Source organism: Sceloporus occidentalis, unplaced genomic scaffold (assembly GCF_023333645.1).
Source record: "Sceloporus occidentalis isolate IW3139 unplaced genomic scaffold, rSceOcc1.0.p SCAF_169, whole genome shotgun sequence".
Taxonomy (NCBI): domain Eukaryota; kingdom Metazoa; phylum Chordata; class Lepidosauria; order Squamata; family Phrynosomatidae; genus Sceloporus; species Sceloporus occidentalis.
In genome coordinates this window covers 1,649,690-1,781,309 of record NW_028317149.1, presented here as the reverse complement: position 1 = coordinate 1,781,309, position 131,620 = coordinate 1,649,690, and the positions used below count along the sequence as shown (strand labels likewise).

The window sequence follows — 131,620 nt, the reverse complement described above, 5'->3', positions numbered from 1 at the left end:
GTTTTTCTTTCAACAGCTTGTAATTTTTATTTCTCTATCTTTTTACAGTTTTCGCAAGTGACCAGGAACATTTCCCTACAGTTCCTTCATTTTTTTTTATAATAAATATATATAAATTTGTTTTTTATGTTTTTTTTTTTCCTTTGGAAAATCATCTACGTGACACACAAGTCTTTGTGGCCTTGACTATATTTTCCAGAGATGTGGACTCTTGCAAAAGAATTTTCCAACAAGAAAAAAGAAGAAAAGACAAAAAAAAAAATGACTCAATGTGACATCTCATCTTAGGACTTTTTAAAGCAGGAGGAAGAGATGTCATGAGAAATTGCCTTAATTAAAAAAAACAAACAAAAAAAAATCATCATTGACTTGTTTTAAAGATGGCGAATGTGGTTACGTTGGGTTAAAACGTGCCCATGTACTACCACCCCTTGAACTCTGGGGGAGCATGGATAATTTTCCTGACCTTGTGCCTACTCTTGTAAGACAATAACAAGTGACTTCCCCTGCCCCTCCACATTTTTTTTTTTTTTAAAAGACATAAAACATTAGTATTCGGTAATCAGAGGTGTTTTTAAAGTTAGAACAAATAGATTTTTTTATTTTTATTTCCTTTCCTATAACATTTTTGTATAAAATGCCAAACCAAAAAAAAAATATATAAAAATATTTTTTTCGCTCCCTGTTGACCCGAGCCCCCCTTGAGTTTTTCTTTTTTTTTAATGTCAAAACAGCCTGCCCACGGATGTTATGCTTCACACTCCTTAGATGCCTTTGCAATAGGTTATCAGAAGAAACTGTGACCCCAGCATGGTGCATCAATTATAATTTCCCAGGTTGCTCCTTGTTTTGTTTTGTTTTTTTAGCCATGTGGATTAGAATTAATTTCTACTAGAAATATTCCATCATATTCCATTGTTTCAGTGCTTCCCAAGGTTTTTATATATATAAAGTTTCATGTGCACGGTCTTTATGTCCAAACAAAGTGGAAAAAATGTGAAATATAGAATCTCCTATATTCTTGAGGCTAAATTCTGCTTTCCTTCTTAAAAGGCAAGTGGTCCTTGAAGGTGGGGAGAGGGGCAGTTCAATGTCTCAAATTGTTATGCCACATTTAATAGTCCCATAATTATTTGGAACATAGCATTTCAACGTCCTGATGGGCTTGCTTCATTGCACAGTCCTTACAGACGGAGGTATCAAAACAGTACTGTAACATTTCAGATACCCTTTCCCCATTGTATTTGAGACGAGGCATACTTCGATGTATTAAATGCAGCATTAAAATATTGGAGTGCCTTTATTTTTGTAGTTGTGGAGGGGAAGGGAAGGATTTGGGTTTTTGGAATAATTCTGGAAAACTTGCCTTGAATAATTCATAAATATATATATTTTTTTTTATATGTGAAACCTTTATGACACCTTGAACCATTTTTGAGATCTTTGACTATGTTTTGAAGTATAAATATCATGATGAAAAGTACTCTGTTAAGTAAAGCATAGTCATTTACATCAAAGATTTTTAGTAGTGGTTTTGCAGTGCTGTTTTGTGTGTGTGAATCCATTTTACAGATCCTGCCTTGATTTGTGATACTATTCTGTCAATTTCCAGTGTCTCCCTTTTGATTTTCTTCCATGCTCTATTGTGCACCATGCAGTGTGTACCTCCCCCAGTCCTCTGCCAGAGACTTGTTAAGAATCATCTTGTTATAGCAGCAATACTATTGATGATGAATTGGTAGGACATAGTTACGTATTCAAAGAATACATACATATTGCATCCATCCAGTCATCCCAGAAATATTTTAAGTTTAACCTATTCCATTTAGTTGTAGTCTGACATATGGTGAACCCCCTATCTTTGTGTGTCTTGTGTATTTTTTTATATTAAATATTACATGAAATCTGTACTCTTGTGGGTTTAAACACAGACGGTGTGCTTATAATTATGGGGCACACTCCAAAACATAAGGGTGGTGTTAGGGATACTGGGACACACACAATACAAAAACAAACAGCACTGCACAAGATCAAAAAGTACAAATCAATGACTTCCCCTGAAACAGACCTTGTTTAAAAGTTAAGTCAAATGTGAATGCTAGGTGAACATTTCTTTTGGCTTTTTTCCACAGCAAATAGTATCCCTCTATTCTAATAACCACACAAAAGTATTTTACAATAAAGACTTTTTTTGTTTAGTTTTTTTGTTCAAGAAGTGCAAACTTTAAAAGAGGACTGTATTTCTTGAGTGCCTCGGATCTTTCATTTTTTTAGATAGTTTTATACAAGTGTCAAGTCAGCTGGCTGGATTATTTGTAATTTTTAATAATAAATAAATAATCCTAACTTTTTTAAGTAGGTTTTGAGAACTGTCTTGTATATATACTTGTGTTGTAGCAATACATGTAAGCTTTTATAACTATATAACTTGTTGAATCCCAGTCTTTCAGATGATGTATACCGATGAATGATTAAAATGAATACATTTTTAAAAAGTAATAAAGGTTTTACCTTCCACTAAGTTAAGGGTTTGTCTATACTGGCCCCGTTTTGGTTTTTGCAAGTTATCTTCGAATTGTTAACCTTCCATTCTGGTACTCTGTTTTGTAACAGCCATATCCATTTTGAAAATAGGTTACCCTTAATATAAAAGAGCTTTAATATTGGACCACCTATTTAATCCCTTTTTGGCATTCAACACAGTAATGGTTTTCAAGTCACATTAAATCAGTTGTGACTGTATGGAATGCGATCACTGTGTTCTTATTGTGTGCAAAGTATTTAATTCAAGTTAGTGTGGGGTATTTATTTCGTCTACATCAGTATGCCATTTGTTATAGAAAAAGTAACCTCCCACTCGATGGTTCAAACATATTTAGTATATGAAGAAAGCTCCTCCTGAGGGTAGAAATGTGTTTTATAAACCTTGGTTATGAATCTGTTCTAGAGAACCACATATGCAAACTGGTAATATTACAGCTGCTGTGAGAAACTGTTTGGCGTTTTGACCTGTACACAGTTTTTTAGAAGAAGAAGAAAAAAAAAAAAGCTTTCTATATAGTCACCACAAGAGAGAACTATGTGTCTTTTAAGGTTTGGGCAAGCAGCTGCTTAGAAGCAATTTAAGAATTTAAAGAGCCTACCATGACCTCAAGTTGGAAGTCCTTGGTCATCTTAATGCCGGCAAATTGTATGAATCACTAGGTCTGCTGAGATGAGACACCATTGTAATGCAGCATCTAAATGTATAGGTTACAAAATGTACTTAATGCTCCACATCTCCTTTTAAATACTGACCAAGGTAAGGAATCATTCCTATTTTAGGTTGGTTTATTAATGGAGATGACCAAAATCTTAATACAAATAATGCAGAGTAGGGGGGTTAGTTGGTGCTTGACCAAAACTCTTGCCCACGTATTTTAGCGGAGGATTTAACGAGTAAAGTACAACTCCCACCTCTTCTAAATACGTCCATGACATTGCCACAGAAGGAAAATGATAAGTAAAGAGGTCTCAAAGTCCACCACTAACAGCAAGGTTTAACAGTTCAATGGGAGGTCATGCCCAAATCAAAGAAACAAGGGTGTAGCAAGTTGTGCCATTGATGTGACAGAAGCAACTTAGTTCTACATCACAATGTGACCAAGAAGAATTAGAGCATGCAACGGGGGTGGGGTTGTTATTTAGACAACAATGATAGAATTACTGGATACCATGTGCCATCAATGACCCAGAATATACCTCACTGAATAAATTAAACATTGCGGTCCTGTACAATGTGATGATGCTGTGTTTGACACAAGAATTACGAAGAGTAAGTGGACATGGTCAAGTCTGGAAAGTTATGTATACCACTGTTCCCAACCCATCGCCGTTATTATCATTATTAGAACAAGCACCTGGTCAATATCATCCTATATAAAATAAGCTATTTTCATCAAGTCTTTTGGAAAAATATATGTAGTAAGAATAAAAAAAAATATATATATATATCTGCTGCTATGACCACTACCATTCATCATGACCATGTTCGCTGTTTTCATTACTGGTTCCACCGTCACAACCACATGTAGCCATGTGCTATTTGTGTAAAAACATCAAGTTTATATGCAAGTGTAAATGGCAGAAGCTGTAGGAAAATAAGGTTGTGCCTTGCAGAATGGTGGAGAAAACATTTCACAGGCTGTCACAACACCCTTGCTTGCTCTGGGAGCCCAAGGTTTGGCCAAAGCTTTACTGAGCCACTGCATGCAGAAATGGTGAGCAATCTTAAACTGCCTGTCACCAAGCATCTTTTCAGAGGCTCTCTTAAGTGTAGCAGGCCACATTATCAAAGACCATAAAACACATCTCTACAGCTGTGGTATGGCTAACATTTCTAAAGATTATGTTGCTCTTGAGGAAGGCTGTCAGAAGAAATGTGTCAGCTCTATAGAGAGGGAGGTTGATGAGTGAACATCATGAACAACTGAAAGAGATACACACTAGCCCATTCCCAGACTCAAAAGGCAGACCCTGGTAGTTGTGTAAGGCTAGGGACAGCATACATATGGCATAAAAAATATTTTGTGAGATGACAAATAATGTAGGACTGGCTACGTTTTTTCTTTGTGTAAAGACTGGACAAATTGTAACTTTTTATCTTGACGTCCACTGGGGTCTGTCAAACATAGCAAAGAATACAATCCATGCAAGTATTCAGCCATCATCTGGCTGTTGTTCAAATTCTTCCAATTCTTTCAATTCCTGCAAATTTGAACCAAGCTGTGTCCTTCTTCCTTATTTTGGGGCTACATAGGGAGGAAGAGGCCATTTAAAACTGCTCCACATCTTTCCGCAGCAAAATGCCTGCCTAGTAATGATGGAGACAACCCTTTAGATTGAAACATGATAGATGTATAGAAAAGCTGTGTGATATCGGGATTTTAATTAAATTCTGGCCTATAAACTATGCTTTGAGGCAAAAAGCTCGGCTTTTCTGTAGAAACAGTAGGTAATTCAGCTGAACATGTGTTCCTACATGTGTTTCTCAGAAGGTATTGTGAATGTGATGTTCATGGTAGATCCCACAGGAAGAACATATTTCCATATTGTTAAGATATCAAATAGAGAATTGCAAACCACTCAGTATGTATTATCAAGAGGGCAGAATTGGCCCTAGTTACAATGATGAGCTATTGCAGGGCCAGTTTAACACATTGGAAATGGAAATATATTTGACCCTTCACTATGTATAGTTGAACTCACATGTCAGCGCTATAAAGTCAATTTCCGTATATACATTTGCAAGTTATTTTTATATATTCATGTATATTCTTTTTAAAAATAAACTTGGACTTGCCAGTTTTCTGTATGAAATAAAGCTTCTATAATAAGTATGGAATCTTTGAATATTTTCATAAAACGTACTCAAGGGAAAGTTCAGAAATAAAAAAAATAGATTGGCAAATTTGCAATAAGAGAACACAGAAAGAAAGGCACAAAGGTAACATGGGCAATTGGAAAATATTCCACGCCACACTTCTATGCTTTCATTCGCTAAAATAACAGATTGAAAGGAAACACACTCTATAGTCAGATATGTGTCTCTCGGAAACGTTTTCACATTAGTTAAGAACAGTGTTACAAATGTGTTACTGTGCTAGAAACCTGCACCAAACTGTATTATGTTTACTGTGGATACTTTAGTTGTAGTTATTTATTTTAGTTCTCATATATAAATCCTATTACAAACACTTTGTACATACCATACAGACACAGAGGCCAATTAAAAAACTAGCATTTAATGTAGGGAACTGGGTATGCCCAAAAAATGCATAATTTTGGGCAACAATAATTTTAATAAAACCCTACGATATATATTTTATACAATCATCCCCAGTTAAAGAAGCTATCTGGGTACACTAAAGGCATATTAAGCTTTTTTATGGTTTATTGTAAAAAATAAGATTTTATATTAAGGAAATTAGTAAAGTACCATGTGCACGTTTTTTATGCCCTATAATTTATTTCGCCTGTTTTAAATTAAGCGTTAGAATGTGATTAAAACACTCAAAACAATAGTAATTTTACCACTGTGCTGGATGCCAATGCATTGGATGAAAGTTCTACAGCAGTCCTCTTCCATTATCTTAATATAATGATAAGTATTTTATTATGTATAAGAAGTTATAATTAGTGTCATCTCTTTACTAAGAACACGGAACACACAAAAATCTAATTAATTTGTGCTACTTATTTTAATTTTATTTGTTTTTTCACAATATGTCTGCAGAAAATGTTTCATTATAAACACTGCTAACACTTGTAAGCAGCTGTTAGGCTAACCATGGCAGCATTATACCAAGGTAATCTCCTCCTCTAACACATCTACAGCCTATTATACCCCCTTCTCTTTGAGCAAAAGTCTGTTTTCTTGTCCTCCCATTGGTAGGACAAAGGTATGCTTTCTGGATAAAAAAATGTAGTTTGTCAGATCCTAGATTAATAATTGTATTGTCCATCAAACCTCTCTCCTTGAAGAACTCAATTCATTGCCTTTTTGTGCAAGGTGTACTTGTTCCAAATTAGTACATAAAGGTTTCCAGTTCACTGTTCACAGGCATATTAGAACATATGCTACAGTGATTCTCGGATTTAGTCACAGTTTCACACTGAAGTATCTCAGGCTAATTTTAACTTCTAGGTACCTGCAGAACGTTTTAAGACTTTTTTTCTTCTTCTTTGCATTAACAAGACATGAAAGTTTTATTTTTCTTGTTGTTGTCACTATTTATGTACATGCTTAACAAGTCACAGAATCGTCGCATGAGATTTTGGGGGTCAGTAATTTTTTCGTCTTTCTTCCTCTCCATTTTTCATAATATTGGTACTATGTGCTTCCCCTCTCCATTTCAATTATTCACTTACACAGTGTCGTGAAAAAGTAATTTCCCCTTTCCGAGTTTTTTTGTTGTTGTTTTTTTTGCATATTTGTCTGTTTCAGATCATCAAACTAATTTTAATGTAAACACAAAATGCAGCTTTTAAATTTAATTAATTTGAAGGTAAACAGTTAATCAAAACATATATCACCTATGGAATACCCAAGTATTGGCCCCTAAACTCTGCCACTATTGCCACTCTTGGTAGCAACAACTGCAATCAAACATTTGTGATAATTGACAATTAATCTTTTACAACACTGTGGAGGAATTTTGGCCCACTTTTCTTGGCAGAATTGTTTTAATTTAGCCACATTGGAGAGTTTTTGAGCATGAACAGTCTTTTTAATGTCATGCCACAGCATCTCAATCGGATTCAAGTCATGACTTTTACTAGGCCACTCCAAAACCTTCATTTTGTTTCTTTTGAGCCATTCAGAGATGGACTTGCTTGTGTGTTTCGGATCATTGTCCTGCTGCAAAACCCAACCCTAGATCACAAACTGATGGTTGACATTCTCCTTCAGGATTATCTGGTAGAGAGCAGAATTAATGGTTTCATCAATTATGACGAGTCACCCAAGTCCCGAAGCAGCGATAGCAGAAAAAGGCCATCACACTACCACCACCATGTTTGACAGTTGGTATGATTGTTGTAGAATGCTGAGTTAGCTTTACACCAGATGTAACGGGAGCCATGTCTTCACAATTCACAAATCAGTCCATAGAATGACTCAAAGTCTTGAGTGCCATCAAGATGTTATTCGGCAAATGTGAGACAAGTTTTTGTGTTCTTTTTGGTCACAGGAGACAAATTATATATTTAGCACACAGTGTTGTGCAAACGTTTTAGGCACAATAGACATGTTAATAGTTTAATTTTATTATTTAATAAAATGCAAAGCGAGTGAACAGGCAGGTAGGTTGTTCCAAGCATCTTGGAGAACTAAACATAGTTCTTATGTGTATCTCTCTCTTCATGTAATTTCCAGACAGACTGGGGCCAGCCCCATGTATTGTATTGCGTGGTCGAGCTCTTGTACCCACACGTCACACCCCTTATACATGCCTATCTGAGCCACACTATTTACCATCCAAATAGCTATAAATTATTATTTTTAAAATTATATTAAATTGGTCCTTAACAATAATAGAATACCGCATTATTATTAAAATCTAAGGAACCAAAAGTGTTAAAAGGTCCAAATAAGTACCTGGGAATAGACAGAATAATAAGTCCTCGGCATCCATGTGTACTAGATACAGTGAAGGAAAAAACGATTTGATCCCCTGCTGATTTTGTATGTTTGCCCACTAACAAAGACATGACCAGTCTATAATTTTAATGGTAGGTTTATTTGAACAGTGAGAAACAGAATAACAAGAAAAAAAATCTAGAAAAACGTATTTCAAATAAATTATAAATTGATTTGCATTTTACTCAGTGAAATAAGTATTTCATCCCCTATCAATTAGCTAGATGTCTGGCTCCCAGGTGTCTTTTATACAGGTAACGAGCTGAGATTAGGAGCACTATCTCAAAGGGAGTGCTCTTAATCTCAGCTTGTTACGTGTATAAAAGACACTGTCCACAGAAGCAATCAATCATATTCCAAACTCTCCACCATGGAAAAGACGAGAGAGCTGTCCAAGGATGTCAGGGACAAGATTGTAGACCTAAATAATGCTGGAATGGGCTACAAGACAATCTCCAAGCAGCTTGGTGAGAGTTTGTGCGAAGAAACACAAAATAACTGTCAATCTCCCTCAGTCCGGGGCTCCATGCAAGATCTCACCTCATGGAGTTTCAATGATCATGAGAACGGTGAAGAATCAGCCCAGAACTACACGGGAGGATCTTGCCAATGATCTCCAGGCAGTTGGGACCATAGTCACCAAGAAAACAATTGGTAACACACTACGCAGTGAAGGACTGAAATCCTGCAGCGCCCGCAAGGTCCCCCTGCACAAGAAAACACATGTACAGGCCCGTCTGAAGTTTGTCAATGAACATCTGAATGATTCAGAGGAGAACTGGGTGAAAGTGTTGTGGTCAGATAAGACCAAAATTGAGCTATTTGGCATCAACTCGACTCGCCGTGTTTGGAGGAGGAGGAATGCTGTCTATCACCCCAAGAACACCACCCCCACCATCAAATATGGAAGTAGAAACATTATGCTTTGGGGGTGTTTTTCTGCTAAGGGAACAGGACAACTTCACTGCATCAAAGGAACAATGGATGGGGCCACTTACAGTCAAATCTTGGGTGAGAACTTCCTTCCCTCAGCATGACAATGACCCAAGACACACGGCCAAGGCAACAAATGAGCGGCTCAAGAAGAAGCACATTAAGGTCTTAGAGTGGCCTAGTGTCAAGGGTGAGTCGGGGTCGGAGCTGAGAGCAGAGAGACACCGAGTACGACGTATTAAGGGGCAATCCAAAAAGCAAAGTCCAGTAATCCAGCCAAGGGTCAAGTGTCCGTGAAATCCAATAGGTAAAGGTACACAAGCAAGGGTTAATCCACAAAGCAAAGTCCAGTAAACCAGCCAAGGGTCAAAGTCCGAGAAATCCAATAGGTCAAGGTAAACAAGTAAGGGTTAATCCACAAAGCAAAGTCCAGTAAACCAGCCAAGGGTCAAAGTCCGGGAAATCCAATATAGAAGTATTCAGCAGCAAGGGTAGGGAAACCAGTAAGGTACTTGAACAACCAAGTACTGAAGGTACAGGGCTGTAGGTTTAAATAGCCAAGTTGCTTCACCTCCCACAACCCCTCCTTCCCCCTCCTCTCACTGTGACTGTCCTTCACTCCCTAACCCCGCCCCCCGGTTGCCTGAAGCGGTTTTGGACCGCAGGACACAGGGCCGACCCTATAATGGAGCAGACTGGGGCAATTGCCCCAGGCGGCACTTTTGAAGGGGCGGCAAGTGCCGCTTTTTTGTCATCCGATGCGGCTACCGCCGCCGGTTTTAACACAGATGTAAAACTGCCGCCGTTTAATTATTGAAAAGCTTGCCTGTGTGCCAATCGGTTCGGCTCTTCGTTCCACCCCCTTGAAGATGCGCGGTGACGCTCAAGGGGGCGGGCTCACGCAGAGCAGTTGCCCGTCACCGCGTGACAAGGAGAAGATCTCGAGGGAGAAGAGCACGTCAGTGGAAGAAGAAAAAGTAAGTATCTAAAAAAAAATAAAAAATTGAGGTGATAGACGGACGGATGGAGTCATGGAGAGACATATTCATGCCCCTGAAGCCGGCACCGAGACCGAACAGGGAGACTCGCCGCAGGACTGCTGAAAGGTAAGTACAAGGGGGGGGGGTTTAAGGGTAGATAATAGGGAGGGACGGAGGGAGAGGAAGGGTAGATAAGGGGGGGGGCGGCATTTTAAAATTCGCCCCAGGCGGCATTTTGCCTTGGGCCGCCCTGGCAGGAAACACCCCCCCCCTGACTGTCTACAGCGGTCTTGGACCGCAGGACACGCCCCCTGTCATTCCACTCCCCCCGGCGTCTGCCGCGTACCCGCGGCAATAGGAGGCAGTCCGTGACCGCGTGGCACGCGGCCGAAGATGCGGGCGCTCAACGGAGTCCCCGCCGGGCGAAGACTACCGCCGATGACGGGGCGAACAGGTAGGGACCTGACACCTAGCCAGTCTCCAGACCTTAATCCCATAGAAATTCTGTGGAGGGAGCTGAAGGTTTGAGTTGCCAAACGTCAGCCTCAAAACCTCAATGACTTGGAGAGGATCTGCAAAGAGGAGTGGCACAAAATCCCTCCTGAATGTTATGCGATGGGATTGGAAGTACATAAGTGCACTAAAAAAAAAAAAAGTCATCATACGCCTGAAGCCACAATTTAGTGCAGTCAACACTTTTATTTAAGATATCTATATTGAAATATAGTAAATAACACAAAACCTTTACTTTTCGTCTCCCACACCTCTGCCACATCCACACTCAGACACACACTGCAGGACAAGCTCTGCCACACAGACACCCAAACACACACACCAGGACAGGCTCTGCCACACCAACACATACCCATCGTCCCCCACAGGACTGACTGCCACACAAGGAATTTCAGTGACTGTGCATCTTCAAGGGTGCAGGACAAAGAGCCTCGCTGAGGCATTAGGAGGAATGGTACACACAAGCCAGACAAAATTTCGTGTGACAGTCAGAGGCAGTTGTGCAGACGCATTACGCAGTTCCCATGCTCCACCGGCTCCAGACCCACCGGGAAATTTCCTTTTTTCCTGCTGGGCCAGTTCTGCCCTGAGACAGACTAAATGACGTTGAGTTCAGGGTTTTGTTGGGCCCATACCATTACTTCCTTTACCCTGAAGGTAGTTTTTAATGACTTTGGCTGTATGTTTGGGGCTGCTGTCATGCTGCAGAATACATCTGGGGCCAAACAGATGCCAGCTTGATTGTACTGCATGATGTATATGTTTCTGCCTGTACTTCATAGCATCGAGGAGACCATTTATTCTGACCAGCCCTTCAGTAAACAAATTGCCTTCTGGTTAAGCCAGATATCTCAAAATTTGACACGTCAGCCAAGAACACCTTCTGCCATTTTTCTGCACCCCAGTTACTGTGTTTTCATGAATGGCCTAGTTTCTGGCTGCAAGTCTTCCATGAAGACCACTTCTGACCAGACTTCTCCAGACAGTAGATGGGTGCACCAAGGTCCCACTGTTTCCTTGGACTAACGCATCTACGGTCCTCAACATTGCCCTTTTCTTTGTGCTGTGTTGTTTAGACACAACATTTGGAAATTTTATTTCTACCTAGGAGAGATCTTACTGATTCAGTATAACAGCATAAGTATCTGGTTGCTGTGCTCAGTCTTGCCATGGTGTATGTCTTTTAACATTACTGTCTTCCGCAACCTCACCTTGAAAAAACACCTTGCATACCAATTAAAAAGCATGGTCGGTTTGCAACTCATATATTCTAACCACATCGACCACCACATGACCTTGCCCCTTATCTAATTTTTCTCTTTATAATCTCACTCTGAGGGCCTTCAGAAAAAACTCCTCATTTTCTGGACATAGAACAGGAATGTCAGAAGTCCAAAAGACAGTTTGAAAGAAGGTTAAAAAAACATGGTTTTCTGTTAGATTAGATGTGACCATTATATATATCCCGATGAGGCATAACATCATGACCACATTCCTAATATTATGCAGGCGGCCAAACCAGTCCTGACCCCTTGAGGCATGGACTCCACTAGACCTCGGAAGGTGTTCTGTGCTACATGGCACCAAGACATTAGCAGCAGATCCTTTAAGTCCTATAAGTTGCAAGGTGGGGCCTCCATGGATGCAACCTAGTGCCATGTGTTCTCCATGTTAGCGACACACATGGCGATGCACATGATATAAAAGAAAAGTTGTTTCATCAAACCAGGTCACCTCATTCCAATGTTCTGTGGTCGTTGTTATGCTCACATCCCTATTGTACGTCAGCATGGGCACCCTTACCGGTCTGCGGCTACCCAGCCCCACACGCAACAAACTGTGATGCACTGTGTGTTCTGACACCTTTCTATCAGAACCAGCATTAACTTTTTCAGCAATTTGAGCTACGGTTTCTTTTCTGTTGGATTTGACCGCAAGGGTCAGCCTTCGGCCCCTACTACTCTTAAACTTAATCTAGAAGTTGATAATTAATTTAATTATTAATTATATTAATATAAGAAATCCCTAATAATTTATTACTTACTTAGTTAATAATATACTTAACAATGTTTTTTTAATTTTAAAGTTAAGCTAATCTTACGAGTACACGTGCTGCAGTGCTTTAGTGTGTGCTTTTTGTTAGCAACAGCAAGAGACAAAGTAAATTTTTCTTCTTAATATTAATTAATGTTATTAAATATATTTATTTTTAATTTCATTTGTTTTGCTCACCTCAGTCCATCAGTGAAGTGAACTTGTTGGGCTAGTGAGTCCAGCCACATCAGTGCTGCATGTTTTTTTGTTCAGCAAGCAGTGACGCTAACTGTTTTGCTAAATATTATATTCACATTTTTATTTTATTTTATTAAAAACCCCTCAGTGTTTTGCTCACCTTAGTCCATCAGTGAAGTGAACTTGTGCTAGTTAGTCCAGCCGTATAAGTGCTGTGTGTTTTTTTGTTCAGCAATCAGTGAAGCTAACTGTTTTGCTGTTAAATTTTATTTTCTAATTTCTTTTAAAGAAAGGTTGACTATGTGATGACAACTGTACTAAGCAAAGCTTCAAGGTAGCTGTAGTACTAGTAATAAAGTAATTTAGCAAATTTTCGTAGCAGAAGCAGTACAACTATATATGTCTGCTTCTGTATCGGAATTAATAAATAATATAATATATTGATAACCTCACATTAGCTTAGTGGGCTTGAGAGCGTCTGCACTTGCCTAGAGGTAGACTTAGAATAGGAAGGAAATATAGCTTTAGCATAGTAGCAGGCTCTTAGGCCCGAGTAAATTTAAAATATAAAATACTGCTAGTAGTTTTACTAGTTAGTGTATTATAGTTAAACTTGAGTTAACAACACCATTTAGTGGCTTTTGTTAACACATTTTTAAATAACTTGAGCACTTTGGCAGACTGCACACAGTAGCACTGAAGAGAAACCTCCTCTAATTTTTTGGGGTTTCCATTTTTTTCTTCTTTATTAAGCTATTTTCCCTGGTCCCCTACTTTTAAACACAACACACACACAACATAAAATTTGACATGAATCCTCCTTTTGGGATTAAAAAAGGAGGGAGGGACAGGCTCCACCATCACCAGCCGTTCTTCTACGATGCAGCCTTTGCGTCAGTCTAGTCAGACAAGTAGGCCAAGCTCTCGGTTTTATTTGGGGAATCATCCAGTAAAGGAAAGGCACCAATAGCAGGCAGTAGTAGTGTTGTTAGGCCCATCAGCTCTATGTTTTTTTTTTTATGGAAAGCCGAAAGCACCAGAAGCACCTTCAAAATTAAAGGGTAGCACAGCTTGTACTACTACTAGCCAAGTGAGTAAAAAGAAGTGCCTATTGCCCCCAGTAGCATCTTCCTCATCCATAAGCAGCATGCAAGGTAACAAGCAGAGCAAGTTTAACAGCAAGACTGAGAGCCCAAGCCCAAATGATCTCGTTCTTTTTCACGGAGCCTTTTTGTAAATAATCCGCCTCCCAAGACCACCACCTCCACCACCACTAGTGCTGCGCCTGCTGTTCCCACCGGTACCGCCACAGCATTTCCTCCTAGCACCACCTCTAGCAATCCACCAAGTCCTTACAATATTTTTGTAAAGACAGTTAGAGAGAGGGCTACACGTAGTGGAACACCATCTAGCAAGGTACCAAAAGAGAGTGAGACTGAGAGGCCAAGTAAAGAGTTAGGCTCTGTTCTTCCTGCTAGTACTACTACTAGTAGTAGTCAAAGTAGTCATGATATCAGTCTTAGCTCCAGCCTAGCAGGAATTCTATTTGATCTGGCTAATGAAGAACTTGACTATGAGCCAGAGGAAGAGGAGGAGAGAATAGAGGAGATGAGTAGTCAGGAATCAGATTCCTCAGGGAGCGGTCTATGAATGAATAGTGCACAATTTTCCCCTGAGCCTCCATCTTCCCTGCTACTACTATCATCATCACCACCAACAGCAAAACCTACCAAATCTGGTAAAGAAATTAGCAGTCCCGCTAGCATATCCATGTCCAGTGCTCCTGTTTCTGAACCACCAGTTCTGTAACGGTGCCAATAAGAACAACCACTGTTAGTACCAGTGTAGAGAGCCTAGAGACGGAAAGTGAGATTAATGTGCTCCCAGTGTTCGCACCTGCTGCTGCTTAACCACCCGGAGCAGAAAAGGCAGCGTCCAAAAGTGCACAGTCCAAGGCTCTCCACGCCCCAATTTGGGAGCACTATGAAAGCACTTCCACCACAGTGTTAAGGCTAGCCAACTTTTGAAGGGAAGAGCAAGAGAGGGCAGGTCTTTCTGTACACTGTCTATGACAAGATGTGAGTGCACGGTGGAACTCCACTTTAGATATACTGGAGAGGATTTTGAAGCAGCAGAGGGCAATCCATAATCTTGCATCAGAGCACAATATTGGGATTACATCTCCATTGAATAGTCCTTAAACCATTCAGGGATGCCACTGAAAATGTAACCTCAAACACTGCCAGTCTGGGCCGGGTAATCCCAGTGTTCTCCCATCTAGGCAGCAAGATGGATGTGTTCCTTGAAAACCGTGAGGCTGTTCAAGGTGACACTCTATATCCTGACGTAGCAGCTATAGTCAGAAAGCTGAAGGATCTGCTAAAAGTACGCCTTCGCAAAGGAATGGAAGAATGTCCCGAAATGATGCTAGTGTGTCTTTGCGATTCAAGGATTAAGGGAAAGCTAGCAATCAAATTGAATGTTCTTAGTAGCTTAGTGCGTGACTGGCACTGGACTGGAAGTCCGCTGTAAAACGTCATGGACTGACAGTGTTTGGATGCTTTGCCCTGGGGTGAAACAGGTGAGTGAGTCGCCAATTGCCCATTCATTTACCTTTTCCATTTTCAATGCTGCTGGTGCCAGTGTCTTTCGCTTTGTGGCTAAAGTCATGCCCAAAATGCTCCCGATGGTAAAGGTAGCTTCTCCTCCTGGCTGCATCTGTTTGCGGTGTGTGGCAACGCCTGCTACCTCTGCCGGAGTGGCCAGCTTACGCTAGGGCCTAGTGTTTGAGCCCTGGAAGTCCGCTGCCCAACGTCATTGGCTGACAGTGTTTGGATGCTTTGCCCTGGGGGTGAAACAGGCAAGTGAGTTGCCTATTGCCCACTCATTCACCAATTATACAGAAATCCCCTGCTACTCTCACGGTTACTTTGTTTTGTATCTTATTTCCCATGCTTTACATATTTCATCTTTCTAACTTGTATTCTGCACCTCTACAATCGGCGACAAGGCTCATTAATGCATGTGGGAGGCTAACGATTAGCTACTGTAGCTCAAATTGCTGGTTCTGAAAAATGTCAGAACACACAGTGTTCTGATGGACTGATCTAGGTTTGATCTGATCTGGTCTAGATGCCAGAAAGCAACCTACCAAAATGGATACAGCCTACTGTAGTTTGGTGGAGGAGGAATAATTGCATACGTGGGAACTCTCCGGAGACTCCTTACGTTAGCGGGGAGTCCTGGCAGTTTCCAGGTATAGATAATGGTCTGGGTGGTACCAGTTTGGGGAAGGCCCTTTACTGTTGCAGCATAACTTGTGCACAAAGCAATGTCCATAAAGACGAGCTTGGTGTGGAGGAACTTTAGTGGCCTGTACTTTAACACTACTTAACACATTTTGGGTGGACTGGATTGAGAGCCAGGCCTTCTCGTCCAACATCAGTGCCTGACCTCAAAAACACTTCAATATATGACTGGGCACAAATTCCCAGACACACTCCAAAATGTTGTGGGAAGGTGGGCTGTAGAGCACTGTGGTACAGTCATATCCAGCAGCTAATAGAGAGAGGTGAGAATGCAGTAAGAGGCTTGGTGGCAGATATTTTACCAAATGCCCCATAGATAAATGCCCAACAAGCTCATTTAGGTGTGATAGTCAAGTGCCCTCATACTTTTGGTCATAGTATGCGTGTATAAAAGCATTCTCAGAAGCTTTGCATATTTTATTTTCTCTATTATTGCGGATATTTTAATTCTAAAGTTTAAAAGTTTAAAGTTCTATTCAAAAGAAAAATATCAATATTTAAAAAGTACTTAAAGCACAGTTAAAAGGCATATGGAAATGTGCATGCGTCATGGTTTTAGAAGGCAGGAATTAAATGACTGGGATAAAGCTTAGGAGAGTTTGGTGCCCATAGGTAGTGTGTATGGGATTAATTAAGAAAGTAGGCTAAAACCAGCGCGTGTATTGCATTTTTTCCACGTAAGCAAAGGAAGTCTCGCGTATACACATACTGACGTAAAGTTCTGCAGTGTGAATATATCTCCATGACAACGGACACGGAAATACCCAAATGGTATTCCGTTTACAAGAATGTCACCTACCGGAAGTATGGGACCTTAGCGAGTCTGTCCTAATGATTGCCTGATTCATTGCCTGGAGTTTTCTCTGGATATCTAAAGCCACACCTAGCCGTGTTTGGAGTTCGATGACGTAGCGCTGGCACAGATTAGGTCAGTTACGGGTCGGGGTCCTCAAGTCGCCATTTTTCTCCCTTGTATGTTTGAAATTTACAGTTAGAGAGCTTGTGGGTCACATTGAGACGGGGTTGGAGCCATGATTACCAGAGTATTGGGCCCGCGGTATCAACAGCTGGCTAAAAACTGGTAAGTATTAATTATGCATGTTTAATAGTTTTCTTGTTGCCTTTCCTCGTATTTTTTTCTATTTTTGTTTACTATTTAATTTTGATTTAGGATTCGAATTCCTCAAAGCATTCAGTTTCCTACTAGTGATATCTTAAATTATAAGTTTGTTCATGTCGTTATTATTTAATGTTGTTTCCCCTACCCATATATTTTGCACAGTGATGAATTAAAGAGCATTACACAAGGAATGCTGTGCTTTAATCATAATAAAATGGGGGTATTGCTGCACACCTTGAGGTTCTGAAATAAATCTTTTTGAACACAAAAAAGACATTAGCACAAAACCAGTACAAAGGCTAGATGATCAGACAGGCACGTTATATATATATAATTTAGTATGTACTGAAACTTGCATTTGAGTAATCCTATTTGCTCCTATATTTTTACTTGCTGGATTTAACTTATTGCTTGTGGTACTCTCTAAGAAAGGGAAACTTTGTCGGATGTATAAACCAAAATATCAGGGTTCTAAATGCTGGTTATGTATATTTTTTATGTTTATTTTCACAGGGCCCCTATAGCGGCCACATGGGGCGCAGTAGGTGGAGTGGGATTGATCTGGGCTACGGACTGGAGGCTGTTTCTTGACTATGTACCATACGTGAATGGCAAATTCAAGGAAAAGTGAGATCTGCAAGCAGTCCAATGATAATATGAAGTAGGTAAGCTGTTTTAAATATTAATGTTACATATTTGATAAGTTATTGGATTGGAGGAGTGGTTTGCAGTGTAATAATCATGTAATTTGAATTTGCATGCTTCCTGCCCCAAGTCAAAAGTGAGATTATGGTGATAACAATGTATCCAAGGTGACTGCTCCATACAAAAGGTGTAACACAAGAGAGGTTACAAAAATAACCTTTTTTTTTTTTTTACTGTTTTGTATGAACATTTCTACTTTGACTTTCCCTCAGTCTTTCTGTCCTTGAGTGTACTTGAAAATATTTCTTCCTCTGAAAACAATGCATTGGGATTTTTAAATGCACTTTGTGTAGCTGATCACTGTGAAAATTCATCACTGCCTTTTTAATTTATTAAAAATTCAGGCTTTTAGTTCACCACCACCCTAAGGGATATGTTGATTTCAATCTTTAGGTCTTTTAGTGTGCTAGAGCAGGTTTTTTTTTTTGTTTAGTGTGTACTTATCTCAACTTATTGGGGTTTGTTTACTAAAGTGAGTTTCAACTCACTGACTTAACTGTACGTTATGAAGACAGAGTTCTGAGCTGCATAAGGCATAGTTAGTTATGTTGGTAAGGAGGCTTTGAAACTATATAATGCATAGTAAAGTAGTTGATTCGGAACTTAACGGCACCTCAAACTTCCACTTGAGTGAATCATCCCCCCTGGCTTTACTAAAATAAAATGTAGATAAATTGACACCCGCCTTTGATTGGGTATGGGAAGCAATATCCAGTAGTTCCTGTTGTCAAGGTGTCCCTGAGGTCATCCAAGTCATCTCATAACTTTAATCCATGCAAGCTACACCATCTTTCAGACTTATTTTTAGAATTACCCATAACACTCACCTGTGATATTTTGTGCTCTATTGTTTAGTAGTATCTAATTATTTTAATAAAGATAATAAATACTCTGAATTCGAATATAAAGCTCAACACTTCACATCACATAATTATATGTGCTTTTGTGATGACTTATGACACAGTGTAGAAAAAATGGGCTTGTATAGTATAACAATTATTTAAAGGGGGAATATACTGCCCCAAACACGAATGCATTTTAAAGTACTTCATTTTGATTTCTCCATTTTTTTTTTTTCTTTCTTTCAGTAAAAGTGTAAGATGCTAGTATCCAGAGTATTCAATGGGAGTAATAATGTAGTGTGGCGAGTGAAAAATAAGTTGTCTTCAAACTCACAGTAACATAAAATAAGGCATACTGGTACAGAAGAAGAGGGCTCTGCTCTTGCTAGCTTACTATTAATTAGACGGATACATGTAATTATTGGCAGACTAGTTACATGAGTTTCTACAGTTGTACAGATGTGCTATTTTGTATGGACACTGTGTATGCACTTTATTTACTTTAAACTTTTTCTGTTTCAGCTCGGCATGAGGAGATTCTTTTGACTTCAAACAAGCCTTACTCTTAAATTTTTATGGCTTCTTTTGATGCTCACTGGAAGAAGTTGTTAATTTATAAATAAACACTGTTTTCTGAAATAAAACATTTGTTACAATGTATGCATATTATATGGGATGTTATCCTGTAGTGGGCCACACAGTAAAATATCCAGTGTAGTATTAGTGTAGTTACATTCCTGCGATAATTAAAATATGTTCTTTGGAGCAAAGGCACTTACATACATAGTAATGGGTTAATATTAATCTCTGTGAATCCATTCCTGTTACTGTCAATGTTCATGCTCCTCAAAATGCTTTAAGCTAGTGAATCGTCCCTCCATAAATGATGCCCAGTGTTAATTACCGTATTTGCTCAATTATACCACTCGTCTTATAATCAGACCTCAAATAGGTCTGACTATGAGACTAAGATCCAGATCCCCCGCAGCGCTGCTTCTGGGCAGCGTGTAGACGTCTACACGATTCACGTAGACAACTTCCGCTGCAGCCGGAAGGAGGTGTGGTTAGCAGCGGGGGTTGTCTGCGTCCATCGTGCAGACCGTCCCCGGCTGTCAGAGATCAGCGTTCCCCGCACCGGTGTCAGAGATCAGAGTTCTCCACACTGATGCGGGGAATTCTCTCTGACAGCCGGGGAAGGTCTGCACGATGGACGCAGACAACCCCCGCTGCTAACCGCACCTCCTTCCGGCTGCAGTGGAAGTTGTCTACGTGAATCCGCTGCCCGGACAACACACCGGGAGTTAGAAGCACCGGTAAGTTTGGGGGGGTGTTAAATGGGGGGCATAAGGCATTTCTGGAGGCAGAGTGCTCTATGCCTTTTAACCCCCTTAATGCCACTCTGCCTCCAGAAATGCCTTATACCTCCCTATATGCCACTGTGCCCCATAATATGCCTTTTAACCCCCTAAATGCCAGAGTAGCATATAGTGTTATAAGGCATTTCTGGAGGCAGAGTGGCACATAGGGGTCAAAAGGCATATCATGGGGCACAGAGGCATATATATAGGGGGTATGGGGCATTTCTGGGGCAGAGTGGCAAGCCTTGGGCAGATGTGCATAACTGGGGGGGCAGGTTGGAAAATAAAAGGAAATAAAAACAAAATAGTTTTCTCAATCATAGCTTTTATTAAAAAAAAATAGTTTACATGAATTAACATTTACTGGTAAAGACTTTTTTCTTATAGGGTCTTCTTATATTCAGGCTTTTTCTTTTTTTCCTAAATTAATAGTCAGGTTTTGGGGGGTCGTCTTATAATCGAGCAAATACGGTATTTGAAAAGTGGTGTCTTTCTAGAACACTAGATGCATCTTGTAATACCCTAAATTAACTATTTAGCTCTGTATTTAGATGACATACGGGACTCATCGTGGTAGAAGATGTTAGGTGAAGGTTTATAATAAAATCACTGTCTTTTTAAGTCCTACACTGCCAGTGCTTGTACCAGATTCAGGAAAATGCCATCTAGCAGTTTCTTTAGTATTTTCCAATTTATTTTTGTGAGAGCTAGAACCTGCGATTAGAGGTTCACTCCATTCCTGTTAAATGCATATTGGAGTTCTTTTTGCAGGCATACTGAAAGCAGTGAGCATTTATATTTATTTACACTTACTGCACATGCTTAGTAGCAAATTCAAAATTATGAAATTGATAATTTCCTTAAAACTATTGAGCCTACCATGTCACAATATTCCACAATCGTATTGAAACCAACATACTAAAAATGGGGGTACAAAAAATGAAAGCAAATATTTGGTATTAGTGTCATCAAAGGGTAAAACCTACGTTCTTCCTCGTGGTTCATGAGTGTATTCTAATACACAATTGTTGTTGTGCCCATCCAAACCTAGACTGGAACTACTGCTTTCCAAGCATGAAATGGAAAAATGTCCATTTGTTAAAACAAAAAAACTGGCTTCCTCGAATACAAATGTTTTTTGTTTGTTTTGTAGCATAAATGAGCTTATAAAAATGTCTTGGTGATGGACCACCCACATACGTTGTAAGCATTGGTTAAAGAAATATAATTGGACGTAAATACCGTCTGAAAGCAGGAGAGGGACTAAGGTGGGGTAGAGGAAAGAAGTTGACCTGTAGGGATCGATAAATAAGTGGGTTTTCAGGGACCAAAGGCTTGCATGAAAAGTAGAAATCAGCGCATGACAGATTGTTAGTAGATCAACCACTATGAAAAGCTTTGAAAGTAAGAATCAGAATTGTACAGAAAGCCAGAGAAAGAATTGACAGGTAAGAAAATCTAACAGCAGGCAGATATTGTAAAGGGCAAGTCGTGGCGCAGTGGTAAAGACCGGAGATAATCTCCGGGTTAATGGTTGTATCTGAACCAGACCGGACTGATTCTCACCTACACTTGGCTGCCGAGGGGTGGGTTTGGAGGGTGGCTGCCTGGACTACTGTTGAGGGTCCTTTTTTCTGACATAATGCTGTGAGTTATCGCTGTGTTACGCGCTCATTGCGCTTTCACGTTTTTTCGTGTTGTGTGTCTTGTCTCCTAGTGTAGTGTTTTTGTCTCTCCGTTTACCTATATAATTCCCCTTTTTTTTTTTTTTTAATAACCCTATCACTCATTCCCCCCTCCCCTTCTTCTTTTTACCACTTTCCTGAGCATACAAAATTATTGGTACATAATGCCCGGCTCTGCCTCCGCCTTTCGTGCCTCGAACCTGGTGGTCTTGAGTCTTAATGTAGGGGGATTTAACGTCCCGGAGAAGAGGTCGAGGGTCTTTCAAGACCTTCGCCACTCCACCCCATCGGTAGTTCTCCTGCAGGAGACTCATTTTCGCAGCACAGCCGCCCCCTCATTGCGGCATGCGTTTTTTCCGCTGATTTATACTAGCAATTATACGGGCTCTAAGTCGCGTGGTACGGCTATCTTGTTTTCCCGCCATACTCTTTCACCTGTCCGCTCTGAAGGACGACCCCAATGGTAGATTCACGTTTGTCAAAGGCACTATACAGGATCAACTGTTTACCTTTGCGTCTATCTACCTCCCCAATCGGGGGCAATGTTCTGCCCTGGCCCATATCCTCCGTGCGCTCATGGACTTCAAAGAAGGCGTCTTGGTCGTGGGGGGGACTTTAATGTGGCGCCAGACCCCCACGTGGACTCTTCCTCGCGGCTGCTGGGTGCTCTACCTTCCCACATAAAGCAATTTCACTCGATCCTACGAAGGTACAGGCTGGTGGATTGTTGGAGAGCGTTTCACTCGGGTGAGCGGGACTACACCTGCTATTCTGCCTCGCACCACTCCTACTCCAGGATCAACCTTTTCCTGATGGAGCACTATCACCTTGGCCAGGCCGTGGACTGGCACGGCTGGGGTTTCGGATCACTCCCCGGTGACCCTGTGTATCCAGGCTTGCCTTTTCAGGCCGACGGTCACATCTTGGCGCCTCAATGATTCCCTACTGTCCAATGCTGAAGTGGTTCAGGAGGTTTCAGAGCAATTGCAACACTTTTTCCAGGACCACGCAGCCTCGGAGGTGAGCGGTCCCGCCGTCTAGGAAGCTCATAAATGCACAGTGAGGGGTCTGTTTATTAGTAAGGCGTCATTTCTGAAGAAGCAACTGAACCAAGAAATCTCAGTCACACAGCGTATAGCCTCTCTGGAGTCGCTCCATAAGCATACTTGCGACGAGCGCACTTACCTTGAACTAAACGACATAAGACGCCGCCTGACTACTTTGCTCAATCACGACATCCAGAGGACTTTTTTTGCACACCCGCTCTCTCTTCTATGAGCATGGGAACAAAAGTGGGCGCCTTTTGGTTAGAGCTTTGCGGGCCGAGCAACAAACACTTTACATTGACACTTTACAATGCCTAATGACCTGGTTTCCTGTTCACCCACGGAAATAGCGGACTCCTTCAGTCATTATTACCGGTCTTTGTATGATCTCCCCTGTGAGTCCTTGGGCACTGGCCCGGGACACTCTCATTCGTGGCATACCTGGAAGAACATGTAAGTCGTAAACTGACTGTAGACCAGGCAGGGGCCTTGGAAGCTGAGATTGGGGAAGCTGAAGCGTGGGGGCCCGATGGCCTACCTTTTCGTTATTATCGTACATTTTGGGACCAGTTGAAAGCCCCTTTTACGACACTCCTCAATGCTATCCGAAAGGGGGAGCACTTACACCCACATTCTTTGATGGCGACAATCACCGTCTTGCCGAAAGACGGCAAGGATTCGCTGTTATGTCAGAGCTACCGTCCCATATCTCTTTTGAATTCCGATTTGAAGATTTTCGCCACGGAGCTGGCGGCTAGGTTGCAGGGAGTACTGAGCTCTTTAATACATCCAGACCAGTCGGGGTTTTTACTGGGACGGGAGGGGTGTGACGGAACTTTTAGAGCCCTTAATACAATACACTTAGCCCAACAGACGGGCCGGAAAATCCTTCTTTTGTCGACTGACGCGGAGAAAGCGTTCGACAGAGTGGCCTGGGACTTCATGCTCCAGACCCTCCGGCTCATGGGCTTTGGTCGAAGCTGGCTCCATTGGATTATGTCCCTGTACTCAGCCCCATCTGCATGTATCCGCTTAAATGGTGCCCTTACGGCTTCCTTCCCTATCCGCAACGGCACCCGGCAGGGATGCCCTCTTTTGCTATCTCATTAGAGCCCTTCATACAGGCTATAAGGAACAATACTAGCATACATGGCCTGGTCTTCCCAACCCGCGAGCTTAAGGTGTCCGCGTACGCTGATGATCTACTCTTTTCGATTTCTCAACCGCTTATCTCTCTCCCACACATACATGAAGCGTTGGAAATTTATGGTTCCCTATCTCATTTTAAGATTAATGCTGACAAATCTGAGGTCTTGGACGTGTCCTTGTCTGCGGCGGAATCACGCGCGGTGAGTGTCTCGTTCCCATACCGGTGGTGTCGGGAACATATCAAGTACCTGGGTGTTTTGCTCCCGAGAGATCTCACGACGATATACAAGTCCAACTTCCCTAGGCTTTTACAGCACTGCGTGTTGATCTCGGTCGTTGGAGTTTCCCCCACATGTCTTGGCACGGTCGCGCTAGCGTGATCAAAATGAATGTTCTTCCGAGGGTCCTTTACCTCTTTCAAACATTGGCGGTAACCGTCCCGAGGTCTTTCTTTCCGGAGCTTCGAGCTCTGGTGACTGGATACGCCTGGAAGGGTGGTCGACCTAGGCTCAGCTATAAGGTACTTACGCATCCAAAGGATAAGGGGGGCCTCTCCCTGCCTGACTTTTTCGGCTATTATTGCGCTACTCACTTGTTACGCTTCCTCGAGTGGAGATTTCGCCCTGCCTCCAAGTTGTGGGTTGAGATGGAGCAGTTCTGCTCGCGGATTCCCCTTTCTAGTTGCATGGGGCTTCGGCCTGAGGTTCTCCAGTCCACCCTTAGCTCAAATCCCTTTGTCAAAGCTTCCTGGGGGATTTGGCGGAGGAGGCGCATCGGAGGCACACTCCTCTTTTCCATCGCCGTTAACTCCTATAGCTGGTAACCCGGATTTTACCCCGGGTTAGGAGAGGGGTTTTCTTGTCTCTCTGGGGCTGGCACCCGACGCTACTGTTCCGCAGGTTTGGGACGGCTCGCCCCCCTTGCCTTTCGAGCGGGCGGTACCCTCGGCCCGTGGTACGTTGCTGCAGCGCTTCCGGTACACCCAGATTTCGTGATACGTTGTCACACGTTCAAGCAGCTTGTCCTGCGGGATCGTCTCCCCAGGGGTGGAATTTCTATAATCTATGGCTTGCTCCTGGAGAGGGAGTCTTTGACACCACCGGCATTTATGGGGAGGTGGGAGGACGAGCTCGGGGACACCCTGTCTGCACAGCAGTGGGAGAAGGTGTGTGTATTAACCCACAAATGTTCAATTGCCTCACGCTATCAGGAAACTGCTTATAAGATACTGACAAGGTGGTATATGACTCCGGTGGCGATTAGTAATATACGACCAGGGAGTGATCCGACCTGCTGGCGATGTGGAGAAGAGAGGGGCACTTACCTACACATCTGGTGGAGTTGTGCACGCTTACGGCCCTTTTGGCATGGTGTCTTTCATTGCCTGGAGGAGGTCTCGGGTGAGCCGATCCGGCCAACCCCGGGTTTTGGTCTCCTCCTTCACTCGGAGAAGTCCTTGGGAGTAATGAAACGCTCGGTTCTTCGCCATCTTCTCAACGCCGCTCGCAGTCTAATACCGCTATATTGGCGGCGAGTTGAGGTTCCCTCGCTGCGTCATTGGGTCTCCCGGGTGGAAGAAATTCGGGGCATGGAGGAGTTGATCCACCTGGCCTCCGATAGGATGGAGGCATACACTGGAGTATGGGCGTGCTTTCCAATCCTCTCCCTTGCTAGCGTCACCCCCCCATATCTTTGTCCTATTCCCTTCCACTGTATGTGTTGGCTTTGTCTGTCTTCATGTGCTTGCGTCTGATTGTCATGGTGGTAGCGACTATAATCTTAGACCCAGTAGTCATTGACTAGCCTCTCCGCATTGCGTAGTGTATCTAGCTAATTCATTAGCTAGATAAAAGGCTGAAATTCCTATATAATTACTATAAAAAAACATCAATACCTATAAAGTAACTGACCAGTGAACCTAAAATAACACAAGCATTTACACCTACCTCCCCTGCAAAAGTGCAAAAGGTGCCTGCAGTAGCTCCCAAAAAGACAACACCCAATCTCAGTATATTAGCCCCAAAATGGCCGTACGTCACATTACATACTGGAAGCTCCTCCTACCTGTGATGATGTAAAATTTCATTGGTCACACACACCTCAATATGGATTTGATACTTCCTTTTTAAAAAGGAAAAGACTTGATAATGGAGATTAGCATACGACTATGCTAACAAAAAGTGTAAACACATCAAACATTCAGCACCATAATGTTACTATCTTATGACTGACAATATATACAATAGTGAGATCTAAACAAATTAAACCATTGATTTACATGTGATCTAATAAATTACATGTGGTGGAGCAATTAATAAATTGTATGCTCCCATCAGAATTTTAAAATGTTGTGGTGGGCGTAACCCCTTAAGGACCAGGCTGCTTTTTATTTTTTTCTATCCTTTGTGACCAAGGCTGCACACTTTTGTGGTGCTCGTGTTTAGCTGTAATTTTCTCCTCTCTCATTTAGTGAACCCACACAAGTTATAAATAAAGTTATAATAAAATATGATGAAAATTTTAAAAATAGCCACCTTTTCTCATTTTCATTTGAAAAATCTTTTACTCGTCTATAAAAGCTGATGAAAAAACCTTCTAAATAGAATCTAATATTTTTCTTGAGTTTAGAAATACATAATGTTTTTTTTTTCTGCAAAGTATTGGGCAATAAGTACAAGTAGCATTTTGCTATTTCAAAACCATTTTTTCCAAATCTGGTCATTCCACCCCATGTGCTATTTTTGGTATCTTTAAAGCCGGCCAATGCAATTTACCCCATCAAACCATATATTTTTGAAAACTAGACATTAAGGTAATTCCAATTTTAACTCTTTCCATGCATGAGATTCTACCACCAGCCTTTGTCAAAGTTTGTGGTAGTAATTTTTTGAACACAAATTGTATTTAAAAAACGTATGAATTTATAGCTCCAGGTATACGTCACTATCAAACAACACCCCAATGTGTGTTCAGCAACATCTCCTGAGTACAGTGATACCACCCATGCATGGGTTTGTCAGGGAAGGTAAAATGGCACATTTGGGAAGTGCGTATTTTCTAACTTTGACATATGGTCCTTCTGCCACCATGTCCTATTTTGGACATTTTTAAAGCCAGACAGTTCACTTTACCCCATCAACCCATATATTTTTGAAAACTAGACACCCCAGGGTATTTTAAATGCTGGTATTTTAACCCTTTCCATGCACTAATTTTACCACCAACCTTTGTCAACCTTTTGCTTGCTGTCTGCCATATTAACGCTGGACCGCCTCTGGATTAACCTTTTGGTTGCTGCCTGCCATATTGAGCCTGGGCTGCTTTAGGATTAATATTTTGCCTGCTGCCTGCCACAGTGAACTAACTTTTGCTTACCTACTGTTACCTCTGGGTATCTGTTCACTAGCCGTGTGGTCTGTGTGATTTAATTAGCCATGGTTAGTAGCTCTGCTCCCATGATTCATAGCCACCTGCAACCAGACTTTGTTCAGTGCTCTACCACAAGCTGGTTCCTCACATATAGTAAGCTCTCACATCCTATACAGAGATAACTAGTCAGAGGTGGTCCTTGGGGTAGATCAATTGAGGGTGGAATGGATGAAGCATTATTACTGGAACGAGAGAAACAGAAAGTGCAATCAGAAAGGTAGGATGTGAACCAGGAAAAGAAGAGTCACACAGACCAAGATTGTAAAGGGTTTGAGGAAGAAAACTAGGGTTGTCCATGGTGTCAAAAGCAGCAAGAATGTCCAGAATGATTAGCAAAAAGTGGTGGCCCTTGAATTAAGCAATTAGTGAATCACTGGTCACAAGAGCGGCCTAGGTAGAATGTCGAAAGCAGAATCAAAATTAAAGAGGGTCAAGTAAAGAGAGATCAGAATCTTAGTTAGTTGGGTGTATATAACTCGTTCCAGAAGCTGATGCAGCGCAGGTTGCTATGTCAGAGCAGATGATTGTTCTTTTCTGGCTGGAATGGACCGAAACAAAGCAAAACAAATATTAATGTTCATTGAAGATTCCATTTAAAATTAAATCTTTAGAGTTCCAGTGTGTGTATGTGTATAATATATATATATATATATATACATACACACACACACACACACACACACATTATTTAACCAAGCATGTGGACTAACCAACACACATATATGAGCTTTTTGGACATCCCATTCTAAAACCATGGGCAGTAATATGTAGTTGGTCTTCACTTTTTGTAGTTATTACAGCCTCTGGTATGCGGTAAATAATCAGAAACCTGATCAGAGTTTGTCTCTGCCACATTAAATAATCCTGCAGATGTGTCAGCAATGACATCAACAGAGGGAAACACTGAAACTCGCACTCAGGCCTTTAAACACTTGAAGTGTAGCAACCGTTTCACTGAGCACCTGTTACATTTTGTCAGGACCCTGGTAAGCAGGTCAGGTAAAAGCCCAGTAGCAGGGGATACAAGGGGTTCTGTTTGCACCCCACGATGCATGACGGTATGTGATGTGGTACGGACAGGCGAAATAACACACGGCACAACAGAATACGAGGAAAGGTACTGTATTGATGAAGGATATCACCAGCAAGAAAAGGCAGTAGTTTCTAGGCAGGATGCCTACTTTCAGGGCTGACGGCAGGAAGCCCACTGGCAGGGCTGACGGGTACAGAGGCCCACTGGGTGAGTTGACAGCAGGTACAGGCAGGTAGCTCAGGAACTAGCAGGTAGCTCACGGTACAGGGCCAAAGCAGAGCGGTCCATGCACTTCAATGCAAAGGCCCTGACTACAGGGCAGGGCAGGTTAATAAAGGCAGGTCCCACTCAGGTGATCAGACCCAGCTGACCTGGTAATCCGATCCTGAGCACTGCAGAGAGAGGGAGAGGGTGGCCACTAGTGGTAGCAGCCGGACATAACGGCAAAAGTAATCATACATGGTCCGGGCTAGCAGGGTGGAATCCTGACAGATGCCCACCGCAAGGAGCAACCTCTGGGTGCTCGTAGGACTGTGTATGGCAGTAGTGTCACCGTCTGTGGCGGGACAACCTAGTTCTGGCACGTAGCGCTTCCTCAAACACATGCTGATCTTCACGACGTATGACAGTTCCATTGGAAGCCACTACACGGTCTGGTGGCAGCGCCTCAGGTGTGCTGGCCTGGGTGTTCCGGACCTTAGCCACTGGTGGCACAGATGCGAACGTCGCGGTAAGGACAGAAGTCGGACAAGGCAAGCATTCGCCAGGGGATAGGAATACCCCCTGTACACTGTATCCCTCTGAGTGGTGTTGACCAATACTGGGACTGGACTGGTGGAGACAGGAATGGAGGAACGCCTACCAGCCGTTTGATCACGCAGATGTTGCTCATAATCTTCCAGCTCCTTTCTGTGCACGATTGTCCCATTGGTTGCTAGGACATAACCAGGAGCCCCAAGGGAGTGTCTTGCGGTTTGGAGTCTCCCGTTCCTACTTCTGTGAGTGGTAGGAGTGGTGTTCCTGACCGCACAACAGCCGGGGGGTTCATATCCATTGATGTGTCTGTTACCTCTGCCTCAGATGACATACTGTCCATATCAGACCACTCGGGGGCGTCAGACAAGGTCTGGAGGTCATCTGACATTACGATGGAGGGCGTAGGATTCTCAGGTGCTGAGGACTGGTTAACCCCTGCATTACCTGTCTGTGATCGCGACAGGGAATGCTCCTGCTTTGTGACATTGCTGGCGTCATATGCAGGTTCCTGGGCATGGGGTTTCTCGATGTGGGTAGCAGACGGTTTGGCTGGTTTCAATGGACAATATGAAATCCTATGACCAGTCTCTCCACAATAATAGCATAGGTTATCTACTTGCCTTCTTTGTTTTTCCTCTTTGGTGAGTGGCTCACGCTTGTAGCTCTTCTTAGGAGCCTTCTTGCTTTTGGTCTCTGTCTTGGTCTTGGTATCACCATGGTCGGGTTTTAAAACAGTCCGTACGGATATACATATCTGGAGAAGACATTCCGCCAGCAATTCCAGTACTGCAGGTATCCCCGCGGACTCCTTGTATTGGCCTTTGCATTCTGTCAGGACCCTGGTAAGCAGGTCGGGTAGGAGCCCAGTAGCAGGGGATACAAGGGGTTCTGTTTGCACCCCACGATGCATGACGGTATGTGATGTGGTACGGACAGGCGAAATAACACACGGCACAACAGAATACGAGGAAAGGTACTGTATTGATGAAGGATATCACCAGCAAGAAAAGGCAGTAGTTTCTAGGCAGGATGCCTACTGTCAGGGCTGACGGCAGGAAGCCCACTGGCAGGGCTGACGGGTACGGAGACCCACTGGGTGGGCTGACGGCAGGAAGCCCACTGGCAGGGCTGACGGGTACGGAGACCCACTGGGTGGGCTGACTGGTACGGAGGCCCACTGGGTGGGCTGACTGGTACGGAGGCCCACTGGGTGGGCTGACTGGTACGGAGGCCCACTGGGTGGGCTGACGGCAGGAAGCCCACTGGGTGAGCTGACGGCAGGAAGCCCACTGGCAGGGCTGACGGGTCCGGAGACCCACTGGGTGGGCTGACGGCAGGAAGCCCACTGGCAGGGCTGACGGGTACGGAGACCCACTGGGTGGGCTGACTGGTACGGAGGCCCACTGGGTGGGCTGACGGGTACGCAGGCCCACTGGGTGGGCTGACTGGTACGGAGGCCCACTGGGTGGGCTGACGGCAGGAAGCCCACTGGGTGAGCTGACGGCAGGAAGCCCACTGGCAGAGCTGACGGGTACAGAGGCCCACTGGGTGAGTTGACAGCAGGTACAGGCAGGTAGCTCAGGAACTAGCAGGTAGCTCACGGTACAGGGCCAAAGCAGAGCGGTCCATGCACTTCAATGCAAAGGCCCTGACTACAGGGCAGGGCAGGTTAATAAAGGCAGGTCCCACTCAGGTGATCAGACCCAGCTGACCTGGTAATCCGATCCTGAGCACTGCAGAGAGAGGGAGAGGGTGGCCACTAGTGGTAGCAGCCGGACATAACGGCAAAAGTAATCATACATGGTCCGGGCTAGCAGGGTGGAATCCTGACACATTTAATCTTTCATCATGGGACCAATAGTTCTGGTGGCAGCTGCCGGAATGATTTTTATAAATACACTAAAATTAACAAACTTAGATTTTTACATTTTAAAATGAAACAGTATCACAGGCAGGCACTGTATTAGCCCTTGACATGAACAAATATGTGTGCGGCAGCTGCAGGTCAGTGTTAAGCAGGTGGTCAAATTTAGTCAAATTCTCTTGTCATAGAACAAATATCACAGAGTAGTGGTGTAGTGCTGAGTAGCAATGTTGCCCCAATGGGGCAATGTTGCCCCAATTAAATCTGTGAACATTTAAGTAGGTTGAAAGTAGAACAAAGATGGGGATCTATTTGACTAGAGCAGAAGTTTACCTTACGTTACACAAATTCTGAAAAAAAACTACCTTTCAAGAATCATTTTTTGGTCCTAGATACTACTTTTCAACTGCCACAACAACTTTTTTGGCATTTTTATATCTGGTTAATTTCTCTGCTAGTGTAATAGCCCTCACATTAAGCATAAATCGCTTGCTCCTGATAGCTTGGACAAATATCACAAACCTAATTTTAAGATTATTCCAAATCAGAGAGTCAATGCCTCTTTTTACACATGACAAAGAGGCCCATACTGGCCCTTGTTACAGTTAACTGATAAAATGCTCCCCCAAAATATATACATTTGTATTTGTCAATATTAAGTCTGCTTCTGGATGCCCAGTCCTTCATTTTGACCCTATCTCTCCTCAGGGAAGTAACATCTAGTTCAGACTGTATTCACTTACCTATTTTTTTCATCTGCAAACAGTGACACATGGCTTTCAATACCCCTTTTATCCAGTTAGAGAATTTCCCATTAACAAATCTTTAAATCTATATTTAAGTCAGTTTTAAATCCAAGTGCAATAAATATTACCTTACCCTATCTCTTTTATTTTGTACAGAGATCTTTTTGAGGAGCTGTATCAAATACTTATTTTATGTACATTGTTATTTAAATAAACATCTAAATAAATACAAATAAACTGAAAATCTGTGAATCCAAGCTAGTCAGACATGATCTGCCCTTCATAAAAACCATGTTGACTCTTACTAATGATGTTATTCGACAAAATGTATTCCTGAATATCACCCCACAGCAAGCTTTCTCCTTGACTCACGTCAAGTTATTTGGCTGAGATTTTAATCCCTATTTGAATATTCGTACCACTTCTGCTTTATGTAAGTCTTGCGGCACCATACCGGACAAGAAAAATCAATGGTCTGGCAATGTCTTGGCTTAATTCTGTTACTTAACAATTTCAGACTTAAATGGGCCAATAGCTTCCTTCTTGAGTTGTTTAATTAACTTGTAGTACACTTTGGGACAAAGGCTATTTTAACATTTTTGTGGTGTTGTTGTATAGCAGTAATTTTCTTCTTTCTCATTTAGTGCACCCACACACATAATATATTGTTTTTTTCAGGACAAGCAGCGCTTTATTGAGATACCATTATTTTTATCATATGATCTAAATTACTCTAAAAAAATATGGTGAGTTTTTTTAATCTTTAGAATTCACCAAATCTAGTAATCCTGCTCCCATGTCCTCCCATGACATCTTTGAAACTGGCCATTTCAATTTACCCACATTAAACCATATATTTTTGAAAACTAGACACCCCAGGGTATTTTAAATGCTGATATTTTACCTATTTTCATTAATTCTACCAATTCTGTCAAGGTTTGTGGTTGTATTTTTTGTATGTTTTTTTTTTTTGCACACATTGCATTTCAGGTATAAATGTTCAGCTCTTGGTATAAGTCACTTTCAAGCAATATGTGTTCAGCAACATCTTCTGAAAACAGTGATATCACCCATGCATCGGTTTGTCGGGTTGTGTAGGGGCTAATAGGCCACATTTTGGAGATCCACACTTTTGACATCTGGTCATTCTGCCCCGTGTCCTATTTGGGAAATCTTTGAGGCTCGCCAAATCAATTTACCTCCTTCAAACCATATATTTATATATTTTACTACTCATATTGTGATTAGTAAGTGGGGCTCAATTGACTTGCATAGCTGGATGCAGTACTTGTATTCAACCTGCAGGGGGAGCTCAGGGTTCTTAGGAGGGTCTCTCAGAGACTCTGTGGAATTGGTTAATTTTTACAGGGCACAGCCATCTTGCGTGACGCTATAGCGCTCACAGTGCATTCTGAAGTGAGTTTTCGGTGTCGCTGACCATACTATCGACCATTTCAGCAATACCGTTTCAGATCTTTTAAAGCAGGTGTCCGATGCCATATTGTATATGGTGCACGTTGTCACTCCAGGAAGCGACCACAAGGGTCCCCTGCAGCAGTTGTTGAATTCCTTATGCCCATTGGCATTAAGTGGGAAAAAAATATGCACAATTGGTTAATAGAACCCTGCTGATAACCAGTGACCCCCTCTTTACATACCAAAGGCCTCAGCACCCATATTGATCATTGCCATCGCTGTCTTCGAGCAGGAGTCACAGAATTGTATCTTATTAAAAAGGAATACAAAAGTGACTGCTCTATTTATTTTTCGGCCATGAAGTAATCTACACACTGTATTTTATAAAGGAAACGTCTTTCTTCCTATGAATGCGAACCAAACTAATTTAGAGATGATCTCAAGTTAAGAAAAAAAAATACTATAAATTATTAAATTACGGGGGGGGTAACTGATATTTCCGTTTCCGCACAGTACAGTATTGTGTTGTGTTTCTAAATTTTAATATGGCCACAGTTGTCACGTGTTTCCGCTTGTATGTCGGAGTTGCAAATACAAACAATACAATGAAACGCAACAGTACCGTTCGACTAAAATAACATACGTTTTATATGTGATTGTAGCCGATATGTACATCAATCTTGTCCACCGTGCAATTAGCCGTTGTATCGGGCCCCCGTGGGTCTGGGTATCTTTCCGAGAATTTCCGCCAACTGTTTCGTATCGCTCTCTAGAATTTAGAACTCCGGTCTCTCTAAAACAATGTCGTAAAAACAATCTCCCGCCCTCCCCATTGTGCGATGTCCGCCAATCAGCAAACCTAAATCTACGGCGAATGGATCCAATCAGTACAGGCTCCGGTCGGCGGAGGGATACACGGTATAGACGACGGTATTTTCACTGTGCGGGATGGAGAGGAAACGTTGGGAATGTTCAGCTCTGCCGCAAGGCTGGAAAAAGGAAGAGGTTACACGGCGATCTGGCCTATCCGCCGGAAAGAGCGATGTTTATTACTATAGGTAAATTGGGAGGGGGGGCTGAAGCACATTTGGCTACCGGTGGGAGTTGAGTAGGGACTATGCTCAAGGATGCAGCGTGAGAGGAGGATAAAAAGATCAATTGTGTAATTAAGCTCTCGGGTGTGCAGTTGCAAATGTGGGGCAGAATTGGTATTTGTTAACGGTTGTGGGTTGCGAAGGCTTAGATACGGTAACCAGGTTGCGTTTTATGCATAAAAATGCGTTATACAGGACGGTAGTTTAACAGAACAATCGAGTCGGTTTTTTTTGTGCTTTATTCATCTTAAAAAAAAAAAAAAGAAAATCCTAGTTCTGACAGGCTCCATGTTTCTTGCAGATTTTTTTTTCTTAAATAACACTTTTTTGTGGCGGTAAAGTCCGTACACTTTAATGCATGGTCAGGAGGCTAGCGTGTCATTTACACAACGAGCGAGCGAGTACTGGTAGGAGCTTGGGCATGGTTAGGGCGCTCGTGAATCGATGTAGTTGGGACAAAGGGAGTTTAGAATGAATCGGAGAAGAGTTTTCAGGGCCAGCGAAAGTATATTGATGATCTTGCGTTAGGGATCATAGCTTGCACGAGGGCAGAAGACAAGGCCGATTAGTAGAGACTGTAATGGGGGGTTGAAAAGGGAGATCAAAGTCAGAGGAGGTGATGCAAGAGAGTGACTCGTGTTATAATCAATGGCAGTTGGTGGATGATTAGAAGGAGAACGTTTGGGGAAAGACAGTATTGTAACAACGGTGCATACAACAGCGGTGGATCAGAAAGTGAGATGGTGACTGGAAGAAGAGGGAAAGTGATAGCAGGGTTAGTCAGGTGGAAAGAGCAGGGGATAGGGTGAACTGAAGGTGGCAAAGGGTCATATAAAGAGTGTGAAGTTAGATGAGAATGTGGAGCGATGGGTGAGAAGGGACATGGATGTAAATTAGCGAGGATGGCGTTTTCAGTCACTTCTTTAAGGATTTTGATGGTTTGTGGCAGCTTTACTCCCTGCTGAAATAAACTGATGAGATTATTTAAAAAAAAAAAAAAATCGAATTATTTTTATTTTAGCTGGCACTTTAGAATGTTTGAAGGTTGTTCGGTTTAGTTCAGAGCGGTTACTTAGAGCGATGGCAGATCAAGAAGTGATGTTGACATTCACTATGTTGCTCTATATTCTGAACTGTTTTTGTTATTGATGCATATTTTTATAGTTCCTTTGTGAATTGCTCATTCCATAGTGATATGAACCCTGTTATGATTGGTGTTTGTATGTGTGCAATCTCATATGTGTTTTCATGTAATGTATAATATTCCAATGATCATTTGGATGAAAAAATGACCCTTCCACAATTCTATTCCATCATATTTGCTTTAAGTAGAACACTGGTTACTGTTATATTATTGCCAGATGAAGCCACTATTGCTAGTTGTGTGGCATACAAATGCTAAGCCTACTGCGGAAGAAAGAGTGGTGCTTTATGTCTTCCTGAAATGTCCGTTTTGAATTTCAGCCCCAGTGGGAAGAAGTTCCGCAGCAAGCCACAGCTGGCACGTTACCTTGGAAACTCAATGGATCTCAGCACTTTTGACTTTCGTACCGGAAAAATGTTGATGAGCAAAATCAACAAGAACCGCCAACGTTTGCGATATGATGGACTAAACCAAGCAAAGGTAATTGTAGCGGTGTGTGATGGGGGTTTGTGGACAGCGTCAAACTGGCAGTACTAAACTCAGTCGCCTCTTTCTTGTTTGTTTTTTTTCTTCTGTATAGGGTAAACCTGATCTGAATACTTCACTGCCTGTCAGGCAGACAGCCTCCATCTTTAAACAGCCTGTCACTAAGGTGACCAACCACCCTACAAATAAGGTGAAGAGTGATCCACAAAAAGCAGTTGACCAACCACGCCAGGTGAGACATTTTTTATGCATTGCTCTGTCCTGAGAATGGCCTCCAAAGCATTTTCTGAACTAAAACATCCATTCTTTTGTTTCACTAGCTTTTCTGGGAGAAGAAGCTTAGTGGATTAAATGCTTTTGATATAGCAGAAGAGTTGGTGAAGACAATGGAATTACCTAAAGGGTTGCAAGGTAACTGTGGCAATGTGCGCAAGGAATTTTAAGTGTCATAAAAAGTCTGGGTTATTTTCTCTATCTTTCTTATCACTTATAAGGTATTCCTACCTTACTTCTAGATGTCAGATACTCCTGAAAAAAAATTGAGAAGTGTGGTTTTACAATTGACCCTTCCAGAAGCAACAACTTGCATATTCCTACCTGTTAACTGTGTATACTATATATATAAATCAGTGGGATTTCTACTCACCCTCTGAATTATGCATTATACAGGGCAAGCTCAGCCGCTCTTGCCAGTGTTGGTGCTTCAAAATGAATAGTGAAGTGAGGAAATTGACACGGCATCTCAGCCTTAGAGTGCAAGACATCCATAGCGGTGTCAAGGTCCCTGCAGAAGGACTTCTAATTTAGCTGTTTGTATTTTGATTACTGCATACATTAAGTTAAAAGTTGCAATTGCATCCGGCTACAGGTGTGGGTCCTGGGTGCACAGACGAGACTCTTCTCTCTGCTATTGCAAGTGCCTTGCACACGAGCACTATGCCAATTACTGGCCAGCTTTCTGCAGCTGTGGAGAAGAACCCTGGAGTCTGGCTCAACACTTCCCAGCCCCTCTGCAAAGCCTTTATGGTGACGGATGAGGACATCAGGTAATGACCCCTAAAAGCCATTGCTGGTGTGATGTACTCCTGTGAAGGAATCTGTTGAATGCAAAGGGTTGTTGATATAAGATGGTATCTCTACATATCTAGTTTGGCTCAATAGTATTAACTCCAAATAAATGTCAGCACTGCAAGTTTAGAATTTCTGGCTGGTGTGTTTAATATTGCCTCTTCTACCCCCCTTATTTTAAGTGGCTGGGTTTTCCCATCACCTTTACTCCCACCGTTGTGTGTCCTTCTCATACTGCCTCAAGCAGTAAGTCAGTAACCAACCTCATGCTGATGAGCTCCCATTAAGGACAAAACGGCTGTCTGTGAGTTATCTGGCTTCTGCACCTCTGTCCCGGGCTTTGTTTAAAGGTTGTCTAGTACAGCAGGCATTTATTCCATGGGGCCCATGTAGAAAGAGTAAATAGTGATCATTGTTAACCCTATTTGCATATGCTTAACCAGAATCCCTTGCCATGGTGGTGGCACTACAAGTTTAGGATTTCTGTCTGATTTCTGTAGATTAGTGTTTAATAAGGCCTCTCCTTCCACTCTTAGGGTTTGCATACAGTGATGTTTTTTTTTGGAATTACCACCTTTTGAGCTAAACTATAAATGCATAGATAAAATACATTTTATAACGGCCTAAAGAATAGAAGAGTGAGTTTCCTGGTTGTAGCTTCATTCAAGGATGATGTAGTGTAAATAATATCTTCTCAATGTGGTCATCTTGTTACGTTCTCCTTTTCCCAGCATAGACCCTGCTGTGTATGCTATATAGTATAGAGGACTAAAAAACTTGCGGTTTTTCGGGTGCTGCGGGCGGTCAGACAATGTACCTACAGGTCCCAGTAATCCCGCGCACTCCTGCAAGGCTGCCTTCGCGTTGCTCGGAGCCGGCGGTAATGGTCAGAAATTCAGCGGGAGCGGGCTTAAAAAAAACAGTCCAGCGCAGGGCTCTAATTTGCATTAGAAAAGCTGAGTGGGAGTTGTGGTGTTACAGGTTCCCAGACTGTACAGTAAAGTGATATTATTTGGAATGGACATGAATGGAGGGGACAGAATTGAATGCCCAACACTCATAATTTAAATTTTCCCTAGTTTTTACTGACATAATGGTGTCTAATGACATGGGGAAAAAAAATTCCATGGACACAATTTACCAAAGTTTATCCCTTTGCAGGAAGCAGGAAGAACTTGTGCAACAAGTAAGGAAGAAACTAGAGGAAGCTCTCATGGCTGACATGCTTGCCCATGTAGAAGAGATCTCAAAGGATGGCAGTGCTCCAGTGGATAAAGATATTGAGGATGAAGAGGATGAGGAAGATACAAAAGAGCAGGAAACAGAGGAAGTATAAGACCTGTGAGTAGAAATAACACATTACCTACACCGATGCCGTTTTCAAGTATGCCAGCCAAAAAATTCTAGTATGTTGATGGTAAATGAAATGTCCCTATCTTGTACAGGTCTACTGCAGCCCTCAACAAGCATATCCTCTGATACAACACAGGATCTGAAGCAAAACCCGTCTCTCTCTGCCATCATGCTCTGGGTCCAGGACTTTGCAAAGTTTGACATTATTAATATGCTAAAATAGCAGATTCTCAGTTTGGTCTACAGACGTTCCACGTGATACACCGTATGTACAAAGAAAAGGAGTAGGTGGCCTTGACTAACAATGCTTAAAACTGTTTTTCTCTCTCCACAAAAATAGCATGTTAAATTGCTTTGTTAAATCATTGATAGTGTGAGGATTTCTTCTTGCGTTTGGAATAGTATATAGTACATTTATTCATTAATATTTTAATTATGACTTTTGATTACCTTAAAAGTGGAGCAGTGTGAGTCTTGATTCTATCTTCAAATGTATGATCTTGTTTCGTATGTACATGCCTGGTGATACTCCTCAGTGCTGTAGTTAGCATATAACTCCATCTTCACTCCTGTGGGGTCGAGAGCTGAGATGATGGAAATGCCAGCCTCTTGGGGTTTACAGTGCCCATAGGATAATAGTTAAGCTCTCCATATGGTATGAAGTTATGGTATGTGCAAAATAAATGGCTATTCACTTGAAAAATATGCTGCACTCAACATGCTGTTTAATCGCAGTTCAAACTTGGTGTGTACCAGTTAAGTAAGAACAGAATGCTTTAACTAATATTGTGTACCATGTATAATTACCCGTGTTAGCATGATGTTGACTGTACAATAAATCTTTTGACAATGGTCCTTGAAAGGGAAATTTCAGGTGGATGATCATGCGTATACTCATATAATATAGGTGCTGTTAAATTGTCCTATAATGGTACAAGTGAAAAGGTAAACCGACCTGTGGAGTTTTAGCTGGTTCCTGTTATCTTCCCAAATGTTAACCATACTAAGGGCATTCATCTTGAACTGATTTGCATGATTATGTCTCCTTGTTAATTTTATTTTTACCCCAAGCAGATATATCTTGGCAGCCGTATAAGACAAGGTCAGTTATTTGACAAGAAAGCCAAGCTCTGCCCAGCCATTACACAAGCTTAAAATAAAACCCAAGATCTTCATTTTCTAAGAGTATGTTGTTGCGCAAGAAATGGCGAAAGTGACAGATCCAATGTAAACTTGGAAATTTACACCCCACCTCAAAAAAAACAAATAAAAATTTAACACGTGTTTTTGGACAAATGTAATGTATCACTCTTCCCGTCAGCTAATTAGGAATACAGCTATGTAGGCTAATTAAAAAGCTTAATGGAGCTAATTTAAGAGATACTATTTTTTTTTTTATAGAAATTTGCATTTAGTCAAATTTAGATAATTCCATTGTTTTGTGTTTTTTAAGTATGCTGTATGTATTTAATTCTGTATTTTTTCTTTACCTCCTCTTCAGACAGCACTGTTTTCTGTGTATTTTTTTTTTTTTGTGTAAATATTAAATATTCTTAAACTATGAAATTCACTGCCTGGTTTCCTGAGCGCTGAATACATTGAATGAACCAATACCTACAAATTACTTAAATTAACAAGGTATGTGTGTGCATGTGAAAGTGGTTTCTAAAAGCAGCACAGGCTATTTAAAAAAAAAATATAAATATATATACACACACCAAATCTAAATTGCCTTCTACTGTCATCTGTTTTTCCTCTTTTGATATAAAATATCGTAATGAAAAAAAATGACAAATGGAATGGGGTAACACTTACAAATATGAAGAGGAGGACACTATTACCTTTTGTTTCTTAACCAAATGAAGTAAATTTGTTCAAGCAAGAGATTTCCTTAGGCACCTGAAGGGAGAGGTGGGGAAGGATGGCAAAGAGGCAGAAATGCTAAGTGTAAATGCTGAGAGAGAGAGATAGGCTAGATCCTGGCATATAGTGGCAGTACAGATGGGTGTTGTTCTTCCTTAGGGACAAGGATCTGATCTTAAATACAAAGAGTTAAAACCCTCCCCCTTCCCTAACTCCTCCTCCTCCTTACCCATAAGAGCACACCGCACCAAACACAGTTCTTCCTTGTCCCTTGCCAGGGACGGACATGTAGTTTGGTGGGGCCACACGGGTTATGTCCAGGGGGATCCCTCCTCCGATTGCTCCCCGGGTGGTGAGCAGAGTGAGGTAGGAACATCCGCATCGGCGGATGTTACAGAACAGAATGAGAGTTCTCTCTCTTCAAGCCGGCAAGGGAAGGAGCATAAGCACAGCGGTGGAACGCACACCCGGGAGGCGTTGCATTCTGCCGAAGATCTGATCGTGTTACAGAGCATGCGCAGATCCGATCTTCAGGGCACAAAATTTTAAACGTTATTTCAGCTGTGCAGTCCAGTCTGACAGCAGTGGGGCTTGTCAGTACTGGATATCCGTGGCACCAACCCCCCACACGGATTGAGGCGTTTTAAGGTAAAATTTATTTATCTTAACCTTAAAAAGCCTCTGCCCTGTAACATTTTTTTTCTAAAAAGATTAAGGCTCCTTTTAAGTCCAAATATATTTTGTGCACTAAGTGTGCCACCCCCCTGCCCGGACAGCTGCAAAAAGGAGTTATGTAATCCTTGCTCAGCTTAACTTTTTGCTAAAGGAAAACAGGACATGCAGTTTTTGGGCGTTGGCTTCTAGACAACCTTGCACGTACCTTTTAACCATTCTAGACTACTTCTGTTTATGCTTTGGAGCCCAAGTTTGATAGTCTCATTCACGTTGGTTCCTGAATCTGTTGTCCTCGGGGGAGATTTCCAGGGAGTTAGCCTATGGCCATAACACCCTTATGCGTCTCGGTAGCTAAGAAAGCTTGGGCCTGGTTAATTTCCACCTGGGAATACCAGGTGTTAAAAATCTACTAATTCAGGCTCGTTTTGTGAGGATTCAGAAGATAAAGCTCCACTTCCTCCACAAGAGCTTTGTAAATTTTCTAAGAAAGAGGTAGTCTGTGAGAAGCATCCAAAGGATTTTGCATGTTGCCTAAGCTACAGGATCAGATGCATAGTCTATCTGGGCGAGAGGGAATTTTTCTGAGCATTTTAGGGGTTTAGCTTTAAGGTGAAGAGAAATGAGAACAAAGGTAAATGTTCAGATTGCTCAGCTTTCAAAGAGAACATCCATCCCTATTGGAGTTGTGTCTGGTCTTAAAGCCCGATGGATAAGAGGGCAAAGACATCCTGTAGGCATATGTTCCAATCTTCAGGATTCCAGTGCAAGTAGGATTGTCTAGCGCTTCAGCGGCTAGAGCTCTAGGCATCTTGTAACAGGCATTAGAGCCTACGGCCATACCTCCCTGTATGCACCTCATCACGTCTGAACTCAGAAGCCAAGCAGGGTTTGGACTTGGTTAGCACTTGGATGGGAAGCCTTCCTGATACAGAAGTATCTAGTCAATTTAGGAAATATAGCCTTTCTAATTGCTTTTCATTGTATCTGGCAAAGAAATGCTTAATCTCTCAGCCCAAAATATGGGTCTGTCATCAGTGGCCAGGAGAGCTTTTTGGCTGCGATCGTATACGGCAAACTCAGCATCTAAGTCGGCCTTGTTTGATTTAACAAAATGCAGACCATTTGCCTTTAAATGGCCAACACAAGCCACATTTCTGTGAAACATTATTTTTTTTAGAACTTTCACAGTCAAATCATCACTGGTATCGTTTTGTTTCTCAAGCCAGTTAGTAAACATGAAAGAGTTGCGAGGGAAGCTGCCCAGTTCAGCCATCTTAAACCTGCAGACATGGGATATCTAAAACTTTGTCTCATGTTCCATCCTTCTAAAGAATCAATCCCAAACATCAGGAGTTTTCAGAGTGTTTACTCCAGGCTGTTCCTGGTCGCGAACCAGTTGGATCCTTCAGTCCAGTTAAAAGATGGTTTAGGCTTGTATTCTATACAAGTGTTTTAGAATGGAGACTATCCTCACAGTCACCCAACTACTGAACAAGGAGATTACATGGTGACCATGGACCTGACGGATACTTATGTGCATTTGTCTATTGCTGTTGAATCCACTAAATTCCTCAGATTCGCTTTTAGGAACGCGGCGAGATTTCTCCATTTCCAGTTTGGGTCTCTCAACTTTCAGAGTATTAGGTATCAGGGTCATCCCATACCTAGAGGATTGGCTCACGAAAGCCATTTCAGCTCCGGCCTTTGTTCTCAAGAAGACGGCAGTGTTTCCCCGTTGGCAGAGCTCATCAAGCACATGTCTAATGCAAGAATGCGCTTCCCCAGGATAAGAAGGCCAGATGGAACAGGAGGTGCCCATATAAAACACCAGGCCTTTTCAACATTTTTATAAGGCGCAGAATTTTTGTAGACAAGGCCAGGACAAATGTTTCAGTAACATTCTAAGAAATAAGAGCCTAGGCTAATTCTGATGGAATTGGTGGTCGGCTGCAATGGTTCATACAGACATGTTCTTGATCATAATCTGAAAAGTTCAACCTTATTTCTTTCTAAGTATGCAGTGCTTGGGGCTGATAGTGGATGCCAGCTCCTTACGGCTCTATTCCATGATCAAGGATCAAGAAAAGTAAGAAGGGTTGTGTCAGCTTTGCAACGAAATCCTACCTGGTCCTTCAGAAAAGCTATGAGCATCTTGGGCATTCTGACAACTTGTATCTCTCAGTAAGCTGCTCCAAGGCACACATAGGCCACTTCGTATGGGACATCCTTAGGCATTTGTCCCAGAAAGAAGACGATCCGGACATCAACTTCAGTTTCCAAGCCCAATTGAACTGGTGGAAGAGGACAGACCTTCTCAACAAGGGTCTTTGCTTTCATCAACGTCAGGGGATCACTCTGACCACAGAAGCCTCAAAAATAAACTGGGGAGCGCATTTTGGTTACCTCTTTAGGCAGGGCAAGTTGTCACTAACAATCTTCCCAGTCCTCAAATTATCGACAACTAAAATCTTTTTTTTTTTTTCTGGCCCTCAAGTAGTTTAGTCCTTGGCTAAAAGGGAAAGCTGTAAAAATCCAATCCGACTACGCTACTACAATATTATATATCAACAGACAAGGTGGCGTCCGGATTCCGAAACTTCAGGCTTTTCTCGGAAGAAGTCATGGCATGGGCTCAACAAAACCAAGAAGATTTGTCAGCCAAGCGTTTCAGGGGAAGGGACAATTGTTGCAGACTACCTCAGCAGTTCAAATTGATCCCTAAACAAAAGGATCTTCTCCATCCTTTTTTTGGCCTTCTAGGAATCGATCTTGTGGCAACCAGAGACAACCGCAATCTTTTGGGTTTTAGCCTCTCTGTATTCATGGGTCAACACTCTGGTGCTGGACAGTATGTCAGTGATATGAAGATTCAGGATGGCTTACATTTTTTCTCCAGTGGCGATGATCCCACGTGTCCTCCTCAAGATTCGAGGCCAGGGTCTTAACATCTATCCCGTATTGGCCAATACAGACTTAGTTCCCAGAGCTAAACAATATGGCCTCAAGAGTTTGGGAGCCGCCATTTTCGGCCCATCTGGTGGAGAACAGAATTCCTTCAGATGGTCATTTTGATGGCCTAACTTTGGATTATCCTTAGAGATAATGGACTCTCCCTGATGCCTCCTTATTCGGAGGTTTCTGGTGATGCATGGTTTTTTATTTTCTTCTAGTTCCGTCCACATGTTTTTTGTAAGAGGGATTCTCAGCAGGTCTTTATGTCTCAACCTCAAAAGGGAATGTGTATTTCCGGAGGAGTCTATGGCACAGATGGGATGTCCGACGAGCTCTAAGACATTTCTACAGATCGCACCGCTGCTTTCCGCAATATGGATCAATTTATTTATTTATTTTGGTAGATCTTCAGATCAAACAGGCCATCTCGAGGTGGCTTACAGAGACCATTCGACTAGCTCACTCAAGCAGCCGGCAAGTCATCTCATCCCATATTTCGTCTCGCTCCACAAGAGCTATGTCTGGGTCTAGGGTTGAAAAGTCGACCTCATCTCCTGAAAAAAATATATACCTGGTCTTCCTTCGATGCATTTGTCCAGCATTACTGACTTGACATCTCCTCCTCTGTGGCATTTTTCGGGCGCAGGATGCGCCAGTCAGTGGCCTCTTAAGTATTCCCCTCCCATTGGTTATCTTGTCTTGCTATATCCCATCTGTACTGCCACTATATGCCAGGAAAAACAGGAATTTTATACTCACCATAAATTCTTTTTTACTTAATATAGTGTCAGTACATGTTTCCCTCCCTCATTGTGTCTACTATTAAAGATATTTTGCAAGCATGTTTGTATTCTTGGTACTTACTGGCTGTGTTTGGTCCGGTGTGCTCTTATGGGTAAGGAGAAGGAGGAGTTAGGGAAGGGGGAGGGTTTTAACTCTTTGTATTTCAGATCCTTGTCCCTAAGGAAGGACAACACCCATCTGTACTGCCACTATATTAAGGAAAAAATTTCCGGTGAGTATAAAATTCCTGTTTTTTGGACACTGTCTCGTGTATATTTATCTAGCACTGTCACTTAGTAACTCATGCAAGATACCCTTTTATTTTCTTAATTAGAATACACAAAGTACTGCTTGGTCCCACTAGAATTACCCCTACTAATGCATATTACAGGTTGAGAAAACCTATTGTAAATGTGCCATTGTTTAGCTACTGAATCTGAAGAATAAACTACTTTGATAATTTTAGTTTCATATTGCTACAATTGTTCTTAAACATCTGAATGTTGTATTGAACTTTAATATGGTTAAAGATAAACTTCCAACAGATAAATTGCCAAACCAACACAAAATTGAACCATTTGATACATACTTATACAAGAATAAAATGAGGTTTACTAAATAGTGAATTGATGGTAGAGTTGTGGTGTTAACTCCCTTGCTTCACTATTCATTAAAAAGCGTTGACCCCACTTCTCTGGTAAGAGCTTTGGTTGCCCTGTATAAGTTAATGTGTAATCAATCAGAGTTCTTTAAAGGTCTCCTCACCCATCGAAATACATTTTACAGGGCTAGCTCAGCCCTACTTCCTATAGAAATATCACAGTGAACTGGGGCATCCTACAGGTGAGGGCAGGAACAGGCTAGGAGCGGTTACCTGGGCAAATTTAGGCTCAGAGGGAACAAGCACTGAACTGCAGCCAGAGACACTTAAGCATCTTGAGAAAGGTGGCCCAGTGGCTCAAAACCCGATTTTGGCGGGGTGATGTGATTTTGAATGTAAATTATATAGAAGAGTGAGCGCACTGTTGGTGTCTAAGTACATAGTAAATGCATCCTACAAAGCTTGGTCCTTGAGGACCGTTTACGTATATAAATAGATCTTAGTTATAAAATGTCCCCACCGCTGCATTTGTGGCAATCGCGGGGGCACTGCTACTGCTGTCTGCCCAGAGGTCAGAGTAGATCAGTAATAGCAAGAAAGAGCCCTCCGAGCCCCTGATCACTCCTACAGGTTAAAAAAGTATCTTCAACAGCAATGACCTGGAAGTCAAAGGTGCTTCCAGGGCAATTGTCAGTTACATTTTTCCTGTTTTGTTTACTGTCCCAGGTATCCCGGTGTGCAGTATCCATCCCAAAATGTGCCTAGCATTTCTGTGTTTCCATTAGATTTGTGTCTGCAGTAGGCCACCTAGACTGGTAAGTGGAATTTCTTTGAAATTCTCAGGTGCTTTTAAGGGAATGTGTAGCTTATTTTTGTGTTTAGGGGTAGTTTTACCCACAAAATCATGAGTTGCTCCTTCCTTATTCAGCTGTAAAAAAGGGGAAACCTCTTTGCACTCTTATGTGTTGGGGGTCACTTATGCGATGTAATGCTGACATACCACACACATACCGTATTGGCTCGAATATAGGCCGCACCATAAAAGTTAGGTGCTTTTTTAAATGAAAAAAAAATTCTGCCCCCCCCCGAGATATGCTGCTACTCTGTCCCGAAGATGTGCCCCCCTGAGATATGCTGCCACTCTATCCCCCCGAGATATACTGCCAATCTGCCCCCAAGATGTGCCCCCCCGAGATATGCTTCCACTCTATCCTCCCCCCAAAGTATGCTGCCACTCTGTCCCCAAGATGTCCCCCCCAGCCAGACTTACCGGTGCAGACTCCACGGGGTCTTGCGGGGCAGGCAGGGGACACCTACGCATAACGCGTATTCAACTTCTGGTGCCGGCACTTCCACCATGGGAAATACCGGCAAGGAAGATTAACGTACATCACGCAGACGTTCACCGCAGCGGAGGCTGTTTACGCGCATTGCCGCTGTCAGTGAACGTCTGCACGATTAGACAACCTCCCGTGCCAGCACTCCCCCCGTGATGTGAGCATAAACAACCTCCGCTGCCGGTACATCTGCACCATGTGCTTTAACGATCTCCCTTGCCGGGACCCCCCCCCCCCGTGGGAATTCAAGGCAAGGGAGATTGTTAAAGCACATCATGCAGACGTGCCAGCAGCGGAGGCTGTTTATGCGCATCGCCGCTGCTGGTGAACGTCTGCACGATGCGCTTAGACAACCTCCCGCTGCCAGAGCGTATCAGAGAGTAGGATGCAGGTCCCCTACGGGGGATCTGTATCCTAACCCTGCTGCATGCCCGGCGCCCGAAACTGCATCTCCCGGGCGTCGGATGCTAGACCCCGAATATAGGCCGCACCCCCACTTTAAAGACTTAAAGTGGGGGGAAAAAGTGCGGCCTATATTTGGGCAAATACGGTATATGGTATCTATGTGCTCAGAAGTGTGACATTAATGTTTTGTGTTTCCTTGTCCCAGGTAGCCCAGCATGCAGCATTCATCCCAATTTAAATTCAATTTATTGAAGGTAAAGAGTTAATCAAAATCTAAATCACCCATGTGAGAAACAAATTGCCCCCTTAACCTAATAACTGGTTGTGCCACCTGTTGCGATCGTTGTCAATTAATTTTTGCCCACTCTACTTAGGAGAATAGTTTTAACCCCTTAACGACAATCCACGTACATGTACGGGGTGACGATGCAATGCGTTAGTGACAATGCCCGTACATGTACGTGGTCGCGATATTTGCCGCGATCGGCGGTTTTCCTGGAAGCCTCACAAGTGAGGCTGTCCAGCCAAACCAAAAAAAAAAGTTTTTCAAACCTTCCGATCACCGAGATCGGAGGTTTAAACAACAGACCGGTGATGTAAATCACCGATCTGTTAAACACGCCCCCCGATGCAAATGGCGTGAGGGTCATTCCAGGCTGCCTCTTCATTGAGGCAAGCCTGCAATGCTCCAGAGGGGGCTTCACAACCTCCCGATCCCCGTGATTCACCGTGCATGGAAAGGGTTAAAATACCAGCATTTGAAATGCCTTAGGGTGTCTAGTTTTTAAAAATATATGGTTTGATGGGGTAAATTTTATTGGCCGGCTTCAAAGATACCCAAAATGGCACATGGGGCAGAATGACAAGCTTTGGGGAAAAAATGGTTTTGAAATAGCAAAATGCTACTGGTACTTATTGCCCCATAACGTGCAGAAAAAAGCAAAAAAACATAAAAACATTGGGTATTTCTAAACTCAGGACAAAAAGTAGAATCTATTTAGCAGATTTTTTCATTAGTTTTTGCAGATGAGTAAAAGTTTTTTTTGTTCAAAAAGTGAGAAAACGTAATTTTTTCACAAAAAATCACCATATTTTATCATTTTTTTATAGTAAATTAGATGATATATAATATGTGTGGGAGCACGAAATGAGAAAGAAGAAAATCACAGCTAAACAGCAACACTGAAAAATTTTAAAAGAGCCATTGTCCCACAATATACCGTATTTGCTCGATTATAAGACGAGGGTTTTTCCAGAGCAAATGCTCTGAAAAATACCCCTTGTCTTATAATCGGGGGCGTCTTATAATCAGACCTCAAATAGGTTTGACTATGAGACTAAGATTCAGATCCCCTGCAGCGATGCAGGGGACCTGGATCCTCCTGTGTATGCCCCCCCAACTTACCGGTGCTTCTGAGTCCCCGGTGCTTAGTCCAGGCAGCGTGTAGAGCTCTACGCGAATCGCGTAGAGCTCTACACGCTGCCCGGACTAAGCACCGGGGACTCTGATGCAGGGGACCTGGATCCTCCTGTGCTACCCCCCCCCCCCTCAACTTACCGGTGCTTCTGAGTCCCCGGTGCTTAGTCTGGGCAGCATGTAGAGCTCTACGCGATTCGCGTAGAGCGTAAGTTGTCTACGCGAATCGCTGCCCGGAGTAAGCACCGGGTGTCACACCAACTTGTGTAGTGCATACATGGACTTGCTAGCTGGTAGAGATGGCACGGACAATTTCAGTATGTGAGGGGTTAATTTGATTGTATAGGCATGTGGTGCCAAAAGGTCTTTTAAGATAAATTGGTCTTTTGAAGCTGGGACTCCAACCAAGGCCCTCTGCAAGGTGTGAAATTTCTCGGGGAGGCGGTGGTTTTAAGTCTGCTAGCCGAGTCATTCACCACATGCCTGTATCCCCTCATACACCCCGGATTCTTTGATATGCTAAGTGACCACTAGCAGTCAGGAAAACCATCATTATCATACCTCCTTGTGTGCATACCTAGAACGGGGAAAGCGCACCCTACAAAAAAAGTACAAACATGGCGGCGGCACTTAAACAGTTTGGAAGGAATTGTGAAGTCTATGATGTTCAGTCATAAGTAGCAAGTGTGACATATCTATGGACTTCACAATTTACAGGAAATTCATAAAGCACAGGAGGGACGATAAAATGAAAATAAATTATTTGGACTGATATGTTTCCACAACACAAGGGGGAGGTCACTTATGGTACACCTTCGCTCCGCTTATACCACCTCTGGGCCGGCTTGGAAACTCGAGATGAACAGGGAAAGAGTATAAAATTAATGAGAGAAGATTGGTCATTGTGCTTACTAGGGGCCAAGATCTAATTTTGAGTAAGTCGCCATCTTTCCTTGCCGGAGCCCTACGGACAGAAAAACTGTTACTTGACCATTCAGTGAGTAGTTAGGTTTTCTGTAATTTTCTCCTTTTTATTTTTATCTGTTGGTGTAAATAATCTGTTTATCATCTTTTTGTGTATGCACTGTGATTTTTTTGTTCATAATAAATATTCCTTTATTAAGTTCTGCCTTTGTCTGGTAAAGACTCACGTTAGAAAATTTTATCGGTAATTTGAAATCACATAATTATTGTGTTAAAATATATTGTGTGGGGTTTTTTTTAGTATGATTCGTTTGGGGTACCAAGGCACCCCATTTCTAAATTGTCTTGGTGGTGGCAGCATTATTTTGATATTTGTTATATCATTATAGTTAATTGCGGGTGGTATTAAGGGTGGATATTTATATTTTTATCACTATTTTCGGTCTAGTGCAGACAGACAGTGAATTTTAACCCTTTTACCACCAGAACCAAGTCACGCGCACGCTTGGAGTAGAGTGCGTTCGTGACACCGGGGACTCAGATGCAGGGGACCTGGATCCTCCTGTGTTATGCCCCCCCAACTTACCGGTGCTTCTGAGTCCCCCGGTGCTTAGTCCGGGCAGTGTGTAAAGCTCTATCGATTCGCGTAGACAACTTCCGCTCTACGCGAATCGCATAGAGCTTTACACGCTGCCCGGACTAAGCACCGGGGGACTCAGAAGCACCTGTAAGTTTGGAGGAGGGAGGGGAAGGGAGTGTTAAATGGGGGGCATAAGGCATTTCTGGAGGCAGAGTGCTCTGTGAAATGCCTTTTAACCCCCTTAATGCCACTCTGCCTCCAGATATGCCTTTTAAGCCTCTATAGGCCACTCTGCCTCCTGAAATGCCCTATACCTCTGCCCCATAATATGCCTTTAAACCCCCTAAATGCCAGAGTGGCATATAGGGGTATAAGGCATTTCTGGAGGCAGAGTGGCACATAGGGGGTCAAAAGGCATATCATGGGACACAGTGGCATATAGAGGGTTAAAAGGTGTGTCATGGGGCACAGTGGCATTTAGAGGGTTAAAAGGCATATCATGGGGCACAGTGGCATATATGGGGGATAAGGCATTTCTGGGGCAGAGTGGCAAGCCTGGGGGCAGATGTGCATAACTGGGGGGGGGTGCAGGTTGAAAAAAAAGGAAATAAAAACAAAATATTTTTCCCAATCGTAGCTTTTAATAACAAACAATTCTTCACATAGTTTACATGAATTAACATTTACTGGTAAAACTTTTTTCCTATAGGGTCGTCTTATATTCAGGCTTTTTCTTTTTTTTATAAATTAATATTCAGATTTTGGGGGTCGTCTTATAAACAGGGTCGTCTTATAATCGAGCAAATACGGTACCACGCGTAAGAACCCCTATTGTCCTTAAGGTGTCAGAGGCATCATCCAGTTCCAGCAAAATTTTAAAAAAGTCCAAAAAGAATAAAAATAATAAATGTATTATTAATAAAATAGCAAGTGCTAAAATTAGCACTGTATCTTCCCAAAAATCTTGACATGGAAAGAGTTAAAATAAAAGCATTTCAAATACCCAAGGGGTGTCTAATTAAAAAAAAATGAATGGTTTCATGTGGTAAATTGGAGTGGCCGGGTTCAAAGATAGGCCATAGGCACAGACTGACCAAAATGGAAAAAAACACACTTCCCAAATGTGGCCTTTTAGCCCCCAAACAACCGGACAAACCCATGCATGGGTGGTATCACTGTAATCAAAATATGTTGCAAAACATATTGGGGTGTTGTTTGACAGTGACATATACCAGGAGCTGTAAATTTACACCTGAAGTACAATTTGTGTAATGGAGGAAAAAAAAATACTACCACAAATTTTGACAAAGGCTGGTGGTAAAATACCGGTTGATGTTGCTGAGCACATATTGGTGTGTTGTTTGATAGTGACTTATACCTGGAGCTATACATTTATACCTGAAGTACAATTTGTGTGAAAAAAATACAAAATCACTACCACAGACTTTGGCAAAGGCTGGTGGTAGAATCTCATGCATGGAAAGGGTTAAAATACTAGCATTTGAAATACTTTGCGGTGTCTAGTTTTCAAAAATATATGGTTTGATAGCACGTGGGACAGAATAACCAGATTTGGAGATTTGGGTATTTCTAAAGTCAGGACAAATAGTAGAATCTTATTAGCAGGTTTTTTCATTAGCTTTTTTTGGATGAGTAAAATATTTTTCATATATTTCATCATATTTTATTATTTTTATAATTATATATAGGAAATTAGAGCATAATTTTGATATGCTCAAAAAATCTGAAGAAAGCAATACATCTAAACACGAGCACTGCAAATGTGTTAAAACAGCCTTGGTTCCAAAGGGTTCAAAAAAGAAAAAACAGCCTGGTCCTTAAGGGGTTAATAACTAAAGGGGCAATTACAGATATTGTTTTGGTTGGATAGCTTTTTTCCATCTATACATGAAATCATCATTTAAAAAGGGCAACATCATAAATTACCCCCCATCATGAAGGGGATAAGTTATTTGTGGTGTATGGTTCCTGAGGCCCTGCTTCATCTTTGCCCCGGTGTCGCACAGGTGGGTCTGCTTAGAAATGCTTATCTGGGAACACGGCTAACTTTGTTTCTTATTGGTGTGCGGTGTACACAATGGATCTTACAGGTACATTATGTTCATGGCATTCATTCTGGATTCTGGATTTCTTATAGTGTCAAGAATGTTTTACTATGTTATCTTGGTGAACAGGTAAGCATACCTCCCAACATTTCAAAATGTGAAAGAGGGACACTTTTTTTTTTAAATCTCGCGGAACTCACCAACACAAGCAATTGCACTTTACAATGTAGCGCATGCATCGCCACTTAAAACACGCTTTGTTTTTGTCAGCACAGTCATGCATATTAAAAATAACCAACACGTTGAATTGAATTCCCATGAGGCTCAACCAGACATGCTACTTCTATGATGCTGGCTGAGCATCATGGGAAGTGCAGCAACAGTAAAGCTCCAGATGTTAGCTGTGAACTAAAATTCCAATGATTCTCAGCCAGCCAGGTGTCCACCATAATGCTGGCTGAGCATCATTGGAAGAGTAGTCCACAGCAGCAGAGTTTTTTTTTAAAATAAAAAATGCTAATGTTAGCCTCCCTCCCAGGACCCCTACACACTGTCTTTACACACACCTGCCCATAAACACAAATATACACATACACTGCCCTTACATGCACATATACATGTACACTGCCCTTACACACACACACACACACACACACATATACACTGCCCTTACACACACAACTATACACGTACACTGCCCTTACACACACACATATACATGTACACTGCCCTTACACACACACACACACGTACATGTACACTGCCCTTACACACGCCGGCCCATAGACAAGCTTACAAACACATACATACACTGCCCTTACACCCCTTTCTCCCAATCTCTTACCTCTTCCTCCATCCTTCTTCCTTCATCCTCCATCCTGTGGTGGGAGCATGAGGTCTGTCACGCTTTACTTTATTGCTGCAGAGCGCAGGGATGGCGTCACATCCCCGCGCTCGGTATTATTTGCCGGCTCGTAGTGATTAGGGAGCAGTAAAGCGAGGTCTGAAGTGACAGACCTCGCCTTCCCTAATGTTGAGTCGACAAGAGTGAGATCGTGGTCTGCCAACTAGTCTGCAGGCTGCTGCTGCTGATCGGGCGTCTGTGCGCCCCCCGCAGCTGAAGCTGAGGTGAGGAAGGGATAGGCGAGACAGCGGGACAGGCACCCAAAATCGGGACAGTTGGGGTGCATGGGTAAGCCTATAAGCTATCAGGGGAGTAGCTTTGTCTTCCAATCAGGTTGTAGCATGGTCTTTTTAATGTTCATTCACAATTTTCAACGCTTCTATTAAACCTTTAGAAAGCAGTGACACCCCAGGAACTTCACAGAAAAACAAGCAGTTAAGGACTGTTGATGTACTTGACACATCATGGGGTTATATTAGCTTAGAAGGCAATCAAAATCTTAAATATTTCCAGTCCTCCTCCACCAACACACAAACTGTTTTTCGATAAAAATTGGCCACAGATTTTAATATGTATGGGCAACAAACACAATCAATTATTAACACAATAAAGTCATTGTCAGAATTAACACCATGTCAGGAACCAATATTTCGCTGCCTGAACCATGGCTTTTTTAATACCTGTGGTGTTTACATCTGCAACCACTAGTGGCCACCCTCCACCCTCTGGAGCACTCAGAACTCAGGTGTGCCTTGTTACCTGGGTTGAGCACTAGTCTACATCCAGCTGGGCCTTATTACCTGGATTACCCTGCCTTTATGAACCTGCCCTGCCCTTTAGTCAGGGCCTTTGTATTGAAGTCTATGGACCTTCCTGCTGTGGCTCTGCACCTGTACTGTTCCTGGTTCCCTGCTATTGTGTCCTTCCAAGTGGACTCCCTGCTATTGTGTCCTTCCAAGTGGACTCCCTGCTATTGTGTCCTTCCAAGTGGACTCCCTGCTATTGTGTCCTTCCAAGTGGACTCCCTGCTATTGTGTCCTTCCAAGTGGACTCCCTGCTATTGTGTCCTTCCAAGCGGGCTGTGTGCCTTTCGTACCCTTCCAAGCGGGCTGTGTGCCTTTCGTACCCTTCCAAGCGGGCTGTGTGCCTTTCGTACCCTTCCAAGCGGGCTGTGTGCCTTTCGTACCCTTCCAAGCGGGCTGTGTGCCTTTCGTACCCTTCCAAGCGGGCTGTGTGCCTTTCGTGCCCTTCCAAGCGGGCTCTCTGTCTGTCGTGCCCTTCCAAGCGGGCTCTCTGTCTGTCGTGCCCTTCCAAGCGGGCTGTGTGCCTTTCGTGCCCTTCCAAGCGGGCTCTCTGTCTGTTGCGCCCTTCCAAGCGGGCTCTCTGTCTGTTGCGCCCTTCCAAGCGGGCTCCCTGCCAAAAGACTTATTACCTGTATTTTATTTTGCCATACGTCCGGTTACTTGCTTAGACTATATTACCCTTATTTGCTGGCCCTGTTATATACATGAAATACACTGCATTACCTGGATTTCTGTTTGTGGTGTCTTTGTTTGCATAATCATGCACCGTGGGTTACATACTGAACCCCAAGTATCCCCTGCGCATGGGCTCCTACCCGACCTGATCACCCGAGTCCTGACAGAATACAAAGGCCCTGACTAAAGGGCAGGGCAGGTTCATAAAGGCAGGGTAATCCAGGTAATAAGGCCCAGCTGGATGTAGACTAGTGCTCAACCCAGGTAACAAGGCACACCTGAGTTCTGAGTGCTCCAGAGGGTGGAGGGTGGCCACTAGTGGTTGCAGATGTAAACACCACAGGTATTAAAAAAGCCATGGTTCAGGCAGCGAAATATTGGTTCCTGACACACCACAAGTAATACAGTGCATACATTTCCCACTGTTTTCCAATCATCCCCCTGAAGATGACACCCCCCTTCCATACATATAACACCATTAACCCCAACAACTAAACCAACAAGAAAACCAACAACATCGGGAAAGAGCATACCGAGATGCACCTTTCCCACACCAGGTTCTGAGCCACCGACCAGCTTGAAACCACCAACACCAACCAAACCAGAAACACACTATTTCCTATTAACCAACCATTATTCCACCCCCAGGGGCAGGCTGGGCAGGGGGACAACTGCCCCCAGGCCACTCTAAATCCGCCTTTATTGGGGGGGGGGAGCCTGCAGCACCCGCGGGTGGCCAGCCAGTCCATGGGTCGGCACACTGAGATGCCATTGCAGCCGATGCGGCTGTGAGTTTTAAACTGGTGGTAAGACACGCTGGCCCCTTTCCCAGTGCCTCAGTGTTCTTCGTCCCACCCCTTTGAAGACGCAATGTGCCGTTCACACAGAACAGCTCCTGGTGGCAAGGAGAAGAACACATCGGAGGAGAGCAGTCTGCAGGGAAGGAAGGCAGCAAGAAAGTATATTTTTTTAAAAATAGTTGGGGTGATAGGTGGAAGGGGACCCATATTCAAAGGGGGGCTGCCTTGGGACAACAATTAAATACAGAAAGGGGATGGCTGGTGGCAATACACATGGGTACATTAACCAGTACAAAAGGGGGCATCTATACACAAGGGGGGGGGTGGCTGGGGACATCACATAAATCAATACACAAGGGTGTTGGGGCATAAATGCACAACAGGGGCTGGCTGGGGGCACAAATGCACATGGGGCAATACACAAGGATGTGGGGGGAATACATTAAAACAAAAGGGGGGCCTGGCTGGGGCATCAATACACACGGGGGGAAACACAAAAAAACAAACCAGTGTGGAAAGCATTTTTTTATGCTTTGTGTAGATTAACCCATACTGACGCAGGAGTCAGTATGGCAGAGCCTGTCCTGGTGTGTGTGTTTGGTGTGTTTCGGTGTGGCAGAGCCTGTCCTGGTGTGTGTGTGTGTGTTTGGCTGTCGGTGAGGCAGAGCGTGTCCTAGTGTGTGTGTGTGTGTGTGTTTGGCTGTCGGTGTGGCAGAGCCTGCCCTGGTGTGTGTTTGGCAGTCGGTGTGGCAGAGCCTGTCCTGGTGTGTGCGTCTGGGTTTCGGTGTAGCAGAACCTGTCCTGGTGTGTCGGTGTTGCAGAGCCTAATTGTACTGATGTACTCCCAATCCCATCACATTACATCAATATGCGTTAGAAAATCAGAAAAAGATGAGCATGGATGGTGGGCTGATTCGGTGGCGCAACGGGCCACTTGACTAGACTTGCCCCCCAGGCCTTAGGCTGCCAGCCCTCCCCTGTCCACCCCCACCTTACACTGACCAGCCCTGCCATTGACCCTCAATCATCCTACTAATGGGAGGGAGGGAGTGTGGGAAATTCAGGTAAGAAAAACTAATTAAAAATGGAGGGACCTATTTATACAGGACCTCCCAAAGTCCATTAACCAATGTCCTTTAACTCCATTATCCTAAGCCCACCTCCTCACCCAGTCAAGGCCCCTTTCACTTACTATGCTGGTTCCATGGGCTACAATATTCATGTGATCTCATCTAGAGTGTCCATATCGTCACTGAAAAGCTTATTGAAGCCATTTATTAGGATAACTTTTTTCCTTCTTCAAATTTTAACAATTTAGCCTGCATTAGAAACTTGTTGATAAAACTACAGTTGCATCTTAAAGAGAAAGTATTAGTATACTGGGAGAAAAGCGCTATATAAATTCCTGTTTTTTGTTGTTGTTATACCCCATATCAACCCCTTCAATCCCAGGGGTTTTTGGTACCTCAAGACCCGGAGCAATTTGGCAATTTTTGCAGTATGTTGGTTCAGTGATTATTCCCCTTTCCTGCGAATAATGTACCCAAGTAAACTTTATATATATATATATATATATATATATATATATATATATATATATATATATGTTGTTTTTTAAAGGAGAGAAGGCTTTCTTTTGAAGCCATAGTTAGATGTAGGATGAGAAATGTAGTAAAAATTAGGAAAAGTGACGGAAATCCCCTCCAAATGTATCGATTCAGGTGTCCTGATTTCAGAAATACCTAATTTTATATAGGATTTCCATACTTTCGCAGCACTTATAGGGAACATACCATAAGGTGTATATTATGTTTTACAAAGTCGTAGAATTTTTACATTAGGTATGATGGGATTGCAACTGTATTTTTAAACAAATAAACCAAAAATACCCACAAAAGTATATATTTCTGTAAAGCAGACAACCCAGGCTATCCTATCAGCGGTAGTTGGGCACTCTTCATGCAGCCATTTGACCACCAATCACTGTCAAAGGTGGCCACAGAAATTGTTTCCTGCGCTTTTTTCACCAACACTTCTTAGTGTTTTGTAGGATTCTTAGGATTTTTGGCACAGGGTATGTGTTACGGCAGAGAAATACAGCCTCAATTGTTCAGCCGCTTCTCCTGATTACGGAAATACCCCACATTCATAGGTTTTTAATGCATATGGTTATTTATGGCATTTTTTTGGCATTTGCAGGGCAAAAACGTATGGAATTGTGCCAATTGAAAATATCCCCCCCCCTTCCCCTTGTGGCTCACCCTAACGCAACATAAAATAATATGGTATGGTAGATCATGAAGCACTCATTGATGCAGAGTCCTGCCAAAGAGGGACAGGAAGGGCAGTGGTACCTGGAGTCCTTCCTAATACCCTTTTTTGTAACAGACTCTGCATCTTTTCTGAGGCACCAGTGGGGGTGAGGGGGTGGAAGGAGAATGCCAGGTAAGAAGCAGGACATTCTCATGTTGCAAGGTGTAGATCTTACCATTTTTTTGTACGACACGTATGTGTTGTACTTTGCAACCTGGGTGAGGTAAATGGCCACCTTTTTGTACCAGGTCTTACACAGCCCCAGGTATGGCTGCAGACACTTGTATTCGGTGATGCACTGAGGCTTGAGCACCTGTGCATCACCTTCCCTAAGTACACTGGCAGGTACCACCCTCTCATTATGTATAGTGGAGAGGATATACACATCCTTCCTGTCAGTGTACCTGAGGGCCAACAGCTTATTACTGCACAGAGCACTGGTATTGCCGCGCCCCTGTTTGGTCAACGTGCTGGAAAAACCTTTACAGTTTTTCCTAACAATGCCACATGCCAGAAATAAAAAATGAAATAGCTGGTGTAATAATTATCCACCCAGAGGTGGTAGCCCTTATTCAAGCAGGGGGACAACAGGTCCCACACTCGCAAAGTTTATATAACTTCATGCCGTACTGTGTGCGCTTGGACGGGATATACTGTTTGAAGTGCAGTCTACCCTTGAACAGGACCAGGGACCAGGGGCGTAACTAGAAGCCTCAGGGCCCCGGTGCGAGAATCTGTTAAGGGCCCCACAACCCCCTACCCCCCCCCCAAAAAAAAATATTTTTTAAACAACAAATTTTTTTCAACAAACTACATATTGAGTCATATCTGTCAACTTTTTTCACTTACTTTATCTTCAACAATGCAGCATTCAGGATAGGAAAAAGTCACACGTCGAAGCCATTGATGGTGTGGTTCTGCAAATATAAAGGACAACCATTAATCAACATTGTTTATTAAGCATCCCTCCCTTCAATAAAAAAAAAAATCATGATTTATAAACAACTATTTTGGGGGGGTTAGCTATAAATAACACAGTAACATCTTATCTATTAATAATTTTGACTTACTGTAATCCTCAACAATGCAATTGTGGTTCTTTAAGGATAGGACATGGTTATACAACATGTCACAGGCAATGATTACATGGGCCTACGAATATAAAGGACAATCATTAACTCAATGTTTTATACATTGAGTTTCCCATAGGCATCTTTGTCACTAAACATGGAACTATGGGTAGCTATTTAGTGACAAAGATGCCTATGGGAAACTCAATGCATAAAACTTACCTGACTGAAGACACATGGCCTGACAGTGGACTCTGCTGGGTTCCCGCTGCCAAACTTGCTCCACCCACCTCACTGAATAGGGCTGGCACCACCCACAAAGGTAATTGAACCGCGCTGGCGCCGCCCATGAAACCTATTGAGCGGCACCGGCTGACTCAATTCTATTTCAAATCGACAGGGTCGGCATTTTAAGAAGCCGTCCCGTCGATCCAAAATAGAATTGAGTCAGCTGGCCAGTGCGGCTCAATGACCTCCGTGGGCGGTGACTGCCCCGTTGAGTGAGGAGGATCCAGGTCCCCTGCAGCGCTGCAGGGGATCTGGATCCTAACCCTGCTGCTTGGCCATAACCCGACTGCGCTTGGGCCCCCCCTGACTGGAAGAAATCCAGGGCCTGGTCGCAGTCCCGACCCTGGATGTTCCGCCACTGCCAGGGACTCATTAATGGCAACATTTTTATGTGGGGCATAAATTTCAGGCAATTTACTACAAAAAATGAATAACGGGCCTCAATTTATATACATGGTCAGATTGTGGGGTGCTCTCTAGAGGGGAATTATCGCCAAATTGTAAAGTGTCATTATTTGAGGAAAAACAAGGTGGATAGAGCAGGATCTGAGCTCCAATAGGAGCGCATAGTGGGCTACTTTACTATGCCCATCATTAGGTCAGGGACCCAATTTTTTTTTTTTTCATGGGGGGTCAGTGGGGTGCCAGGCCTGGCTTCTGCCGCCTTGGTGAGCTGCCTGACACTGGGCCACATAAATGTTTGTTTGAGCTGCTAGCATAGCATAGCATGGGGTGAACATAGCATTAAAAAAAAAAATTGGGATCACTGGCATCAATGGTGTATCTGATGCCAGGAGTCCCAATGAAAGCAGGGATTACTGGGTCTGCCATATTTGGGGGGACCCAACTTTGTTTAGCGGCAGGTTCTCCACACCTGGATTTAGAGGTGAAACCTGGTCCTCATCATCATTATCTGAAGCTAAGCTAGACACGTCAGATATTGGGTCAATATCTAATGCAGTCAGAGTGGCTTCTTCATCAGAGTCAGTCAGGAAGGTGTAAGCCTCCTCGGCGCTGAACACACGCCGCTTCATTATTGATCTAAAAAAAAAAACAACACTACCTACCCAGTTGCTAAAACCTGACACTAATTTCCTATTACCTAAAACCCTACGCTATCCCCAATTCCCTCCAAACTAACCCTATCACTATATATGTCATGGAGCTGGATAGTCCAACCGAATACCTCCACTGACTTGTGCTCCCTTAGCCTGGGACAACATACTTTCCCCGGTTTTCCGCCCCCTTAATCTGACTCCCAGATACAACAAGGTCAGTAAAGGGACTAACAATACAATGGGGTCCCAACCTCCACTATCTATTACTGGCCGAAATCAGTTCCAAGGTTTGGCCAGGGTAAATGTCTGTAGTGGTGGAACTGGGAGAGGACAACATAATAGTGCACCATGGGGTGGGGTCTGATATTAAAGTAAAACAATGGCGGTCTCTCCCTGGTTGCAGATCCTTGCTGTCTGCCAGGGATAATCCCCTCAGCAAGTAATGAGATGATATCCTGCTGGGGGTAGCCACAGAAGTCTTTACAAAGTCAGAGCCCATAGTCATAGGGAGGAGGCTGGCTGTCAGGCCTCTCCAGTGACCCCAGTGATGGAGGGTTCCGTCACAATATATAACTACTCTATCCTCAATTCCCTCTAACCACCCAACAAACTAATCTAAACGAACCCTAACAGTATATATTTTTTTTTTCCCATATGATCGTGGGGAGGAAAGGGTTAATTTAGGATAAAATGGGTAGTGGAGGTATTGGATGAGGTGTTTTCTAATGATTTCAGCAGGAAGCACTAAGATGATGATCCGTCTCTCTCTTCCAGATCACAACTACGGAGGCGAGAGACAGAGCATCTGCAGTAACGGTCACACGATCGCTGTGATTGGTCTTCACAGCGATCGTGTGACTTGGCTGCCGAATAGGTGGCACTCAGGGACTGCCTCGGATGTGGGGCAGTCCCTGAAGGCGGAAGCGGGCTGTTTGCTACTCACACGGGAGCGCGCCTTTCGTTTTGTCCAGGACATACCGTTGCGTCCATAGGTGATCCTTGAGATGCGTTTTATGGATGTACCGGTACGTCTATAGGGGGGTGGAGGGGTTAATGTACTAGGATTAAAAACAGTTGTAATAGAGTAAATGATTACTCGTGGTGTCCTTCCAAAATAAAATTGTGTTGCCCATTTTACTTTTCATTATTTTCAAATATAAATGGATTCTGTTCATTGGCAGATAGTAGTTTGAACTGACAATTGACAATAAAGTTGCAAAGGTCCATCTAAAATTAGGAAAACAGCATCATTACAGGATCCTCATTTAACAATGTAATATATAAATGTTATCATTATTTCAGTGAAGCTTTGCGTGTACTCCCACCACCCCTATTATTATTATTATCTTTTATTTATATAGCACCAACAATTTATGCAGTGCTTCTTACAATACATATTTTCAAGGGGTATGACAAGACTAGAATTGACAGACTAAGACAAAATGATACAGCAAGAAATAAACAGATATGGGAAAGGTTGAACTTGATGGACACATGTCTTTTTTTCAGCCTATCTAACTATAGTCAAGACGGGAAATGATAAGTGAATGAACCAGAGTGTTTGTGGATTCTTGGGTGAGAAATGGGCGGATGCGAGAGATGTTTTTTAGGTGCAAGCGTCAGGATCTGGCGAGGGACTGAGTGTGGGGCATAAAGGAGAAGTTTGAGTCAAGGATGGCCCCCAGTTATCGGGCCTGTTTTTAGTTAGTCGTGTTGTTAATAGTGATAGAGAATTCAGGTAGTGGGATGGAGATGGAAGGAGGGAAGTTTCAGGTAGCGTGCCATCCAAGAAGAAATAGCAGACAAGCAGTTTGTAATACGGGACATGAGAAACGGGGAGAGATTTGGAAAAGACGGGTAGATTTGGGTATCATCTGAATATAGATGATACTGGAGGCCAAATTAGTTAATTAGCTTGCCAAGAGATTAAGTACAAAGAGCAAAAACAGTAAAGGGCCAAGGACTGAACCTTGGGGGATGCCAGCCGAAGGTAGAAGGGGTGATGATGTCTTGCCATAGAAGCTGACAGAGAAGGAACGATTAGACAGGTATGAGGAGATTCAGGAGAGAGCTGTATCTCGAATGCCTGTAGAAGCAAGTGAGTCAAGAAGAAGGCGGTGATCAACAGTATCAAAAGCAGTAGAGAGATCCAAGAGTATTAGAATAGAGAAGTGACCTTTTGCTCTGGCAGAGAGCAAGTCATTGGAGACTTTTGTTGGAGCCGTTTCAGTAGAGTAAGAGGTTTGAAAACAGACTGTAGAGGGTCAAGGAGGGAATAAGGAAGTTAGTAAGACGATTGTACACAAACTGTCCAAGCAACTTTGAGGTAAAAGGTAGTAGAGAGATAGGGCGGTAGTTAGTCAGACAAGTGGGATCTAAAGAAGGATTTTTTAGAATGAGTGTGATTAGCACATGCTTGAAGGTTGTTGGTACAGTTCCAGATAATAGAGAAAGATTAAATAGCGGGTAAGTGATGGACCAAGGGATGGACATAGAGGACATAGAGACTTTGTGAGATGGGCTGGGATGTGAGAAGGGAGTTGAAGGTAGAAAAAAGGCAGGTTGGAAGAAAGGGAGGATATGAGAGTAGAGAACTAAAGCTGTTTAGCGGGAGAGAGGGCAGAGTTATAGGTGCGAAGCATGAATTTGTAGTGAGTAAAGTCTTCACTGGATTTCGATTATCTGAAGCAGTGTTCAGCCGAGCGGCAGCACTTCTGAAGAAACCCTTTGATTTTGGTATGCCATGTTTGGTGTCTCAGTTGTCGGGGTAGCATACAGTAACAGGAGCTATGCTGTCGAGAGATGAGGCAAGTGTATTGTTAGAAAATGAGGCTGGATGAGAAAGGGTTAATATGAAGGTAAGAGAGGTTCCACTGAGGTATTATCTGGTAATGGCCTACAGATATGAGGTGAGCGCTGCAACAATGTTTTTTAGGGGTTAGTACTGGAGAAAAGGTTAGAGGTAGCTGGTCAGACAGAGAGAAGGGAGAAATCTGAAAGGGAGCATGACCTGGAGAAAACCAGATCAAGTGTCCCCGAGTGGTCAAAGAACTGTAAGACCTGGAGGGCTATATACTACTGCAATTTGAAGAAAGAAAAGACGGATTGTGTGAACCTCAAAGGAACAAAATGAGAGGAATGAGAGGGAGGGAGGGAGGGAGGGCTTGGTGTATGCTGGAAGGTGCAAGGAGATGACAGAAGGATGCCTACACCACCACCATTGCTGCCATCAGGCCTAGGAGTGTGGCTGAAGTGTAATCCTCCAAAGGAGAGTACAGCAGAGGCGGTAGTATCATGGGAGGGGATCCAGGTTTCAGTAAGTGCTAGGAGGTTAAAAGCATGGGAGAGAAATACGTCATGTATACTAGTGAGTTTGTTGCATACCGAGCAGGCATTCCATGGTTGGAGATGATAGGAATGAGATTGTTTAGGTTGCGCATGTTGGTTGAGTTTAGTGGTTGACCATGTTGGGAATAGAGAAAAATATGAGGGGGACCAGAAGTAGCAGAGGTGTGGTTAACAGCTAGATATGAGAGGCCACGCATTACGTTTTTTGTGCTCATGAAGTGTGTGGCCAGGCATTTCTATCCAGTGGCCACACACTGTAGCAGATCGGATGTTTATGGAGCAATGTTGGGCAGAGGCCCGCCAGTCATTTACCCTGTGTGTCAGATGGCAAGTCCGGGGCTGAGGTTCATTAATTCAACCCCTTAAGGGCCAAGAATGTAACATTACATCCCAGAGTCTCCTTTCCTTAAACACCATGGATGTAAGTGTCTTCTGCCTCCTTCTTGTTCTAGGTAGCCCAGTGCGATGCGTCCATCCCAAAACCTCAAAATTCTGTGTTCTTGTTAGATTTGTGGTTACAGTGAGCACCTTGAAAGGTAAGTAGAGTGTCTTTGAAATCTTCAAGGCGTGTGCTTTTTTAGGGAATATATAGTTTTATGGGGTTAATGGAAATATGGGACCTCTACTCTGCCTCAAATGATACATGGACAAGTAAGGCGATCCGTCAAAACTCCAAGTTTGAAAACAGAAATGCGCATGTTCTTTCGCCTATCTATTAGACATGTGCAAAAGCAGAGCTATGAGTCGTGGTCGCTAACACACATTCACACTAACACACAGACATGTTGTGAATCCTCAGTTTATCTCTCTCGCTCCCCTCTTGTAGCTTCTTTATAACATCTCCGCTAGCCACATCTGAAGAGAGGTCCTTACAAGAATTAAAAGGTATTCAACCTCATTTGGACTTTGCCAGATAACTTTCCTGTATATGTATTTTGTAACTTATTTATAACTTACCGTATTGGCTCGAATATAGCCCGCACTTTTTTCGGCCTATATTCGGGGACATGCAGTCCCGGGCGCCGGGCAGGCAGCGGGGTTAGGATACAGATCCCCCGCAGCGGTGCAGGGGACCTGTATCCTACTCTCGGATGTGCCCAGACAGCCTCTCCTGCCAGCATTTCCCACGGGGGCAGTGCCGGCACGGGAGATTGTCTAAGCGCATCGGCACGTCTGCACGATGTGCTTTAACAATCTCCCCCCGTGGGAATTCCCGGCAAGGGAGATTTTTAAAGCACATCTTGCAGACGTGAGGCAGCGGAGGTTGTTTCTGCTCGCATCGCCGCTGCCGGTGAACGTCTGCGCGAACAGTCTTCCTTGCCGGAACTTCCACGGCGGAAGTGCCGGCACCGGAAGTTGAACAGGTGTTATGTGTAGATGTCGCCCGCCGGCCCCGTGGAGTCTGCACCAGTAAGTCTGGTGGGGGGGGGACATCTTGGTGACAGAGTGGCAGCATATCTCGGGGGGGGGGGGTAGAGTGGCAGCATATCTCAGGGGGGTACATCTTCGTGGCAGCATATCTCGGGGGGGGCAGAAACGTTTTTCATTAAAAAAGCACCTAACTTTTAGGGTGCGGCCTATATTCGGGTGCGGCCTATATCCGAGCCAATACGGTATTTGAAATGCATTATTCTGGATGTTTTTGTTGTTATTCTGTCTCTCACTGTTCAAATAAACCTACCATTAAAATAATAGACTGATCATGTCTTTGTCAGTTGGGAAAAGTATAAACTCAGAAGGGGATTACATTTTTTTCCTCCACTGTATGAACAAAATGAAAAATAACTAAGGTTGCACATATTCGAAGACTGCAGGTGCCTTATGGTAAAGGGTTTTGTCTTATCTCAAAAATATAGGAAAGGTACTATTGGGTGTTTTAATTGCTGCAATAATCAGAAAACTTCATGGATTGGATCAGGGAAATAACTAATAACCACGGGGTCCTGGTGCCAAAATTACCCTCCACACAACTGGTGACACAAGTACACATCCATGCTCACACACACATACAATTACATATCCACGCTTACATACACATATATATATATATATATATATACACACACATATATTTTGTATTCATGTATGTATGTAAGCATGGATGTGTACGTACGTGTGTGTGAGCATGGATGTGCACTTGTGAGTAATCGTGTGTAATTTGTTTAAATATGTTGTATGTTTGAAGGGGGCAAGGGGCAAAGAAGGCACAGACCAGTTGCGTGGGGGCAATGATGGCACAGACTAGCTGTTGAAATTAGGGGGCCCAGGGAGTCTTGTTATTCTCCTGATATTTAGTATTGCTAATACTTCTTATAATTAGGGACCTACTCCACCTTTTATGCAACCAGGAAATAGGTTTTCACATATGAATTATAATTTTTGTACACATTTTAGAGGATCTGAGGAGAACTGAGCTCATGAAAGCTTAGGTGACTACATTTTTTTTACCATAATTATTTTCAGGGTAGGCATGGCCCGCCTAGTCATGGCAGCCCGTCACCGCCATTGTTAGCTATGACATCACATGCCGGCCGGCTTCTTTAGGGGTACCGCTTTTGTTCTTTCCCTCACATTTCCATGCTCGCGTGCAGACCGGGGGCGTGTTCAAGCGAGACCGACCGCCTTCCGTTTTCATTAGCAAATCAGAAGCGTAGACATACATTTGAATGACAGGACGAGGAAATGCTGCCCCGGCTGCTCTTGTCTGCCAATCCCGTGTTATGAAGGAAGACCGTCCGGCCGCCTTCCAAGCCAATGCCGACTGTGTGGAACTTGCGTACAGCGGTGAAGGGGTTGGGCTTGGCATACAACGCGCGCACGCTGTACAACAGACAAAGGGGTTGGTCAGCGGGATAGTAGACGGCTCGTGTGCGACCGGGGGAGGCTGTGGCAGCATGCAAGAGCCCCGGGGGGAGGAGGAGCTGGGAGCACAAGGCCCCCGGGGGCCACCGGTTGGAGGATACACAGAAGAAGGTTCGAGTTCCCGGGGGCCACAGGAAAACTACTTGAAACAAAAGGCTACACATGGCTGCGCCCCCCAGCTGTCTGCACAGGTCCCCCAAAAGCTTAATCTATGCCAGGAGTCAAATATAGCTTCTACAGATGAACAACCTACAGCCATAACCGAAGCCGTAGAAAAGACCGTGAGCCAGGAGTTGCCAGAGACTAAAACTGAGGATTCGGGCACCCCGGGTCCCCAAGAGCCAAGCAATAGACTAATGCATCCTAACCCATGGGCTCTCACGCACATTCTGCCTATAGGTATTCAGGAACACTGCCCGGGACCACATAGCCATGAGTCGGACGCCGACCATATCCACTACCGATCAGGCCAAGATGTTTTAAGTTCACAAGAGCCATCTCATGATGTGGGCCCCCAGGCAACAAGTGTGCACCTAGACTCCCTGGAGCCTCATGTTATGCTAGACTTCCTGGACCTGGTGCAGAAACAACCCAGCATCCCAGAATTGACTCTCTCCGATTCTGTACATCCGGTTGCCAATGAAATTTTGGCCCCGGCAGCTCCGTGTGCTTTGTGTCCTCCTGAAATCCCCGTTTTTTATAGGCCTAGCCCAAAGGAGTCACATGTGCAGCTGGGCCCTGAGGAGCTTCCAGATGAGGAATTCCCTTTGCTCGTGGATCCAATATCTGTTTTGGGGCTACAAGGTGATCTGCAGGAAGTACCCGACTTTGAAGATGTTGTGTCGGAGACCCCAAGCCCAGAGCCAGAGGACATGTTTGGTGGTATCCCTGCCGGACACCTGCTGCTGCCGGGAGTGCAGAGAAGAGGGGTGAATATGACTGAAGCTGTCCCGGTCCCCAGCTCTGAGCATGTGGCCGAGATTGTTGGGAGACAGGGTATGTATTTACACGTTTGTGTATTTGCACCCAATACGTTGCCTTTGTGTTGTGAATAGATTGCACGTGGACGTGCTGGATTTTTGTTTAAACAATGTAATATATATATATATATATATATATATATATATATATATATATATATAAATAAATATTATACTTTTTAACAATACCCCTTTTCTTAAATAAAGTTTGGTCCTGGATCTTGGTTACCATGGTACCCAGCTACTTGTCTAATATCTGCTTATATCACTTCACGTTTACATTTTAGCTCAACTCACGTAGTAGAGAGTAGGAAGTATGGCAATATAAACACTCAATGAATAGGCATGTGTTTTACCAAAATGTATGAGTGCACAGTATAGATGAAGGGAACATATCTCTCTATTATTAGTACGATTAATCATAGGAATCTTTACAAGATGTAAAGATTCCTATGATTATTACATCACGAGTAGTGTATCAAATGCATTAAAGCAGTATCTTTTTTGTTATTGTTTATCAATTATGCTGCTTTATGGAACATGATTTATTTACACAGTCTTTTATAATAGGTGACATATGGGTGGTATGGGTACACATTTCTCTTATGCCTATATGGACCTTTCTGATAAAGAATGGCGTTATTGGATTAATTCACCACACTGGGAGTTAAGTGATTACAGGATGCAATCTTTTCTACACGAGCAGTTTGCATTAAATGTTATTTCAGTTGTAGGGCTATATGAAGTAAATGCTATACACATCTGTATTGCACTTTTATTTTGTTTAAAACGATGGCAAGTTACTATGTATCCAACTGGCAGTGCTTGTCTAGAAATGATTTCAGTTCATTAGAGTCCATTGAGCACACGTTTATACAGTAACCATTTCTGCCCACAAATATTTAATTTTTTGTTTTTTTTTCTTCCTTAATGCATGTTACTAAGTTATGCATAGAATGTCTGTTTTGTGCATGTATATACAGTTATCAACTCTTCTCTTCTACGTCAGTTGCTACTTTCATCGGAAAGTAGTTTACACACCTAATAATTTCCTGTTCAATCCCCTAGGGTGCAAAATTAAAGCTCTGCGAGCCAAGACTAATACTTATATCAAGACCCCAGTTCGTGGAGAGGAACCCATCTTTATAGTGACTGGACGAAAAGAGGATGTTGAAATGGCCAAACGAGAAATCCTGGCAGCGGCAGATCACTTCTCTGTCATCAGGGCAAGCAGAAACAAGAATTTGATTCTTGGGTCCACTCAGGGACCCCCAAACTTGCCAGGTCAGACCACAATTCAGGTCCGTGTACCCTACAGGGTGGTGGGTTTGGTAGTCGGCCCCAAGGGTGCAACCATAAAGAGAATCCAACAGAGTACCCACACTTACATTGTAACCCCCAGCAGAGATAAAGAGCCAGTTTTTGAAGTCACAGGGATGCCAGAAAATGTAGACAGAGCACGGGAAGAGATTGAGGCTCACATCACGATGCGGACAGGTTCCTTGGTGGACATAAATCCAGATAATGATTTCCACAGAAATGGCACAGATGTTTGCATTGATCTTCTTGGTGGTGGACCCTCTAGAATTTGGGCCAAAGTACCAGCTCCTCGCAGAGGTTCTGCAGCATCACGCAGTGAAATAGGCAGCTCTTCAGAAATCACATACTTTGCGACAGCAAGCAGGGAACAGGACCCAGCAAGCCCTTTCAGGCCAACACTAGGAGGTGGCTTTTCCCTGGGAGAACGACACACTGTTTCTCCTGCTCTAGGTACTGATGATTGTGACTTTGGCTTTGATTTTATGGCCCTGGATCTGAACACACCCGCTACAATTTGGTCTCCATTTGAAACACCCAGCGGGAAGCATCAGAACTTTAGTGCTTGCAATACTCAGAGGAGGAACAGTGTTGTGAGTGGTAGCACTATCTCGCCTACACTGCCTGAACCAAATATTGGGTTGGAACATCCACTTGCACGTAGAATACACAGTGACCCAATGAGTGCTACCCCTTGGTTGCCAATGCAAGGCTCGCTTTCCTCCTTCTCCAACAGCACTGGTTATTCCTCGTCTTCCTCTCTGCTTGGCAGCTCTTCTGTGGCATCTGGCTCTCCCACAGACTCCAACAGCTCTGATGGGCAGCGCAAAAGTGCCCGCGATTGTGTTATATGCTATGAGAGTGAGGTCATAGCAGCATTGGTGCCGTGTGGCCATAATCTCTTTTGCATGGAATGTGCTATTAAAATCTGTGAGCGGGTACTACCAGAGTGCCCGGCCTGCCATGCACCCGCCACGCAGGCCATTCGCATTTTTTCCTAGCTGCACACCCGATCCATGATAATAGCCCGCGGAAGCACCTTAGCCTAACTCTGTAACACTTCTGGATTATACATCTATAAAAACTATTATTTAGCTTTCAGGGTGTAGAAACCAAGACAGACAAAAATAAAGTTGTGAGCTGCATCTTGTGTATTTGAGAAAGTGGAGATTATTACTGTAAGAGATCTATCAAATCATTTAAATTGTTTACGAAACTTCTGACATTTTAACAGACACATGTTGATCAAATTGCTCACATTAATTTCTTCCATTTATTTTACACTCCTTAACAGTATTCAGTTTTAAACAAGATTAATAAATGGAAAGAGCAAGTTGCACTTATGCTTCTCTAAAGACACACAAAATATGTGCTTTTTATTTTGGAATTGAAACCTGCATGGGGGAATGGGTGACTCTCTTTACAACGTTATATATCCCTTATCATAATGCTTTAGAACACTAAGAACCTCAAAAGAAGGTACCTTTTATAACACTAGATTCTTAAACATACTTATCTATGTGGGGGGATGGTAAGACCATTTAGCTTAAGAAATCCCAGCATTCCACATTGCATATAGGGAATCTGTTATTTAAATTGCATGGTTTGTACGTGCCTTACGTGTTTATGGCAAAATAAACCCTTGTGGTCCTATCAAGCAGCCTTAAAAATAAAACCGGCTGGTCCATGCACTAAATCATGTCATCTTAGAACAGTTTGGAGAATGCTGATTTGTAAGCTTTCACTGAATCTGCTTCACTTCCATGATTGGAATTAAGGGAAAAGCAACACCTTTAGAAACCACACTGCCTACCCTTTCCCTGGAGTGATGTTTGACAATTTTGTCTTTGATGTCATGTGGCTAATCAAGTCCACATAACCCAGAAAGGGAAAAACATCTCCTTAAAAGAAGCTGGTATATTAGGATTTATGAAGCATAAGTTGGTGTATCCATAACCTGAACTACAATAATCGGTACATGACATTGTCCAGATATTATTTTTTTATATTTTGATATATTTTATAGTGTTTTTAAGGCAAAATAGTATTTTTAAAAATAGAAAAAGCTAGGGGATTTGTGTTGATGGTTAAACTTTATTTTTTCTCGTTTTTTTTCTTTTCTTTTCTTTCAGACTTTTAACCTAACCCTAATATGCCTTTAAATATAGCCGCACAGCATAAGTCTCCGTGAGAGCTGTAGGCAAGGTGAAGTAAAAGCAAAAGTGTTTGTCTCGCAAATATGAACAAAAACACATACATATACAGGGCTTGAACAAATATATAGAAGTGGCGATGGTCTTTCTGCAAAGAATGTTACGGAATTTGATGCCTATTTAAAATGTAGAGGAAGGTTATCCGAATAAGATGTGGATAAATGCTTTCTATTAACAAAATAACATGGACCCCTCCTAGGTATATGGTACTTGCAATAGTGTGGTTATAAGGTAGGTTACCAATTATAAACAGATCTTTCTCAATGCCACTTATTCCTTATTGAACAATCTGCTGTGCAAACAATAACTTTTAAATAAAAGTACACTTCAGAGTCATAATTACATTTTAAGCAGTGGGTATATTGCAGGTTGTACTAAGGAATTTTTGTTTATATGTAATCTGAAGATGTGTTATATAAATTTGGGATGTCTCTTGCGGACGGGATCTTATTTTTGCAGACCACTTTTCATGATCTCACATAGTTTTTAAAATGTAGATAAACAAAGGTGGCCTGGTTCATTTGTATAAAGCCATATTAACCATCTCCAAATTGGACCAATTTTGTTGCGCTGTATTTATGAAGGAGAAATCATTTTGGAAAAAAAAATATTTGAATCAAATGACAGAAGGGTACAAGTTATTTCTCCCCACCTTGAATTGTAACTTTTTTTTTTCTCTCTATAGTGTGTTTGCCCTAACATTAAGTAATATGCATTACTATTACATTGTATATAGGTACATATATATTTAAATAGCCTATTTACAAAAACCCCGGTCTGGGATATACTGTACAAAGAGTTTTATTTTTTGTATTGTTGAAGATTTCTTTAAATAAAATAAATTTACAAAATGTTTTGCGTTTCAGGCGCAAGTGATTACAAGTGATGTTATTGAATGTGTGTTACTAACATAATTGGTAAATTTCACAAGAAATACAATTGGGTTTGGTAAAAACACAATGACGTTTAAAACTCACAAACACAGAGCCTTGTAATATGTTGTACTGGATCATTTTGCAAGTTTGGACTTGTCCGTCATTTACAGATACTGAATCTTCTGCTCCTGTGACAACTATAGTCTTAGTGGAAAGGTGAAATGAGGCAGCTGCATTGGTAACTGGTCACCATGGCCTTCGTCCTAAAGTAATTTTTAGCAAATCCATACTCAGTCGTATAGTCTTGGTATTCAGTTTTAGGTGAGTGAGTGAGTGAGCTTTTAAAGCTATGTATATCAGAAAAGTTTACTAATATAGGGTGCAAAACCTGCATGACATTTTCATGTCCTCAATTTTCTTTTCATTCTAAATGCCAAGAGCATGACAAGAATGAGTAGTGGCAATGACTGCCTTTATTAGAAAGAAGGGTGTTTGTGCTGTGTACAGACAATATTTTATAAACATACTGAAATGTAGAAATTAGAATTGACCTTAAGTGGGTATATCACATGTTTAAATGCTTTACTACACAGATCAATAGTTTTTAAATTACTATATTAACTTTTTCCAGGAATGTGAATATATAGCCCTGCACACTTGCTGTTTTTTGTATTTTTTTTTTTTTATTAACCGATGTATTATATTGTCTTATCCTCTAGGTGTGATAGTAGTAATTCCTTGGTATTCTTGTACAGATAAACTGTGTTTGCCTGTAAACCACCTTTGTCATCAAAGTGAGATTGATTAATGGATTTTGATTTCCCAGTCAATCCAGAAGATGGTCTCAGAAAGACAAAATAATTTGAGGAAAAGCTATGTTTAATTATGTCACATGTCACAGTCCCTCATCTGCCACAGGGAGTTTGCTGCCTACCACACCCCCAGATATCTAGGTTTGAAACCTGCTGGATATCAGATCCAGGTACACATACTGGCCATAGACGTCTCTGTCCTGCAAGTCCTGGCCCAATGGAGAGTAACACCACACATAAACCCCCAAAATGCAGAAACCCAAAATCTGTGTCTGAGCTCCACAGTCTTTAGAGTCTCTTGTACTATGGGGAACGTGGCACTCTGTACCAGGGCCCATAGTCTGTAAGAAGGAGGCTGGTACTCTGTCTCCTCCAGGAGCCCATGGCACAGCGGCTTCTGTGACACTGACCACAGTGTCTGTGAGCAGCGGGGGACTGTGTATCAGACCCACTGCCCGCGAAGGTAAGCTACGGGTAACGGTAGCACAGTACATAGGTGTGGGAGATATTCTAGGGGCACTGATACACCAAACATGGCAGTAAAATATACAGTGTGATAAAGTCTTCCATGAACGTCATGGGCAAAATCGTTTGCAGCATGTGTGTACAAAAACTCATGTATATGGACACCATGTTTCAAGGTAGAGCTTGTATTGTGTGCTTTCGTAGATGGTCTCCCATATAAGAAATGGGTGAGTCTATAAATAGTTATAATAAGTATAAAAATAGACCAAGAATGTGAGCTCATCCTGAGGCAGTATATTTTATAGAATTAATGTAATGTAAGCTGGTAGGGGTCAGTTTACTGCAGCCTACATGGAAAACCCATAACAAAAAGGTGGTAAGGTTATATGCAGAAAATAACAGGAACATGGTAGGACTCACAGTCTACGTTATGGAGGACTCCCCGTTAAGAAAAGTGGGCCTGGGTTTCCTGAGGGGGAGGCAACCGATCTTGGTCACTCCTTGTGTTCCAGGAGAGCAGTCCATGTTCTCAAGGTGTCAGCGAATGATGGTGTAGTGATGCTTGTTTGTCCCCAGTTATGGCCTTCTATGGGTGGAAGGTCTTTGTGGGTTTTCACAGTAAGTTGAGTGTCTCCCTTTCGTACCGTCAAGGCAAATGGGAATCCTCACCTGCAACTGTGATGCTCTTTCTTTCTTCTCCAGACCAGAAAATAGAAAGAGAGAAGCTTTCATTTTCTTGGAAGGCTTTCAACAGGATTTTGGAGTGTTTCTGTGGGAATTTTTGCCCACTCATCCAGTACAGCAATTGTGAGGTCAGGCACTGATGTTGGATGAGAGGGTCTGTCTCACAAACTCCATTCCAGTTTTTGCTAAAGGGGATATACCAAGACATTTTGGAAAATGCTATGCTTACAACTTTGTGGGAACAGTTTTGGGAGAACCCTTTTCTATTCCAGCATGACTGTGCCCTAGTACACAAAGATGTGACGGATGTGTTTGGTTTGGAGGAACTTGACTGGTCCGCACAGAGCCCTGACTTTACGCCCATCAAACACCTTTGAGATTAACTGGAATTGAGATTGCATGCCAGGCCTTCTCGTCCAACGTCGGTGCCTGATCTCACAAATGCTCCACTGAATGAATGGGCAAACATTACCATAGAAACACTCTAAAGTCTTGTGGAAAGCCTTCCAAGAAGAGTGTAAAGAAGAATAAAAGCTGTTATAGCTGCAAAGGGGGACCAAATACTTATTAAATGTCTATGTATGTAGAATGTGATATCGTAGAAGTTCCTGTTGCTGTAATGGTCGGGTGTCCCAATACTTTTGTCCATATAATGAATATATATATATATATATATATAAGTCCAAAATTAACAATTGCACTCCAAATGCCAAGTTTATGCCCGGTGCCAAATAGCTGTAGCAGTAAATAATATAAAGTCCAAAAATAGTTACCGGCACTCCAGGGACTTTCCAAATAACCACACAAACAACTTCGGTTTTCAAGTCAACGTTTCAGTCTTGTTTATTTCAGACTTTCATCAGGACATGTATATATATATATATATATATATACACACACACACAGTACTATTTTAGTCAGCCTGACTGGCATAACTAGGTGGCCCGGTGCGACCCCTTTGTAACTGTCTCTCGTACCGGTTCAAAATAGTTTCGAAAGGGCTCATCCGACCTGGACCGTAAGTGACCCCACTGTGAAACAGAGGCTGCAAGAACGGTGAGAGGTAAGCGGGGGCGGGCGGGATGTATGTATATGTGTTTCTGAAACCTAGATAGCTGCCCCCCTTGTGTATTGATGCTGCCAGCAGTATGGGGTCTGCACATCACTTACAGCCACCCTGTACCAGCATGTACTGGCTGACTTGGCATAATAGGAGTGTGATTGCTAACAGCAATCACAGTCCCATTATGCCTAGGTTCCAGCATTTACTGGTTGTATGTGTAAGTGCTGGAACCTAGGCATGATGGGACTGTGATTGCTGTTGGCAATCACACTCCTATCATGCCAAGTCAGCCAGTACATGCTGAAACCTAGCTAGCTGCCCCCCTTGTGTATTGATGCTGCCAGCAATATGGGGTCTGCACATCACTTACAGCCACCCTGTACCAGCATGTACTGGCTGCCTGGGTATGATAGGAGTGTGATTGCTGTTAGCAATCACACTCCTATCATGGCAAGTCATATTGCTAATTTTTTTGGTCCAATTGTGGTGTGTTACCTACTTTTATTAAAAATGTGAGTTTATTATTTTTAAAGGTGGGGTTTTGGCTAAGTGAACCGTGAATGTTTTGGTCCAGAATTTTCATTTTGGTGCAGAATTTTCATTTTAGTGCATCCCTAGAATAAATAGAACTATTTCATTTTTAATTATCCTGAGTCCTGAATTTGTAGCCACAAAACTTTCTAGGCCCATAAATCAGTGAGAGGAAAAGTAAAGGTTTTGTGTCATTTACTTTATTTTAATCTGCATATTTTATTAAAGGCCATATTTTCTCACAGTGAAAAATGAGTCCGGCCCGTGCACATATACAATTCTGATGAAGTGGCCCACTGCAGAAAAGTGGGGATCTGATGGGGGAAAATGCTGTCCCCCTCAGATTTTTAGGGGTTCCTACGCCCATGTCTACAACCCACACAAGTGGCTCAGGTAGTGCAGCTCATCCAGGATGGCCCATCAATGCGAGCTGTGGCAAGAAGGTTTGCTGTGTCTGTCAGCGTAGTGTCTAGAGCATGGAGGCGCTACCAGGAGAAAGGCCAGTACATCAGGAGAAAGGCCAGTACATCAGGAGACGTGGAGGAGGCTGTAGGAGGGCAACAACCCAGCAGCAGGACCGCTACCTCCGCCTTTGTGCAAGGAGGAGCAGGAGGAGCACTGCCAGAGCCCTGCAAAATGACCTCCAGCAGGCCACAAATGTGCATGTGTCCACTCAATGGTCACAAACAGCCCAACACCGTGTAGGATGTTTGGCATTTGCCAGAGAACACCAGGATTGGCATATTCGCCACTGGCGCCCTATGCTCTTCACAGATGAAAGCAGGTTCACACTGAGCACATGTGACAGACGTGACATGGAGTCTGGAGACGCCATGGAGAACGTTCTGCTGCCTGCACCATCCTCCAGCATGACGGGTTTGGCGGTGGGTCAGTAATGGTGTGGGGTGGCATTTCTTTGGGGGGCTGCACAGCCCTCCATGTGCTTGCCAGAGGTAGCCTGATTGCCATTAGGTACCGAGATGAGATCCTCAGACCCCTTGTGAGACCATATGCTGGTGCGATTGGCCCTGGGTTCCTCCTAATGCAAGACAATGCTAGACCTCATGTGGCTGGAGTGTGTCAGCAGTTCCTGCAAGAGGAAGGCATTGATGCAATGGACTGGCCCGCCCGTTCCCCAGACCTGAATCTTATTGAGCACATCTGGGACATCATGTCTCACTCCATCCACCAACGCCACGTTGCACCACAGACTCTCCAGGAGTTGGATGCTTTAGTCCAGGTCTGGGAGGACATCCCTCAGGAGACCATCCGCAACCTCATCAGGAGCATGCCCAGGCGTTGTAGGGAGGTCATACGGGCACGTGGAGGCCACACACACACTACTGAGCCTCATTGTGACTTGTTTTAAGGACATATCGTCAAAGTTGGATCAGCCTGTAGTGTGGTTTTCCATTTTGATTTTGAGTGTGACTCCATATCAAGACCTCCATGGGTTGATAAATTTGATTTCCATTGAGAATTTTTGTGTGGTTTTGTTGTCAGCACATTCAACTATATAAAGACGAAAGTATGTCATACAATTAGTTCATTCATTCAGATCTAGGATGTGTAATCTTAGTGTTCCCTTTAATTTCTGGAGCAGTGTATATATATGTATGGACATCTGGCGATTGCGAAGGTAAGTAAGCACGTGTCTTCCATCTGCTACTCTAAGTTTCTTTGGCTGACTACTGTGTCTATGGTCTTCAACATTGCCTGTTTCTTTGTGCTTCTTCAAAAGTTCCTGGAAGGAACACATGGAAACCCTTGTCTGCCTGTGTCGAAGAGACTTTGCCAATGCAGTATACCTTGTATCTTGTTGCTGTGCTTAGTTTTGCCATGGTGCATGACTTCTGACATGTTAGTAAGTTTGGCTGTTCCTCAACCTGTTTTATTCCTCCTACAAAACTGTTTCTGTTTCAGTTAATGGACATGTTTCAACCTACATTAATTAATGATCACTAGCACTTGTTTGGCAATTGTTTAATCATACACCTCATTATATGCCTAGATGCTGTTTTGAAGGCAAAGAATGGGTGGTCACACCAAATATTGATTTGTTTTAGATTCTGCTTCTGTTCACTTTGTTGAGTATGCGTTTTGTTATTTTGTTAAATGATAAAATGAAATTATTTATATGTCTATTTTTGAAATCTTTCTTACTTTACATTTTTTTCACACAGTATTGTATACACAGATATGTCATTTGTATTGGTTTCCTGTATCACTATGTGAATACACATTGAACTATTAACGATTTAAGAGTAAACTAGATGTGCAGATTTACTTTCATTTATTGTGTTGATACTATTTTGCTGGTTTGGAGAACAATTATACTGATCATTGCATCCTTAACTCTGATTATTATAGCCTGTGTGCTTTCTTAGCTTGTTTGTCTAATCCAGTTCATTGGAACTATTATACATTTTCAACCTAGCATTGTAAAGTTCTCCTAATTTATCTTTGGACTCTTTTGTAAATAAATGTGCCCTACAAAGACTCTGCATTTGTCTTAGTAAGGGATGATAATATAAACTTGTAGCTAGGACCCCGTCACAGACCCCCAGTTGCAGAAAAAAATACATATAGCTGACAATACATATTTGGCAGCTATTAAGAGAACTGCATTGGTATAGGTAAATATTTAGAACTCATGTTATCAACAATAGATGCCAAGTCATGGGACATCTTCATTACAGATATGTTTGGAGAGCTCTGAAAATTTGCTCACAAAGAGACTTAAGAAGCTCCACTTATCTGAAAGCAGGTGTGGGAATAAATACACACGACTCTAATTGTGATTCATGTATATGTAAAAGACAATATACAAGCAGATTTCCTGGGTGAGTAGCGTTCAGAATGTACATTCAAGTAACATGTCTTTGCAACAATTTCAGAGCTATTGGGTCCTTTTTCCCCCATACAGAGACTGACCTTAAACAGTGAATACACTGACACCTCTGTGGGACTTGGAGTTGGTATATGCATTTCCACCTTACAGATGGAATTCCTTGTTCTACTAAAAGTACATATGATACATTTTGGACAGGGAGAAAGTTTTTTCAAGCTTCAATCTTCAGATAGTTAAAGCACACTGTTTGAAATGCCTATGATTCAGAAAGCAAGAAGGCACATAGTTTCATGAACTACTCGAGAAAATACATCATTATAGGCCAAAGGGCAGTTGATTCCATCAACCATATCTGTTAGCTACTTGCTAAACTATCCATACTTAAACACCCCAAACAGATATTGATGCTGTCCATGTAGTGCGGTTACATGATTAAGTCTGTGAATGATTTGGAATGACCTGGGTTTCTGCATATATTGCTCATTAAATTTGATTTTTTTTTAAATCTGATCACTAAGTCAAAACAATAGACAAACATTGTCTGCTTCATCCAATAGAACCAAGTTGTATGTTTTCATGTCTTTATTGAACATACTGTGTAGACACTCACAGTACAGGGTATAATTGACCCTCTTTTGGCAGCAATAAACTCAACCAAATATTTCCAGTAATTGTAGATCAGACCTGCACAACTGTCAGAAGGAATTTTACACCTGGCTCTTTGGAGTAATGGGTTTTAGTTAACACAAACCCAGTACCCATGTGTGGTCTCCTTTTTATGTGTAATAGACATTGTACGTGGGGTCATTTATATCCTGGTCAGGATAACATGTAGATTTACATCTGATGTCTTATACATTTCTGAGAATGTTCGTTAAGTCTTTTATTAATATTGGCACCCTTGGTAAATATGGCAAAGAATGCTGTAAACAATTGTCTTTATTGTTTAATCCTTTGATCTTTTCTTCATTAACATACACAAAAGTGCTCTGCTCTCATGATTATTAAACAATTGCAAACACAATACAGGTTTATATATAAAAAAATGTTAGATATATGTGTGGCACAATTTTTGGCATCCTTTTAGTCAAAACTTTGTGCTACCTCCCTTTGCCAAAATAACATCTTCTCCTACAATGAGGTTGAGGTTGGGGAATACATGGCAAGGGATCTGAGACCATTCCTCCATACAAAATATCTCCTTCAAATTTCAAGGTTGACGCAGGTGGACTCTCATCTTTAGTTCACCTCACAGGTTTTCAAGTCAGGGGACTGGGATGGCCACAGTATTTTGTGGTCAGTAAACCATGTTTGTGTTAATTTTGATGTATGTTTTAGATCATTGGCCTGCTGGAAGATCCAACCATGACCCATTTTAAGCTTTCTGGCAGAGTCAGTCAGGTCTGATAGAGTTCATGATGCTGTGTATCCTAACAAAATGTCCTGGTCCTCTGACAGAAAAACAGCCCCAAAACATTAGCCCTTACCATATATAACCGTGGGCATGAGGTACTTTTCCACATGGCTACCTCTGTGTGTGCCAAACCCACCTCTGGTGTTTATTGCCAAAAAGCTCTATTTTTGTTTTTATCTGAGCAAAGAACCTGATCCCATTTGAAGTTCCAGTAGAAGACGGTTGAGTTTGTTTTTGGATGAGAGTAGAGGCTGCAGTAAGTGGGACTTCCATTGATGGGTAGCTTCAACAATGTTGAAGCTATAGGGGTTAAATTGAGGGTGAGGGGTAACTCAAACCTCTTTTCCCTTTGACATCACCAAGCTGTCAGACATTCCCTCCTGCTCGCCCTGCCTTGGGTTGTTGGTTATTGTTGTGTGTACTGTATAGGTCTGCTCATATCAATGTTATTGAAGCCTTTTCTGGTTACCTCTAATGTGAATGTTGGTCATTATTTGAGATGTCACAACTGCGGTCTGGTCCCCTGGCTAGTGGGGATTACGGAGAACATTGGAATGTTTGCCCATAGCAGGCTTTTAGAGGCGTGCCCAATGGGTGAGCTTAGCGCTCAACAGCTGACGGGTTGCTCACGAGATGTAGTAATGTTTGTTATACGGCCGGCTTGGTGAATGGTTATGTAAAATGGTGTTAATAAAGTTCTGTCCACAAGCCCTACAAAAGGCGTCCAGTGTCTTTATTTCAGAGATGTTATGGGTCTAAGCAAAGCAGAGACCTAGGTTGGGGGGTTCAACAATGTAGAATGTGTTTTCTGTCTGCCACTAAGATCAATTTACTGATGTTAGCATTTTGGACGACAGCACAAAACTCTCTGTTTGGAGAGAATTTACTCTTATGTTGTTAACTGGCTCTATAATGTTTATTTTTTTTATTTTTATTTAAATAAACTGATTCATCTGTATAATATTAACCAGGTTGATAATGTTACAGTTATGTCATACTGTAAAAATAACTTGCTATATTTAATCAATGCAAATTAATATAACTATCAATATAACCATTTGTCTTAAATTGCAAATAATCTTACAATAACATAGAAACATAGAGACATAGACTTTGACCGCAGATTAGAACCATTTGGTCCATCTAGTCTGCCCATTTTTTCTGATGTAAGGGATTCAAACCCCTATCATTCTTTGGTCTGGTCCCATAGTGTGGATAGCTTCATGTCTACCTCATGCATGTTTAAATTCCCTCACTGTATTAGCCTCCACCACATCTGTCCAATGTATCTACTTCCCTCCCCTGTGAAGTAGACCTTCTTTACATTACACCAAAGCCTCTGACCCAGGGCCTCCCCTTAACAAACATAACCCCTCAAACGATTTTCTATTCCACCTCTTTTGGCCCCTGACTTCACCATGTAACATGTCACTCACTTCCCACAGTGACAGCTTTGTCCCCAAACAGCTTGTCAGTGCCATTTTGGGCCCAACAGGTATCCAGTGATACCTTTGACACCCAAATAGTGTTACACTAAATGTGTCAGTGACATCTGTCGCTCTGACTTTAAAGAAGCAGTTGAGCGAGAGGGGCAAAGCTGTAGCTAGCCTTGTTTGCGTCAGAGGCAAAACCAGAAAATAGCACCCCCCACTGTATCTATAAAGAGATAATCTTGAGGAAAGTAGAAAAATAAATGACAAGGATATTCATGATATTAGAACTGCAGAGTTAACCAAAAAAAACCAGTAAAAATATCCCTAAACCCGATGATTTATTCCCATTTTGACTTTGAGGGTGGTACAGCATAACTCCCATCAACATATACTGAGCCTGATGACAGTACATTATAACTCCCATCAATATATATACATGTATATACTGAGCCTAACAGTGCTATCACCACAAGTACCGGCTAGCAGCAGTAGAGGTTGTCTACGCGCATCGCGCAGACGTTCATTGGCTGCCAGAGAGGAGGATCTCCCGCAGCGCTCCAGGAGACCTGGCTCCTCCTCTCTGGCAGCCGGTGAACGTCTGCACGATGTGCACAGACAACCTCCGCTGCTACCGGACACCAGCATGACCTAACCTTCCAGTGCTCAGTCATAGATGCCCTGGCAGAAGTGTCCGGTAGCAGCGGAGGTTGTCTGGACACCAGGAAATCTGTAAGTCGAGGGGTGGCATATAGGGGGGTATAAGGCATATCAGGGGGGCCGAGTGGCAAAAAGGGGGGGGGAGGTATATCTAGGGGGTAGAGTGGTAAATAGGGGGTATACGGCAAATAGGGGGTATAAGCCATATACGGCATATAGGGGGTATAAGGTATATCTGGGCGAGCAGAGTGGTATATCAGGGAGGCAGTGGTATATGGGGGGGGCAGAGTAGCAAGCCGTGGGGCAGATGTGCATAACTGGGGGGCAGGTTGGCAAAAAAGGAAATAAAAACAAAAAATGCATTTTTCTCAATCATCGGTTTTATTAAATATAAAAAAATGTTTACATGTGAATTCATATTTACTAATACAACTTTTTTCTTATAGGGCAGTCTAAGCCGTGTGCCCTGCCTGAGGGCTTCTAAGCTGTGTGCCCTGCCTGAGGGCTTCCAAGCCGTGTGCCCTGCCTGAGGGCTTCCAAGCCGTGTGCCCTGCCTGAGGGCTTCCAAGCCGTGTGCCCTGCCAGTGGGCTTCCTGCTGTGTGCCCTGCCAGTGGGCTTCCTACCGTGTGCCCTGACAGTGGGCTTTCTGCCGTGTGCACTGCCAGTGGGTCTCCAGTTCCAGGCTTGTCCAGCAAGACTTTCCAGTCCATGTGTTACGATTAACTGTGTTCTGTTTATGCTTTATTCCACTGTATATACCAGTCCTGTTCCTAAAGAGCCAGCTTTCATCAATGCAATCTATTTCAGCCTGGTGTGAGACTGTTATCTCTTGTCTGTACTTACCTGTTTGTCAATATGCATCTTGGAGTACAGACAGAGCCTCAGATATCCCCTGCAATTGGGCTTCTACCCAACCTGCTGGCCCGAGTCCTGACACACTCCATCTCACCCCACTTACACATCCATGTTTACTCACAAACACCTACACATCCATGCTCTCACATGCACAATTGCACATCCATGCTCACACATACACAATTGCACATCCATGCTCACACATGCACCCCACCCCTGCTTACCTCTTACCACTCTTGCAGCCTCTTTTACACCACAGGGTCAGGTGACTGAATGTGCCCCCTGATACGTACCTATCTCCTTTTTCTGGTTCAAAATAGATTAGAAAAGGCCCTTCCGACCTGGACTGGTGCAGTAACACATTAACTTATACACAAACAACCTGGCTTACACCTGCTTTTGCAGCCACATGCTTACTTGCCCTTAGACAGACTTGCCCTAAAACATGTTCAAAACACTCTCTTCACCTAATTATCTCTTTTTTCCCAATCACTGCCAGTTCACATTACCTCTCCTCTTCCTGCCCATCTATCCCCTTTCTCACTACCTTCCCTTTTTCTCTTTATCTACCGATTTCCCCCAATATCTCCTTTTCATATATCTCCATTTCTCCCCAACTTTTTATCTCTCCCCTTTCTCCCAATGTCTTACCTTCCTTCCTCTCCTTTTCTGTCTTCTTAATTCCTGTGGTGGGAATGGTGGGGTGTTTATATGTTCCCTTGCAGTGAATGCAGCTTCTATATGACATGATATCCAGGCGCTCAGCATCAATTTCAGGCACACATTGCAAAGGAGTGCTTAAACAGAGGTCTGTGGGAACACACATCACGCTCCCTTTATTTGGGAGTCAAATCTACCTCTGGAGTCAGCCAGCAGAGTGACTAAAATCTTGCTAACTGTTGGAGGTGGCAGTACACATGCATAATGCACATGCATTTCAGGGAGGCTGTGCAGGGTTTGACCAGGAGACTCCAGGTGAAGCCCCACTGGGGGTGGCATTTGGTCACACCCATTCTGGGTAGCCTATCATGGGAAGTACCAGTTATGCCTACTAACAACTTATCAATTTCAGATTCCAATGGAACAACACCTTCCTTATGAAATGTTTTTGTTAACGTATTTAAACATTTTTTGAGTTTGTCATTTTCTAATTCATTACTATTTTTTTTCTACTTTAACAAATTGGCATTTATGCATTTTTGTTATTTATGTTTTATAACTGATGCTGCTTACCCTTTTGATTAATATATTGTAAATACATGTACACTGTAAAAAAATACACTTAAAGTAACACTTTTGGGAGTCTATAGCTTCAGTGCAACACTCCTCAGTGGTCTTCTTTTTGTGCCACTGATTGTCTACAATTAATCGCAGGAAAGCACATCCAATGAATTGCACTTTTCATTCTCATGTGGGAAACCTCACTGAGTCGGAACTGGAGCTAAGTGGTGGTGAGTATAATATGTGGGCGCAGAAAGAAAGATATGCTTTCCTGCAAGCCAAGTTGTATTATTGTCTCATGCCCTTTAAAGGCTTAGCGTGAGACTAACAGTTCAATAATCAAAATATTGATATTACATTCTTATAATCTTAAGGAAATACTTTTTTAATAATCGTTTTAATTCATCACCGTTGTTGCTTAAGGAATATGTGCTCTTTCTGGTAACATGGTACAGTCAGCATCTATGCTTCTGCTAAGCACATTGTGATGTGACATATCTGCATCAAGTCTAATAGCACCAGGATTGCAACTTACCATTATTTTCTTTTAGATATGGTACAGTATAGAGTGTAAAACACCAACACACTGTGTTTATTTTTATTTAATGGCTGTCATAATAAAATATTTTTACAGAGACCAAAAATGTCCAAATTAGTGCAAAACTGTTCCACATGCACCCAGGGGCAACAAAGAGGGGAGGAAATAACTTGTAAATGAAAGGCGGTTGATCAGGATGGGGTGGCATTTGCTGCATCTTTTTCTGGAACACATGCCACATTTTGTTTTTTGTTTATATAAAAAAGGAATGGGGCTTCAACCCTTTGTGCAGTGGTTGGGGAACTATGGTCATTTGTCCTTGCTGCCCTGGTGAGGAGATGAGGGTTATGTTTAAACCCTTTCAGTGCTGGATGTATTGGGCAGTTTTAGGGAAGGACAGGTTTCTTAAACATATGGGCATCTGGCAGTGTCCTCTTTTGCTACACTGTGAAAGTGGTGGTTTTTCAATGATGTTTCAATCCAAGGCAAGACAGGCATGAGCTGAATAGGGCTACCACGGTTTTCCAGGTTTGGAGTGTTTTTTTTGTTTTTTTTTATAGAAAATGAATACCCATGCAGCACCATTGCACAGAATAAGACACTGGTACAGGGAGATCCTATATACAGAGAAGGGGTGGGGTGCAGGCAACTTTAACAGGCCACAGGGATGGGGAAAGGGGGTATTAAACCCCTTCTATAGGGGAACATGGTCTCTCACATTGCTAATCTTCCCACTGCTAGGGTGCTCTTAAGCCCCCACAGAGTGATGCAAGCAAGGGATAACACTCCCTCCTTCAACAACTCTGATCTTGTGGTACAGCAGGGACAGCATTAACACAATGGCACATTTGAACAAAGCCCTTAGTGTGTGTGTGTGTTTGTGCACACCTTAACCCTGTCACTGCCAGAAAGGCACCATTATTGTAGAGCAACAGGCAGAACGCTATGTCTGCTTTGGGAGCACTGCCGGCAGTGACCAGGTTAAATGTGTGATATATTTTTTTTTTTTAATATCTAAATTATTTACAGTTTGGGCCTGGGGTGCAAGGCAGTGAAGGGATCCGCTAGTTCCCAAAGAGAAGGGGTAATGGACCCAATTGCTCTAGCTGCCTTCCTCAGGTGAGCGGGTGTCAGATTTGAGTTTAACAAACTCTTTGGCCACCTCATCATTGTTACGCTGGGACAAGATCCTCAATATGGTCAATCCGGTATCATCCATGTGAATGCCTCGGCCAAGTGGAAGCCAGCATGCACAGCTTCCTTTCTGTGCCAGATCTCGCAGTTGCATTACCGCTGTGCCCACTGTTCTGTCTTCACGTGCAAAGCAATAGTCTTTTACACACACCTGTAGTTCGTAACACTCTGGACCATGCTCGCTGCCCAGTGTGCTGCAGAGAAAAGAAAAGAATAACTGCACAATCTAATATATATGGGGATATTATATTGTCAGAACATATTTCTAAGTAATTTGATTTTGTGTTCAGATGTTTAGATTACTGAAGCTCATTGCGACTGGACCTTCATTATATATTGTGAAAACCTGCAGGCCAACACTCCCTTTGGTGAATAACCTCCATAGTTCCATAGAATGAATCGCACAAAAAAGAAAGTGAGATACAGAAAAGCACACAGACAAAGAACGCATGCGCATACTTTTAAGGTAGATAAGAACTATTTGGCCCATGTGGGACAGAGGGATACTTAGGAGGTAACTAACTAGCCTTAAGTTGTGTGACCATCATGCAGGGAAGCATTGATGGCAGTGCAGTGCTCACAGTAAGTGCTTTAATTACTGTAGCTCAACAATCATTGCAATGTATAGTAATTGAAGCAAAACTAAAGCCGGCTGTAGGAGAACCTGTGTCCTCAGCAACAGAATCTCCAGACCGGGTTCTACTTGCAAATTGTTAGCTAGGTCCTTGAAACTATACAAGATAGCAGATGTAAATGTAACATAAAACATCTGATTTCTAATAGCTAAGATTATGTGCAATATAGTCACTAGAATGGAAGCTATTAAATGAGTGTGATATATGTGGTAGACATCGAGTAGACTTGCTTTTGCTCATTGTTTGTTACTCACAATTGGAAGCTCTCGTTGTATTTTGGGGCCCAGCTATTGTTCTTGGACTTTGTAGTGAATTTCCTCTTCTTGTCACTCAAATTTGGACCTATCATGTTTACTTCAATAAAGGGACGGAAAATTCCAGAGGTCTGCCACTTTAGGTCATTGGCTGCTACGACTGAAGTGCGAGAAGCAATAGAAAGGTGAAAAAGGTTACTGTCTGTTTGGAAAGATGTCTCCCTTAAGTTTTCCAAGTCTTCATGTAAGATTTTATATTTCCTTATACTATTTACCCTGATTCTTTGTACAATACATCTACTTTACCTTTAACGCTGACCTTGTGTTCCCCTGTTCCTGGGTGAGTAAAGAGCTCTACGTGTATAGAAACCTCTCCCACGGAATCCTCCACGCCAGATCCTGGTAAGAGAGAGATAAGAAAGCTAGCATAAATCCAAGAGTCCACATTAGAACCAATGTCCTGAGTTTAACTGCTGGCAGGGTTTGAGCAACACTTCACTACTGGAACTAATGAAGAAGACCAGCCCAATATATATCTATATATCTATATATAGATATATATATATATATATTTAATCTCCTGCCAGCAGTCAATCAACTTAAAAGGGGATGATAGTTGTCACCGTAAGGTATGTTTGTTGAAAGCTCTGAGAACCCTGCAGTCTCTGCATGCTCTCCCTTTGCAACATGCAGTTCATTTCTCCTCCCTCCATTTTATTCTTCTAAAATGTTGTGTTGCCAAAGTCTCTCCAGATCCATCAGGCACTTCTGTATGATGTGCCTAAATGACACCCTTGATGGATCCCTATTATCAATGTAATATGGCAGATCTTTTTTTTTTAACCAGAAGAAGAGACTCAAGCCAATTCTCACAGACAACTGGACTGAGAATGTTTGTCTTATGGAATCTCGTTGAGCTAGGCTTGATTAATAAAAACATAAATAAGCAGCCATACCTGGTGATAATTTTTTTTTAAATGTATCCAGATATCATAATGCAATGCATGCTTTTCACAGGCAAGAATAATCCTGCTGAGTCCTGGGGATATTACATTGTCCCCATCTAATGAGTCCAAGGAGCCAAATAGCGTGCCCACAATGCATTATTGGTAAGAAAAGTGTTAACGCTTCAATCCCACTCAGTCAGTGATCAGCAGCTTGTTAAAGTATTTTTTATTAATTTCTTAACTTATTTCCAAATCATATCAAATATCTGAGCCGTGTTGTGGTTGATATGTGGTTGTCTGGCCCTTTTTTGAAGCCACATGTTTGCTTTTGCTGCTGCTACCCTGCATTATCCAGATGTGTGATAACTGGGAAGAGATCTTTATAATTCCAAATATTTAATCGAAGAGGAGATTTGAACATACTTTATGGCGATTATACCAGACAACCTGTTATCACAATCTGCAAATAAATGATTCACAAGATGCCAGTTCAAGTGTTGACTGCCAAGTGGGACTGGAGTTTCAACATGCTGCCCCCTTAACTCCCGAGTAGCCAGACTGAGCAATGGAGGAGTAAAAGGCCCCCAGGTCTGACAGAATAGGTCATGCTCCCCGAAACCTTTGTTCTAATGACATACCCTTTTCTGGATAAATCTCTTCACTAAGAGTAAACCTAATACCTTTTCCACCATGGACTGAGAGGGAAGGAGAGGGAAAGACAGACAAAGAGGGTAGATGTATAAGGAAGGCTGTCAGGAATATACTAAAGGAGGAATATACAGATTTACATATGTTTGAATACATGTAGCATGTAGAAATATATGCTATGTTACTGTAATATATAGCAAATGAAACTTGCACTTTTGTGTAACTGTAACTGACTGAGGCTTTAAATGTAAAATATCAACTGCAGTAAACAGACTCAGCTAACCACCATGATGTAGCCGTCATCTATCCCTACAGTTACCATCTTTTATGGGAATAAAATATGGTCATGTTTATTAGTTGAAAATGAAAATAAGACCTTCATTGATGGTAGATATGTTTACCCAATTTTCCATATTCAACTCAACAGTTACTAAATATCTGTTAGTGCCTATAGACCTCATGTTAACCTTCTCTTTTGTAAGATTGTTACTCATTATCCTCTACTACAAACCACAAATCCACATCATTAGGAGAAATTATCCTTCCATAATTTTTTATGAAGTAGCAAACCTAAGTTCTTGCAAAAATACTATCTATCTTTGGTTCTTCAGATGTATGACAATACAGAAAAAGAAGAAAAGTACTGTATGGGCTAAGGTGCTTAAATATAGGCATGACTTGCTGGAGAAAGAAACAATGTGAAAGTTGAAGGAAAAAATAAAATACAGTTATCCCGAAATGTATGCATATAGGGGCACAAGGTATATCACTATTTGATTACTTATGCATGGTGACATGTGCTCCCAATTTGAATATGCCTGCTGTTTCGGACAGCTAGAACCACATGAGTCTGAGAATTCCGCCTACACAGCTGTTTCAGTCTGAGATCTCATCAGTGCAGTATAGTAACAGCTATGGCTCAAGCAGGTAAGTAAGGACAGTTAAAATTAACCACACTGCTGCCTGTGAGATACAACCACATATTTTGCAGTGTATTTACAGTCAGCATCCCAGTCTCCATGCTGTACTCACCTATGCGGTCACCACCCTTATTATTTTGCACTGGGATATGATGTCATATCCTGGTGCTCCTCCTCTCTTAAGGACAGTAGGGTGATCCTTCCCTACTGCCCCCTTAGACCTGGTGCCTTAGGCCTAGGTCTTATTCGCCTAACTCTGAAAATGCCACTGTACGTAATATGTGCCAGTTATAGTGATGTTAACCCAAATAAATATGCATAAACAGTAGACAAGATCGTGAATAACAATCTCTATAAACATGTATGATGACAAAGAAGGTTGCAACTGCATACATATTGTGTTTCAATGTACATGTATAGTATTCAATTTGTAAAAGCATATATGGATACTTATATCATAAGTTATAAGGCTGGTGGCCTGGATTTCAAAATAAATCATTGGTAATGTACACACATTAGTAAATAATACCACTCACAATGTAATGCCAACAGTAACACATTAAGCATTAAGGTTGAAAAATCTTTTCTTTGATTTTCCTTTTTTTATTACTAGAAATCAAGCTTATTCTAAAAATACAACAGCTATATTAAACAAAATATAGATTACTCTATATATACAGTCATGTAAAAAATGGAAAGTACACCCTCTTTGAATTATATGGTTTTACGTATCAGGACATAACAATCATCTGCTCCTTAGCAGGTCTAAAAATGAGGTAAAAATAACCTCAGATGAGCAACACCACATTACATATTACAACGTGTCATGATTTATTCATCAAAAATAAAGCCAAAATGGAGAAGCCATGTGTGGAAAAACTAAGTACACCTTATGAGTCAATAGTAGAACTGCAGCAATTTTCTTCATGACTTCTTCAGTCTCTCACTGTTGTGAAGGAATTTTGGCTTGCTCTTCTTTACAATGTTGCTTCAGTTCATTGAGGTTTGCAGGCATTTGTTTATGCACAGCTCTCTCCTCAGATGCATCTATTCAAACCATGCTGCCATGTTCCTTTTAGAGCGAAGAGGCTTTCTCTTGGCACCCCTTCGAAACACACCATACTTGTTCAGTCTTTTCTAATTGTATTGTCATGAACTTTAACATTTAACATGCTAACTAAGGCCTGTAGAGTCTGAGATGTAACTCCTGGGCTTTTTGCAATTTCTCTGAGCATTGCACAGTCTAACCTTGGGGTGCATTTGCTGGCATGTCCACTCCTGGGAAGATTGGCAACTGTCTGGAAATGTTTCTACTTTTGAATAATCTTCCTCAATGTAGAATGATGGACATTAAATTGTTTTGTGAAATGGCCTTATAACCCTTCCCCGATTGATGGGCAGCAACAATTGCTTCTCTAAGATCATTGCTGATGTCATCCTCCTCCTTGGCATTGTGTTAAAACACACCTGAATGCTCCAGACCAGCTAACCGCTAACTTTAGCTTTTTATAGAGGTGGTCACACTTGCTGATGATCAATTAATCAAGGACACATTCAATTCATAAGCAGCACATACTTAGCATCTTAATTTCTATAGAAGCAGTAAAGTTGTACATAGTTTTTGCACATGGCTTCATTTTTATTGAATAAATCATGACACGGTGTAATATGTCATGTGTTGTTGTTCAGTTGAGGCTGTATTTACCTAATTTTTAGATCTGCTAAGGAACATATGATTGTTATTATGTCCTGATATGTAAAGCCATAGAATTCAAACAGAGTGTACTTTCTTTTTCCCATGACTGTAGATATATTTTAATTATATATATTACATTATTTTTTTTATTATATTTATTTATTAAAATTCAGCATATTTTATGCTGGTCATAACATATTTAGTTGGAGAAAAAAAGAACACAAAAAAATGACAACTGTATTCAACGAGTATATGTAAAAATATAATGTATGTAAGAAAAATATAACATATAAATTAGCGTTTTGCTTTTAATGGCAATAATGGAGTGCAGAGGGAAGTAGAAATAAGACAGAAAAATATATATAAATCTTACCTAGTTTTGCAGTATATAACTTTGTCTACTTTCAAAAAAAATCAAATTGATTTCAGCTTTACTATTATTTCACCATAATTTTGCCCCCCCCCCCAAATATCATCACTGGACTAACCTCAATACACTATAAAATGGTAATTTCAAGTTCAGGATTCAAACCCTAAAATCTAAAAAGTCCCAAATAACATCCAGCAATATGTAAACTTTTCTCTGATCACCAAATATCCTGGAAACTGTCCTCTTGGCTCTGACAATTATACTATTTTATATTATTGTAACTCTATTAATTCTTGTGGAATTCTTTCTTGCTCTGTCATACTCTGCCCTATTCATGTCTTCTTGGCAAGATCACGTGTTTCATATGGTTTGTACGTGCCTTCCCAATGTATGTTCTATGTCCTGTCTCTTCTCCAAAGATTTGCAAGCAATATCTTTTATTGCTTCTCCAATTCAGTTAACCTAACGCAACCCTCATTGGACGGCATACAAATACATGCTACATCCTGTCGGCAGTCTCGACTGTTATTACAGACCTAACATTTAAAGTAGAGTTAAGAGACAATAACATGACCTCACCCTGAGCAGACTGTGTTTGGACGAAGGTTTGGATGAGTGTGTCTGTAGCCTGTGTGTAAAGAGAGAGTGCATAGCGAAGAGACTGCAGAGCTGGACTCTTCTCAAGAAAAGTCTTTTTGAGACCAACACCTCCAGCATGGAAATATTGCTAGGAAAAAAAGAAGATGTAAGAAACAAGATCATACACAATGTGTACATCATATATGTATCGCATTAAGTGACAATAAACATAGCAATGGTGTATGCTATTAACGGCACACTCAATCAATAGGGATATTAAATATAGAGGGGTCAGTGATTATAAGCCATATTTGAACTATTAACAGCATGTTTTCACTTTCAGTGCCACGCATATAAACAATGGCTATCTAATATAAAAAGCAGCCATTGTTTTAGGAGACATTTCCCCTATGACTTAATCCATTCCGTGGCCCATTCAATTAGCTTCCCTGATTTGTTTGGGGGATATGAGTAGTTGGCAAGAATGGCCAGTTTATTGAACCTGGTTTAACAGTGTGCCAAATATAAGTTTTTATTTTGACTCACTATATCACTAGGTTTTTGTTGGGTTTGGATCCCAACAATGAAAATTGTAAGCCTGACTGTTACACATGGTTTGCAGAACAAAATATATGACATTGACAAATATAGTGAAGGCTACAAGTACACTAAGAACATGATACAGCCATGACACATAGAGTTACACACAATTACCTTAATTGTGTCCAGTGCAAGCTCCACCACTGCACATTGTTTTGGAGTTAGGCTTTTTGCTTCCTCCCTCACCATGTGATCCTACAACAAATTGAAATATGGGCTTTCAACACACAGGTTTTATATATATATATATATATATATATATATATATATATATATATATATATATATATATATATATCACAGAAATATAGATCGATTCCCTCATACCTTGAGCTTAGATAGCTGTCCTAGTTGGTTTGCAGCATTCATAATAAGATGAGACCCCTGTAAGAAATAATTATCAATTGAGATATCAAACATAAAATAAACATATTTTATTAAGGAAAGCATTTTTTAAAAAAGGTCCTCAAGAGTGCATGTGACATAATCACTGAATACTCCATTAAATCTAAATATTTGCATTTGTCTACATAGCCTAGTCCTATGTTGAATGTTTATATAACATCCCTATATCTTTCCCAATTCAGACCATTGTATAGCACTGCAGAATATGATAGTGCTATATAAATTAATACATAATACTAAAAATTGAACCTTTGTTCATTAAAACAAATCCCCTTTGTTTCACAAATGCACACAATACCATCACACAGAGCTTCTTATGAGGTAAACCATACATATTTCATCAATTTAAATCATTCCCATCTACAAAACTTTTACTGCTTTTGAGTAGTGCTCTTATTTATGAATATCATTTTTGTTGCTTCTTACAACCTTTTTTTCTCTCTAACCTATCCCCATGAAATGTTCTATTTAACCACTTTTATTGACCACAACCAATCTCTATCATTCCGTATGTGATAATTAGCAGAGAAAGAGAGACGTTTACATAGATAGCAGACAAGACACTGTGGGAAGGGTAACAACTTGGTTTTTGGTTTATCCACTTAATCCATCCTAAATAGATGTGCTTATAATAACCTCTTGTGGGCAGAATATTATTATATAAACTTACTATATAAATTGCGATTGATAGTAATAATAACACATTAGGAGTTGCCAGGTAAGCAAGTAGGAGATGTAGTTACAACTCATCAACTCCATTACAATTATGTAGGGTCAAACCTGGTAAGTTTCTCTTGCTAGAATGGCTGAGCTGGCACTGCAGTACAACTTATGAGGTGGCTTTCAAGAACTCTCCTCAAATTAAATATACATTATGCTAAGGTAGCCAAGCTCATTAGGGTTGGCCCTTTAAATTGCATAGTGGAGACGATGAGGGTAAAATTGAACTATAGTTCTATATCGTTTTGTATATGACAGTGGAACCTCTGCAGCATATGATCCTCATGTCTCTGTAATGCAAGACAGAAGCAGGCGATGTTAACTGTATAAAGTGGACACAGCTAGAAATCGGCAGAACTAAGAGCCACATTAGACATGGAGGAGAAGTGTAAGAGGAGCAAGAGCAGACAGACAGACAGACAGACACACAGTGTCCTTACATCTGCATGGTACGTCAGCTTCACCCTGCTCTGGAGAGAGAATTGTGTGGTTAAAATATGTGTGTGGGTGTGAAATACATCTCTACAAATACACATAGAAACTACATACTGACTAGCTGTGCACTTGCAACCCTCACACACACACAAAGTCTAATATATATTTATTAAAGCTGCACATTCCATATGCATATTATATGAACACTTCAACAACACAACACTAGTTAACAACAAAACACCTACAGCTCCTCACTCGACAAGTGCACGCTTCATGATAAGTTCTCCACTTCTCAAGAAAGGCTTGAAATATCCTAAACTATAGCATGTTTTACAAAACTGAAATGCCATGCAAGCTATATCATGTGCAACACTCGGCAAAGAGTAATATTAAACGGTTTGTTTATCATGGCTGGACAATGCAGGCTTCACTCATTCTCGCAGTGTTCCGCCAACCTGACCAGCTATACAGTGGTCTTCAATCTTTCAATACACACATGGGACACGTCTGCGTACACATTTACCTTCTCTAGTCCCTTGCCATGTTTTCTCAGCAGCGTTCCCTGCAGAAACATGTCACAGTTGGTCACTGCTCAGGGATATTTGAGGCATTCCCTAGTAACGAAGACTGTTCACAGTGCACACATATGAGTGAAGATGCCCGGGATGAGCAAGTATGCACTGGTCTGGTCAGTATATATACTAGTGGGGTAATTGTTCCATTGGTCAGGTACTGCAATTGTACAGTATTTGCGTGTTTGGAGGCTGCAAACAGTCAAGAAGGGGTTACATATGTGTACTGTGTGGGTGTAAATGAGCATACATAAGTTGGGGAAATGTTAAAAAAAAATAGTAAATTTTTTTTTTAAAAGTCCAAAAATGTAAAAATTGTCCTTTCCAGAACAAATGTATTACAAATATAGTTTAGCAAAGTTATAGTTTGGAGACAATGATACATGTCTTTCCATATTCAGAAAAACAGAATAAAAACCACAAATATGAGGTGTTTCCAAAATATATTTATATATATATATATATATATATAAAAAAAATTTAAAAAAAAAAATTATATATATATATATATATATATATATATATATGTGTGTGTGTGTGTGTGTGTGTATGTGTGTCTGTTTCTTTCCATGAGTGAAACTCTGGGGGAAAATGTTTTCTGATATTAAATGATACTTTATATATCCTGACAAAAGTAACGTGTGTGGGGGAACGTAATAAGAAAAAGTGGGAAATTACAATTGAAAAACACATAACAAATGTGCCGGAAGTGTAAAAAAGATATAGAACGAGTTTGGTCCATACAAGATCAAGCGATGTTTCTTTTTAATGAATTCACGTGTAAACACCAATTATAAAAGTTTACCCATACTTGTGACAAGACAATGAAATAAGCATGGCACAAGGAGACAGGAGGAGTACCAGCAGAGAGCACAGGATGCTGAGCGGGGCGGGTGTACATATTTAAATAGGGCAAGCCACAGGGTTTCTACCCTCCTTAGGTGTACTGTTTCCAGTGCCTGCATGCTGTTGGTTTGTATCACAGGAAAGAACCTAGTTCATTTTTTATAACTTTTGTTTGTTTGTTGTCTTAGGCACCTCTTATTATTATTAATATTATTATTATCTTTTATTTATATAGCGCCAAGAATGTACGCAGCACTTCTTCCAATACATATATCCAAGAGGTATGACAAAACTAGAACTGACAGACTAAGATAAATCGATATATTAGGTAGAGAGGGCCCTGCTCGCAAGCATACACTCTTTTGACTTCTTTTAATAGCTTTTATACATGCATTATATAGCGTTTTTCTAGCTTAACCAACTAAAGACATTAATTGTGTCCGTTTTGCACGTGACTAAATTATTCTTATGCAATAGGACCAACCCTCTTCCCCAACATTAATTATCCTGTGCATTTAAATATTGCCTTTTCACCTAATCTAACAACATATTGCTTAATCTACCTTTGGTAGAACCCATATAGAGCCATGTGTAGCCTGTAGAAAAACATGGGCTGCGTATAGAAAGAGGACTCTGTTATACCTAGAATCCTGCTGAGAAGATATCATTCAGCCTTCATGATCTTACTTAGAATAACTAAGGTGCCATTTCACTCAATCACTTTTACCCTAAATTACTAAGTACTTTAATATGTTCCCTTAGAGTTTATCATGTCCTGTAATACTTTGCTTATATCTTTCTTTGTGGGAACACATAATTCTGTCACACAAATCACCCTGCTACTGAACAGGATTACTTATGACAGCTTGCAACTTAAAGGGACAGTTTTATTTACATGGGAATATAGCTGAAGAAGAGAGTGATATATGTGAGACTAACTATGTATAGTTTTTTTTGTAATAATCCCAGCACCACTATATATTAATGTGAGGAGCTCTGTTAGGTAACAGAGCATGAGGAAAGTGGGAAGATTAAAGGGGGTCTGATTGCAGTGATGTAATAAACAGGGGAGTGCTAGGGTTGCATGCCATTGCTCTGTTGCTAAGCAGCACCAGTGACGCATTAAAACTTCAGAGGCATTTTTTTAGTGATAGTCGACAGGGAGCCCTTTCACATGAAGAAGCACTTATCTGCTGATATTTTAGGACTCACCTTAAGTGGAACAGCGTGTTTTATATCTGAGACTGACTGGTTTTCCAACTTTAATAATTTACTAGCAGCATGTCAAGCTATGTATAGTAAGGAAGGGATTGAGGAGAGTGGTTTAAGTGGAAAGGGGAAACCACAAGTGTTACAGCTACAAAATGCAGCAACACATGCACCAGCACTGAAAAAGTTAACAACACATAAATACCAGTTGCTGGCTGATAACAGACATGGGAGTTGGCACCAGAACAAATGCTTTGCCAGAGGGCAGAAGGATAGGAACAAGTAGCAGAATCACATAGGACAAGGACCAGCTAACCAATGCCAAACAAAGATGTAGGACATCTACTTACTATCATCTGCACAAACGGCGAGCAGAAGGGGGGAAAGTACAATCAGAAAATCGATTACACCATGCAGCTTAGAATGAGCCGACTAGTCTTCTTTCTGTGTTTTCTCAAATCCATTCTTATGCAGTAGGACCACCCTTCTTCCCTAACATTAGTTATTCTATGGTTTCAAATAATACTAATATCAATGATATATGGGTTTTCTGATACTCTATAGTACTAAAAAACAGTTATACCCAATGATACGATACAAAATTAGACAGAAACTATGAAGAAAAATATAAAATGATAAACAGTATAATACTTTTCTTTCCAATAAAACATACAATCGTTTTGAGAGATACTACAAAAAAGGAAAATATATTCAGAAATGTCACATAACGTGTTATTTATTTTGCAATGATAATGTTTACATTTGTTATCAAAAGAGAGATTTTGACACACTTTGTGCTTTTGCAGCAGACAATAAACACAAATGTAAAGCCCCTTAAAAGTGAGTAATGGCTATATTATACTCATTTCTACCTGTCCTATTGCAACAAAATACCAAGACGGCTATAGGTGAACATCGCCAGTATAACTGCTAATAGTCAGCAGTAAAGGAATGACAATGATGAGGTCCCCTAATCTGCTTTCTATGGGTGATCTGTAGGGTTGAAACAAGTCTCTTCAATTAATATTTCTATAGCTTTTTCTACAGTCCGATATTCTATAAGTGTCCTTATAGAATTTGCATATTGAATGTAATACAGTACAGCACATACCACTATTATTTCCCAACTGGAAACATTTATATAGAGACTAGGGTTAATGTGTACTCCTCACACTCTTCCAAATTCTTTTTGAGATTTTTTTTCCCTTTTAGTCATGATACCAGTTAACTAAAATTGCACATTATTCAAGATTACATTCAAGCTTATACTTAGATGTTACTTTTCCAACTACTGAGCTGGAACCACTAATTCTGAATTAGAGCTGAGCACCATCAAGTATGCAAAAAAACTTGTACCTGGCTCACATGAAAATACCATGTCTATTTAAAAAAGACTTGGTGACACTAAAGTAGTCAATACTACATTAACAGAATAATTCAATGAACTTAATCTGATGCTCAGGCAAAACATGATATTGACTATACAAGCCATCCAGGTACATGATTTAACCTTCCTGCTCTGTGCCTAGTCTACAGTGTATGTGTGCCAATCTGTTCTATACTGTTTACATAGGCAGGTCACAACACGCTGGGTGCCCAGTGAATGGTACAGAAATGGCAAACAGGTCTTTTCTAGTTTCTGTGAACCATGCCAGGGCTACCCATATAAACACAGTCTATATATAGTGGCATGGGTTGCCTAGCATATAATGTGGCTTAATGTGTTGTACCCATAAGCTAATAAAGTTCATACACCTGGAGATATGTTTTTATCCTGGAGGTATTGTGCTTGATACAAGACATCAAGTTCTCCTAACTATTCACCTAGACATTTTGAAGTGAAAAGGAGAGTTGCCTAGTTTCTTTTCGATACAAAATGCTCAGCACTGGTACATGAAGGACAATTGCCCATACTACCTAAACTGCAGGAGTGCTTGTGAGCTGGCAAAAAAGCATAGGAACCCTATCTGAAAAGGTTTCTTCTTAAAAGCTTTACGGGAGCCTTATTGAGGTCTATTCACTAAAAAGTTGAGTAGTTGCATTCGACTGATGTCTCATGCCCTTGTGTGCTTGCATGCTTACAAAGCAACTTGTCACTTAATCTGCGAGTGGTTTGCAAGGGCATGCAACCGTAAATTTGTGAGTTTCAGGTGAGGACATGTTCCTGAGATGTGAATTCCCTGCATGTATGCTCATAGGCTTAAATTGCTTTCCATGGGAACATTGATACATTTGGAGAGTAAATGGTGTCCTCAGAGAGAAAGAAACACTAGATGACAAGGTTTGTTAACTTGTGTAGCATTGTATTTTGTTATTGCTATGGGAAAGTAATTTCTAATAATTTCGGAGAAAGGAGAAACATCCTTCACTATATTTCAAACACACACCTCACTACTCAACTCAGTAGCTGCCACACTTTCACTAAGTATTCTTCCCCCTCCCAAAAACGTAAGGAAAATCTATACATGCAGCCAACAATCAAATAAAATATTTCTCCAACTCACGCACTTTATACCCAGCCTTACTATGGTGCAAAAACAAACTTAGGAATATGTAAAATCCTACAATCAGATCCTGCAATGTTCATTGACATGGATATTGGATGTCCAAAAACATGCAAGTTAAAAAAAATATATACTATACTCCACCACTAGTAGTAAATCCTCCATTGTCAACATCCCACACAAAAAAAGAGGTAACTAGGTCCTAGATTTTACTTGAACATATAAAATAATGATAATAAGAGCATGTATAATGTATTACCTACTAATTTCCTAATTTAACTCACATACAGCTTTCAGAGAAGTCTATCACATGGAAAGGTATCTTAATTAAGATTAATGTAAAGGCTAAATAATGATGGAGATGCAGAATTCCCAAACTAGGAATGAAGTATAAAAAGGGCCCTTACGAAATCCTATAAGAAAATAGCATAGTATATCACTGGACCTCACAAACACTTTGTATTTAAATAAATATTTAATATCTTTCCACTGGAGCCTTTGCATTTGTCTTCTGCTGTTGAGACGGAACTACAAAGATAGAGTTATCAAATATATTAAAAAAAGGACTTACCGTCTGATCTGTCAATGGTGGAAGGACAATAATCTTTTCCATGGTGTTCATCACTAGTTTCCAGAGCTCCTTCAAAACACGTTTTAGTACTGTTTTTTCACAAATCTTAGCAAACAGAGTCAAGCTAAGGGTGGAGGAGAGATAGGAAAAATGAAAAAGAGAGTGGATGAAATTCTCCATATAGCTATACCCTTAATCTTCCCCCATAACCTATTTTGAGTCCATTCGGTTTTTCATATGCAAGCTTCTCACATGCTGTCCAATGGATCCAGTATGGGCTGTAACACGTTATCTGCATCCTGGGCCACACTGCTACAGTTACTGGCTGGAACGTTGCCCGTGCCTTTCACCTGACTCAGAATTTCCCCCATCTGCTTCACACATTCCTCAATATGTGGCTGGAAACTGGAAAAACATAATTCATAACCCAAGAGTTAATGATTCTGCGGACCCAGTCAAAAAGATACATTGTACAATACATACTTATATATATATATATATAGTCACTTAAATATATGTTGGTTTTCTCTGACCCTATGTTAACTCACCTGGTTGCAAACACACTGCTCAGTTTATCGAGGACCTTGTTAAGTTTCACCTGGAGGTCTTTAAGAATGGCACTGGTTTCAGGGTCAAGCTGCAGAAAGCAAACCGAAAATCTGATAAAGCAAATGAGATGACTAAAATGATAGAAAAATGTGGTTGTGATGCAGCAATCAAAAGTTACATCCAGATCGGGAAAGTGAGCGACCATAGACACACTCTTGTACTAGTTCACCACTGGGAAAACATTCCTTCCCTGCTAATATGTGCAATCTCTAGCTTGAGTTCTTCTTGTTTAAAGTCAACGTGTCCTTAAACATGAAGGAAATGTCTAATTTTACTAAAACTTTAACAAGGTTAATAATGGATCGAGACAACAGGAGAGTAAGATTTGGAAATAATGGTGAAAAATGGAAAGGATGAAGACGGCCATTAAAAAGGAAGGACTGACCTCTTTTCCACCCATTGCTTCAAACATCTTCTCCAGCTGAACACGTAGCTGTTGGATATTATTCATCAGGATACAGGGCTGTATAAAGACAATGAAATTAACATTCCGCAGACAAAAAGGATCACCGTTTATTTAAGGTAGGCCTGTTGTATAACTAGCAAGTAGCAACACATCTAACTTACTGTTTAAAAAGGAATAATAGAGAATAAAAGAGGGTATCTCATGTCAAATGTCTACATGGAGCATAACTCTAAGAGGAGTTATACAAAGTTTCAATAGGGGTGTACTGCTTGATTAACTTAAATTTCACCCATTCTGATTTAAATCCTTACATTACTGCAACCAATCTGATCCATAACGCCATATACTACTGCACTTAATACATGTGAATCAACTAAGTTCACAACTATGATTAAAAATAACATTACTGGGAAGAGGTTACAGGTTGTTGAATCACTTCAAGATAACTGAGCATCTGGAAGATAATGACTGATCTCAAGAAGCAAAAGTTGGGAGCACCACTGATATAGCACAATATGAAATGTGTAGGGAAAAGGGAATAGTATACAGCATATTTACACTAAATTGAACATATGTCATTTTTTACCAAATTGATTCGACTTGGCAAGGTATCATGTTCAACAATTTAAATATTGTTTTTTATTTATATATATATATATATATATATATATATATTATTTTTTTTTTCGTAACTACACTGAGCAAGTGCATTTGGATCATATGAAAGTCAGCAAAGCTCTGTAGATGTTGCCGAACTACTACACTCCACCCAAAATGTGGACACTTAAGTATTTATTGAAAATCATGCGAGCTGTAGTTAAAAAAAAAAAAAAAACCTACTCCTGAAGTGGATGGTGCTTTATAAATCTTTTTGTAGGGACCATAAATCTATAGCTCACTATATATCTATAGTTCACTTTGTTTGAAGGAAAATTCTGCAATGCAATTTCAAGGGTATGATGGAATATGATAGTATATTGTTCATGTTTTCCATTATAAACTGTTGTTTTAAACATATACTATGGCATTTAAGAGTATGGCATTTAAAATTAAACACATCACCACTTTCTCTTCTTTCTTCTCTTTGGAGCAATACAGAGCAAAGTCTTTGGAGATTATTTCTGCATACTGAAGAAGAATGTTACTGATTGTCTGAAAAAAAGAGTAAGAGAAAGAGGGACAGGGAAAGAACAAGACACAGAGAGAGAGAGAGAGTTAAAATATAAAAAGACTTTTTCTTTTTTACTGCAGCTTTGATCTCCATGCTAATTAGCTGCATCCATCTGCAAAGCTATTTATAAAAGAATTTGGCACTTCCAAATAGATTGTAGACAAGTGCGGGAAGAGAGGTATAGAAAGGGAAGGGAAACTGAGAACATAACAAACGAAAAGGGAAATAAAAAAAAATCAAAGAAAGGTACATTTTGATCTTGAAGAAATAGAGAATAGATGATCAAATATAACAGAAATAGAGGAATTAGCTTTGTTAATAAAAATCACAAAATATGTTATAAAAATGTAAAATATATTAGATTACACTAAAATATTACATATAAAAAACACTAGTCAGTATGTAAAAAAAATGATCATACCTTTGCAAATCTCTTCATATAGTGTCCCACAATCTGTGGGTCTGGGCATTCCAACTTTTTAATGATTTCAAAACTCTGATTGAGTTGCGAGAAGACATCTACTACAGAGCAGGAGAACAGAGCATGTTCTGAGGTCTGCTGGAACTGCAGGGGAAAAGGAAAACATGGCAAAAGGTTGGAATACCCTGTGCAAACTCATTTCCAATTTCAATTTTCAATAAAAAAATATGAGGAAACATTCATATTACAGCATATGTTTCACCCCAGCCTTTTATTAAAAGTGAGCTCTCACCCCATCCTTCTTATCCCTTTCCAAGGCTCCATGCAGAAAATCTCTGGACACTTCTTCATTCTCATCCAACCACTGGATAACAAATGGCTCAAAAAACCTGTAAAAAGTAAGAGAGAATCTTACCATGCAGATGCCATAAGGGTTAATCTAAGACAAAACCAAAGACCGCTTAATGTCTGAGTCTTTACATCGTGGAAAATGGGCTGACTAGATGGGCTGAATGGTTCTTATCTGCCGTCAAATTCTATGATTCTATGTAATCTCACACTGGAGCTTTCTACATCAAAGGCAAGCAAGTGGATGCTGGAGCATGGTACCAAAGCTTGCATAAAACACTCCTGGAACAATTCTAGAATAGGAAATTAGAACCATAACACAGTTATGTAGAAGACATACTAATCATGTTAACAAAAGTTTTTTTATACCACAAAAAACAATAAACACAACTTATTAGTGAAGGAAATTTTCAACACTATTGTATGGAGTGGTTTATACAAAAGCGTACGTCTTCATTAATTTTGGGATGACTTACGCAGGGTATTCTGGAACCTTATTCTTAAAAGATGGCAGGTCAGTCACATATTCATTATATAGCCACTTAACCTTGAAGTGCAAATTCATGTAGTCAGCGCTTTTACACAAGCGATGCTTGTCGTGTTCTAGAGAAAAGGAAGAAAGAGAGACAGGTGGAAAACCTGACAGCTCTTAAAACTTCTGCTTAGTGCAAGAGGCCAATTTTAGCCATGTACTGCAGCTCCTATGCTATAGGACTCGTTAAGCATACACACAAAAAATAGTTCCAACTACAGCCTTTGCTTACGAAATGTAGATGCTTCAGATGTTTCAGATAAGATGTGACAACTTTTTAACGGTAAGACGCTATATCTCATGAAAAGGGCAGGGTAAAAGACACATGAAACATTTTAAGAGTCAATTCCTGTGTGTTTCTGGGAAATGGTGGTACTACACATACTCCCCAATATTTCCAGTGTCCAAATTCGAGACACCTGTGTTGGGAGGGTGTCTCAGGAGATAGGGAAACCCCTAGAAGTGAGAGGGTCTACAAGGCATGGCCACCTGTCTGCCTTTCCCCGGTGGCTAGCTAGCATTCCGAGGAGACCATGTAGGGGCGCAATGGAGATCTCTGCTGCAATATTTTATGTATCTCATATGTGCCTGATTTGCTTCATTTGTCAAGGATGATACATTGTGTATTTTTGTGTCTTGATTACAACCCTCCAAATTCAAGCATGAAAAGGAAACCATTTGATACATTCACTTACTGAAGTTGGAACTTGAAGGAGAGGTTTGTTTTAAACCATGCACTATGCATTAAAAAAATAAGCCCTGGTACATTTATCCTGCCAGAAAGGCTGAGCTAAAGTCATCCAAGCTAAAGAGGAAATCCATTTTTTTTTTTGCTGGTCATAATAAACAGTGTTATACATTACAAGGGGTGGGGTGGGGTGGGGTGGGGGGGAATAATTACAGCAAACTCACCTTCCATAGCGTATTTCATATCTTGAGCAAACAGACTCCACATCACTTCAGCACTGATTTTACCAACATTCAGCTCCTGGGGGAACCTAATCAGATTTAGTGAGGGTCAGACGGTTTCTATGAGCCTTTTATTGGCTTTTCATGCAGTTAGTGAATATGTGGGACACGGGTGAGAATAGCTGTCTGCCACATTGTCTTTGGGATTCTATACTGCTGAGGCATTTGACAAACTAGCCTTTTAAGTTCAAAGATACCAGCCATCCCATCCAGGACAGTGGGTCGAATAAGACCAAAATAAAGACAGATAAAGAGATGACAAACTTTTCTCGATGACAATATTACCATTATTCTTTCAAAAATGATTGGTCTACAGTACTCTCCCACCCTTCACTTACATATTCTTCTCTGACCCTCGTTCAAAACAATTTAGCTTCCCACTTACTGATTTAGACAGGGTGTGTATGAGTTCTTATCCTCTTCTATAATGGACACAATCAATGTGATGAGTTTGGACCAAAAATCCAGGTTTTTGATACTTGGACCTTGCTCCTCAGGTGGCAATTCTCCCTTCTTTGCCTGTAACAGATAGAAAAATACATTTGTGTCTCTCAATGGACATTAAAATACCTTATATTGTGTCACATGCTGCAGATTGCTTTACTTACGGGATCACTTTGATACTCTCTGCTATATAATTCGTGGCAGTTATTGAAGATGTATTCATAGGTAGAGTTCAGACAGGCCTTCACACAATCCTTTACCACCTGACTGGCCCGTGGAGGACTTTGCAACTCTTGTACCTGATCAAAGTGGAAACAAAGCAGCATAAAACAAGCAGCTCCTTAATGTAACACATTTGGTAATCCAAACCCTATACCCATTTTCCTACTCACCTTCATCCTGAAAAATGTAATACTAGTAAGAAGATCAACAGTAGACTTGAGGTCCTGGAGTCTCTCTGGGCTGCTTGCAGGAAAATTATTCTGTAAGACAAGTTATAAGATCCTGAGTCACACTGCACAAGACCTGAGGTACTACATTACTCCACCGTTACAGAAAGTAGCAGTGGTTGGGTCGTGGGTGTTCGATTGGTAGAGGCTACAATGAGCCATGGGGCAAGTAGCCTTTCTGTCATATTAGAATATATTCACAATATTCATATATTTTTTGTATTGAAACTTGACTTGAAACACCCAAAGATGTATATGTTGGTTTATTGATGAACATGAGCAAATCGCAAAAACTAATAGAAGTCATGAATATTTTGGAGATGATTCATAAAGGTGTCCCTATGCATCTCTGCAAAGGAAGGCAAATTATAGTCTGGCTATAAAGCTATATTATAGCCATGAAGCCTCTTTCAAAATACTGAGGAAATGAAAATAAAACCAAGGTAATGTCTTTCAAGTGTTGCATCTTACCCGGTACATGGATAGGTCAATACGCAAAGAGTTGTGCAGTTGGTCAAGCAGCTTCACAAATCTTTCTTTCTGTTAAATGCAATGAAATATAAGGTTTTCAATGAGCATTGTTTAGCAAAACTTTACAACTATAATGTTGATCCAGACATGCTTATCATTATACGGACCATCAAGTTTCTTATGATTTGAAAGATACATATGTTATAAGTATATAGGACAATTATGAATAATAGCATATTCATCCCATGATCATATCTATATAATATTGTTTGATGTAGAATAGCATTTTTATAATTTCATCATTATTGCACAGTACTCTGTAATAATTATAAGCATATAGCCACAGTCTCACTGTATAACATTACTAACCCCAAAGTTGGAAGCAGAGAAGCGATCAGAGGCAGACACATTGGTGGATGCTGTGGTGTGGGCATAATATGCATTGATATTGGCAAGGAGTGTGCTCATTACTGCTGGTACACCAGGACACATGTACTTGGATGAAAGGCAGGCAAAATGACTGAAGGACGAGAGAATAAAAAGGAAAGAGATACAGATAGTTACTGGAGAAAAAGTGAGGTTGTTAGAAAGTAAAATTCATCCAGTATTCACCTTCACTGGCCTTAATCTACCAGAACAGATAGTCTCTGATCGTTCAGTCTCAATATACTCAATGCACACAACTAATCATTGCACATTTTGTACTTGTCTTCCATTCCCCCAATTTCCAACTCCGTTGTGTACATGCCCAACAATCCCCCTAACCGTACGTCATGGCCTGGTATATGGACTCCACTCCATATCTCATTGCAAACTCATCAACGATCTCCTGCGCAGTCTCATCAAAATAGACTTTCCAGGCATCATCCCCCTTAGCATCTGGGATCTTCACGACTCCATTGTTCTGCACATCCGTTAGGAAATGAAACAAGTTCTAATGGAAAGACAAAGAAAACTGTATAGGTTTCATTACATAATTTGACTTGTAGGCAAGTGAACTGTTGCACTGAATGTTGAAACTGCATAAGCATGTAGATAAATGGTAAAAATAAAAGGAGGAAAGAGTGAAAAAAACATACTCATTTTATACCCACCTCATGTAGACATGTGTACTGTACATGATATGGAGCTACCTTCTCTTCTCCCTTTATCTCCACACTTATGTGCAGTCGGATGGCCCCAGATACAGCAGATTTGTCTGTTCGTTTATCTGGAAATGTAAGATTTTTTTTTATAGGAAAGGGTGCACAGAGTATAAAATTAATTTGGATACTGAATCTAGCTTTTTAGCTGACCATGTTCCTATTATCCATTGTAGTACTGAATGAATGCAGCAGTACTCCATTAGAAATTAATTAATTAATGTTGCCAACATCATTGTCTGTACCTTCTATGCTGTAGAGTAGTTTCTTTTCATATTGTTCTCTTTGTTTCTGACTCAGGTATCACAAACGATATTTACTTTTGTTTGTGGCTCACCTAAGTTGTACCACACGTCCATCTCTCCACTTAGGGTACGGACTTCAATGATCGTCTGCCCTAGGAAATCATCAGACTCTCGTTTGAACCTCTGCTTTACTCTTGATTTTATATCATCATCCTCATCCCACACGCGCACCTTGATCCGATCTGAAGAATTGTGGCACTCGCTGTTAGATGAATGAGAAACAAATGTTCTAACATTTAACTGTCCTCTGTATATATTAAACTTTATATTCTCCGTACTCCAATATAAGAAACAGTCTATGTTACACCATAGACACTGCATTATTGGTTACCATGCAAAATTACATGTAGGAGATGGGCTCCATATCTCAACCCTCCACATGACTTCCACTGTGCCAAAAAACTTACAAGTGAAAATTCTCCTCCCACACGGGGTTGAGGTTTCCATAGATCGTTTTGGTTCTTTTCTTGGTTTTCCCCACCTGAACTGTAACATAAGGATCACTGGAACCTGTCTTATCCTTGGCTTGCAAACCTTGAGCACACACCACTGCAACACAAAGCAATGTTATCTAACAGGTGCAAAAACAATTTCTAACTCATGTCTTATTTTCCTTTGTCTACTGTTCTTCCACGATACCTTCTGCATCTACTTTGTCTACATAGTTGCATTTTCCATTTTTGTACCCCCTTCTATTACCCATTCTATTTACCTGTGATGCTAATCTTTGCTGACCATTTAGAGGTACCGTCCAACACACTCTGTTTCACAGCTTTTATCTGCTGAGCATGAGTGGCCTTAAGCACTCCAAACACTTCCTGGATCAGTTCAAAGATCTCGGGCTTGTTCCTTTCTCTGATCTTCATGCGGTCCTTCAGGACCATAATAATATTCTGAGTTCGATCTTCTGCCCCATGTTTGGAGCTCTTTTCCGCTGCTCCTGTACGGATCACAAAAGATGAGGTGTCCAGCAAGACATTTTAGTGCATCCCTACTCTAGTTAAATTATTAAAGGGTGGGCAGTGGCAAAGCAGTATATAGCACAGAAAGGTCTTAGTTTAGCTGGTTAACATGTTACACAGAATGACTGGCTTATAATGTTTAGCCTTTTATAAAACCAGGTGTGATTGAGGAAGCAGTTTTTCTGAAATTGACATGAGATCTTACTCTGGAGACAGTCAGCATTCAGTAGGTCCTGGCATTTCTCATGGCACTTGACCCCACACTCAGTACAGCGCATGCCTTGCCTGGCAATGCCCCACAGGAGACCCTCACATTCATAGCAGTATGTAGGGGTTGTGGCAGTCCACACTTCAAAGTTGTGGGGGGTGGTGCTGGATATTGGGTATATTAAAGCTTGCAGGGTCTTTTTGTAAACATGGTTTTTCTGTAAAAAAAAAAAAAAAAAACAACAACAAAAAACTGTGAGTAGTGAATGTTCTACCTTTTCAACCTTCCATTTATGAGTACCTCTTGATCAGTGTTGATAATGATACTCACTAGCTCTTCGTTGTTTAAGGTGCTTGTTGCAAGTGCGGAGGTTATCCCAGCCTTTCGTGACTGGACCAGGGACTAAGGAGCAAAATGAGTGCTGCCATTAGGACAGGAAAGCGGGCAACCTATAGTTACAGTCAACGCAAATCTATTCTATTTCTTAAAATCTATTTTTTAATAACACTTTAGCAGAGACAGGACAGTAGATTGGTGTTTTAAAGAAAAACACTGCGCTTTAGTATAACATAAATATTAAATAAACATCATAAGAGCACTGTAACGTATAGAGTAAAACTTTTAAACAACAGACACAATTGTAAAGACAAATATGCCATATAAATTGTGTATTTTTTGTGCCCACTTTCATTCAACATCTCTCAACAACAAAAATACCTCGATTTCCACACAATAGAAAAATCATTATTTATTCTTTATTAGCCATGATATAGCTTTTTAGTATGTGATATAGCTTTTTAGTAGCTCCCATTTATTTCACCAAGCTCCAATAGTAATGTTTTAGAAGAACTTGTAGAAGGCAATATTATATCAGCTATAGAAGGTAAAACCATTTGAAATAAAAAAAAAACATAGGTATTGATTATTGATTAACCAATTTCATGTCAAGGCTTTTCGTTTAAACTAGTTAAGATCGCCACCTAAAACTTCTGAATCATTGTACTTACCATGGCCTGTGGAGAACATGAAAGCACAAAATAAAACAAAAAAATGCAGTTAATGAAAGAATTTAATGTGGGTTACGTCAGTACATCCCTCTCCGTTTTGTTGTCTTTTATTGCACTTTATTTTGCCCATACCTTACTCCACCAGTGCCTCATTCTATCTTTAGCACCCCAAATCTTCCATATTCTTGTCCTATTCTGAATTCCAACCTACAGCAAAAGAGTGCTCATCTATGTGTATCTTCTTCTTCCTGCATACACTGCTTCTTCACAATGCTTGCACTGTTTTGTGATGCTGAGCACCATATGAAAACCCTGATGATCAGTATCATTAATGGGTGTGAGCATCATTATTATCTTATTTCATCATAGTGGACACCATTAAGGGAGATCTCCTGTTAATGTCGACAAGACCAAAACACCCTCTCTACGGGTTTACGCAGGGTTAAGTGCAGGGGAGGGCTGTCAAAGGTGACAGGTGGTCCATTGAGTTAAAGATGTTGGGTGACCACCTGAAGCTTAAGTATTTTATGGTGATTCTAGGATAGCCACCAGGATGTCTAGAGTAAGAAAGGCTTTAGATGGTAGTTACTTGATTACGTCATCTTTTTATAGATGTTCTATATATTCTCTTTGTGTAAGTGCATTTTGGACAGGAGTTTAGCACACACAGTATATGTTCTCTGCCAGATATCATTTCTGCTGGGCTACTTGCTTGGATTTTCCTCCCAGTCTGAACGTTGTCAGCCCTCCCCTGGTCAAATGTGCGGAGAAAGTGTATGATGATGCCTTTAACAGTATAAAGTGATATTGCCTGGAGTCCAGTCTAAAGGATATTGTTATGCCCTTATAAGATGATGGTGCTAAATTGAATATCTAATTATCGGGTATTTTTTTTATACATTAATGTTTGCTTACAACTGATCTATGTCAAAATGTGTAATATAATCATGATGGAAACTCACCAAATCGCTGACCAGAGGTATAGGCTTTCTCTTCCGTATATCTGGCATACTATCTATAATTATGAGACCACCAGCAGGCCTGGGAAAGAATTAGAATGTGTATTTGTTATGTTTAATGATGGATGAGCAGGACCTCCCCAATGAGAACACAACCTATATAAAAATCTTTATACAGGCCCAAGTGGATTGTCAATTATTTTACATAGCTCTGGTAAAAGGATAAAAAAATGTGTATACAGAGAACCAGAGCGTTATCAAGCAAAGATACACCATACACATGTTAAACATCAAACACTGTCAAACAATCTTACCCGTCCTTAAACCACAGAGACTTGGACATTTCTCCACTGCCCTCTCCTCTTGCCTGAGAGAGAAAAAAACCATATATTTTAATACATGTAGTCTTTTTTTATTGGGCCAGCATAAAATAGGTGTAACCGTAAAGTTTTGAAAGCTTTCAGGACATCAGAGGCTTCTTTTTCAGACTGGATGCATGTACAATGCGACTTTACACCTTTTTTTATGCAGGCCCAACCAAATACACAAAAAATAAAATAAAACAAACCATATAATTTGGATATAAAGAATGTTATTTTAAATGTTGCTTTAAAAATGAAATAGTTGATTGACCCTTAATAATGTAAACCTTTTTTTTAAAGCAACGGGAGTATTATAGTAATTGATTTTCTGCAGGCTGTCACCCTAGTTTTAATTATATGTGTTCGTGCATACTCTTTACCATGTATATGACACATACTGTATATGAGCTCGTATGTTTTGTCAATTTTTAAAATTAACTTACTGTGCTACTACTAAAAAAACAAACATAATGAGTCTAGCTGGCTGTCCAAACTATAAAGTGTGCTTTAGTTAAACTTTCTACACACCAAACAACTTTTTGTATGTTATAAGCACCATTGTTATCATATAAAATGAACAAACACCTCATATAATTGTTCGTAGTGAGGTCATATACTCCTCACCTACCTGCTCCAGATATCCCTGGTTTCTGACAAGTGACAGAATGCTCTTTGGGAAGAAAGTGCGTGCAGGAAAAGGGTGGAAAAGGGAAGCCGTTCTGAATGGAAAAAAATCACAAAATAACACAAAACTATAAAAAAAAGAAAACACAAATTAAATGAAATATGAAAACAAAATGCAACAATGGAAAGGGAAAGCAACAAAAAATGAAAAACAAGTGAAGAGGAACCAAAAATATAAAGGGGTTCTGTAAGGGAATGGTTGCGACCACTCATGATGTAGAAACCTAGACAGGCCATGATTTTTGGCTAAGCCAGCTAGACCACAAGCAAGCCAATCAATAGATCCATTTGTACTTAAGGAAGGATATACAGAATGTTCTTTATTGTCTCCAACATCTGGTATTCAGGTTTATATAGAAACAGAATCTTGTCTGTCAACCCATTAAATGTGATGTTAAAAAAGAGATGACGGTTCCGCACACACTGGAGAGCAGATAAAGAGGCAAAACAAGTCACTATAGCCTTTTTCACCTTTCTAAAAATTATATTTGACCTTAGGGTGTACCTCTTGCAACTGTAGTCGTACTTTGTTGAATGCCCTCAGCCAATTGGACTTAGCTCTTGCCGCGCTGGATATCTCTTCCCTGTAACTGAATCCATAACATGCTACATGTAAGATAATGCAACCAATGGTACTGTTAACACATAAACAATAAAAAGTAACCAAACTGCATTCTAAGAAAAGACTATTATTATGCCTGGTTATCCTTGTTCATTCAAAAGAAACTCAAAGAAAAAAAAATTCAATTCATACAAAATCATTACAGCCATTATTAGATTTCATCATTGGGGGAAACAACTCCTTTTATTTATTTTTGCCTGGTGTGAAAAATACACCCCTTATTCAATGCACTTTGTAGGTTGCGATATAAATGCTATTCAGTGATTTTCTACTTTTGTTCAATCACAATATTTGATTGATTTCCATTTGAAATATCTACTTCTATTTGTATGAACCTCTAGATAGCTTTACCTTATCACTTAGAATATTTGTACTTAGTAGTTCCCTTTAATAAGGCAAACTATGTATTCCTAATGGTGATTTTGTCATTTTTTTGCATAATATGTTCATGTCCTTTCACTACTGTAAATTTTCATTATATATATGCTAACTGGTCCCTTTCCCCACATTTTATCTGTTCTCCCCTCACCTTTCAATTGATGCAGGCTCCTCCACCACAGACACAGGTTCAACTTCAACTTCCTCTGTTGGAACTTCTGGGATTTCCTTCTCCACTGGTACTTCTAGGGGACTCTTTACCTTCCCCTCTGAAAGGTATCCTGCCTCCTCTTCTCCATAACCTAGCTTTCCTACTTCATCCTCCTCCGGTATTTCATCATCATCGTATACATCACTGTCATAAATACGCCCTCTGCTTTCAGGGTATCCACCTTCATCCTCATCAAAATCGTCTGGTCCCTCTTCTTCATCCCAATTTGGAGAGTCCTTTTGGTAGCTGACTGAGCTGTGACAGGAGTGATAGGAGTCTCTGTCTCTGTCCTCCTCAATTTCCGAGCCTTGAATGCTGTAGTTCTCTGGGTCGAAATCATCACTAAGCTGAGACGAGCACTGGCTGATATCATCTGATGAGGCATATCGGCTACTTCCCATGGGGCTACAGGGCCAGGGAGCAAGAGCAGAAGCGTGAAAGCAGAAATGGTAAAACACACATATACAACAACACCTGATGTCACTGTGTCATTTACATACACAAGCACACACAATAAACAGCTGTACAGTAGCCAAAATACCCCGATTGCTGTCAATAAAGTGCTCTAACTTACAATTTGTAGTTCTTGAAAAACATTACAAAGATTGTTCAAGATATCCAACTGGCTTGCATTCAACATTAGTTTGACATTTACATATTTTTTTTGACATAGTTCTAGGAGCCTGGATGGTAGTTGTGTTAAATGTATAATGACATTAACCCCCAATTGAACACATCATCTGTGTAATGTTTTATGCCAAAAACCTTATAAACAATCTATTCACTAAGCCAGTCTTGCCCACAGCGTCTCAAAGCCTGTCTGCTAATCTTCATAACAGTAAAGGCTTTAAAAGTACTGTATTACGCAAACAGTACAGATGACTTTCCAATTACTACTGTCAGTATTATTCTAGCATACACAAGGTATGTAGTTTCATTTTTGGAAGCAACCAACAGATTGACTTGGTAATATGATGAGATGGTGTCTAAGCCTTAAAGGAACTACGGTATTTATCTTTTCTCATGAACAGAATGCTAAGTTTGTCTTCCTACTGCATTTGGCAAACTATCTTTGCTTCACTGAACAGAATGCTCACTGCTATCCCATGACCTTAACAAATGAACATCCTCAGTCAGCAGCTCCCGATGGAATTAATTTAATAAACAAGTTGTTTTTAGAAGAGTTGAAAATTTCAGCATAAAATGTCAGTATGCATTATTAAAGGAAAAACCCAGTGTCCTCCTCCTGCAAAAAGGTATGAGTTGACCCTGCATATGGGAGATTTCTAATATACATTTTCTATACTACTTTAACATAACTAGTATTTATTTAGCGCCTCTTTCCCAGTGGAGAGAAAGGCGTTGTATAAATAGCTCATGGTCTTGGAATTAATGTAATCAGCAGCTGAATAGTAGATGTTATTATTACCCAATTGATGGTTCTCTTTTATCAACCTCAGAAGGATGAAGGGCTGAGATGACTCTGGCATTATTTCAAATCCACTGTGGTGACGTACAGAGCCAAAATTATGAAACTTGTTGCTGTCTAAATACTTATGGACCTAACTGTGCTCATCATAATTTTTATCTATTTCACAATTAAGTAACTGACACATTCCACATTCTATTCCAACTGGACTGTTGGTGTTCCCTGAGGATTGTGGTTGGAACCATTAGGTTAAACTGCTGCTCTGTTCTTCTTGTTAAAGTACAGCCTTAAAAGAAATTAAATGTATTCCTTGACTTTCTGTTATATAATATGGCTGTCAAACTGACTCTGGTGTTGATCAGCATGTAGGGAGCCTGCTTGGGATACCTATAATTGAAGATGCTTTTGGAGCACACCTAGTGTTCCTAATTGCCCACGATGTGTCACTGAACGTGTGATGCCTGTAAAGGGATTTCTGCATGGAACATTTAAATAATGGAAACGGAATCCATACAATTTATTGAGATATTCCCTTCATTTGATATATTATTCACTCATAATATTGTTTTATATTTTAAGATAAGGGTAAATTCAACCGATTACCTGAGGTCACATGCTTCAAATTGTGTGAGTTTTAGGCAAGGACATGTAAGTTTAAGGATAACTTACATGTCCTCACCTGAATTTTGCAAAACATATACATTGAGAAGCTGGAATGCTTCCGTTACTGTATTTACTGCAATAGGTACCACAGACTGTAATAGTGTCTGTAGAATAAGTTCCAACTAGCATTTGCAAATTGCAGGGAGGGTTTGGGATGACTAAGTGGCTCAGGCACTTTAATGCCTGAACATAAACATACGTGCAACCATGTCCTGGATGTGTGTGGCCACATGTGACTTTTTCATACTATTGCACGGTGCAGCTGTGTGTATCCAGGAGCTGCACACTGCAGGACCTAATCTGCCACTGGAGTGGCAGTAAGGGTAAGGATGCAGCACTATTGGTCACTGCCCCACATGGCATTCGCCAGATGGCCAGTCCAGGGAGTCCAGCAGAGCTGTCTGCTTTTTTCAACTTACATGCACTGAACTGCGTGTCGGCAAGTTGTGAATTTTTTATGTTTTTGAATATGCGAGTAGACAAATTGGACTTTTGTTGAGTTTGTCTTTGCTACTGTAAAATAATTTTTTCCATGTCGCAAGCACTCCCAGTTTAGTATTTGATGACGATGAAAATCTACAGTGAATAGGTGCATTATAGTCATGGATCGTGGCTATATATAAACATTTATGTTAAGAAGGAATTTATGCACTCCCCAGGTGCATAAGACTTACCTTTAAAAGAATATAATTCTAAAGATAGAAACAGCATATCATAAACATTATTCATTTGGGTTCAGGATACATTTCACACATGATAATACCAAGCATAAATGCCCTTAAAAACAAATCCCTGGTTGTTTTAAATTAATATGACCAGGATAGAAATTTACTCATCCATTCAACTTATTTATCTCTTCACCAGACACACACACACACACACATACTTCCAGACATCTACTGACAGTCAACACTAACACATCCAGACACTAAAACAACTAGAGATTTAATACTAACACACAGTAACACACCCAGACACTCACACTAAAATGCTCAGTCAAATTAACACACATATCCAAACACAACCACACTAACTGGGACACAGACACTTACAGTAACACACACAACCAGACACTCACTCTAACACAACCAAATGCTCAACACATAAAAGCAGCTTGGGATTTGGGCATAGTTCATGGCAGACATTTTCACAGTTGCTGGACTCAGCAAAGAACACAAACATCCTGGCATACACTTGCCCTTGCACCCACCCATTTACTTGCCCTTAGATATACTTGTCCTAACATACAAACATGTTCAAAACACAAACACACACTATCTCTCCTTTTTAATTAATTCTCCTCATTTTCATAATTTCTTCCATATCTCATTACCTCTCCTCCTTCTCATATTCTCTCTCCATTTGTCCTTCTCTCTCCTTTCTCATTATCTCTCCGTCTCTCTTTTTTTCTCTTTATTTCTCTTCTTCCTTTTCCCCCAATATTTTCCTTATCTCTCCTCATCGTTATTTTTATCTCACGCTTTTCTCCCTATCTCTCCCCTTTCTTCTCATCTCTCCTCGTCTCATCTCTCCTGTTCTCTGCATCTCTCGTCTTTCTCTATCATCCTTCCTCTTTACTTGTCCCCTTTCTCCTCATCTCTCATTATCTTTGCCCTTTCTCATATATCTTTTTATTGTTTTCCTTTATCTCTCCCCTTATTAATCTCTTATTGTTTTTCCTATTTCTCTCCTCTTTATTTCATCTCTTCTCTTTCTCTTTATGTCTCCCTTTATTCATTACTCATCTTTTTCTCATTATTTCTTCCCTTTCTCTCCCTCTCCCTTCTTTCACATTATCTATCCCTCCTCCCTATCTCTACTCTTTCTCTTTATCTCTACCTTCTCCATATCTCTCCTCTTTCTCTGTATATCTTCTTTCTCTTTATCTCTTCTCTTTCTCTCTCCTCCCCATTATCTCTCCCCTATCTTTTTGTTTACCTCTCCCCGTTCTCACTATCTCTCACCTTTCTCTCACTCCTTTTCCTTCTTCTAAACTTAGTGGTCCTAAACTATGGACCCTTGCGGTGTGTGCGGCTTCAGTGCTGAGATATGACATTATACCTTAGCGCTCAGCACCAATCGCCAGCACACATTGTGAGAGACAGGGTGGCAGACAGGGCCGGCCCGACAATGGAGCCGAGTGGGGCAACCGCTCCAGGCGGCACTCTTGAAGGGGCGGCACTTCGCCGCCCCAAGCCCTTTTTTTTTTTAAAGCGAAAGAGAGAGAAAGGGGCGCCGCTGTCAGTACCCGCTCGGCGCCCCTCGCTCTCTCCTCTGCGGCGAGTCTCCCTGTTCGGTCTCGGTGCTGGCTTGTAATGCTGAGTGCCGGAAGATTTCCGGCGCTCAGCATTACAAGCCGGCACCGAGACCGAACAGGGAGACTCGCCGCAGGACTGCTGAAAGGTAAGTACAAGAAGGGGGGGGGGGCGGCAGGGACGGAGGGAGAAGAAGGGTAGATAAGGGGGGGGCGGCAGGGAGGGAGGCAGAGAAAGGGTACATAAGGGGGGGGCGGCATTTTAAAATTCGCCCCAGGCGACACCTTGCCAACCCCTGAAAGCATCTTAAATACTTTTTCCCCAGCATTGGCATAAATGTCCATTTGATGGCAGCTGGTACTGCCATTTGTAAGGCTAGGGTGAGCAGAAGTAGAAATAATATCAGGTATTAGCTACAGATATAAGTTTTTATTAAGAAAAACTGTTTCTTATAAGCTAAACACTTGCAAAACAATTAGCACAAGTTACAGGTATAGAGTAAATTAATTCTGGTATCTTAAATCTATGACAGTAACACTTAAAATCATGTAAACTAGTATGAAAAAGTACCTTTTTAAGTACCTTCCAGGGCTCAAAAAGCAAAACTTTTGTTTTGATATTGTTGAAGTAAAGACCATGTGGATCACACACTGACCCCCGAATGACACACGTTTTCCCACCCTAAAGCGCGCATGCAGACAGATTTACAGAGGCATACCCCAGGACAGGCCGATACATAGGTTCACTTTAGTTGTATTGATCAGAATAACTGTATTGTAGACTGTTATATACAATATTGTTAAGTATTACTATACTAATATAACGCACTGTGTATCAAATTGTCGATGTGTGAAATTATACAACATTTTTGCATGTAATTACCGTATTATAAACTAAGGACTGTTGTATTGCATTCTTGTACATGTCATTAAAGAGATTCCCCTTTGAATAGCAACTGTGTGCTTCTAAATATGATGTTTTATTATATATAGTTTTTAAAATAATTACAATACATGGCTCTGTGGATTACGTTACCTTGATGAAGGTGCATATGAACCTTGAACATACCTTTGTGAATCAGAAAGGAGATGGTGTTCGTTTTTGAAGATTTGTTCATGGTTTATTTGCAATTCTATATACAGCCACATGTGCTTTTTTGTGCACGGACAGTTAATAAGCATGTATTGAAAAGGGTTGCATGCTGCATACTGAGTACGCATGGGAGGTATTTGGGATATGTGATTTAGGCCATTAGGCTACCCTGCAACTTACTTAGCCGATTACAGCATAAAATAACTATAGTAGTAAATATTCATGGGAATATATTTAATCTCCTGCATCTCGTTAGAATAATAAAATAGAGCAAAATCACATACTTAATAAAGTAGTTAAAAATAAAATATATTGATTTAAAATACGTAATATCTACGATTTTGAGGTTCACAGAAACTGCCACTATGGCTAGAGCCTTGTGCTCCTGCAGCTCTGCACTCCATGGAATACAATATATCATCTTGGGTAGTGATTGGGAGATGGGCAGAATGCACACTTGCTATAGATTAATTTGGCTCAAAATTGTCTTCTCTTGTTTACAACATCATAACTATTTGCTCTTAGTTTCTACTTGTGTATATATTCACTTGCCTGGGTATAGGACAAGAAAGTTCATTACATAGTCTCCTTTCTTATCATACGGAGTTAGTTCTACGAGAACCATGTTTTCCTCCCGAAGGGTATCAGCCTGTTCTGGCATGTGCATGGGACAAGCACGGCACTTTGCAGCACTCACACTGCGACACCCCGTGACTGACCCACCTATCGGAAAGGTCTAGTGATTGCCGGCTCTCCAGAGAGTGCTGCCGGCTGGTCAGGCGGCTGGAACCGGAGACAGACTCCACATCACTGCGCCCGTTAGTGGCAGAGTCTGCACTATTGTATCGCCTGCCATCCAGGGAAAAAGGAGACAGGTCAGAGGGGGGTCATACACAACCCCTCCTTCCTGCCCTGCATAAGGTATTATGCTCACAAATATTTATCATTAACCATTAAAGAGGACAAACTATTATTAGTATATTATAGAAATATCAGATATACTGTAGATTCAGTATTACTTTGGTTTGCCAGCTGTACCTGATTGGCCGATGGTCTGAGCAGTCCATCTCACAGCTGTTCACAGAATCTGTGCAGGATCCATGAGAACTCTGTTGCTGACGGATAGGGTACTGATGCACAGAGGCGTTAGGCTGAGCTGTGGAGTAGTAGGGGAGTGGGTTACTGTTGCTGGTCTCACTGCGATAATCACTATCACGATCATCCATGGCACTGTCAGGATCCTCATTATCTGGGAGAGACAGGACACAGAGACACTAGCAGGGAAATACGGAAAGTAGAACTAATGCTTTGTCACCCCACAGGGGCTGACAACTGTAGTAATATTGTTAATTTAGTGAAGTGTTAAAGTAGTTGTTTGGTTAGACGAAAGACTGACAATCTGCCAATAAAACTCCAGAAATTAGTCAAATACCAATGGAACTTGCCACTGATGAGATACAAGAAAAAGAATCTATAAAAGGAATTTATCAATATATACTATCCTCTCATGCAAATACTTCTATAGAGAAGCTGGATGGAAGTTGGAGAGATGGTAACATACACATTTGGAAAAAGAGAGGACAATTTATTTTTAAAGGAACATTCCAGCCCTAATTTCATGTAAAATGCATATTGGAGTAGCCGCTGCTTGGAGTACAACAATTTTTACTGCACGTTAATCGGTACACACATTCTTAAGGCAATTGAGATCGAAACGCCTGTCTCATTTTTTCATCCTCCTCCTGGTTACCTCTACTTATGTAGAGTCCGTGTTTTATAGCGCTCCCACCGAAATCCATGGGAGTAGCAGCAGCTAACCACATGTATACTAGCTGAACAATGCATTTGGCTGTCACTGCTCACACTTAACTGGATGTTCTACAGCGCATGTGCAGGAACGGTATGATTTTTATAATTAGGTTACTTGTATAGATTTGTGGGGGCTAAACAGAATTAAAAAGGCCATAAAATGAAATTGATGCATGTGATAAATATAAAAATTGTACACTAGTGCAATCACATAAACTAGAGTCCACTGTGCCATCTTGATAAAGCAAGATGGATGTGCACTGGTATTGTTTCTAAAACAATCATGCAAACTGAACAATGCTAAATCAGCTAAGACAATGCTAGAATGAACAGCTGAATGCTAGGTCTCCATAGTAAGAACAGTAGTATTTTGAAACAAGAGACTTCCGCACCCTCCGAGCCCTACTCAGATATGCCTGTTATGCCCAAGTTTACTTATGCCAGGCCATACCAACTCCCTAACAGCTTGATTTAATCATAACATGAGTAACCTTGTATGCTTGTTTTGGATTCCTAACCTACTTCTTCCCAGGAATATAAAAGAAAAATACTTACTACGCTGTTCTCCCCAGCCAAAGTAATCAGGGATACCTAAAAGAGCCCAAAATGTAAAAGAGAATGGTTACATTCGCTCCTGATTCAAGCAACAGTTTAACATATGCCTACATATCACTTCTAGTTTCCAAAGTCTTTTTTCTTCTTTGTCCCCTACAAGCAACAATATTATACGATTCTTTTCAGAAAATATTCACTCTTATATACATATAAAACATTACAATGACTTATCTGTTAAATATATACATACGGTGTAGCGTTTAAGTGACCAGCCTTTTTGGGCTATACAGTAGCAATAATTTGATATATATTAATGATGTATGATAAATTCTGGCAACTATATATTTCAGATATCATAAATAATATATACAAATAAATATCTTCTGTGGTAATATGAATGTTAATTATTGAATAAACAGAAGAGTAAAATTAACACTGACTGTAATACGTGTTTGGAGGACATAATATTCTGTTTATTAAAGAATTAGGACAAAATCTATTCATTTTGATTCATTTACCCTGGCCATTTTATCCACTTACATAATTTCCCCCCTTACCATACAATTTATCTATACTTTCATTGTATCTCTCCTATAGCTATGTGTACTGTACTTTGATAAATTGGCAATTGACAAAATACTTGTACTTACAACACTGAGAACGATGGCTAGGGATAGGATCATCTGGCTCTTCCTGAAACACATACTGAAATGAGAAGACTTGATTGGAATATCATATAAATATAAATATTTTTTTTTTATTATTATTAACATTTTGTTCCAGATCCAGATATAAGTCAATTTCATCAACTTCACATTATTAGTACATTTCGACAATACTACTTCTTATCCTTGTATATCTGTCTACAATCATACATTCATCACATGCATTCTGATCACATAAAGTGGTGGAGAGAATTTCTATGGTCGCCCTGTCTGTACGTCTAGCCACTAGTAAAGATATCAGCAGGCGAAACAATGCTGACCTAAGTCTGGGAGAGAGATGGGGAGAGCGTATAGGAAATTCCTTGCAGCCGTTCTTCACATCTAGTTTTGTCTATTAATACATTTGACCATGGAGCCCATATTTTTTCAAACAGTGTTAAATTTTTTAACAAAATAAAGAAATGTTTCTCCATTTTGTGTTGATAATTTATTTGTGTTATAATGTTGTTCCAGTCCGGTATTCCTTGTTGTTTCCAACCTCTAGCTATGCATATCTTAATTGCGAGTAGGATATTAATGCTTAAGTCTCTTTGGATTTTACGTTTATAGGGTAGATCTATATGGAAAAGAAACATTAATGGGGAGAAGACAATTTTTAACCCAAATATCTCATTCAATAATTTCTCCGTCTTTTGCTTGAGGGTTATGAGTTTTTCGCACTCCCACCAAACATGTATCAGGTCTTAAACATTTAATGACGTTTTGATGGTACGAAGTACCAGCGGTGTAAAATTTTAAAATATAATTCCTGAAGACTAATGCAGTGAATAGCTTTTCTTGTAGAAGACCATGCTATATACCAAATCTCTTGGTCGATAGTTTTTTTCTTTATCGAGTACATGTATAATTTTTGAAATAAGTTTGGTCGTATGGTTTGCTTCTATTTGTCTATCTAATGCTGTGGGTGAAACAACTTGGTTTAAGTTTAAGTATTTCTTTAATCTTAAATAAGTGAACTTTATTAGTTAGGCCATATTTACATTAAAGGTCTTCAAATCCAATTAAGCGGTCAGAAATCATCATATCTGTAATTCTTTTTATTCCCAAGTCAGACCAAGATTTCAAATTTAGGTGTTTGATTTCTAATTGTAAGACTCCTAGCTGAGTAAAGGATGAGATTGAGTTATCTGAGGTAAATCTTCTTCCAATTTTGGAAGATATTTTGAGAATTCCAGACACAATGGGGTTTATAATGTTTAGAATTTTTAATTTTTCTGAGGATTGCCAATATAACATTAGGGTTTCTATCTTATTACAGAAAAACTTTTCATATTTATACCATCCTATGTTTCTGTCTTTCTTTGTTTCCCAAACATACATATGGGCAAGCATACAAGATTCATAAAGGTCCATTAGATTGGGATAATTTAATCCATCATATTTCATTTTTCAATACGTGTAGAGAAATTCTAGATTTTTTGTTATGCCATAAAAATTCTATGAAAACGTTATCACATTTTCCTATGATGGACATTGGAACTTTTAAAGGAATTGTTCTAATTTGGTAATAAATAAGCCTTCAACACATTTATTCTTCCCAACCATGATAGTTCAATTTTAGCCCACTCTGTAAATTGTACCTTCATGTCGTTAGCAAGGCCTAAATAGTTGATACTTATGATTCCATTAAAGTCTGTTGATAATCTGATGCCAAGATATTCTATGTAACTTTTCCCCCAGTCAAAGGCTAAATTATCTTTTAGACATCTTAATTGATCTATTTCCAAATTAGCACTAATTATTTGTGTAAATTGATATTACAGTTTGAATATGAACCATATTCCGCAATAACTTGCAATAAGGCAGGAATTGAGGTTTGTGGGGATGTGAGTTGCAAAAAGACATCGTCAGCATATCTTATAGTTCTGCAGATCTATTCTTATTCCTTCTATCTTATTCGATAAACGAACCATTGCGGCAAATGGTTCAATAGTTAATGTATACAATAATGGTGCTAATGGACACCCTTGTCGAGTCCAGTTTTTAATATCAAAGTATTTGGAATCTAAATGTCTGCCAGATACTTTAGCCTGAGGTGAATTATATAGAGGCATCGTGTTATTAAAAAAGGAACCTTCTAGGCCAAAGCCTTTCAATGATTCCTCTAAAAACGTCCAATTGACCCGGTCAAAGGCCTTCTCTCCGTCTAAAGATAGAAATACTGTCAGAGTAGATCTGTGACATACCTCATAAATAAGATTTTGAATCTTACAAGTATTGTCTTCACGGATTCTACCTGTAATAAACCCTGCTTGGTCCTAATGGATAAGATCGGGCATCACTTTCTTCAATCTTTCAGTATTTTAGAAAAGATCTTTACATCTAGATTGATCAGTGAAATTGGTCTATAGTTGTTGATAATGCTGGGGTCTTTCCCTGGTTTCTGTATAGGAGATACTGTATATATTTTTAAATTACGGATGGTATCTCTAACTTCCAATAAACTGACAGGCTCATTTAGCCGGGTCAGTGCGTCCTCAGATATTTTTGGGAGGTTTAGTCCTGCTAAAAAAGTTCTCATTTCAGGTCTGGTTTTGATCGGTTCTGGGAGATTATAAAGTGAACTATAATTGTCCTTAAAGGCTTCACTGATATCATAGGGTGACAGATAGACTTTATTATTTATCACTATTTTCTTTATCCTTGTTTTACTAATTTTTTTTCAGTCTATTTGTTAAATGTATTCCTACCCTATTATTACCATAATACCATTTTGCTTAAGTGTCACTAAAGCTTTATTATATGTTTTCTCTCAGTTTATCTTTAATGCACATTTGTAGTTCTTTTAATTGTTCCGCTACAACAGTAACTGATGGATTTCTATGATTTATTTTCTCCAACGGTGCGAGTTTTATGTAGAGATCTGCAGTTCCTAATACTCTTTTATTTTTGGTCTGGGATCCTAATTTTCTTTCAAAATGTTTTCCGCCTGAATTATTAATTCTATTTTATTTTTCTCTGAGCTTAATAAAGATTCCTTAACCTCCATTTGGTTCTAGATTTATAACTCTGATTATTCCTAACTGAAAAAAAGACTGGAGCATGATCCAACCATACTATATTCACAATATGGGAGGACTATATTTTCAGGGTTTTACCATCTGTTAAAAAGAAATTTATTTTTGAATATGAATGATGTACTGCAGAATAGTATGTATAATCTTTCTCTTCTGGATTCTGCATTCTCCAAACCTCATATAGGCCGTTCTCATACATAACTCTTGCAAAGGTAGCTGCCAATGATTTTGTTCTAGGGTCTACATTGACTCCAGCCCTAACACTTTTATCTAGTCTATGATCTTGAACACAATTCATATCCCCCCATAACCAAATATCCCTTGTGCAGTCTCTGTATCTTAGGCCAAACTTTCCGTAGGTATTTAATTGGTGAGGTTCTATTTGGAATATCATATGAGTTATAATTACTTAAATTCCCACTAAATAAGGTAAAATGACAGAGCATATCCATTAATTATAATCTTGTCAGATGGAAACCCAACAATGTCTTAACATGTCTTCAAGGACTAAAGATGATCAGATGGAAGTCAAGCAACTATGTTAAAAAACACTCTTTATTAACTTTCTACTGTCCGTTGCCAAGAGATCAAATTACTGTTGCCACTCACATCATCCTGAACCCGCATGGCATTGAGCTGTTCAAGTTTCTTTGCCCAGTATCGAGCCTCTTCTTCGGGAATATCTGAGTAGAAAAACAAAAATACAGAGTATCTGGGGAAAATGAAAAAAAAATACAGAAATAAAAATATGCAAATATTTTAAAGTTATAGTAGACCTTTATGACAAGCAATCATTTCATACGCAAGCTTTTCGGTAAAAATCCCTTTTTTAGCTGGACTGGCATAGACTTTGTGTGTCAGGGGGCTACAGCTAAATTGCAGATGTTTCTGATACTGATTGAGTACAAGTGTATCCAATTTCTTTAATGCAGTCTGTAATCTTAAGTAAGCAGTGACATTCTGAAGATAAACAGTTAAAAGTGAGCTTACCCAAGGGAAGTTCAAATCGGGTGTCGAGTAGTATACGATGAAAGGTTGGGTCTTTGGTTCCACAAATTTCATTATCTGTCATTATGACTTGGGAGTCAAGGGTCCACCATTCTCCTGGTCCCTCCTGTTAAGGACCAGTTAAACAATGAGGTGAGGGACATAATAAACAAAGTTAAGAGAAAATAGAAAATGAAAAGTCGATCAATTAAAGACAAGTTTTATACAAGAATCATTCCAAACATTGTAACTAGACCTCACACTACGTTATTGTTTGCTGGTACACATTTTGATCAGTTGACAACTTTATTGAAAGTGGGAATATTTTACTAATTTATCTTTAAAACTATGTGCCTTTTTGTACACAACGGCTATTCCTTTGTTTCTCTTCATATAAATAGTTTAATTTGTGCTTTGTAAAGGCTTTCTAGAGTACACATACGTGAGAGAAATCCCAATATGCTCTACCTATTAAATGACACGCTGCATGTACATCTGTATAAAAGCTTTAAAAATATTATATTTAAACAGATACATAGTTCAACAAACATGAGCATTAATCTAAATAATAATAATAATAATAGTTAACACTAAGTTGTACCTCTGCCTCTGTAGTTCTGTAATCAGGGCAAGACATATGCCGCAGCACTTTAGACACATGAGGATTATGTATACTGTAAGTGTATATACAGGTCAGCAAGATTTCCTAAATCACACCTACTACAATCTATTTATATGTGTACACAATACAGCCATTAAAAGTTTGGGGTCATTTAGCTGTTTTCATGGAAAACTAGGAAATTTCACTCCAAAGTCTGAACAGTACACACGCATATAGGTAATGCATTTTTTTCTATTTTTGCACCTACATGACAAGGAAGAGATGCTTACAGGAAGTGAGAAGACTACAAAAGGTTTGTTACCTCGTTAGACTGTCGAATGTTGCTTAGTGGGATCCATACTGTCCCTATCATTGTGTCCCAGATCAATCCCTTATTCCAGACTTCCACTGTCAGACCAAGGTCTAACCGATTGATCTCGCTGCAAACACAGATTGAATACGTAGGTCAGTCTTAGTTTACCCTGGTTTTACCCTATTTTAGGTATGGCTCACAACAGATCATACTCACAACATGAAGTCCTGCTCCCAGCAGGGTAAGTTCCCCCGCACAGCGATTGTTGTGCTTTTCACATTTTGAACCTTCAGGGTTACGTAAGCATTAAACTTTTCTGTCAAGGCAAAGGGAAATCCAGACTTAAGGAAGTCCTTGCATAGTTACTTCAAGTGTGTTATTGCCATTTTAGTCAAATTAATCGTATCTGACTATTTATTTTAATTATCGATGATAAATAACTAATATATAAGTTCAATGACTGCTGTGTGTTCAGTCATTATCAGTTTAGTAGTGATGTCCGGATCATGAACGAATCGTTCATTTAATCCGATTCTTTTTAGTGATCTGGATGAATCGGTTCAGTAGACTGAACGATTCATTTGTAGCAGTGCCAGTTCAGTCTGTGAATCATGCAGCTGTAACCTGATCCTAGAGTGAGTCATCTGCAGAGCACTCAGACACAGACTCTGGGGTCAGGTTACAGCTCATTAATTTACAGAGGAACGATGACTCATAGAGTCGTTCAAAGATTCGAATGATCCGAAGATTCGAATGATCCGAAGATTCGAATGATCCGAAGATTCAAATGATTCAAATGATTCGAATCTTACAGAGATCCGGATCTTACAGGGATCCGAATCTTACAGAGATTCGAATCATTCAGAGAATATTACTGATACCATACTTTTATAAATAAATACATTAATAATGTTCACTGCCCCCAGGATTTAGATTCCCCTGAGTTTGCCCCCCTTTACCTATAACTGCACCTTCAGTTAACTTTATTAAATTAATTAAATTAGCCCTCAGTCATCAGCATAAAATTAACCCTTATACCCCATCAACCATAACTGCCCCTAAATTAACCCTAAAGCCCCCATCATCCATAACTGCCCCTGAAATTAACCGTAAAGACCCCATCAACCATAATTGCTCCTGAAATTAACCCTAAAGACCCCATTAACCATAACGGCCCCTGAAATTAACCCTAAATACTCCATTAACCATAACTGCCCCTAAATTAATTGCATGTACCCCAGATAAATTACCTAATAAATTGGTATGGTTGATGGGGTCTTTAGTGTTAATTTAAGGGCAGTTATGGTTGATGGGGTGTTTAGGGTTAATTTTAGGGGCAGTTATACTTAATGGGTGTTAAGGGTTAATTTTAGGGGCAGTCATGGTTGATGGGGTGTTAAGGGTTAATTTTAGGGGCAGTCATGGTTAATGGGGTGTTAAGGGTTAATTTAATGGTGAGGGTTAATTTAATTAATTTAAAAAAGTTAGCTTAAGGTGCAGTTGCAGGTAAAGGGGAATGTAAATCCTGGGGGCAGTGATTATTAATGTATTTATTTATAAAAGTATGGTGATATTATCTGAATGATTTGAATCCCAATGAAGGCAGAGAGTCGTTCAGAGATCTGGATCTTACAGTGATCCGGATCACTGTAAGATTCGGATCCCTGTAAGATCCGAATCTTTGAACGACTCTCTGCCTTCATTGACATCACTCGAGTAGGCAGGAAGGAGGGTTCATTGACTAATGAAAGGGGCGGGGCCAATCGTTAGTGTGCCTGCACGGAGTTACTGGAAAACAGTAACTCCTGTGAGTCACACTGAGTGATCCAAAGATTCGGATCATTTCAGTGAACGAGTCGAAATGATCCGATTCACTTTAATGATCCGAACTTCCCATCACTACAGTTTAGGAGACACTGGTTTATTTATAACACCAACACAATCGCCATACATTCATGATACCTGTAACATGTGCATGGATGTGCAGGTCACAGTACCAGTATATAATTTACATAACAATAGCAATTTGTAATCAAAAATATTTTACCTTGAGCGCCATCAAATTGCGCTTTTTTCACTAAAAAAAAAAAAGAAAAAGTACTGGTTAGCAAAAGGGTCAAAAATAATGTTTGAGTCACAGTATCCAACGAGGATGTAATATATCTGCAAGCAAAATCTGTCATATGTTACAGATTATCATACCCGCTATAAATTTAGGTTGTAAGCTTTCATTCATTAATGTGAGGAGGGAGCAGGTGATGAGTGATCTCCCTATTTACACTCAGTCACCATGGGTGAAAGCCTAAGATAATAGATGAAATGTTTATTAAGCCTGTTACATTGTAAAATCCAGATGTATTAGCATTGTTAACCCCAAAAATGATGACTGGTAAACATTTTAACCCCCCCCCCCACTTCACTATGAGTTTTAACAGGACCAAAATCCACAATTTTGCCTTGTAATGTTTTCTCCCCAACTGCCATTAATTTCTAACCCTGCAAAACGTGCAGAAAAAGTTATGCACTTTATTTGCTGAAATCTTTCAAACAGCATTGCAAGATTTCAGAATCCTTTTCTATTTCCATGGCAACGACCTCAGCATCAGTGCCAGCTTTCTTTTCATATGTCAAGTATGCATTAATTTAAATGTGAATGTGAACAAGGCAAATTTTTATGTGATTAAACATTAGCTTTATACATTTCTATTTCTACCATCTCCTTTCCATCTCTTCCCACTCCTCAAATATAGTATATACCAGAAAATCTCAGGTATAATACGCATCGATGTATAATACACAAATACAAATGTACCCTAAGTTTCTAGGAAAACATTGAGTACATGTGTATAATCCACACTCATAACAAACTTCATAGGTAGCTTCACACATACTTTTACATATACAAGTACATACTTACATATATAAACTCACTCCATGCATCAGACACATCTACTTAGGGCCTCCTCACAGCTTACCTACATTTGTAGGCCCAGGAGGAGACTTTTCCTTTGTTGCCCAGCAGCTGTGACAGGTATGGTCTCCTGCGCCATCGTAGTCCTCTGCCTGCACTTGAGTGCTAGTAAATGACATCACATCCTGTCGCTCTGACTCAGTCACAGCACACTGACTTGAGTCTGAGTGCCGGGATGTGATGTAATTTCCTGGTGCTCAGAGGCATACAGCATTGCAGCCATGGTTTTTTTAAAGGTATGTTTTTTTTTCCAGTTTTAAGTACTCAGGTATACTTCACACACAACTTTTCATAACTCTTAAAAAGGGGGTACGCTGTGCATATTACACAAACTGCCTTCTGCTACAAACAAAAAAATCAAATATTGACTCATCATTTTTCTGTACCCTAATTCATGTGTCTTGGTGAATAATTGAATCACTTGGCCTTGTTTCCACCTATGAGGTATGGCTTTTTGACTGCAAGCCCTCCATGAAGACCACTTCCGACAAGACTATTCCGAACAGCAGATGGGTGTACCAGGGTCCCATTGTTTTCTGCCAATGGTGAGGTGATGGCACCATTAGACATCCAATGTCATTTCCTTAGCCGGCCACTGCGGTCTTCAACATTGCCCTTTTCTTTGTGCTTTTTCAAAAAAGCTTGGACAGAACATCTGAAAACCCTGTCTAACTGGAAACTTCCGCCCAGGAAAGACAATGCGGGTGCCGTATAACTACCTTGTGTCTTGTTGCTGTGCTCTGTCTTGCCATGGTGTATGACTTTTGACATTAAGCTGCCTTCAGCAACCTCACTTTGTTAGTGTGTTTGGCTGTTCCTTACCCAGCTTTACTCCTCCTAGACAGTTTTTTTCTGTTTCAATTATTTTTTGTGTTTCAACCTACATAATTAATGATCATTAGCACTGTTTGGTATATACCTGTTTGGTGTATCTATCTATCTATCTATCTATATATACACACATACACCCATACACATCACAAGTGTACACAAAGCATTTAATGCAATGTAAATATGAATGGAACTAAAGCAGGCAATAGGTATATGCCCAGTAACCACTCACCCACGGGGGTTGAGGCCCAGAGTTTGTGTGTACATTGCTCCTTTCCAAACAGATAAATATAACATAAAGCAATGTCCGAGGACTAAGCAATAGTAAACACCAGACAAGCCATGGGTCCGTAAAAAGGCAGTATACCATAATCAATACTGGAAACTCATGAGCCAGGGTAATACAAGAATAAAGAGCACGCAGGCATTCTAGGATATGGGCTAAACAAGAGTACAGCACACTCGATCACAACTGAAGCTATTGTTATTGGTCAAGAAACTGACCAAAAAGCATTTGCATTCTACTGGATAAGTGGCCAATTCATCAGGTATTTGGTATCTGCTGTTAACATAACCTCTGCAACCTATATGTTCAGTGTCAGTGGCTGATGTAAAATGGACAAAAGAAGTATGGATATTAAAGTACTTAGTGAGTACATTAATACGCATTCTTTAAAATGTTAAAAATAAAGAAGAATTGGAGACACTAATACATAGACATAGAGTCATGACATTTATATGACATTTTGTGTTGATGATAAAATGTATGAAGACTAAACCTTTCCAGGATGTACATAGCCACAGGCTACAACTCCAAAAGGCCTTTAATATTTATTTAATAGCACAATACCCTAAGGGAAATACACATTCTGTAACCCAACACATTTAAACAACATAAGTCAAATAATGTTTGAAATAAATTGTTACTGAACATTTTACCAAACAAAGTTTAGTACAATGCATATTTCTAGAAAAAAAATATTTATTCCATAGCTGTGAACGCATTAGGGCACTTTCACCTTTTTCAATTGCACCATACTGGTTCTTTATTATTCTGCCTGTGGTAAGCAATAGAAAAGCTCAGTCTTAATTACCTTGGACCCTTTGACTAATAAAGGCTATGGAAGAACAGACTTCATTAGCACCGCTAACCCAAATACTTCATAGTGCAGAATCAGTCAGGTCAGTTAACATTTCTTTTTTTACTATTTTAAACCGCAAGATGCTGGTAAGAGGCTGCAGGAGATGCAAGAGTACCTCTTGGTGATATCACAGAGTGGAGTCTAGCATTGCAGAAGTTGTGTGCTATCATCAGATACCAATGCCTAAACTAAGATAAAGTACACAATGATATTATGATGGAAAAATATACAAAACATTATTGATTAACATGAGCTGGTTCTCAGAAAAGGAGAACTACTTTGTCCCATAACCCATACTGTTACCCCTTACAGTGTATGTCTTGGATGTTCTTGGCTTGTACATCGTATGGACCTGGAACTGAAAGAGTTAGTGTGGTGACTTGCAGAGACGTAAATAGAAACCACAGGGCCCTGGTGCGAAAATTGTCCCGAGGCCAACTTGTCTGTGCCTTCTTTGCCCCTTGCCTCCCCCTTCCAACATACACTCTGGCACACATATGTAAAAGAAGTTACACAAATTACACACAAATGACACGCGTACACATTCATTCATGCACACACACACAAAATTACACACCCATGCTCTCACACACACACACACACACACACACACACAAGTACTCATGCATGCTCACACACACAATAACACATCCACGCTCACACACTCACACACACAATTACACATCCACTCACACATATATATTTATATACCCACAAACACATTTACACATACATCACTCCCACCCTTGCATACCCCTTGCAGCTCCAGCAGCTTTATCTCGGGCTGCAGCCTCTGTTTCTCCACGGGGTCACGTGACCCGGTACGCTCCTGTCTCCTCATACCAGTTCAAATAGTTTAGGAAGGGCCCTTCTGACCTGGAGTGGTGAGGTGGAATAATGGAAGGCCCCTTTCTAAACTATTTTGAACCGGTAAGAGGAGACAGGAAAAAGGGGTCGCACTGGGCCCCCCAGAGGCACGGCCCGTATCCCCTGTAGTTACGCCAGTGGTGACTTGGCTCTGACCATGGGATTACGTTTATTCAACATTACATCCTTCTTATACATGTAACTAGTAGACTTGGGCACCAGGGGGCTCTTCGTGTTCGTCTTCGTGCTCGTCTTCGGGGGGGAAAAAACCTTCGTATTCCGCGAATATTCGCCCGTTCCTGTCTTCTCTTCGGGCGAATATTCGCGGACATTCTTCGTGCTCGTTTAATCTTCGTTTCCTTCCCGGTTGCCTTGCAGGGGTTAATACGGGGTTAACAACACATCGGAGCAGCAGCAGCTGCCGTGAAGGAACGTGTGTGCAACTCTATTGGTCGTTTCGGCAGGGGGCTGGTCTGGCATCAACTAGTGAATTGCAGAACGCACTTCATTCGTTGATGGCAGGCC

The 131,620-nt window shown here is 40.9% G+C and overlaps 4 protein-coding genes across 5 annotated transcripts; 3 read left to right on the top strand and 1 right to left on the bottom strand.

Moving 5' to 3' along the window:
- The first annotated feature begins 17,141 nt into the window (after positions 1-17,141).
- LOC149279395 (cytochrome b-c1 complex subunit 10-like) lies at positions 17,142-19,344 on the top strand. Its single transcript, XM_089501289.1, has 3 exons — positions 17,142-17,226; positions 17,779-17,892; positions 19,335-19,344. The coding sequence occupies exons 1-3, from the start codon at positions 17,177-17,179 to the stop codon at positions 19,342-19,344; spliced, it is 174 nt and encodes a 57-aa protein (XP_089357415.1). The 5' UTR covers positions 17,142-17,176.
- Positions 19,345-34,242: 14,898 nt separating this feature from the next.
- LOC149279394 (methyl-CpG-binding domain protein 3) lies at positions 34,243-38,422 on the top strand. Of its 2 annotated transcripts, XM_089501256.1 has the most exons (7): positions 34,243-34,352; positions 35,148-35,163; positions 35,809-36,012; positions 36,113-36,250; positions 36,339-36,429; positions 36,887-37,064; positions 38,248-38,422. In XM_089501256.1, exons 1-7 carry the CDS (start codon positions 34,243-34,245, stop codon positions 38,420-38,422), a joined length of 912 nt encoding a protein of 303 aa, XP_089357382.1. The 2 variants fall into 2 exon arrangements, with proteins under 2 accessions (XP_089357382.1, XP_089357383.1); XM_089501257.1 differs by lacking the exon at positions 35,148-35,163 and having other exon boundaries at positions 35,853-36,012.
- A 28,637-nt stretch (positions 38,423-67,059) lies between these two features.
- Positions 67,060-69,461, top strand: LOC149279393 (RNA-binding protein MEX3D-like). The gene is made up of 2 exons (XM_089501297.1): positions 67,060-67,159; positions 68,212-69,461. Exons 1-2 carry the CDS (start codon positions 67,099-67,101, stop codon positions 69,459-69,461), a joined length of 1,311 nt encoding a protein of 436 aa, XP_089357423.1. The 5' UTR covers positions 67,060-67,098.
- Positions 69,462-85,175: 15,714 nt separating this feature from the next.
- LOC149279392 (protein unc-13 homolog A-like) lies at positions 85,176-127,353 on the bottom strand. The gene is made up of 39 exons (XM_089501288.1): positions 127,332-127,353; positions 125,501-125,600; positions 125,294-125,411; positions 124,374-124,497; positions 123,993-124,066; positions 120,292-120,346; positions 118,316-118,526; positions 118,001-118,126; positions 111,779-112,243; positions 110,572-110,662; positions 109,896-109,948; positions 109,585-109,663; positions 107,946-108,017; positions 107,613-107,832; positions 107,158-107,385; positions 106,853-106,994; positions 106,478-106,647; positions 106,093-106,208; positions 105,769-105,932; positions 105,368-105,518; positions 104,999-105,067; positions 104,471-104,560; positions 104,243-104,377; positions 104,020-104,147; positions 103,578-103,663; positions 102,610-102,736; positions 102,078-102,174; positions 101,786-101,929; positions 101,256-101,345; positions 100,173-100,250; positions 99,727-99,815; positions 99,431-99,583; positions 99,179-99,302; positions 92,244-92,300; positions 92,031-92,111; positions 91,317-91,464; positions 86,463-86,555; positions 86,157-86,316; positions 85,176-85,461 (listed from the first exon to the last, which is right to left on the bottom strand). The coding sequence occupies exons 2-39, from the start codon at positions 125,503-125,505 to the stop codon at positions 85,176-85,178; spliced, it is 4,899 nt and encodes a 1,632-aa protein (XP_089357414.1). The 5' UTR covers positions 125,506-125,600; positions 127,332-127,353.
- Between the last annotated feature and the right edge of the window lie 4,267 nt (positions 127,354-131,620).

Excerpts from the sequence above, each read along its gene's own strand:
- LOC149279394 (XM_089501256.1), top strand. The coding sequence starts at position 34,243 with ATGGAGAGGAAACGTTGGGAATGTTCAGCTCTGCCGCAAGGCTGGAAA. Across the intron at positions 36,251-36,338 it reads CAGTTGACCAACCACGCCAG|CTTTTCTGGGAGAAGAAGCT; the intron begins GTGAGACATTTT and ends TTGTTTCACTAG. Across the intron at positions 37,065-38,247 it reads GTGACGGATGAGGACATCAG|GAAGCAGGAAGAACTTGTGC; the intron begins GTAATGACCCCT and ends ATCCCTTTGCAG.
- LOC149279393 (XM_089501297.1), top strand. The coding sequence starts at position 67,099 with ATGACTGAAGCTGTCCCGGTCCCCAGCTCTGAGCATGTGGCCGAGATT. Across the intron at positions 67,160-68,211 it reads CGAGATTGTTGGGAGACAGG|GGTGCAAAATTAAAGCTCTG; the intron begins GTATGTATTTAC and ends TCAATCCCCTAG.
- LOC149279392 (XM_089501288.1), bottom strand. Across the intron at positions 118,127-118,315 it reads TCAGACCATCGGCCAATCAG|GCGATACAATAGTGCAGACT; the intron begins GTACAGCTGGCA and ends CCTGGATGGCAG. Across the intron at positions 105,519-105,768 it reads TCCATATACCAGGCCATGAC|TCATTTTGCCTGCCTTTCAT; the intron begins GTACGGTTAGGG and ends CTCGTCCTTCAG.
- LOC149279395 (XM_089501289.1), top strand. The coding sequence starts at position 17,177 with ATGATTACCAGAGTATTGGGCCCGCGGTATCAACAGCTGGCTAAAAAC. Across the intron at positions 17,227-17,778 it reads CAACAGCTGGCTAAAAACTG|GGCCCCTATAGCGGCCACAT; the intron begins GTAAGTATTAAT and ends TTATTTTCACAG.